The sequence below is a fragment of the Uloborus diversus genome, chromosome 4 (assembly GCF_026930045.1).
Source record: "Uloborus diversus isolate 005 chromosome 4, Udiv.v.3.1, whole genome shotgun sequence".
NCBI lineage: Eukaryota > Metazoa > Arthropoda > Arachnida > Araneae > Uloboridae > Uloborus > Uloborus diversus.
Genome location: NC_072734.1, coordinates 52,683,051 through 52,803,689, shown reverse-complemented (window position 1 = coordinate 52,803,689; position 120,639 = coordinate 52,683,051). Strand labels below are relative to the sequence as shown.

The 120,639-nt window shown below is 32.9% G+C and overlaps 2 protein-coding genes across 2 annotated transcripts; both read right to left on the bottom strand.

Moving 5' to 3' along the window:
- Positions 1 to 967: 967 nt before the first annotated feature.
- LOC129220411 (uncharacterized) lies at positions 968 to 46,918 on the bottom strand. The gene is made up of 9 exons (XM_054854831.1): positions 46,816 to 46,918; positions 32,866 to 33,021; positions 25,615 to 25,698; positions 24,861 to 25,030; positions 22,940 to 22,982; positions 22,626 to 22,715; positions 19,899 to 20,009; positions 4,274 to 4,411; positions 968 to 2,427 (listed from the first exon to the last, which is right to left on the bottom strand). The coding sequence occupies exons 1-9, from the start codon at positions 46,865 to 46,867 to the stop codon at positions 2,360 to 2,362; spliced, it is 912 nt and encodes a 303-aa protein (XP_054710806.1). The 5' UTR covers positions 46,868 to 46,918; the 3' UTR covers positions 968 to 2,359.
- Positions 46,919 to 57,790: 10,872 nt separating this feature from the next.
- LOC129220570 (mitotic spindle assembly checkpoint protein MAD1-like) lies at positions 57,791 to 93,267 on the bottom strand. Its single transcript, XM_054855000.1, has 15 exons — positions 93,100 to 93,267; positions 89,480 to 89,662; positions 80,402 to 80,454; positions 79,597 to 79,668; positions 75,873 to 75,954; positions 74,144 to 74,274; positions 73,734 to 73,904; positions 72,448 to 72,534; positions 69,883 to 70,027; positions 66,520 to 66,651; positions 64,514 to 64,608; positions 63,547 to 63,634; positions 62,581 to 62,806; positions 58,577 to 58,767; positions 57,791 to 57,995 (listed from the first exon to the last, which is right to left on the bottom strand). The coding sequence occupies exons 1-15, from the start codon at positions 93,265 to 93,267 to the stop codon at positions 57,831 to 57,833; spliced, it is 1,989 nt and encodes a 662-aa protein (XP_054710975.1). The 3' UTR covers positions 57,791 to 57,830.
- Between the last annotated feature and the right edge of the window lie 27,372 nt (positions 93,268 to 120,639).

The following is a 120,639-nucleotide window of genomic DNA, read 5'->3' as shown; positions in this document are numbered from 1 at the left end:
TCTGTGAATTTTTTAAAAAATGACCATTTTTTCGCTCTTTTTTATTTTTGGTGCCTCCTCAACGATTGATTTCATCTGATTCTTTTCTCTATTCAGTCTGAAGTAGTGAAGGTCATTATGATGATTTGATTTCTTGAAGCTGGAAAGCAGGTGAGGATACTTTAAGTCCCCGGTGATAGGGAAGGAGCTCGCACGACCATCTTGAAATTAAAGTTCGTGTTTCAGTTTTTGTCATACATCACAAAAACTATTTACTTGCAAACAAAACTGTTGCGAAAGATATTACAAAACGTAAAATTATCTTTAAAAAGCTTTTTTTACTTTTATTCTACCAAAATAGTTGCTGAGAAAATGAATTTCAAAATTAGTGAGTTTTCGGAACACTGACCATTTTTTCGCTCTTTTTTATTTTTGGAGCCCCTCGAGAATTTATTTGGTGTAATTTTTTCCACTTTTCGGTCTGAAGTAGTGGAGGATTTTATTTATTGAAACTAGAAGGCAGGTGGGGGAGGAAAGAGGCGAGTAATACACAGGAAGATCCAAAAATAGAAAAAAGAGCGAAAAAATGGTCGGTTTTTCAAAAATTCACAAACTTTAAAATTTAATGTCTCAGAAAATATTATAGCTACAATGAAAAATAAAAAAAAGCGTTTTAAAGATAATTTACGCTCTTTAATTCATCAAATATCACTTTTGCTCGCAAGTAAATAGTTTTTGAGATATAAGACGAAAACTGCAAAATCACACCTAAAATCCTAGGTAGCCGTTGCGAGCTCCCCCCCCCCTTTACCACCGGGAACTTTTAGTATGTTCATCAGGAGCCATTCCTGTATGTGTGTGCCAATTTGCAAAACTACATGTTTTTTTCCCCCACTCTCATTTTGACCTTTGTACTAGACTAGTAGAATAAAGATTTGTGACAAGAAACAGAAAACAATTGGAACTACTTAAAACTGGTGCAATTTATTCCAATAGTTGAACTCAGAGCTATGATTCCATTCTAATGGATGTTATTTATTGTACAGGGGGTTCGAAAAGTCTTTGACACACACTTTAAAAATTCATAGAACATGAACGAATTATCATATGAATATGCGGTTGGCCTACTTCACAGGTTCAAGAAATTATTATAACAGCTTAAAAAAGGGGAAAAAAGAAAAAAGTGTAGTTATAAGTAACCGCTGTATCGTTAGGTAAAGTAAACGTCATGTGAGTTAGTTAATCATTTTATACAACAGAAAGCAATACCTTTCATAACTAGAGTTCAATGCCTGTACCGTTTACGGACATGGGATGAACTTGAGTGCCTTTTAGATGTGGTTCGAGCAACAACGATGCACGCACATTGAACTCCGGTAATAAAAGGCATTGCCTTCTTGTTTAATAAAATGATTACACACCTCACATGACGTTTGTTTTCCTTACTGTGACGATACAGCGATTACTTATAACTACTTTTTTACGACGCCATAAAAAGTCTTTAACCTGTAAAGTATTACGGCACAAACTACATATTCAAGCGACTATTTTTTTGCTTTTCTGTGATTTTTTTAAATGTGTCGAGGACTTTTCGGACACCCTGTAGTTGAAGATATTTACTGTCGCTGCTGGCGTTCTGTTAACTTGTTCGAAAACATTTAGTTTTGTTGAACTTTCGCTGGTGTGCTTTTTCAGCTTTAGGCAAAACTTTAAATTATTCCACCAGGGACTCATTGTATAGAGAGGACTGAAAGTGAGTAGATCCCTCTTTTATTTTCAACATTATGTCAGCAATGAGTGAACGTTTATTAAACGCAGTTACCCTTATAAACATTGGAGGAATACCACCCATGTAATGTCATAACACATGTGAATTCTGTTGTATATTCTCGCTGACGTTTTGCGGTAAAACATCTCCAAACGCCCAAAACTCAGCAAAATATCTGCAAGAGTGTGGTGCAGAATTCAGTTGTGTTACGATATGGATGGTGTTTCTACCGATTTTTATGATTCGTTTCACGGCAATGCGTACAATGTACATTAAACCATAACTGAAATAATGTTGAAAATAAAATTGGGGCACGGCACCCACTTTCGGACCACTCTGTATGTAGAATATGGCTTACAAATTGAGATTAATACATAGAAATGATTCTTTTAAAAATCTTCAACTTCTTTTTACAAAAGCCTTTCTCTCTATCGTTCTCTTTTTCTTCTTCTTCTCTCTTTTCCTTTTTTGAAGATAAGATATAGCTAAAGCGTTTGGGTTTGAAAACCGTGAAGAGAGTTTTAACTCTCCACTTCGGTACAAAAAAAAAAAAAAAAGGACAGCATTGATTGAAATTCAGCCGAGCGTAACTTAAATAATTCTTGAAGGATTTCAGAAAAGATGCCTGAAAAAGTTTCTGATCTTCTCAAGAAAGGTATCTGCAACAGGTGTATCATTGCCTGAAATTATAAAATAAAAACTAATTTACACCACTAACTACAGGAGGATGTGTAGCATTAATAATATTAAAAACAACATTTTTTGACTCAAACTATTCCATGTCTTCTATAACTATATCCCGGTTAAAATAGATTGTAGACACCACTTAAAAATTAAAAAAAAGATTCAGAAGTTCCTTCCTTCAAAGAATTTTCAGCAATTTGATTTTTTGTAAGCTTATAATGGTGCCGATTTTTAGCCTAAACTTCACAGCGACTGATATTTTGCTTGCCAAAGTAGGGCAAAGTAAAATAGAGGAATGATTACTCTGTTTTTAAAGCCACCTATGTGGAAATATTTTAACTATGTAGTAGCACATGTACTGTCTGACCATCGTTTACATGGAAAGGCTAATATCCGGTTTATAGGCGGAAATGGACGTATCTATTACTTTATAGGGATGTTGTTGGTTGGTTCACTTTTGCCTCTCTATTATTTAGCCTTAGTTTTGTAAAAATGAAAATTTGCTCACAGCAACATTTTTTAAATCTAAAGTATATTCGATGTATATTCTCACGGCAAAAATTAATTGATTTATTTATTCACAAAAAAGTTTTGAGCTTACCATTTTGCTTTTACGTTCCTGAACGAAATGAAAACATTTTATTTTCTTTTTGTTGTTTCCATGGTAACTATTTTTATTTCCTCTTATTTTATTTTTGAAAATGAAATAAATGAATAAGGCACTAGTGACATTATAAAACGCGTGCATCAAAAAATCCCATCACTATTTTCCTTTCTCCCCAGCTAGATTCATTCAGATAGAATCGTCTTTACTTGGCACATTGCCGAATTACATACAATCCGTGGTCAAACAGTAGTCTTCTCCAATCAGGAAAAAGTTCTTTTTGAAGATCAAAGCATATGATAATACAAACAATTTTCAAAAATTGATACTCATATTCTAAGATTTTGTTGTAAATCTAAAATTATTATTGTGATTATTAAATGAGTTAAAGTTATTGTTATTAACGTTTTTAATAATAATTGAAACCTGCTAATACTCCGTGCAGTGTTTATTTATTTAATATTAAGCTTATTTTTATTTTAAATATTTTGTACAATTTGTCAAGTGCATGGGGGGGGGGGGGGGGGCAAAGTGGATGGGGCAAAGTTAAATAAATCATTTCGATTACTTATTCAATTATTTAGTAAATCACTCACGTACTCATTTATTAATTAATTCATGTACATTATTACATTCATAATTCATTTATTCATTTATTCATTCACTTTTTTATTATCTTATTTCTTAATTTTCATGTACACATCAATCATTTAATTAATTAATTATTTTATAGTTGCATGATCAGTTCATTTAGTCATTAATTCCTTTTTTTCTAATTCATTTGATAAAAATATTTTTTATAATCAAATAGAAAACAATTTCATTGAAAAATATTTCATTTTTCACTTTGCCCCAGAAAAATACAAAGTGAAAATTTTCCACTTTTTTTTTTTTTTTTTTTTGAAGGGGCGAACTTACATCCAAAAAATAAATATAATGTTTCTATGCAAGTATTATTATAAGATACATTGTTCTTTCTTTATGTCCTGTAATTTTAAAAACCAATTTACAATTTGTTCATTTTTTAAAATGTAAGTTATCTTAACTCTTTCACTTTGCCCCCCCCCCCCCACATTTCCCTACTATAAAGAGAACTTTCATAAGAAGCTCTTGAAACTAAAATTTTGAATATAATCAAGTAGCAAAACGTATAATTATTTCAAAAAAAAAAAAAAAAAACCTTTACTTGCAAGATTCGAAATAATATCTTTGCTTTTAATTACCAAAATCAATCTTACCATCATATATTTTTGTAAAATTTTGCATTCCAAATCGAACGAGATTCCTGGGTGTTTTACAGCTAGGGTTGAAAGTATGTTCAATCCAAGATGTTAGCAACAGTGCTTTATCGTTCACTTCTTTTTCATGTATGTGGCCTAGTAAAGAAAAAGAAAAGACAATTTCTGAATTTATTATTTTGATTTAAATACATTTGTGGACATTGAAATAGATCGTTTCAAAATTTTACCACGACTTTCAAAATATCATATGTCACTTGATTCTACGAAGTATTCTACGAAAAATAAAATCCGAGTAATTAGAAGTAAAAGTTTGACTACAGAAAGATAACGGGTGACAGTGGCGGCGATTGGCGCTTAAAAGGGGGGGGGGGAGAGACAACGAAAAGTCAACTTTTAGTGGCAGCAAAAAATGAAAAAATAAAATACAAAATTTTGTTAGGGATGGTTTTGAAAATGATTGGAACAGATAAAGTGGAAATTGGTATAAGTCTAACAACTTCACTCACGTTTTCTTTAAATTTTGATGACTTTTGTACAAATAAATTTCACTGTAGAAACATTTAGACATAAATTAGACTTACATTATTTACCTTGAAACATTTCGAGATGACACAAGTACTTGGTAATAATTTTATAAAACAGGTATGGCTTTTTCGGCAAAACAATTGATATACTAATATCTGAACAATGAATACATGAACTAAAAGTTATTGCTTGTACTAAAAAATGTTTCGTTAACAGATATACAAAGTAAAACAAATGGTTATGCTGTGAAAATTTTGACATTTCTACTACGTGTTAGTCCTGAATTAGAAAGTAATGTAAATTAATCAACCATAAAAAGTAGGGGTGGTTTTGCCCCCCCCCCCCCTCTCCTTGTACCTCCTCCCGAATCGCCGCCACTGGCGGGTGAATTCGATGCGAAAACGGAACGCTTCATTATACAACAGGTAGAATCAGCGAGAATGGGCAAACAGTTAAGTCTCGCGTTTTCGCAAATCCTACCGATTTTAAAATGAAGTGGTCCGTTTCCACTTCGAGTTTACGCGCCATCGCTTCCTGGTCAAGCTTTAACAGCTGCATAATTATTTTTCGATCGTAACTTTAGATAGTGCACTAATCTTTGCATTAGAAAATGCTTCATTTGCTTGGAAAAGCTTTAGTTTTGCTGGGTGAAGTTCCTAATAATGAAGACGAATTAACCTTTCGCCTGCTAGCAAAGATTGATTTTGACTGCATAGTGTTTTCATGCGCTTCGATCCAGCTACGGCTAGTCAGCGCTCTCAAATGTACAGGCAAGTTCCAGCAGTGACCTTCTTTGTACACCCTCATATATATAATAGCCCAAAATCACTGATCAAGTAACGTTCTGACGTCACCAACAATGAAACTCACGCCATAGCATGCTTGTCGGCATTATTTCATTGTTGAAGGGCCAAAAATTCAGTAAGTTGTTTATAATTTGATAATATGTTTTGGGAATGTTTGACATGCAAGGAAATGCTTCATTTTGACAAGGCTGAACTGGATCCGGTAACTTAACTGTTTTACTGCTAAGACTGTTATTCGCAACTCCAGCGCTCGAATACGCTACCTTATGGTGATTTACAAAACTACCGGGAAAACTAAAACATTGCCACGTTGCGTTCCACGTATGTCTGCTGACGTAAACACAGGCAGTTTGTTCTGAGTATTTATTAAGGCAATCGATGTGTCTTAGTTTGCTTTCAGCTACGAAAATTAATTCGTCCCTTAGTAGTATTCTCGAGCTTCTCAAAATAATGTTAGTTTTCATTATTTCCTTCTAAAATATGAGTTGATTGGGAAATGGTAAAAGCGAAAATTCTGGATTAACAAACTTGGATAACGTTATACAAGGTAAAAAATTTTATTGTTTTGTATGAATTTGTAAGAATATGGTTTTTTTTTAATCTTAAATTAATTAAACTAACCATATTTTACAGCAGCATTTAGTTGGAATGGACAGTATGCAAAATATTTTCTTGAATATATTATCGTAGAACAAAATGAAAAATGTTTAACCGAGAAAGAATTTACTTTATTCCTTTTATTCTCAGCTGAAAGGTTTCGCCAAATTTGTTTAGGTTTATAATTTTAGTATTGTGCGAGCAAAGTAGCCTTGGCGAGATTTCGCGTTTTTAGTTAAACCATTTTTAATTTTTATCATGAGTGGAATAAAATGGTAATAAGATTACAGAATTCGATAAGTAAAAAGAAATAATAGTCAATCACCTGAAAAGAAAACTACCACCATATATCCGTGAAAATTTTGTTGATGATTTGCATAACATGACATAATTAAATCGTAACTAAGAAATTAGAAAAATCGAAACAGAAAATTTTTAAATTAACCGATTCGGGAATTCGAGAGAAATAACTCAGCTACAAATGCAAAATAATAAGCGCTAGCCAAGCAAGGCAAAAAAGTATCATCTTCTTTCGATAATAATTTGTAATGCCATATTGAATTTTCTAGCATTAATTGTTTTTTGTCAGGCCACAATCAAGTTCATCAAGACACAGTTTTATCAAGAATTGATAAATATCGAATTCAACATCGTGGAAATAGCTGCTTAGAACTACGAACTACGTTGTTTGCATTAATCTTTGACGTTTAGTAATGCTTCTTGAATTCTCATTTCTTTCTATGTGGACCAGAATATCAACAAGACTTTGAAAATTAATTTAAAAAGAATAAAGCGAAAAAATCATACAGTGGCTCCCAAAAGTGTTCGTACACCTTGGAATTTTGTAGTAAAACTGAAATAACGCAAAACTGAATTCGAATATGAAGTCGAATTTTTTTTTCACATCATTCCTATCAAGTTCTGAATAAAACCCGGTAGTTTTTTCCAAAATATTGCGACATTTTATTCTTGAAATTTGTCAAAAAACGAAGAGATAGAGAAAACATACGCCACAAAAGTCATCGTACACTCAAATATTTTCGAATAAATTCATGATTAAAATTATCATAAGTGGTTTTTTTTTTTATTATTTTTGCATTGTAATGACACTGTAAAGACATTTGTCTTTAATTTTTTGTTTATTTATTCCCTAATATTCTGCTTATTATTTTAAAATGGCAGGTATGCGTAGAAAACAACAAACACCGATGCGAAATTTGATTTTTTTTTCCCTCACAGTAGCCCGTAAATTGGTTTGAAATGTCTCTAATTTAGTTAATTTATACCATTCTATAGTAAAGTGCTTGATAAAATGCTTTAATGACAAGAATCGGTTTGAAAACAAGGTAAGAAAATGTCAACTGGCAAAGTTAATAAAGCGTGATCGGAGGTTTGCAGTTAAAAAAAATATATGCAAAATAAACATTTGAGTACTGAAATTGTTTCTGCAGAATTGAATGAAACATTTTACGTTTAATTTTCACCTAAAATTGTTCGCTAAGTTCTCTGATTAGCTGGATTAAAGGGGACCTCTTTCCGCAGAAGTTTTCTTGTTCGTGCGAAAAACAGTAAGCTTACGCTTTCCATCGTAAAATCAATCATAAATAAGCTCAAAACGTTTTGGAACAACGTCTTAGTTATAGATGACAATAAATTCCACATTTTGGGTTAAATTGTTGTATAATTGTAAATAGAAGAAAAAATGAGGAATTTAACCTTAAAAACTTAGTTGGATCAGTAAATCAGGACGGTGAAGGTGTTCTTGTGTGAGGGTGCATATCAGCATCAGGCCTAGGAAATTTGTAATTTTTTGATGAAATAATGAATCATGCTGTTCATTTAAATATTTAAAAAAAGAATTTTAAACTATTAGCCCAAAATTCGGCAATCGGAAACAACTTTGTTTTTTTATCAAGATAATGACAAGAAGCACACGTTTGCGTTTGGTACCTCAAAAACTGTCCTTAAGCTTAGAAATATCTCCTCAATCGCTAGATTTAAACTTAATGTAAAATATTTGGAGATATCTGGTGGCTAAATTACGAAAATACACCATTGAAACGAAAAGCAAATTAGAAACAGTAAGACTCGAAATGCAGTTGAACACTTACTCAGAAATTTCACAAAAAAAGAAAGAAAAAACAATGAAATCTATTTCCAAACATTTAAAAGCTGTTGTTGATACTGCATGATATTCTACTAAATAGTGACTTAGTAAAAAGTTAGATTATTTACTACTTTTTTGACATTTTTTCAAAGTGTACGAAGACTTTTGTGAGATAAAATTTCCGGCACTCTTTGGTTTTCGATTTTTCAAAAATTAAGTTTTAATGTTTTATTAAATATTTTCATACAGTTTTATTAAAAACAGATCATAGATCTTATAATAAAATACCTATTTCGAAATATTAATTCTAATCAATGGATAAGATCCTATTTCTTTGAAAGTCGTAGTTTTACGAACACTTTTGGGAGCCACTGTACATACGAACAAAAATCACAACACTTTTAGTATTTTCTTCGTTACCACATGCGTTTGTTTTAGTTTTTTCGTCCGCCATTAGACAGTGACTGCAGTGCCCCCTATAGTTCGTTGGAGTTGCGAATTGTAAGAGAATGAAGAAACAAAAAAAATGGTCAACAATGAGCACTATCTACTGGAGTTTAGGGTTATTCTATAGACAACTATCAACTGACAACTCTTTCACTTCTCCCCCAAATGGTAACAAGACCTTCTCGATTTTGTAAGAGATGTGGATGAATTCCAACGACATCCATCTCAGAAACCTGAAACAACAGCTGACTTGATTGAAATTTTGACAAAATACAGTAACACCATCAAAATCAACATTTTATGTACATAATTGAAGTTGATTGCAATTTGAAGAAAAACATATAAATGATTTTTTTTTTAAGTACAATTTTGGAGAGAAAAGGATGTTACTTTCAAAAACATAAATGATAAGGAGAATTAATTACAAAATGAGTGAAAGTTATTTAACATTTTAGAAACAACATATTTTGCAAAAACAGTCTTGATTAAAGATAAGAATCATTAAAAATATACTGGTGCAGTAATAAAGTCATGATCACACTGTTAAAAAAAACCTGAAAGTTCAGGTAGTTTTCTGACTGATTTTAACAGAATATTTCCGTAATGCTTCAAAACGCATTTTTTCCTTCCAAAAGCAGAAATATCACGAAAGGAAGTAACGAAAACAGAATTTTTCCATTTCTAGGGTTGCCGCTGTGCTGTACTTTGTTAGTATCCTGATTAGCCTTCAAGTTATGATAAACATCGCTTTTTGATAGTGCTTATTAAATCGCACTGTTACATTTTTTAATTAAAAGCTTATTTAGAATAACAACTCAGATGTCGAAGACAAAATAGATACTGTTTGACATTTTAAACCGCAACCTTCCTCAAATTTGCGCATGCGTCAGGTCGCTTCTGATTTTATCAAAATAGGGGAGATATTGATAAGAAAGATAACGAATGTGAGGGTTTTTTTTTTTTTTTGTTTTGTTTTGTTTTCCGTTGGATTTGTTTATTAGAGATGTTGGTTCGGGTTGAGGCTTTTTTTTTTTTTTTTTAGCAGAAATGCTACCATGGTGCATTCTCTTCAACAAGCTGTCACCCCTTTTTAAAATAGAACCGTTCAACGGTGCTAGTCGCGGCTTTCGAGATCAGACAGTAGCTTGCTATTTCATGCCTGGAAAGTAATATACTCGTATGTCGAAATTGTTTTTACGCCTTTGGACTTTGTAAGTTTGGAAAAATGTTTGCGCCATTTTCAGACAGGCAGCTGTGTTTTGATCGCCCTGGTGATTTGATGTGAGTTTTACTGAGTCAGTATTAGAATATTATTGCGGTGTATTATTTTGCTCAATACTTCGAACAATTCTGTTCGTTAGTCATATTGTGTGTTCTAGCGGTGAGAATAGTTTTAGAATCTCGTGTTATCCATTTAAAATAAAGGCTATTGGATTACTTGTGTACAGACGCAATGGAGACACTTAAACTTAGCACCGCTGGTCACATGTAAGTATTGTAGAATATCTTTGAACATGTTAATATACAAATGTATTTTTCTTGTTAATATGCATTTGATAGAATTCCGATGGTAGCTGATTTAGAATTTATAAAACTATTATAAAGTTACTGTTTTTGCTCTAACGCGGAAATCACCGGGGGGGGGGGGGGTATACATCATCTGAGCAAAAAATTCTTCACGTGTATGTCAATGATTCTGTTTTTAAACACAGTAAATTGGTATCCGGTACCCTCCATCAGGTATATTATTCCAAGATAAAGTCAACCGGTTTTTAATGGTATTTTATTTGACTCATTCTGCAAAAAAAATATTCTATTTTTCATGTATGCTTTTCCATGCCATGCCAGAATATGTACGAGGAGATGTGGAAGGAAATATTGAACAGTATCAGCATCAAAAATTGGTGTTATATTTAAATCCACTAATTTCCTTGCTGGTACTTTTCGATTATTTTTATTCATCTGAAGGTGCAAATTTCAAGATAGATGCTTGAAAGGTAAGTTATCAAGCAAAAATTTCACTTAAAATATATTTAAGTAATAAATACAAATTAAAAAAATAATAGTTTTTGAATGGTTAACTATTTTTATAATATATATTATTTTAAACATAGGATAGAAAAACGAGAGTGAAATTTCAGTAAAATATGTAAAAATGAGAAACGAAAAAATAGCGCAACGAAAAATCAAGAACCGAAAGTTCTGTAAAGATACAGAAAATTTAAAAACGGAAAAATAGATGAACGAAAAATTTAAAAACGGAAAAATAGATCAACGGAAAGAAGAGAAATGGAATTTTCGTTAAATCACGGAAAATTTATAAATGGAAGAACAGAACTAGACGGAGAAATGAGAAATGGAACTTCTGTTAATTCACGGAAAATAATTTAACGGAAACGTAATATTTACGGCAACTTTGCTGCCGGTACTTTATCCGTTATTTTCAGGAAATTTTTTTAACAGTGCAGTAGAATGTCAGAATTGTTAATATGGTCATAAATTGTTGGCTTTTAACGGCCAACGGTAAGCCTTTAAGAGCCATTATTTTGAAATTCAGACAAAAAACGGAAATTTTGGCAGTGACCATTTTTGATTTTCCTAATTTTTTTATATCTCAAAGTAGGCCATAAGAAGTAAACATTCTGAAATTTTTAGCTTTCTAAAAAAATTTTTTCGCTCGTTAAAAATTCCCAAAGTTTGACGTTTTGCAGCGCTTTTTAGAAAAATTCTAAAAGTCGCATTTCAGTGCGCTTTAGCTCTTTACAGAAACACCACCCCACGGTTATGTTTACATTTATTGGTTGTACTGTATTTAGTGATGACGACTTCATAGTTATTTTGGTTGGGGGTTGTTGCTTTCTTCAGATAAGGGGTCGCAAAGTATGGATTTTATCCGTTTTCGCGCAAGTTGAACCTGCGTTATTTCCCCCAAAAAGCCACCCCCCCGAAAAAAATGTAACATATACTGAAAGTGTATACTATGAAGAGAGTAAATGACACAAAATTTGTTTGAGGTTTAATTTTTTTTAGGAGAAAAATGCCCTGATATTTTTCAAATTACCAAAAATTGTGCTTTTTTGATCACAATTAACTAAAAACAGCATCACTAGGAAAAAAAAAACCTTTTACATATTATGGTACCTGGCTATGTGTAAAACATCATGAAAAAGAAAGTAGCATGGGATCTCTTCTTGTTTTCCAGAAAATAATTTTTTTTGTAGCTCATTTTATGCGTTTTCTCGTACGTAAAACGTGTGTCCAGTATGCAGATTAGATCTTCTAAAACTTTAAGGATGTAGTAAGAATGTATATATGTGTGTATAGAGAAAGAAAAAGACTAGTAATACTTTATTTTTCTGATTTTTACAAATTGATGTTATTTTAATTGCAGGTAATTCAGAAAACGATAAATCGATATCATATATATATATATATATATATATATATATATATATATATATATATATACATATATATATATATATATATATATATATATATATACATATATATATATACATATATATATAGATTCATCGTATCAATCCCAAAATAATTCTTTCTTATTTATGTCCGTAGCAATGGAAGAAATATCATGAACAATATCTGTTTCACTTTCCTCTAAATGCCTTTTTTCTATGTCATCTTCAAATACCTCTAAAAGGCTGTCGGTTCTTGATAAATCAGTATTATCCGCTTTTTTTTTCCTTTGTACATCGGTTAAAAGCAGCTTCAATTTGACTTTTTGTCAGATATTCGTTCGGTTGGAATATTTTTATGTCTTCAATCATCTCTATTCTCATTGCATGTTCTGCAACAAAAGAGAAAACAAAGAAGAAAACATTTTGGAAATCTCATGTGAGGGGTGGGCTCTCTCAACTCGTAAAAGTACACAATTTTCATTGAAACAAATAGAATTTCTTTATGAAAAGTTCCTTTATGGTAAAAAACCGGCAGAAAACAGACGTCCGACCAAGTAGAACATGCAATGAGAACAGAGATGATTGAAGACATAAAAATGTCCCAACCGAACGAATATCTGACAAAAAGTCAAATTCAAACTGTTTTTAGCTGATATCCCAAGCAAGAAAAAGCGAATAATACTGATTTATCAAGAACTGACAGCCTTTTAGAGGTATTTGAAGATGACATAGAAAATAGACATTTAGAGGAAAATGAAGCAGATATTGTTCATGATATATATATATATATATATATATATATATATATATATATATATATATATATATATATATATATACATATATATATATATGATATGGATTTGTGGGTTTATCGTTTTCTGAATTACCTGCAATTAAAATACCATCAATTTGTAAAAATCAGAAAAATAAAGTATTTCTAGTCTTTTTCTTTCTCTATACACACATATATACATTCTTACTACATCCTTAAAGTTTTAGAAGATCTAATCTGTATACTGGACACATGTTTTACGTACGAGAAAACGCATAAAATGAGCTACAAAAAAAATATTTTCTGGAAAACAAGAAGAGATCCCATGCTGCTTTCTTTTTCATGATGTTTTACACATAGCCAGGTACCATAATATATAAAAGGTTTTTTTTCCTAGTGATGCTGTTTTGAGTTAATTGCGATCAAAAAAGCACAATTTTTGATAATTTGAAAAATATCAGGGTATTTTTCTCCTAAAAAAAATTAAACCTCAAACAAATTCTGTGCCATTTACTCTCTTCATAGTATAAACTTTCAGTATATGTTACATTTTTTTCGGGGGGTGGCTTTTTGGGGGAAATAACGCAGGTTCAACTTGCGCGAAAACGGATAAAATCCATACTTTGCGACCCCTTATCTGAAGAAAGCAACAACCCCCAACCAAAATAACTATGAAGTCATCATCACTAGATACAGTAAAACCAATAAATATAAACATAACCGTGGGGTGGTGTTTCTGTAAAGAGCTAAAGCGCACTGAAACGCGACTTTTAGAATTTTTCTAAAAAGCGCTGCAAAACGTCAAACTTGGGGAATTTTAACGAGCGAAAAAAATTTTTTGGAAGGCTAAAAATTTCAGAATGTTCACTTCTCATGACCTACTTTGACATACAAAAAATTATAAAAATCAAAAATGGTCACTGCCACACCTTGTCTGAACTTCAAAATAATGGCTCTAAAGCCTTTAATCCAACGGTAAATTGTTGGTTTTAATAAATTCGTGGAAAACATATAACTCAGTTTTTTTTATTATTATTTTGATTTCATTAAAGTAAGAGTTTAAGAGGAAAACAAAAATAACAATACCTGTTCACAAAAAATTTAAAAACCTCAGACACTAAACATTTATTTTTCATTATTTCAATGAGGGGGAAAATAAAGATTTGTGCTTGTAAATAAAATTGAGAACCTTTTGAACATTTTTAAAAGCATTTTTATCAATAAAACAGTAGGTTTTCCAGTTTGAGTCGGTAATAGAGGGGGAAATTTTAAGATGGAAGGCTTGAGTAAACCTACAATAGAAAAGAAAATGTTTGTAATCTCCAATTTCTACTAACTAATCTATAGATGTTAGAATTAAAATTTACACTATCCAAATATCACCAAACTTCATTCAAATGTGGAAGCAATTTTCACCCGTCATACCTTGACGGACGATTTTCTAGTGTAATAATGTACTCTAAGTTCTACGAAATATTACTCTTAGTACTAAGAAATATTACTCTTAGTTCTACGAAAAAATAATAATGATCTTGATCTCTTTTAACGGGAAAGAAACGGTAACCAATATACAGCTTCTAAGCAACAAGAATGGAGTATTTATAGTACTATTTACAACTGCATCAATAGCAATCTGTTTAAGGAAGGAATTTACGATTTTGTTTACAAGGTCATTCCACGAAAATGTCAACCTTTAGGCGAAAATTTCAAACCCAATCAATAATAATGTGTTACACATCATTTAAGAGATAACATTCGTAATTTTCGAATCTGGTAAAACATTTTTCAAGATGGATGCCCTGCATAGAATAATTACTGCTTAAAGATCTTCAAGAACAACATGTAAATTTTAACTATTAATAGCCTTCAAAAAACGAGATCTAATTTTTTAAGCGTACATTTGATGTAATTTTTTTTTTCAATTATTGCTTATATTTCGAGATTTCAGTTTCTTCAATTTTTTTCTTTGAGTTTTTATTTTTTTCTCGTTGAGCCTAATTTGAGTTCTCTGTTAAACAGCCGATTACGTTCGTCACGAAACGTCGTATTTTCTCCTCCACACTTTTTATAGGACTATTTAAAAAAAATTTTTGCTTTATTGTTTTCCCAAGAGCTATCTAGATTGCATTTAAAATGTTATATTTTCGTTAAATTATTCAAACTATTGGTTATCAACGTGACGAACGTAACAAATTGATTGTGACAAACGTTATCGCTTGAAACAAACATTGCATCTTTCAAACGTTTAGTTCAGTACAAAATGAATGAAATGTGTATTTTGAAATAATTTAATATTTTAATGTCACTGCATAATATTTTGCAATTTTTGCAACAATTAATTCGATTTTTCAACATATATTTGTGAAGTTTTCTTGGGTTGTATTGAATGGAAAAAACGGCAGCTCAAAAAAAAAGGAAAGGCTGAGCAAGAATGACAGGTAAAAAAAAAAGAAAATGACAGGAAAAAAGCAGCAGAGCGTATGCGAATGTTACAGTAAACACACACACACACACAGCGATTAAAAAAAAAATTCAAGTAGACTGAGAAATCAAAAATCAGAAGTCAGGAAATGAGAATCAATATCAGAGAAGCTAGTAAGCTAGCGCTAGTGGAGAAGCTAGTAAGTATAGAGTTGTAAACCATACAACTAAGCCTTTCTCAACATGCTAAGATTACGGAAAGATTCAAAAAGCATGCGTCCCAAGTCCAAGTAGTCCCAAGAAAAAATAGGTTTTTACATGTTATATCGCTAAATAATGATAATAATATTGGAAAAACTATGGTAGAAATGAAAATCAAAAAGTTCCTGAAAAAAGCCTTCTTGAAAAAAAAATCCTTACAATTGATTTTGTTTTCGCAAAGGAGATTACATTTCTTGATAGTTTTCTGGAAAAAGTTCCGCTTGTGAGTGATTTAAAAATAAACGTTAGTTGTAAGGACTCACGATAGAAGTAAAACTTTTATCTTCTTTTCTTTTTTACATTCTAAACTGCCATTTCACCCGTAAGTTTTCCCTCATGCTAAGCTCTTGTTCTTTCTGCGCGTGACTTAGGCATATTCCCAACGTGATTGCATATTTTAAAGAAGAAAATACATTATAAGCAGTGAGAAAACTAAAAATTACTCGAAATCCGCTTTTTAATTGTTGCCAAAAGTAATAAAAAAAATAATATTAATAATAAAGTTAATTTTGGTAATTAAAGTGAACAAACTAAATTCAAGGCTGAACCTTAGCAATGTGGATTACGCTCTTAAACTGATAACTTGACTTAAATCAAAGAAATCCTAGAAAACCTGCATTACTTGAAACGTTTAAAGTTACCAAAATCCACAAATATATGCTTACTTAAGCCATGAAATTAAATTGTTAATTTTATTTAAAAAACCGATTTTACAAATACTATCATTTTTCATCATTTCTGGCAACAATTAAAAAACAACTACGTCACTTCCGTTCAAAGGTCTCGCATAAAAAGTTCACTTCAAGAAAGAGGAGAAAAAAAAAATTGCACAAAACCAATAAGAAAAGCATTTATTTAATCCATGTTAAAAATTTGTTGAAAGAAGTGTTAATTTTAAGGCAATCAGTGCTTACTTATTAATTAATATTTAGACACGTAACGATCTAAAAAGCTAAACGAGTCTTCAACGTGACGAACGTAACTTCAGAATTGCCTTCCTGACGGTTACGTTCGTCACACGTCATATTTTGAAGAAATATTCATTTCTATGACAATATAAGAAAAACGAGTATTACTCTGCATGAAAAATAAAGATAAGGAAGGAAAATAACGCACTGCATTGTTTTTACAATAAGATCTACCTAAGCTTTAGAGAAATTGAGAGCTGAATTTCATGTTGCAAATTCAAAGTTGCAAAAACGTTACATTCGTCACACTATAGTAATTTAATTTTAAGAACCAATTTATGTGATTTATACTGTGTTTCATTGAATGAATATTACATAGAAGTTTTATTCTTTTACAAAATTCTGCAAAACCACGAGTAAATGATTACTAGACGTTTAAAACTCATGTTGTGCAACGAAACAGAGTCTCTGAATGTTACGTTCGTCACTATGGAATCTCCCTACAAATCCGTCACTCTAATCTTTAGTATTTGGTGAATTCCAGCGGTAACGGAAAGACAGGTTTACAAAAAAATCGATGCATTTCTGTCTGTGAGCATATAAAAATACATATTTTTTCTGAAATTGATGCATAGACTTTTATACACATCATAGTAAGTTGTTAAAAAAGCCAAAGCTAAGAATTTTTTTGATAGTAATTTTTTTTTTAAATCAAATTTAAAAAGCGGTAACGGAAGGACATTTTTGAGACATGATTTTCAGGCTATCATGTCCTCCCCAAAAGTTCAGCTAAACTATAAAAGGGAAAATTCTATAAAAATTAGAGCACATACGGGAGTGTTCAATCATTACAATTTGGCCTCTTGTTTTAAAAAAAAATTATTAAAACATATGAATTATGTATTTCTTAAGGGTAACGGAAAGACGGTAACGGAAGGACAAGAAGTCCAAAACAATTAAACTTGGTAAATTTCAACTTACAAACATTTATTCAGCTAATAAAGCAAACTGAAAACAATGATATCTAATGCCGGAGCCAACTGATACATTTTGAATTCTTTAAATACTCAATAATTTTATCATAATCCATAGAACATTCATCTTCTTTCTCAGTAAACACGAATATCATTCCCAAATTATTACGCATTCTCAAACAAGATACAGTCGGACCTCCGTATATCGAAGTAGTAAGTTGCTGAAAAAAAATTCGATATACAGAAATTTCGATTTATAGAAACAATCTGTTTTTATCACAAAAATCTCCTAAAACATTACAATTAAAGCTAATTTTCGTGTATGAAACCCAATTTCTAATTTATACGAGCATCGGATTAAACGAAAGTTGAGAATTAAAAAATTAACAGAAATTACACTTTTGCGCCTTCATACATCTTCATTCTTCGGCAATTTAATTTGATCCACAACATTAGAGTACTTTCGTTTTGACAATGTAATCGGGGGAAAATTAAAAAACCAATCTACTTAACCTGAATGATTTTTACTGAAGCTAAAAATATTAAAAATGATAATCAACAGACAAAAGGGTTAACTTGACACTGATTTTACAGTGTTATTGGTTACAGCTAAGATTTGAAATGAACTTGACGGAATTTTAGAACTCCACAACGGAACAACGACCTATCTTCACACCCCTCAACCCCAGATTCCTTGAGTTTCATAGCAACCTTTCGTGAACATAATTTTCTCCCCTAACCTTCGTTTTTCATGAGACAAACGGTCTAAAGTGGGAAAAAAACTACGAATATCTCGAGAAAAATTTCGATACATAGAGATTTTTTCGATATATAGAAACAAATTTTCTGTGTAATGAACATGGAAATGCGCTGGGATTTCGATATATAGAAAATTTCGATATGTGGAAGTTCGATATATGGAGGTCCGACTGTATTTCTATCCCTTCATCTTCTATATGAAGTACCTGTGCAACATTGCTCTTTGTTAAGTTCTTTCCCTTCCATCTAACTAGCAAAACTTGTCCAAACGTTAATGAATCCTTTGGAATATTTTTATGATTTGGTGTTTTTGATTCAGCTGCATCTTCATTTTCAACATTATTTATTAACTTTCAAAGTCAGTATGTTAACTTAAGAGTGAAATCATCTATAATTTGTTGAAATACTTACTATATTCAATAACATAACTTTTTACAGGATTCAAATAGTGCATACTTTGTGTGTCAAGATGAGAATAGATATTTTTGGATCTTTTTTTCTCCATCTTTTCGAAATTTGATCTATGAATTTACTGATGTATGAATTTACTTAGTACGTTTAACGGTTAAATCAGTGCTCTCAACAGTACTTTCCTGTGACTTTTGGCAACAAATCTGAAAGCAGTTTCAATACCGTATTGTTCCAATATAAATTTCAAGTTTTTAAGTAAATGTTTCTGTTTGTATTGGCTTGTCATATCACAAACATGTCATATCAAAATGATTTTCACATGCTTAGAAGCTTTTAAGTGTAGTTTTCATGATTTTCATCTCATACAATAGAAGGAATAAAATCAAGAAACAGTTTTTTAGCAAATTAAATAAAAGTTAGATTTTTAAATCAAAGCACGCATAATTTTGTTACAAATATTACTCATATATGTTTTAAATATGACTACTAACTTTAAATAATAGTTTGTTTTGGATTAGCATTCTAAAATTTTACCCTGTACCAGCTTATAGTTAAATTTCCTTCCGTTACCATTAAAACCCACATAAATTAAATCTATATTAAAATTCTAACTCTGCCTCCTTAACAAGGGACACAATTCTGTTTTGCATAAAAAACATTAGTTTCTATACACAATAGGTTCTGGGTGAACTAACTGAGATGTAGTATTTTGGTAACGGAAGGACATCAAATTGTCACCTTAGTACCTATGTCATGGTTGAAAAAAAATTTTAATTACCATCCAAAAAGTTTAACTAGACATTCAAAAGATAAAAGTTAACCTAATTATTATATGCTGCTAACAAGTTTATTGAAGTTACAGTATGTAACAAAAAAGAGATTTTTTGCTCTGTAAAAACACAAAGAGAAAACTTGATTTTGTTCTTGATTTTCCTTTAGTCATCAAACTATTTGGGAAAAACAGGTTAAGATTCAAGAAACTCATTTGTTTCTGAAGGGAATGGTACATGGCATGTGACAGAATATATTTTTTTAAAATTCAAGTGTCATGTCTCCTTTTTCCTGGAATTCACCATTTACGAAACCAGAGTGTGTGTGTGTGTGTGTGTGTGTGATCAATTTTTTCTTTTTTAATTGCAAAACTTTTACTGTACGTTTGTTATGAAGAACTTTAGATTTGTCATTATCGCAAAGAAAGGGTTAAGTTACCTGTCCATGCCTTTACAAACGAATGTTTAGCAGAAGCAAAGACCATGCCTATCGCAGTGAAATCTTTGCTGTTACCACTGCGACCAGTGAAAAGAAGTTCCTCGTAAATTCCTGCAAAAAATGATGGTGACCCGTTAAAATACATATTTAACAATCCAACAATATTCGATGTTGTTTTACAATTGTATAAGAAAAGAACTACAAAATAAAGTAAGAAATGGTAATTGCCTCGGTCTTTAATAAGAACTTTATACATTTTTTTGTGACTAAAATACTATTTTCAGCACTTATTTTCGCTAGGCTTATTTTTTCTCGATTTTTGCAAGTCCGTCGTAACCGCGAAAATTTAAGCTTCGCGATTTTTTTTTCTTTCGCCTTTCGGTTTTCTTTGTGTAAAATTCACGAAGTTTTAAGCTCGCAAAATCACCGATATCTTCGTTTTCGCGAAGATTAAGACTCACGAAAATAAGTGCTTTTATAGTAATCAAATTAAATTTTTAAAGATCACAAAAAAAGCTCTTTTTTCTGAGCATTATTTACGTTCAATTTCTATCTAACTTAAATTTTAGAACTTTTTTCTTTAATTTTAAGCAATACTTATATACTATGAGATCGGCCGGATAATGCATGAAATCGGGTATTTTGCATAATGTCGGCTTTCATATTAGGCATTCGTATTACATATTTTGTAATTTCTAAATATAGGAATAACATTTTACTATTTTATAGTACGTTTTTATGATACTATTTTACAGTAATTTTTACTGTACTGTTTTACAGTTCAATCCAAATTTGATTTCTTCAATTAAACATTGGATACAAAGTAAACCGTACACAATCGAAAGATACTTTATTATAATTATTATTATTATTAGAAATCACCTGTCATGGTATGACGGGAGCAAACTGCTTCTTTATTAGAAAGATTTTCCGTAACATTTGACGTGTTTTTTTCATATAATAGCTTGAGCTGAAAACGAATCGCTAAGTTTTCCATATTCAAACAGTTGCTCCTTGGATCTAGTTCTGCCTTGCTGAAGCAAAGTACTTCTCTGTACAGTAATCAAAGTAAATTTTAAAAGATCACAAAAGAACCTCTTTTTTCTGATAATTCGAGCTTTATTTAAGTTCAATTTTTACCTAAATTAAATTTTAGAACTTTTTTTCTTTAATTTTAAGCAATACTTATATACTGTAAGGTCGGCCGGCTAATGCAAGAAATCGGGTATTTTGTATAGTGTCGGCTTTCATATTAGGCATTCGTATTATATATTTTGTAATTTCTAAACATAGGAATAACATTTTACTATTTTACAGTACGTTTTTATGGTACTGTTTTACAGTTCAATCCAAATTTGATTTCTTCAGTTAAACATTGGACACAAAGTAAACCGTATACATTCGAAAAAGATAGTTTATTATAATTATTATCATTACTAGAAAATCACCAGTCATGGTATGACGGGTGCAAACTGCTTCTTTATAAGAAAGATTTCCCGTAGCATTTGACGTCTTTTTTTCACATAATGGCTTAAGCTGAAAACGGACCGCCAAGTTTTCCTTGCTTAAGTTTCCTTATTCAAACAGTTGCTCCTTCTATCTAGTTCTGCCTTGTCGAAAAAAAGTACTTCTCTGATTCTCAAATGTCGCCAAAAAATATTATCTAAATAAAATTACTGAACTTTTGTGATGCAATGATGAAATCATGGCGTCTCGAAAGCAATCGCACGAGTTTCATTGTTGGTGACGTCAGAGCGTTACTCGATCAGTGATTTCGGCTATTATATATATGAGGATTTTTACTAATATTGCAGGAAAAAACTATACTTTGAAATCAGTTATTGTCGTTGAATATTTGGAAACACTATCACTTTAGAGAGATTTATAATTCTAAAATATACATTTCTTCACTTAGCATCTACAGTTTTCTCTGGATGTTCAACATCTTTTCATCTGAGAGTAAAATATTTTTAATTTTGTATTTAAATAAAAATATTCCAGAGTTTTCGGTTATCATTAGTTAAAAATACAACAGTACACCTTAGTAGTCTTAGATCTACCTGGATTAGTAACGTTCCAATTGCCTCTGATAGCTCTTGACTATGAATGTGTATGTGTACATTGTCTGCGTTCAAGGAAGGATCCTTAAATTCAAAACTATTTTGAAATGCAATTAATTTTATCTTTTGGATGGTGATAAAGAATAACATACGATTAAAATAAGAAATAACAGCGTTTAATTGCACAAAATTGCAGATTACTGCAGACACTTGTTTAGGTGCTACAAAGAACGCCTTTTTCAAGGCAAAAGAAATGAGCTTGTGGATGAAGAGACATCCTAGCGTAATCTGGAATTTTGAGCAATTAAACGTTGGTATTTCCTATTTTACTTTTTGAGTACAAAGGTACTCTACTCTTAGTCTGTTCTACTTTTAATAACACGCTCGCTAATTTCAACTTTTTCAACTTATAATTACACAACTCCTACAATACGTTTGCATACGTAAATCTATAATTAAGAAAAACAAATAAATAGTAACAAAGCGTGCAGGAATGAACAAAAACATAACTAAATTTTCTAAATTTAAATTTCATAACGAACAAGTTTATGAAAATATTCTTATATTCTTTTTAATTTTGAAACATTTCAAGTGAATTTCGTTTTTAAATGCATTTTAACATAGATTTATAATAATAAATTGTATAAACAAATAATAATGCTTGAACCTTGTATGGAAATTTCATGATGGTTTTTCGATGTAAACTTCATTTTGCTTCCATCTTCTGACACCCAGTCACCAAGTATTTTCGAGTTATCTGTATGAAAAGAATGAAAAACAAAATAATAAAACTCAAAGTCAAATGCAGTCACTTGTGCTTTCTGATACCAAAATGGCGCGATGCTTCGGCTTGTTTTTTTTTTAGACTATTGTGGGGAACTCTTTTTAGTAAAAATTCGAAAAATTATTCTTATTAAAATCTATTAATAGATATACACATCAATGAACATGCTTTTGCCTAGGAGTAAAAATTGGACTAACCTCTTTCGGGAACAAAGGAGTCCGAAGATTCCTCTCTTGACTCCTGTAAAAAAAAAAAAATTAATTCTAATTATAATTTTAAAGCTTTAAAGCTGCCACTGGGGCCGTGGTAGCCCGATCGGTAGAGTGTCGGACTCGCGGCCGGAGGTCATGAGTTCGAACCTCGATGGTGGAAGATCCACCGTCGTCATTAAAGGGGACTGGGCGACGTTAAATATGCTCGTGGTCTCAATGTCTCCAAGTGAAACGATACCTCTGGGGGTGCTAGCACCAGGTAGCTATCAGCTCCTGGTCTAGTTCTAAATTCTCATTAACTGTTCGATCCGGTGATGGTGCTGCCATCTATCGGTATAAAGAAATAATGGAGGCAAGGCACTCTGTATGCAGTCCTCGACATAAATACAGTTGTAGTCAGTTGTGATTCGAAATCGAAATCGAAAAAGCTGCCACTAAAATTATATTTTTCCAAAGGTCATTCTCAAGTTCACAAAGTAGTTTATTTAATTTAAGAAACATGCAGTAACCAGTTTTGCTAAATTAAGAAGAAAAGGGGATTTTATTGCTAAAAAAATAGGTCACTGGGGACAATGATAAACTGTCTTTTGGTTTTAAGTTCAAAGGAGATTGAGTTTCAGCAATCAAGTAATCATTTCATCAAATATTGATAATTAGGGGAAACTACTGTATTTTTGACACATTTTAATTTTGAACTGTTCAACTGCTCTGATAGCGCAATGTGTCACGGGAAAGTTAGTGATATCTCTGCGAGTCACAATGGTCGTTAAGTGACAGAATTATGTCGTCTTACACAAATAATGCCGTGACACATTTGTGGAACGATTCATGTGACTTCACTGCGACGTCTCTGTAACAATAAATTTTGATCGGCAGTTTTGTGACACTACTAAGGTGTCACTGAAACGTTACTTTGTGATGTCACCGCGGACTGACATTCGTGAATTGCTCCGACCTGTTGATGACTTTACAGTGATGTTTCGTAACTAGGACTCCTATGTGACCAAGCGAATTTCAAATAAGAGTCCAATTTTAGTCACTATACTATTAAATCGGTTGCGTCGCATTGTGGTTGCTGCTTAATTTAAATAGTCAAGCTCAGAGCCTGATTACAGCAGGGGCATGTGGGGCACAGGCCCCTCCTCTTAAATTTCTGGGAGGCCCAAAATGCCCTTAATTTATCATGCTGATAAAAAATAAATAATGATTTCACTCAGAATCTAGAGTATAATGATGTCATTGGTATTTTTGCAAATGCCAAGACAAGGAAAAAATCTCTTATTCGTTAATAAAAATTCCCCTTAAAAATTTGATTTCTTTGCAAATCTCAAAACCACTCCAAGTTTAGTCAGCATTTACTATTAAAAGTTATATCATAGATAACTTTGATATTTACCGTAAATTGGCAAAGTTTAACCACATCTTATATAATCGTCGTATACCATGTCTCCTCTACTTTTTAAACGTGATATGAGGTTACCACCAAATTTAGCATGGCTGTGTTGTGTATCGAAATATTTTATAGCTTCAGAAAAAGCGGGAATAAGACGCGGGGGAGGGGGGCAAAATGAATTTCATGCCCAGTGTCTTCAAAAATCTTAGTCGGACCCTAGAGGGGCCCTGAAATAGAAATGTGCCCCATGTCCAATATCAGAATGATCGGGTTCTGGTCAAGCTAATGATTCAGTGAATTAGTACTCTGATAACAGTTTGGAAATGACTTTTATTCTTTTGTTACACTTTTAATGCTACTCTATTCTTCTCATATTTTTCATGTACCTTTCATTGGAAATTTTTTAAAAAAATGTTTAGTTTTCCCTTCATATCTGTATTCTGCAACGCCTCATATTTCTCCACCTTTTTCTCAAAGTTAAAAATGTGATAACCCTTTTGTCTTATCACTTACCGAATCGATGAGTTCAGCAGTACTGGACTCGGAACTTGAGTAGTTTTCTTTCCAAAAAGTGTTTTGATTTACGATGGTAGACATCCATCTATTTTTGGGGTCATCAATGTATTTTCTTAAAGCGTAAGATGCAAAAATATACTCTCTTTCATCACAAACACTGCATTGTCCTGTGAAAAAAGGAGGGAGAGAAAGATTTTTTTCTTAGAGTTGTTTTGAATGCGCTATCATTTGATACTCTTGCGCAAGTTTGTAAACAGAAAAATCTTGGCAGCCGATAACCAAAGCTAGTATGAAACGAAATACAAGCAAATTGCCTTTACAGCTAAAAAATAAGCTAAAAAATAAAACTCATTTATTTTAAGAAAAAAAATTTGCTTAAATGTTAGATTTTAATACATCTTTGCAAATGAAAATTAACTAACTCAATGGAACTAAATTTGTTCCATTTTAAACTCAAGGGAAAAAGAGAAAATTCAAGATAGTTCAACAAAGTTTTTAATGCTGTCAATAAAATTTAGAATTTACTAAACAAATCTGTTTTTCCCCCATAAAATCAATATTCATGGCTAAAAATCATCAATTAAATATTTTTTTGTCAAAAATAATCTGCCCTCTATTTGTAATTTATTTTGAATTGAGTATTAATCTGACAGTTTTAATCATTTTCGATTAGAAAACTTGGCACATATATTTGTTACTTATATTTGAGTAACATTTCAGATAGGAACAAATACTAATCTTTAGAGCTTACCAACCCAAACTGTTACAGTTGCGCCATTGTCGAAAAGCACCGAAAACGAAATAACTGCACCGTCTTTAACAGGAACAGACCAACCTTTAATAAAATTTAAGTTGGATTAATTTATAAAGTAGAATACATCAAAAAGACAGTAACTGTACTACAACAGAAAATTGTATACAAAAATTATGTAGAAGCAAAGATTATGTTTTAAAAACGCAGAGTTTAAATCTCTGATAAAAAATTGAGTTATCATCCTCCTCACCATCAAGGATTATGGTAGAAGCCTGTTCCGGTATCTAGGTTCAAACGTCACTTTCTAGGTCTGCTAGTCAGGGGGCCACGGGGGAAGAAACTGCATTTTGTGATAAAATTTTGAAACTTGGCATGTTTGTAGACATTGTATATACAAATATTTTAAGAAAGGGAGCATTCCAAAATCCCCCCCCCCCCCCAAAGTCCCCTGGCTGCCATTTTTGATCCAAAATCAAAAATGTTATTAAAAAAAAAGTATTATAATTTTTTTTTAATTATTGCTTGTATCACTCCATAGATGTTGATTATACTTTCTACCGTTTAAAGCTCCATTAAACGTCTAATTTCCGAAATAACTTCACAAAAAGTGGTTATTTAAAAAAAATCGATATTTTTAATTTGTAAATTCTCTGACGTGAATTTTCCCCCCTCATTACATAATTACTGGTTTCTAAATTTAATTAGGGTTGTATCAAAGTAGTGTTCCAGTTATCCGAACTCTAATTGCCCGAACTGTCCAATTATCCGGACATGATGCATCTCCTTTTTTATGACTGAGCAGGCAGAATCGCAGCTATTTCCAAAGGGTATAAGAGAATAAGGATTTGAAGGAAAATGAGGGAAATTAATGTCAAGACAACATAATTTTAATAGAAAGAAATTCAAAGTTTGAATTAAAAATGTCTTCTTATTTCTATCATTACTATTGTTGCTGTTGTTAGTTCTCCGTTACCCGATTGATCACTAGTAAGATTTACTCATTTTATAGGAGAAAAAAACATACCTAAAGTGTATTACAAAATGTCTCTAACTACTTCTTACAAAAAGATTCACATCGATGCAAAGAAGACACTTTTCACAGAGAAGTTTTCATAACTTAAAAATCCGAGAAAGAAAGCACCATCCCAATGTTCAAATTTTGAAGCACCGTATTAAAGATGTTAATGTTTATTAGATCACAGCTTTCAACCAACTTCAATATCTTTTCTGAACTTTTGAAGGAGTTGATTCTGTGTTTTTTTTTCCCCATTTGATTGCTATATTAAACGATGTACATATATTTTTTAGTAAGTATGCTCGATGGTTATCAATTTGTTGTAAAAAAGACAATAAACGTGTTTTCTGTAATTAGATTGGACCATGCTTACACGCAAAAGCAAAACAATGCGTTGGTAAAAGGAGACGGGAGTATAATTGGTCTATCACAGATCCAACTGCGTTAAGAAGATGGACGTTGGTTGGTCTTGAAGTTATCGATTTTTTACACAATTTGAAAAAGTTACCTCGGCTCATTTAAAAAAACGCGGTATATACGCAATGAAGAAATGTTAAGTTTCCAAAGCCTGTTTTCAAGAAAGAAAGCGAAGAGTCAGGCCTTGAAGAGCAATAACTGAACATGGAAATACATTTTTTGAAACATCGAAAGAATTGTTCTCATTAGAGAGGAATATAGCAGTAGACGAAGAATATGTGGAGCAACTCATGAAGATTGGGCAAGATGGGAAAAAAAGTTATAACAAATTCATAGAGAAAGGAATTGTGATTCAAAAGTCACTTCATATTCACGGGTAGAAAAAAAAACTTTTTAGCCTTTCATTTTTACAGAAAAACCAGTAAGTCTATTTAATGAAAAGATTAAAATTCGACGGAGATTCATTTTCATAGCTTTTCATTATTTGCGATATCGTACATTTAAACCTGGATGAATTTCTCCTCTATGAAAATCAACCTCACCCTCCATCGATTTCAATAAATGGAGCTCTTTGAACGGGAAATAAGTCTAGTTATTAACATTCCTGCTCAATGAATTAAGCAATAGTATTCCCTACTCGGGAGAAGACGAAAACGTTTTGTGAAAGGATGCTGAAGATGAAAATTATGAATGCTAATTTTAGAATAAGTGCAGAGATACATTGTGATGCTATTGTCTATGATGGTTCTTTCATCGTTCACATAAAATGACCTAGGACCGAAAATTTTTTGTTTTAGTATCTGAAGTCTATTCAGGATACAGATGCAAGACATATAAGAGGAATAGGAGAAATATATCATTTTGGAGAAAATGGTTTGCTTCCTGAGAACTGGATCAGTTTCTTCCGGAATGCAGATAAGAAGACAGAATTGTTTTTCATGATTGCACTGCCTATACCATCTTGATTTGCTCTTAAAGATTCGACGGGGATTTTCATTGAATACGACACCTCTAGCTCCATCAAATCACGAGGAAGCTGATTGTAGGATCTTCGGACATGTTTTGGATGCTGCAGAAAGAGGATATAGAAGCATATGCGTAAGAACTGTTGGCGCCCGCTGTCATTTTAGGCATTTCAAGCTTCCATGAATTGTACAAAAAAGGGAGAAAGAAGATGGGGCTTACATTTGTAGCTGGAAAACACTTTCGATTAATACTAGTCCAAGATTTTGCTCACAAATTCGGTCAGCAAAAAGCAGTTGCTTAAAGAGGGTTCGACTCATTCTCAAGATGTGACACGACCTCTTTGTTGCAAGTCGGGGAAAATTGACGATGTGGAAAAGATGGAAAGATTATCCTGATTGGTGCATTTTTATACCTATCCTGACTTCAAAAAAAAAAAAAAATGATTAAAAATTTCAAATATCTTGTCGGATCTTTGCTACTCGTCTTCATGTAACTTCCATCTGTAAATGAAATTAGAAAACGTTTTTCCACTAGCAAACAAAGATCAATGATTAACTTATCACCCACAGCTGAAGCCCTTTGGCAACTTATTTAATGCTTATCGAGGTAGATATCAATGGGACAGTATGCCTAAAAATTTAGTCTGAACTTAAATTCATGATTTTGGGGTTTACAGTATTGATGAGAAGCACGTTCTTGTTTGTTTGAGTTTGCTCGCAATTTCAAGTGCTTAAAGTGAATTTATGTCATGCAAGTGTAAAAAACAACTGCTCTCAAATAACTTGTGGGTGCTTCAAGATAGAACTTATCTGCATATCAATCTGTAAATATAGAAATGGAAAACGCTATATATCTGTGTAAATTACTTGTAAATTCAAAAGTTTTAAAATTATCTTTTGTATAATCATAGTACATATCACTTACTCAGATTTGTTGTAGTTTTAGTCGTATTTTTTGCAATAGTGAGTTATATTTCAAGAAATAACACTTTTGTTAATAATAACAATATTTTTATCTTAATTAACATAGCACTAAACTTCTTATTGCAGTAATTAATAATTTATTCCTCTTACATCCATTAAAACATAGAACAAACGCTTCAAATCGTCTGAGAAATACTTAAAATTTGTTTTAAAACGCTTAATAATAAATTTTGGTGTTTATGAACAAAATATCGATGCCCCTCCCCCCTCTCATTTCGCTAGTGCAAATATAACTTATAAAACTGCAGAATGTGAGTCAAACTTCCAAAAAAAACTTCCGAAAAAAGTGTTTGAAGTTTTCTTTTTTGCTTTGCCGAAAATGAAAATTGATTTCGTTTTAACTAATAAATTCATTCTTAAGTAACAATTGAAATGTTTGTTTCGAATTTTGAAAAAATTACTGACTTTGTTTATGATTTTTTATTTCTAGTTTTATTCTTAATTTTGTAATCAGTTTTTATCGGTAAATTTTAAAACATATGTTCGGATTTTCTAATGTTTCGGATTTCTGGGGTTCGGATTATTGGGTTCTACTATAAATGAATTGATTTTCTTTAACATAGTGCTTTAAAATACATTAAAAAAACATTTTTCAAACAACTCCTGCAGAAATGTTCAAGACTTTAGTTAGTTAAAGTTTTGTTGAAAAAAATCAAAGTTTTTGAAATTATTATGAAAATTAGGAGGTTAAGAGATATTTTGATGGTTTTTTACGCTTTAGTAATCATAATAGAACTCACAAAAGAAGATACAGTGGGTGTTTTTTAAAAAATAAAAAATAAAAGTAGTTTTGGATTTTTGACCAAAATTGGCCGCCAGGGGGGTTTTGGGGAGGATTTTGAAATGCCTCCCCTTCTAAAAATGTTTATAAGGACATTGTCTACATTCATCCCAAGTTTCATGATTTTATCACAAAATTACATTTTCCGGCTCTATTTTCTACCATTGCCCCTCTACTATGCCGCAGTCTCTCTTGCTAGTCTTTTGGAAAGTAGAAGGCGTCTATGCAAAGTCTGTATCGTTTCATACGTTGGAATATGGTCTTTTCAACCAATGCGATATTCATTTATTTAGTGCTTTCACGGGGGATAAAAACTTTTAATTCTTATCTAATGTCTTCATTTTTTATTTTGTTCATAAGTGTGCAGCCTTTTTACTTCCTTTTACAAAAAAGGAAGTATTGTATTCGCGAAAAAGATTTCACTCAAAATTTAGTCCTAATTTCCATTTTGCTCACCCCCGAATTAAAGTTGAGTTCGTTTTTCAACCCGATCAAACGCGGATAAGTGCTTAAGAATGTATAGGCACCCGAAATATCCATTTTGACATTCCCCAAGTTAATTACAACGACTTTTCTCGTGACGTCCGTATGCACGTAAGTATATATGTGCGTATGTGCGGATGTATGTCGCATAACTCAAGAGCGGTATGTCCTAGAAAGTTGAAATTTGGTACGTAGACTCCTAGTGGGTTCTAGTTGTGCACCTCCCTTTTTGGTTGCATTTGAATGTTCCAAAGGGGGTCTTTTAGACCTCTTTGGGGGGAATTCAATGTTCATTTCAATGCAAACTCAAGTGGTGTTATAATTTATGCAAACACTTGGCAATATATCGCCAAGCTTTTGGTCTCCAAGTTGGCGACAAATTTGGCGATTTTTTTTTTCTAAATTTTAAATATGGTTTTCATTTGGCCATTGTTGGTGATATTTAAAGAGTTAACTATTGAATCACATTAAAATTGCCAATAATGGGGAAATAACTTTAAATTGGTGTAAAATAAAGTCATGTGATGCATTTAGATCTCGGGTTGCCACATGTCTGCTGCATGTATTCTGCTTTTATCTTGACTACTCAGAGCCCATGCCTCTGAGTTATACAGTAGAAAGGGAACTGATGTAATCCTTCATAACTTTAGTTATATGTTTTTTTTTTAACTTTTTATTCCCATTAAAAAAATTTATGATTATGATATATTTTTTATAAATTATTTTAAGACTTCATTCGGATGTGCGCCCGCCGCAGTTGGGGTCATTAGGAGTAGAGGGAGTACCCTCTTTTACCTGGTCTCAGATCAGTGTCCTTTTGAGAGTGTCGCAACTGTGTGGGATTTGTGTGGCTTTTCTTTTTGAGCATCATTATCATAGGTGATGTCACATCTTAGGTGATGTCACATCCTACATAGGTGAAATGTGACATCACCTAAGTCACACTAGGGGGCAAACCTAACCTGGCTGCATCATAATGCTGTGATTTGGATCTGCGTTGCTGCATCGATGCAGCGTTTGACTGAATTTTTATTTGATCAATTGCGGACAATGATATATTGGATTAGTTCAGATAGGTATCAGTGTTTGTTGAAAATTTTTACGTTCGTATAATGTCATCAATAAAAATAATGAAGAGGTTTGGGGATAAACCACAGCCCTGTCTAACTCCTTGGTTAGTATCGAATTCCTCCGTATCATTCAACATTTTTGTATTTTGTTACAGGGATTGTCATGTTTGGATCAAATGTCTAGGGATTCCTCTATTTTGCATTATGCCAATGTGTTGAGTGTTGGATGCCAATATTTTAAATGAAGTATAGTCAGCCTCAAGGGTGTCGGCAATTGATGAGCTACAAAAGTCAATTATTTCATAAAAATGTCGCTAGTAAAATTGTAAGCAAGCAACGATGCTTCATGAAGAAAGCTATTTCTGAGAATACGTTAGTTTAGCAAAACCCATCCTGGTGTCTTCTGTTTTCAATTATTTTGGAAGTAATTTCGTTCAAAGAAGAATTTTGACTATTATGAGGTGGACTATATTATCTTATTGAAGGACATATACAAAAACCAAAATTGTACTACATACATTCCATTACACACCATCGACGGATCCTGAATTCTCATCCACTGTTGTATGTGATACTATCGTATCGTAATAATAGATACAGAAACTAAAAATGCTTGCGTTGAAACTTGGAAGAGAAGAAGATTACAGCTTACTGAGTCCATATCAAAAAAAAAAAACCTCATACTTACTAATGTTTAGGTGTCAAATCATCGTGATTAATTGGCTAGTTTCTGACTTTTTTATAAACCTGGTTATAAAATTTGCAGCTTTGTTCTTTTGTGTTCAAGAACAATTTTATTAGTGCCTGTGAAATTCTTGAACTAGAGAAGATGCTTCAGGCCCAGCAGCAGATTTTTTTTCAGCAATATTCGACGCAGATTAAAAAGACCCAAAAATGGTCTGCAAGATAAACCAGCATTATATCAATCGTAACCCCTCAACAAACAGCGAAAAATGCTTAAAAATCAGATGCTAAACTAAAACTCTACAAGTACGTGCTACCTGTGGACAATATCGGCCGTGATCGCCTGAACTCGCAACTGGAGGGTCCGGGTTCGATCCAGCCGATCGAAGATCCTCCATGTTTACTAATAGTTAAATATACTCGTAATCACAAAGTTCTCGTAGTTCCCATTCCAAATCAACACCTTCGGGGTGTTTAGTTAGGGGTTGCTGGGCTCCTGGTCTGGATCAAAAACAAGAACTCTCTTTAAGGCTCCATCCAACAGGTTGAACCACGTGTAGAGGAAGGTAAGGGGGACTCAGGAGACTATATCCCATGAAATGCGGGACAATTCTTCGTCTACTAAAAGTTACGATTTTTTCCCTTAAAGAATTTAGCTACAAACTAAAAATAGTCTGCAAACTTTTTCTCAGGAATCTGGGGCGTAACTCGTAGCATCATGCTGTTTCTGCTACCAGGACTACAAGTAGATTTAGAATTGCTACCTACAGAAACTAGTTTAATATCTGGGTTATTTTTTACGTTGCATTATATTGGGCAAGCGAAAATCTTATCGAACAAATTGCTTACCTGTCACATTCGAAAAGCCTTTTCCAGCCCCAACGGAGGTCGACACCATTGTTTTATATCGACCTGTTATGTAATTAGAAGAAACATCATGCTTAATCGTCATTGTTGACCCTAGCTCGTTTTGCCATGTTCCTGAAAGATCATTGCAGTCTGATGCTGAAAAAATAAATAAAATAATAGAAGTTAAAACAAAATAATAAGAAAAACAAAATAATTATTTAAAAAAAAAAAGACTGCGAAAAAACAAAAACAAAAAAACTATTAAAGAAATATAAGCCCAGTAGTTTAGAATGTTATCAAGTACTACTGAATAACCACACCGTTGAAATAATTTTATAATCCCGATATATATACGAGGCATGTTTTTAAAGTAAGTACCATTTTGAAATAAAAAAAGAACAGGTACAGATAGAGCAAAGAAATTTGTTGCACAAAAATCTACCACCCTTACGCTATTTTTCGACATTGCTCCAATGATTTTCCAAGCGTTTGTCAAAGTGTGGTACAGGTTTTTGTACACCTATTCGTAGGAATTTGCCGCCTGTCTAGTCAAATATGGGGTAACATGTTCTCTGAGATCATCATTGATGTTGTGCCATCGGCCGCCAAGGAGAGACTTTAGATGCCGAAACAAATGAAAGTTGCTGTGAATAAGGGCGGGCAGTTCCGGTGGATGTTCAAAAACTTCCCAGCCAAAGCCCTGTAATAGTCCTCATGGTTGTCTTCACAGGCGGCAATTTTCTACGAATAGGGTATGCAAAAACCTGTACCACACTTTGACAAACGCTTGGAAAATCCAGGATCAATATCGAAAAATAGCGTAAGTGTGGTAGATTTTTGTCCAATAAATTTCTTTGCTCTATCTGTAATTGTTCTTTTTTTATTTCAAAACGGTACTTACTTTAAAAACGTGCCTCGTATATACATAAGAAAAATCATAAATTCAAAAGCAGAATAAAAGGATCAACAGTCGGGGTCCATTCAAATTTTGCGGGGTTCCTTCATTGGTCAAAAAGGAATGGGCCCGACTGTTGATCCTTCTGTTCTGCTTTTGAATTTATGATGTCTTATTTGTGTATAGATTATAAGATTATTTCAATTTTGTAGTTATTCAGTAGTACTTGATAACATTCTAAACTCGGTCAAGGAAGATTGGGCGTCGTCAGTTGAGCGCCGTGAATATTAGACGCCGGGAGCATAGGGCGCTGGGAAATTTGGGCGCTGTCGATTGGACGCACAGTTTTTGGGCACCGAAATGTTGAACAGCACCCAAAACCTGGGCGCCCAATGTTTCCGGCTCCCAATATCCTCGGCGTCCAATCTTCCCATTTCGTTCTAAACTACTGGGCTTATATTTTTTTTCTTATTAGTTTTTTTCGGTTTTTAGGCAGTCGGGATATTTGTTTTTATTGAATAATTATTTTTTATTTTAAATTTTTTAGTTAATTTTCACTTCCTTAGTTATTGTAATTATAAGATGGTAAAGTTCGTAATCTTGTCATTTTATTGGGAGAGTTTATATCGTGAGGATTATTAAGTAACTTCCTGTGGTCTAAACTATTGATTATTATTTCCTCTAGGGAACTAACTCGGCTTAAAGCTACACATGCATGACCTTTAGCAAAAATTCGAGAACTTAAGTCAACCGCAGCTATATAAACAGCCTGTACAACTCATGATGACGCGAGCTCGGAAACGTTGTCAATCTAATCTTTCTCGCAAAATTAAAAAAAGCCTGTGAAGAAAGTACACGTCACGAAACTCAGTCCCCTGAATCACGACAAAAACAAATACAACATGTTAGAGATGAAAATAAAATTAGTAGCCATAGCAAACGAAAAATTCAGACAGCGAAAACGCTACTTGCATTTGTCGCACGCTGCGTCGCACGCAGGTAGCATGCGATACGATCCCGAACTGACAATATGGCGACTGGTTGTTGATATGGTGAATTTTGATCACTATCATGTGCTGAGTGGCACTCCCAAGGTAAAGACAAATAGATCGACGTAAGAATCACCAAAATTGGTCAAGGCGTTTAGCCTCTACAACGCCACATACGAATAAACATACATACATGCATACATACATAGACTCATAAACACATTACCCTCCTTAGCGTCGTGCACGCGCAGTAGGGTAAAAAGGGAGTCAAAGTGATTTCAAAAGAAACTTCTATACTGCTACACAAACCAGGCGTGGGATAGAAAAAAGTTTCAAATGGTTTAGCAAGCTCTCTGACGGGGATGTTAAGTGTGTTTTGTTTTAATCTGCAGCTTTAAGTGAATGCATGTTTTTAATGTTAAAATTGGTGTTCTAAATAAATTTGTAATTTACAAAATGCCTATTTTAATTAATATTTTGCTTTCCAACTGCACTTACTCAGGTGAATATCCATCCAAAAAAAAAAAAAAAAAAAACTTTTCCTATTTGGCTTATAAATAACACTTTTTCACATTTCTGATTTTCATATAAATAAGTGCATTTTTCAAGCTTTTACACATATTTACATACTGTATTATCAGCAACTGAAGCATATAGTAGTAAATCATTTTAAAAACTTTTTTTTTTAATTAAAGATTATGATCAGTAGTTTGCATTTTGCACAGCTCTTGACAAGTGCGCCCGTTAAAATAATTTGAAAAAATTTACCTAATGAAAAACGGGCAAACGGAAACGGCAATCAATCGGAAACGGATCACGGAAAACGGGCATTTTGTCCCGCACGAAACGCTTCATATTTTCATCAAAAAACATTAATTTGGAAGGGTAATGAACAAAACTTCGATGCTTAAGAAGTCACAAATGTTTGAGTGATTGCTTGAGCAAAAAAGATTTTTTTGCTATTATTAGCTTTTAATTAAATATATGAACAGTCATGTGCGGGACAAAATGGCCCCTTTTTTCGTAAAATGGCCCTAATACATAAATAGATTTTAAACAGATTTACTTAATAAGGATGTAACAAACATTGTTATTAGTTTTTAAGAACTATTGTTAATTTAATGCATTCGCGCCACTATTGAAATTCTCCTACGCCCCTCTAGGATACGCGTCTCCCAGGATGAGAACCATAGATGTTTTTAATATGAATTAAAACATAAAACATGAATCTGTTGATCAAGTTAAATTTTTATTTTCACCAATTAAATTTTTAGAATTGCGGTGATAGATAAGCATTGAGTTAGTTGAGGATTTTTTATGCTTTTCCTGCATATTGTTTTGTCTATTTGAAATCGTATTTAAACATCAGTTTGGCGGATCCTGGTTAGTTTGTGTTGAGTTTCATTTTTTCTTCAATTGTTTGCTAAAACGTAAATTTTTTTTAAACTTTAAATATTTAAATTTAAGTCTATATTTGTTATTCGTTTTTTAAAAGATTCTTTACTTTCTCTGGCCGTGGGCCCCTCAAGTGTTGTGACCCCCCCCCCCACACACACACTACGGGGACTGCTGGTGAGTAGATCCGGCCTGTGAGTGTTTCGCTTATTTCAATGTGACTCTGCTTAATTCAGAGGCTAACACACATATGCAAAAGTTGGAATCCCTAAAAACTAATAAATGCAAGATCAGGGTCGTGCCCGGAAGACGGGGGGGGGGAGGGGGGCGAGCCAGAATTGAGTCAAGATTTTTAAAATGAGGGGTAAAATATATGTAGAGTCGTGGGGGATTAACAATCTGGAGGGGCTCGTAAAAGTCATTTGTAACGGACCCTAAAATTTCTGTGCACGCCCATGTGCAAGATGCGTCCGTATCCGCAAACCGGATATTAACCTTTCCATCTCATCGGCGGTCAGGCATCAGGCAGTGGGCACTTATCTTTGTCTAAACAGGCTGAGTACGTACGAAATACACGACACCGTTCTTAAAGATAAAGAAAAAACAATTATTTTCATCACAAGTTAGAATTTTGGAGGTATTAAACGGTATGGAAACTTCTTAATTTGAAGTTCCCCGTTAGATAACCATTTTTTTTTTTTTTCCTCAAAACGGGACATCAGAATTTTTAGGCACCTGCATGTGTGTATTTAAAAATAACGGTAATTAAAAAAATTGCTTTTTTAACGAAGTTTATGACAAACACAAAACTGACAAGACAAAAACAAAAATGAACATTTACTGTCTGTTCTCGAACTCCGCGACTAGCAGCTACGAACGGTTCCAATTGAAAAAAAAGGGGTGATGGTTTAAGGAAGCGCACTTCCCGATGCATTCGGGTCATTCCATGGGAAATGAGCAAATCAGCTGTGGCTGACATGTCACAGATTTCAATGAAAATTTTTATTGAGGTAAATCATGCATATTGTTACAAATCCTGTAAATAGTAATTGTAGTAACGTAACCTGTAAATAGTTTCCCGTAATGAATATACAACCCCTTTTCATTCGGCTAAAGTATACGACCCCCTATTTTCTTTTCTTTTCATTGATAAAATTTGATAACGGTCTACGCATTTCGAAAAGAGGTAAGAATGTTGTGGAAAATTCTTCGATGTTTATAAAAGCGTCCTGCGTGATAAAGAGGGGAGTTTTTCGATTGAGATTTCGAACGGTGAGCGTATTTGCTCTGTTTATTGCGAGGCATTTCGCTGCGTTGTTTTCGTATTTGGAAGTAAATACGTGTGTAAACGTTGAATTTACGGTGTTGTGTGATAATTGCTTAATTGCTGATGAATAATTTAGCAGTTGTTAACGATTTCTCCTGTACATAGTGTAAATAAAACTCCTGTGTTTTTATCAAGAACTGTGTCTTCATTTCAAGAAAGTGGAAGTCGCACCGAATCCGTTACAATTTGGCGCCCAACGTGGGGCTTCTTCTGGACTTTCTTGGAGTAAGTGTGACTTTGGACATTTTTTTCATAAAGACTTTTTTTTGAATTAGGACTTTATTTTTATGGTGATTACTCGCGCAATGGATGAACATATAAAACAACTTCTTGACGCAATCACCTCTGTGAAGAGTGATATGGCGGCTAATCAAGAACAATTAAAAAGTGACTTGACTGCAAGTTTTACAGCTAATCAAGAACAATTAAAAAGTGACTTGACTGCAAGTTTTACAGCTAATCAAGATCAATTAAAAAATGATATGGCGGCTATTTAAAACCAATTGAAAAGTGATTTAACGGTGCTGAAAAATGACCTAGTTTCTAACCAAGAGGAAATTAAAAACGATCTTACTTCGGTAAAGACTGTGATGGAAAATAAATTTAATGAGATAGAGCATCGAGTTGATGCTATTGAAGGAAAGTTTGAGGCAGTTGAAGGCCGATTCATCGCAGTGGAAAATAAAATCGAAGAGAAATTTGAAGAAAAATTAAGTTCCGTTGAAGGCCGATGCAATGCTGTAGAAAATAAACTGGAAGAAGAAGATAGAAAATTTCATCAACTTAAAGAAGACATCTTTAAAGACCTGGAAAGGAGATTGGCGACCGCGGAAAGCAGCTCTGTACAGTATGGCGCTCCCACATCGGTTGCTCGACCGTCCATTAAACTTGCCACATTTGATGGGAAAACTTCGTGGCAGGTTTACAAAACTCAGTTCATGATAGTGGCGGAAGCGAACGGATGGGACTCTGCTACCAAGGCCTGCCATCTTGCAGCATCCCTGAGAGGTGACGCAGCGGACATTCTTCAGACCCTTCCGGACGGCCAGCGCCTGGATTTCGCCGCCCTCACATCTGCGTTGGAGCTTCGCTTCGGTGAGAAGTGCCAGAAAGATTTCAGCCGACTCCAGTTGAAGTCCCGTTTCCAGAAAACCGGGGAAACCCTGCAAGAGCTAGCGGCGGACGTCGAGAGACTGTCTCATCTTGCTTTTTACGACTGTCCTGCGGATGTTCGAGACAACCTGGCACTCAACTACTACATCGACGGGGTTCGAGATCCGGAAATCCAGAAAGCTCTACGGATGGCGGATGTCAAAGACTTGAATTCTGCTGTTGTGTATGCGATGAGATACGAGGCCGCCCAAGAAGCAACCCGTGTGGATTGCCATCTAATCCGGGCTCAGGAAGCTGATGAGTCTGATTCCAGGTCGTCCCACCTCGCTGAACTTGAGAGACAACTCGGTGACTTGGCAAGACATCTGAGCAGCATAACAGCCCAAAAGAAACATGAGCAGAAGTGCTGGAAATGCGGTAGTGAAGGACACCTGCGAAGGAGTTGTCTGGATCGCCAAGCTACGCGAGGGAAGGAAATCACCACCACCAGAGCTCTGCAGATTTCCTCTTCTAGAATGAAAAGTCCATCACTGCCACTGTGGCAGTGATGGACTTTTCATTTACGCACATGTAAATGGGAACCCCTGCAGACTGATTGTTGACACTGGAGCCAATGTGACAATCATTAGGACAGATGTGGCTCGTGAATTTGGATTGAAACTGCTGTGGACATCGCCACGCGTAAGTCTCCAGACTGTGACAGGCGACAAAATTGAGATTGAGGGTAAAGTGGACTTGGAAATAGTGTTTGGGAATGCCACCTACCATCATACGGCATTCGTCGCTAATATCACGGACCCCTTCATTCTCGGATTGGACTTTTTGAAGAAATATGACTTCACTCTCGACTTCAAGACTAATGAGCTGCACTCGATGAGAGAAGACATAGCCGTTTTCCCTGCAGAAAGTGATGTAAAATCCGCTCATAAAATAATAGCCCAAACAGATTTATCGATTCCCTCAAGGTCAGAATCATTAATACCTGGCTCCCTTGAAGAAAGCAATAGTTTTCGATTTGGACTCATTGAATAACCTAACCTAAGCAATAGCCCCAAAGGAGTGCTGGTGGCATCTACACTTGTGGACCTTTCTAAGGATGTAATTCCTGTGAGAGTCGCCAACGTGAGTGAAAGGCCAAGGAATATCCGAAAAGGTGAAGTGTTGGCAACTTGTACTCCAGTAAACTGCATCATTAGAAGAATCAATTCCCCCGAGACTGTGTCTTCTGACTCCTTGACATCGAAGTTAATTGGGAGTGCGCCATTATCGAAAGATCAAAGAACTGCTGCGGAACAATTGGTGGAGGACTTCAAGCATCTGTTTTCATCTACATCGGAGGATGTGGGCAGGACGAATTTAACGCAGCATAGGATCTACACTGGAGAACACCTCCCTATTAAACAGCATCCAAGACGACTACCGTTCGCCAAGAAGGAAGAGGTTGAGACCCTCCTGAAAGAGATGAAGGAGAACGATGTAATCGAACCGTCATCCAGTCCTTGGGCCTCTCCCATCGTCTTGGTCCGAAAGAAAGATGGCTCCACCAGATTTTGTGTCGATTACCGACGGCTGAATGAAATCACCAAGAAAGACAGTTAGCCTCTTCCACGGATAGACGACACCTTGGACACTCTTTCCGGACACAAGTGGTTTTCGACCCTGGACTTAAAGAGCGGCTACTGGCAGGTTGAGATACACCCTGATGACCGAGAAAAGACAGCGTTTACAATTGGACAAGGCTTATGGGAGTTTAAAGTGATGCCCTTCGACCTCTGCAATGCACCAGCTACGTTCGAGCGTCTTATGGAGACAGTGTTAAGAGGACTTTCCTACGAATCCTGTCTGGTCTACTTCGACGATATCATCATCGTGGGACGCAGTTTCGAAGAACATCTGGCAAATCTTAGGAAGGTGCTGCAAAAGCTTAAGGAAGCCAATCTGAAGTTAAGCCCGTCCAAATGTAATTTGTTCCGCCGGGAAGTGAACTACCTTGGTCACATCATCTCTTCTGAAGGTGTACAAACCGATCCAGAAAAGGTATCTGCGGTCAAGAGTTGGAGTCGTCCCGAAAACATCCATCAGCTGCGAAGTTTCCTGGGGCTCTGCACGTACTACAGGAAGTTTGTAAAGGGTTTTTCCAACATTGCACGACCTTTGCATAAGCTGACGGAGAACAAGCAAAAGTTTGAATGGTCCAAGGAATGCGAAGATGCATTTCTACGACTGAAGGAGGCTTTAACATCAACGCCTATCCTCGCATATCCTCAGCCTGAAAAATCCTTCATCCTGGACACTGATGCGAGCAACGAGGGCATTGGAGCTGTTTTATCCCAAGAAATTGACGACAATGAACATGTCATCGCTTACTGGAGCAAATGCTTATCAAAGTCGGAGCGAAATTACTGCGTCACCAGAAAGGAGTTACTGGCCATAGTGAAAGCTGTAGAACACTTCCATCATTACCTCTACGGCCGAAAGTTTCTGCTTCGGACAGATCATGCCTCATTAACTTGGCTTTTGAACTTCAAAAATCCGGAAGGTCAGATAGCCAGATGGATACAGCGGCTCCAGGAATATGACATGGAGATCAAGCATCGAAAAGGATTATCTCACGGTAATGCTGACGCTTTATCAAGGAGACCCTGTCCTGAGAACTGCCACTATTGTTCCCGAATCGAGAAACAGTATGGAACGATTAGCCCTACCGCCTATCAGGTGACAGTGACTCCAATATCATCAGAACCTGATCCATGGAGTGACGACCAAGTTCGAAAAGATCAACTTGAAGACCCCGACATAAAACCAATTTTGGAGTTCATGGAAAGTGACAGTCGGCGACCTAGCTGGCAGGACGTTTCCATCTTCAGTCCTGCAACAAAAAGATACTGGGCTTTATGGAACTCGCTCCATTTACGGAACGGCGTGCTACACCGAAAATGGGAATCTGACGACGGCAAAACATCTAGGTGGCAGTTACTACTTCCCCGATCAAGGATTTCTGATGTTCTGAAAGAAATACATTGTAGTGCGACTGGAGGACATTTTGGTGTCTTGAAAACCCTCAATAAAGTTCGGGAGCGCTTCTTCTGGAGCAAGGCGAAGGATGATGTGGAGAAGTGGTGCCATTCTTGTGACGCCTGTGCTGCACGTAAAGGACCGAAGAAGAGAAGCAGAGGGAAGCTACATCTGTACAACGTTGGAGCTCCTTTCGAACGGATTGGGATCGACATCCTGGGTCCTCTACCAAGAACTGCTGATGGGAACAAATACATTCTTGTTTCCATCGACTATTTCACCAAATGGCCCGAAGCGTATCCCATTCAAGATCAAGAAGCTACCACCGTAGCAGAGACTCTAGTCCAACATTGGATCTCGAGATATGGAACACCTTTGCAGATTCATTCCGATCAAGGGAGGAATTTCATCTCTGCTGTGTTTAAGGGCCTATGTCAAATTTTCGGAATTGAGAAAACTAGGACAACACCACTACACCCACAATCGGACAGCATGGTGGAGAGATTTAACCGCACAATCCTGAACAATCTCTCGCTTATGGTATCCAGAAATCAACAGGATTGGGACAAGAAGCTACCTTTGTTCCTGCTGGCCTACCGCAGTGCTGTCCATGAGACTACCGGATTTGCCCCATCTCAGATGCTCTTCGGACGAGAGCTTCGGCTACCCTTGTGATCTCGTCTTCGGTCGTCCTCCGGATGCGCCTGCATCGCCTGAGGAGTACATCCAGGATCTCCAGGCCCGGTTGGAAGACGTTCATAACTTCGCACGAGAGCGAATCAACATCGCGGCGGAGAAGATGAAGACCCGATACGACACAAGGTCTACTGGACATGAATTCAACGAAGGCGACAAGGTTTGGTTATGGAATCCCATCCGACGGAAAGGTCTGTCACCCAAATTGCAGTCGCATTGGGATGGACCCTACAAAGTCCTTAACCGACTAAATGACGTCGTAGTGAGGATCCAAAAATCACCTAATGCAAAACCTAGGGTTGTACATTATGATCGGTTAGCCCCATACTATGGCCATAGTTCATGAGTATTACGTAAACAACCATGGTTGATAACATAAAAGTTGTAGATAATTTTTGCTTTTAATGTTTAGTAATATTTCTTGTTATTATTGTGTTTTCTGTATCTGTTAGTTATTATTTAATGTGTGTAATTGTGAACTTGTGATAGAAGTTTGGCACCCTTTCCGGAGATTGTACTGCCCGGGACGTGCAGTCCTTAGGAAGGGGGCAATGTTACAAATCCTGTAAATAGTAATTGTAGTAACGTAACCTGTAAATAGTTTCCCGTAATGAATATACAACCCCTTTTCATTCGGCTAAAGTATACGACCCGCTATTTTCTTTTCTTTTCATTGATAAAATTTGATAACGGTCTACGCATTTCGAGAAGAGGTAAGAATGCTGTGGAAAATTCTTCGATGTTTATAAAAGCGTCCTGCGTGATAAAGAGGGGAGTTTTTCGATTGAGATTTCGAACGGTGAGCGTATTTGCTCTGTTTATTGCGAGGCATTTCGCTGTGTTGTTTTCGTATTTGGAAGTAAATACGTGTGTAAACGTTGAGTTTACGGTGTTGTGTGATAATTGCTTAATTGCTGATGAATAATTTAGCAGTTGTTAACGATTTCTCCTGTACATAGTGTAAATAAAGCTCCTGTGTTTTTATCAAGAACTGTGTCTTCATTTCAAGAAAGTGGAAGTCGCACCGAATCCGTTACAATATCTATGAGAAAATGCAAAGTATGAAAGTTTAAAAACTGTTTGTTGCTTTGTTATTGAAATTAGAAGTTGATGCTTACGCTAAGCCTAAATTTTCAGAGTTCATTGCTGCCAGTTTGTGACTCAATAACTCCATAAGTTATGAACGTACACTTAAGAAATAAATATTTCTGCATTCTATAAACAAATCTCTATTGAGAAAGAGCAAAGTAAAATTTACTCGGATCTTTTTTTGAATCTGGGATATTAACAAAGATTGAAATTTTGCCAATTTACTTCAGATTTTAAATCACTCTTCTAGCTCTTTTAATGAAAACATAACAGTAAAAATGATTCAGATTGAAAAACTATCTATAAGTAACTATCTGCTCTAATTTAGTAACTGTTTATGAATTTCTTAATGGCGAAATTGTACTTAAAAAAATAGAAAATTTCCAAAAATTTCATTTTTTCCTCTATTTCAGATGTTTTTTTGAAAATGAGGGAATGCTCTAAATTTGCTCATTTTTTTTACATAATATATCGAAGTGTCTTTTAGATGCTACTAAATTTTAATCATTGGTATCAGCGTATTTTTGTTACTAGAGTAATTTGAACTAAGGTAAAATTTCATTAGTTACTTCTTTTTATTTTTAAGTTTAGCAAAACTAACCATTTCTTTCGTGTTTCATTTTCTCAAAAGCATGTTTATGAAGTACATGCTGAAATGTACATATTTTTTATTGAAATAAATGTCAGTTTTACTTGTTTTTGTATATTTAGTCGTTTATCTAGTTCTTTGAATTCTCGTTATTTCACATAAGGGTCAATCCATACAGGTTCCACACAGTATAAACTTCTCATTCATGTCCAAATATTTCTAAGTTATCAAATTAAAGTAATTATTTGGAAAATTACAATATGTTTTTTTCAGTATAATGTATTATATAGGGCACAATATACGTAATTTAAGAAGGTGCCATGAAGTTTTTACACTTTTTATTTCTGTTTTAGTGTGTGAATTGACTAGCGAAATTGCTTAATTTCAAAGACCTGTATCTTTTTTACAAACCAAATAAAAAAACAATATGTATAACATGTATAGTACTTGAATGAAATATTCAATTTGCCATGAAATTTTATTTTTAATTCAATCCCCTTTTGGTTTATAGGGGTCTAAAAATGTCATTTTTGTCATTTTTCCGAATTTTGAGGAGCTGTAATCTATAAAGAGAACACAAACACACAGCAACAGTTACATACACTTTTTAGCATGGTTCCGGTGATTAGTTTTTGCCGTATTTCATTTTGTGTTTCCGTCCCCTACGTGAGTTATCCCCCTTTGAAATGAGAAAATTTTTACATTTGATCTTGAACTTTAACCTGTAGCCTTTATTTTAATTATTAACGTACAGCTACGTAACTCAGCATGTAAGAATATCAACTTATGCACTTTAACATCAAAGTGTTAAATTAACTGTCATAAATGTAATTCAAATAGATTTTGGACAAAATGCAAAGGTCTAAAAGTCCCATTTTTGACTACGAAAATCACTTTTGATGACCTCCAAAAAATCAAAGTTGATAGAAAAAATAAAAGAGGTTTTAAATATCTTTTATATGCAGCTTTTAGGGATGTGAATTTCAAAGAAATAAAAATGGTCGAGCGCAACCATCCGTCGAACCTGTATGGAATGACCCTTAAAACAGAAAGAAAATGCTATTTTTCTGAATTTTATTTTGCGTTTCGAAATCAAAAACCAATTTCGGGTTTCTTCAAGCATATAGTAGAAACACAGCTCTATATTCTTGAAAAATTTGAAAGTTGTCTGAATTTTCCCTCATTTGAATTTTTGTGTGTACGTGAAGGGGAAAATCATCATTTTACAAAATGTCACTAAGTTTAAAACTGATTTTGAAGACAAATGAGTTAAAATACAACTTCAAAAGTAAGGTATTTCTTTTATGATACTTAGCACATTATTGGGTATTAATTTCATCAAAGCTAATGCATTCCTTAAAGATTGAGATTAAAAAATAAAATGCTTAATTATGAGAAAATTGAAATATTTTCAGTTTTTGAGACTCGGTTAAAAGTTAACTATAATAACTTTGAAAATTTTACTGATATCAGATTGATTACCCTACTCCATAGATTGCAAAAACATATAACTTTTATGTTTTCATTAAATAGTTAACAAGATACAAGCCTTCAAAAGTGCAACATTTAGCATTTATGAGAATGCTGTTCAATTTGACCAATTTTCAATCGCATGTAACTATTTAAATAAAAATTTTAAGCAAAAATATTTTAGATATTTTTATATAGGCATAAAAGTAACCTGTATACCAAATTTCATAAAAACTGTTACCATGCGGCCACCACTTTTTTGCGAATTTTGCTGATTTCGCATGGAATGACTCATTCAGTTTTTGTTTGCTCGTTACTTCCTTCTTGCTATCACCCCTGTTTTGATAAAATCAGAAGAGACCTAACGCATGCGCAAATTCGAGTAAGGTTTCGCGTTAAAATATCGGACAGTAAAAGAGAAGACCTGACATAATTTTTATGTAGAAGTTTGCTTGAGTATATTTGGTGCTGATTTTATATAAGAATGAAATTCTTGACGAAATTTCATAAATTTAACTTTGAAATCAACACTGCTTTTAAGGACTGCATCTTACAACTGTTTTTTTCCCAATCCACAAACAGGGGCGCCTCGATGAGAGGTCACGAGAGGTCACCGTGATTTTCCGAAAATTTCTTTATTCGGCAAATTTTGTCTGACGATTCAGTAAAATTATCATGATTCGGAAAACTTTGGATTTCTATTCGGCAAAATTATTAACATTCGGCGAAATTTGGAGTTCCATTCGGTAAATGGAGAACTTCCGTCTGCCCAAAAATTTAAGTTTGGGACGTCCCAACTACAAGTTAGTCATAAGCGAAAATATCCTTTCTATGAGTGTTTTAAGCCCGAGAAATCATAAAGTATAGTAATTAACAATGCATGATTTTATTTATGGATATAAAAGTGCTTAAACAACTCTATCCAGCGACTTCGGTTGATGCATTCAGTGCTCTGTTCCAAGGGTGCCCATATGGGGGGGGGGGGCAAGTGGGGACTCAATACCCCCCTTTGAAATTAGAACTTCCTTGCTTTTAGTACTTTTTTCTTTGCAAAAATGTAAAAACATTTCTTCTCCAGCAATTAATGAATAAGTTACTAAAACTGTCAAATTTTAATAACTTAAATCTGTACTGAAATCGATTTCTACGGGGAAAATATCTGAGCCCCCCCCCCTTTAAAATTTTGCATATGAGCGCCCTTGCTCTGTTCTATTCCTTCTGAAAACGAAACATTTTAGAATGTGCGGGAACAACGGGACAGGATACCTGAAGACGGGACTGTCCCGTTCAAAACGAGATGTATGATCACCTTACTCCTACATGAGCTTTCCATCAAATAAATTTAATTTAAAAAAATAACAATGTTGCTCACCATGGGCATAGTAGGCACATAGCACTAAAAGAAGTATTCCAGCACTGTACATTTTTAAAGCATGGAGTACAGTTATCACTTTCAAAAGAAAAACAAAACTCAAATTCAGATTTACCAAAACTTTAAGGTATGAAATGCAAGATTAAATCATGAAAATGTCAGCAATCATTCTTATCTCCAGGTCAGAGTTCGTAGAGGATGATGACCAAAGCACAGATGCTTGATAGAACGACCGTTTAGGAACGTAATGTTTCGATTACCTAAGCAGAGATCTTTCATTGTGACATTTGATAAATTAATTTTATGCGAATAAATTGGGTATGTTGAACTGCTTTTTATCTGATATCGATGTGTACTGAACCGATCTAGTCATTTGAAGGCGGTAGGGTCAACTGGAGGAGGATCAGCGAGTTAGCCTTGGTCTGCAAAAGGCTGTTGTGCTTTTGAAGAAGAAGTAATAAGCGCAGAATTGTCGGATGCGGGGGGGGGGATATTGGATATCATCTAATATTGATAATATATCTTACTTTTGCACTAATTGTTACTTTTGAAAAGTTTATTTATTCAACTATTTGTAGGGTCTGACAAAGATAGGATCTAGGTGTTAAGTCACCCAGGTGACAAAAAAAAAACTTTGCGACTACAATAAGAATTTTTCAATAAGAATTTTTCAGAAGCCATTTTAAACTGTATTTGTCTGAACTATGAGAAATAATTTATCTTGTGCCTAAAAAAACTGTCTGGCTCCTAAGAATTTAGAGTTGTCGGTCTTTAACTATTTTTAACAAATTTGGAACATTCAAAATTGAAGGGTTTGCTGCAAAAAAGAAGTAGCTCCATTTTTAAAATTTATGAACGATCTGCATTAGAGCTGAAAATACCAATCCACAATTTTTCTTCATTATAGTTGAATAGCTCCCCGTTGTTGCTTCTAAGTACAGTTACATAGGAGAAGTCATGAAAATTTTAGAATGTAATTGGTTGTTCTAAGCTTTAATGCAGACCTTTTGAAAATTAAAATTTGGAGCTACAACTTTTTTTTGTAGCAAACTCTTTAACTGCTTCTTAAAAAGAGGATATTAAATAGATATTTTTAAAATCTGGATTAAAAATTTAAAAAAAAAAAACAAACAAACGTGGTTATGCGGGCCCTTAAATATTTGGTCGCTTTAGGCCAGGTCCTCATGGTAAATCAGGCTCGGGGGGGGGTAGTTAAAGAAGGGACAATGAAGTTAAAAGCCTTAAAACGACATCAGAAAACAAAGACATGGATTAAAAGACATCAGGAAAGGAAGCCATATCACATCTGTACTTTTATTAAATGTCTTTTCTTTCATAAACTCATTCATTGAAAAAAGCATTCCTTGTGACCCCGAAACATATTTCGGCAATTTTATTTCAGGTGGAATTTTAAGCGCCATTTAAAAATGTTTTAAATTTTTTGCACTAAATTAAATATTTCAATCGTCAGCGCTTAATTTGCACGGAAGCTCCGCCAGCTCTCACATTTTCATGTGATGTTTCGCATATCAGATGCAATGCAGGTTATTTAAGCTTAAGTTCTACGAAATATAGGACTCCTACACTTCGTAGCTAGAAACTAAGCACTGGTTCGTATGTGTCTTCGACTATATATATATATATATATATATATATATATATATATATATATATATATATTCAGAACTAACTTCGTAATCGTCACATTTGGAGAGTTAAGTTTAGTTTCTTTCCCCGCCTCATTTTAAACTGCCGTCCCCTACCACAATCTTATCTTCCTTCTAATTTCTTTTATCGCCTTGCTCCACATTAGACCCTGCATTGAATGCTCATCTTCCTTATGTTATCACACTTTCCGGTATACGAGGTCTGACCCATAACGCGAACTTGTGCACTCTAGAGGCCATAACGCAGACTATAGACCCGCCCACTGGCATGAGACCCAATGAGCCGTGAATGCTTGGCGGATCGTCGAACTGCGTATGATGCTAACTTGTGTTTAGTGTTTGTCGGAAACTGAAAGTGACGAAATCACGGAGCAACAAAACAATCAGCGTTTGTGAGATCGCATATGACCAAATTTACTCAAGGTGATGGACGAATCTTTCAACATGACAATGCACCTGCACATTCGGCATTGATTGCTCGCTAGATTCTCGCAAAATATTCAATCACTCTCTTTGACCATCCTCCTCATTCACCAGATCTCGGTCCCTGTGACTTTTTCTTATTCCCAAAATGCAAAAATGTGATAAGGAGACATCACTGGGAAGATTTGAACACAAAAGCAAAAAACGATGACAAACTAATAAGCCCCACTGCCAAGGACTTCCAATGGTGCTTTAAACAGTTGAAAAGAAGATGGAATAAGTACATAGTAACGAATGGAGAGTACTTTGGAGGGGACAAAATAGATGTTTGCCTAAATTTTGCAAAACCCAGTTTTTATGACCTCAGTTCGCGCATGCATTGGACAGACCCCATATATTAATTTGAAGAAAAAAACGCAGAAACAAACTTGAAAAAAATCCTTAATTCCCCCTCTCCTAAAAAAGCTCTAAACACTAAACTAAGTAAAAAAATGAAATTATTCATTAATTGTTTAAAAATAACAGCTTTGATCTTAAACATGATAGGAGAACTTTATGCAAGTCGTTTTGTCTTTCTTTCTGTCCCTAGCTTTACTGATAGAATCCGATTGGATGAAATAGTTTTTGTTATAAATCTTCTCTTATTTATTTTGGTTTTGCTTATTTTTTTCAACTTTAGACAGTTTTAATTCTACTCAAAACAACTTAACACTAGGTCCAAGGGGGAAATTTGAATCCTATGTAAATCCTTAGTCAGGTGATTTGCTGATAACTAATTTTATTGAAAAAACACATGGACGACGAAAATGTACAACATAAGTTTTTTTAATTCAATTAATTAAGGGCTGCTTTCTGTACAGTAAAAAACATTTTCATTAACGTTACTTTCCGCCGAAGAAATTCAAAATTCTCACGTTCAAAATCATTTATACAGCAAATCAAATTTTTGCACCAAAAAAATCGAAAAAAGCATCTGAGCATCTTTTCAATTGTTTTGTTCTACGAAATAGAAAAAACGTTAGGAGTGAAAACGAAGTAAACTTCTCCACAGATTTAATTTGCTATCGAAACTAGAGTTTCGACAGCAGTTAAATCTGGTTAAATCTGAGCAGCAGTTAAATCCAGTTTCTGGTCTTTAAAGAGTGGAGGGGGGGGGGGGGCTTAAGTGTAGTTTTCATTCAAGAATTGGCATCTGGACTCTCCCTCAGTATTTTCTCTGAATAGAAATCTAAAGTCAAGTATTTGAATTTTTTAATCTCATAATGGGGGATCATGACCCAGGTATCCACCGCCATCAGGGTTCCCACTCACTTTCAGAAATAAAATATCTGACATTTTTAGTTTTTCCAGAAAAACTCCAGGCATGATTTTTGAATTTGCAGCTTTTTTATAAATCAAAAAACTATGATTTTCTTTGTAACAAATACAAACACAAGCCTTATTAAACATGCATGCACAGTGATTGCAATACTGGTATACCTGTACACCGAATACCGGTATTTCGAGCAATTTTGCAATTTCGTAATACCAGTATTTGCTGAGGTAAAATACCGGTAGTTTCGGTATTAGCTGTAAATAATAAATACAGTCGGAAATCCGTATATCGATCTTCCACATATCGAAATTTTCTATATATCGGAATTCCAGCACGTTTCCATGTTCATTACATAGAAAAATTGTTTCTATATATCGAAAAAATCTCTATATATCGAAATTTTTCTCGAGACATTCGTAGATTCTTTTTTTCCACTTTAGACTGTTTGTCTCATGAAAAATGAAGATTAGGAGAGAATATTGTGTTCACTAAAGGTTGCTATGAAACTCATATGGAATCTGGGGCTGAGAGGTGTGTAGATATGTCGTTGTTCCGTTCTGGAGTTATTAAATTCCGTCAAGTTCATTTCAAATCTTATTGCCATTAACACTGTAAAATCAGTTTCAAGTTATCCCTTTTGTCTGTTGATTTTCATTTTTAGTCTTTTAACTTCAGTAAAAATCATTCAAGTTAAGTAGATTGTGGTTTTTTTCTTTTTCTCTCGATCACATTGTCAAAACGAAAATACCCTAATATTGCGAATCACGTTGATTTGACGAAAAATGAAGATGTGTGAAGACGCAAAAGTGTAATTTCTGTTAAGTTTTCAATTCTTAACTTTTAATCTGATGCTCGTATAAATTAGAAATTGGTTTTCATACACGAAAATGATTTTTAATTTTAATGTTTTAGGAGATTTTATGATATAAACCGATTGTTTCTATATATCGAAATTTCTATATATCAAATTTTTTTCCGGCAATTTGCTACTTCGATGTATGGAGGTCCGATTGTAGTTTCAATTAAAGGGTTTTCAATGTAACTTATTAAATATCTACTTATATTTTTTAATGTACTTTTTTTTCTCATAATAGAAAACCAAAATCAATCTATCGATCTAAAAGTTTAACTTCAAACGCACGAACTATAGAATAACATTAAATAAAAGTAGCGGAAATATTGCAAAATCATGTTGTCAGTTAAGATATTTTTCTTTAATGCAGCAGTAATTAATCCCACAATAGTTACATAAAGTACCTGTTTTTTCTAGTTTCACAAGACTGATTTAAATTAATTGTTACGTTATTCAAACAAAACTGGTAAATTTATCCCCATTATTTGAACATAATATAACTGAATCGATTATTGCAGAAACGGCATCAATTCATGTTCAAAATTGAGTTAGCTGTGGTATTCCCATGCTTGTATGTAGAGACATTGAATAGTGTAGCAAGGAAGTCAATTCTTGTACAACAAAAACCTTTGTTTAGGGGTCACATTTTTCGTTTAGTGCAGAAAGGGCATAAGTCCCGGACTTATGCCCTTTCTGCACTAAATGCGAAGGAAAAAAATAGTACGATGCAATGGCAAGATCATAGAAGAACTAGATTTTTAGGGGTAATGAAGTAAAAACAAATAACTCCTTTGATCTAACATACAGGGTTCATAATCAATTTGGATAAAAAAATTTCCATGGCTTTTTCAAAACTTTTTCGTGACTTCATAAAAATTTTCATGACCTTGTTACACAAAGAGAATAGTACTACTTAATGCCAAATTTGCCAATTTTGGGAAATGGGCATTAGAAAAACTTTTACGTGAGTGCCCCTACCTCATTGGAGCACTTACTAATGATTAAAAAAACATCAGTGCACACTGCAGAAACTAATAAATAATTCTTATTTGTCTTTATCATGTAAATTTAAGTAAAGAAAAAATATAGTGAATGCAAAACACTGATGTTTATATGTCTAACAAATATTTAATAAATAGGGCAGAATAGTAATGAATGGGACAAAAATTGAATGAGTCATTATGAAGTTTCTAATAATAAATTTACTTCATAAAATTATTGTCCTTTAGCCACTGCTTTGAGAGCATTAGAATTCCCCTATTTCTATATTCTATTGCCTGACTTAAGTCTTCATTTTCTAAAGCCTTCAACGAAAAACTCTGATAAATTTAATAATGATTTTTTACAAGTAGAAACGAACTCGGGTGAATTTGAATTACACTTTTTGAGGGGGAGGGGCCAAATCAAAAAAATGCAAGTCCGCTACTACAGAATATAAAATATAAAAAGGGCTGAAAATAATGGTGAATTCAAAATTAGTGATGCCCCCAGTGGCGAATACAAGGGGGGTCATGCGGGTCATGACCCCCTCCCCCAAACCCGCGACAATATATGAATGCTTGCTTGAAAAAAAATTTTTTTTGAATTAAGTTTTTGGGGCATTGCACGAATGGGTGGATACAAGAAAGGGGAAGGGGGGGGTCATGGGGTTGTGACGTCCCCTCCCAATCTGTGACATTGCTTTGCAATATGTTATAAGGTTTATTGAATTTGAGCAGGTAAAATGACCGCATGAAAAAAAAAGGAAAGAAAACCTGACCGAGACAAATACCGAGTAAATAAATTTTGAATTCCTTTTTTTGGGGGGTATTACATGTCACTTTTCTATTTACATATACATAAGTATAAAAGGTGTCGACAGTAAAATAGTATATTTGCTTGAGTCATTCTTTGCTTTGAGCCGTCCTCAGGCGCCAGTCAAATGAAAAAAGGTATCTAAGAAGTGTCTGGCGCCCGCCGATTGTTTTTTATACAACAAATTTAACCGACGACTGCTATTGTAAAACTATTTCCTGTGCTGTAGGCATCGATTCAATTGATAAATATTTGAATGTGTAAATATTTTATGTAAAGTCTATGTAGATAACTACTCCCTTCTTTTGTAATTGTGAATTTTAGGTGTATCGTTTTTGTTCATGCTGAATTTATTTTTTTAATGTGTTGTAAATAGTTATTTAGTTTTAATCAGTGTTTTGGAATCAGTGTCGTGCAAGTAATGTAACATTTTAGTTTCGTTTCGCCAAACCTCGTTATACGAGAGTTCTTGTAAATTCAGACGGAAACTGTGCTGATGAAAGCTGCGTTTGTCAAGAAAAAACCACCCAAAAAGCAATGAAGTGTTCGGGTGACAAAACTTTGCTGTCTTTTTTTGAAAAGTTACAAAAAACAGATAAACACGAAACCGATGGATCCGGAGTTCCTGCATCAGACTCGGGGGGCTGCAACGTCTTCGTCCACCTCCGATTTTTCTGCTATTGAAAAGAATCGGTCGGTGAGTATTTGTCAATGTCCGAATTATATTCATAAGATATTTAATTTTTAGTTGATTTTCACCGTATTTTGTGTTATTATTTTTATTTTTCTGCATACAAAATGGATGTGTCGATTATCTGCAAATTTAAAATCTAATATGGATGTGTGTCGAGTATTACGCAAATATTTAATCCATTTATCATGTTCATAAAACATTTTACTTTTATTAGATTTTTGCTGTGTTTATTTATTGTGTTGGTTGATAATGCGAATACTGCTGCAATATGATATTTAAGTAAATAGAACATATGTTTAATATTACCTTCTTGACCTGCGTTTTAATGAAATGTGTCTTCCCTGGGTTTTTTGAAACCTTAAACTTTTTTACCGTAGTAAAGTACAAGTTAATTGTTATAATCAGATATATGAATGAAATTAACCTTTTTTTGCGGAGGTATCAGTACATAAAATATTAAAAAAGAGCTGTGACCAGACCGACGTAAGAAGATATTATCTTGGTTTTATTTATTATAACTAATATGCTTACCAGAAAGTCAAAAAACTAACCGTTTTTGATTACTGTTTTATCAACTCGTATCCGAGATGCCCATCATATTCAAAGTCGCTATGTAAATTTAAACAGGATTAGAACTTTGTTTCAGTAAAAGTTTTAAGTTCTCCGTCAGATCAGGAAATTTCAATTACTTTTCCATCGCTGATTTTCAAAGATTAATCCCAGAGGTCAAACCAAGTGATTTATTTCGACTATTTTTCTTGTTATTATTTATATTTTTGGAGATATTAAGTCTATTTGTCTATTTCTTGCAGACGATCGACGATATGATGATGTGAAAAAAAAATCTATAGAGCTCAAAACAGTGCATGATTTTTTTTATATCTCTCTCTGTTAAGATTGCTAATATAACATGTTTACATATTTAATTTTAAAAAAATGGATATGGTTTCTGTAATTTCTTAGATTCTATTGTAATTCAATTTAACTAGCAATTTGAAATAACACTTTTTAACTATTTTCCTACGAAATTAATTAAGTTGTCATCCAGCTAATGGCTCATTTAGTGCTTTTTGTTGACACCTAAAGAAAAAAACCTAAGTTCTAGAAAATTATCGTACGAACATTCCCCTTGAGCATGACCCCCCCCCCCCCAAAAAAAATGAAATCCTGTATCCGCCCTTGAATGCCCCAGTAGTAAAATTACATTGTAAAAAACAAGGCGAGCGGCTGTTACAGAAGCGGATGAAATTGGATTTCAAAACTCGGATTTGTTTTTGAGATTGTCTAAGCACGGTTCCAGTTATAGGGGAGGTTGGGCCACACTGAAACATGGGCCACAATGAGACATTGTAAATTCAAAAATAAATACAATTCTGACAACTACCACCACTTAGGAAGAGTAAACATAACCAAAATACTTTCCAGAATTCCTAGTTCCATGCTGTTCTATGCTTTTGTTTTGTAGAAGAAAAATAGTTACTGTTTGGACACACTGAAAGTTATTTGGATAATTTCTTGCATCTATCATAATCTTGAAAAACTTCAACAATTAAGCTAAGTGTTGTAGTTTATGTTGTTACTGACACTTCAATCTTCTATTATTCAGCTATATTATTTTTAACTCATGGTTTATTTTAATGATATGAAGCAAAAATCTTTATTTTGTTGTTTTGGCCACAATGAGACATCTCATTGTGGCCCAAGCAGCGTAAGCAAGTGTAAAATACTTATCTACTTTTTGTTTTAGTTTACAAAAAAGAAATTTAACAATAAAAAATAGGCTTGATTGAAAAATATTTATATTTTAACTAATTATTACAAGTGAACTTTTTTTTTACTACACGCTTTATACAAAACGAAACTAAAAACCAGTTAGGTGTTGATAAGGTTGCCAAACAAGCTACTTATTTCAAAGCACTTTATAATTATAATTAATATTTTTATAAAATAATTCTAAAACATACAGCACCTGAAGAGTTTTAAATCCTCTTAAAACAAATTTATTTATATGGATAACCATATTTCGAATATTAGCATTCAATATATCCTGAGAAAACTGCCTCAGCCAGATATCCATTAAGAAGGGAGAGTGCTTATAATTCAATTTCCAGGATGTATTAATACTGTTGAAAAACACTAAAATTTAACCTTTGCTTATTTTTTGTTTAAATACTGTACTGAATTGTTTAAATGCTGTACTGAAATGTTGAAATGCTGTAGCAAAATGCTTTTTAATAATTCTTTAATAATCTAGTTAAAGGTACTCATTTTGCAAACTTTAAGTAAAAATACAGTGATTATTCAGCTGTCCCATTGTGGCCCTACGTAATGTCTCATAGTGGCCCATAACTGGGCCACAATGAGACACTTTTCATCAAATTTATAAAGCTTCATAACTTTTTTTTCTAACATCACATGGGTTAAATTTGGTGCAATATACTATAATTTGATACCTATAATATAATCAAATGTGTTTCTGTGCTTTAGAACTAATCAATGTACGAAAATATGTGTTTTTTGTCTCATTGTGGCCCACCCTCCCATATGCAATATCAGTGAACCACTCAATATTTCTAGCACTTTTTTAGCTATTGTTACTTTCTTACTGCCCAAGAAATTTTTCCATGACTTTAAATAAATTTACATGACTTTTAATGAAAATATTAATTTTCAATGACTTTTTCAGGTCTGAAACTTATTTTTTTTTTAAAAGATTCCCACGACCTGTAGGAACAAAGAACATAATTTCGGTAATGGTAGGTTCGTCAGTTCCGTGGGTTGGGGGGGGGGGGTTCAAAATCACGGAAGCCGAATGAAATTCGCTAATTTCTCAGGGGTTTTATTAACATCACTCTAGGAACTGCGAAAAAACTGTATGCTTTCAGTGAGATGTACGCTGATCAAAATAAGAACAACACTGCAGGAGACTTTTTCTCGAAATAACACAGTAGAAATTTAACAAGATTGCTGATGACTTTCCTCTGAGAGAACACTCGTTTGACCTTTGGGAACAGGATCTTGGGACAGTAAAGCGAATGTTCAAAACGTGAAATCCAATCTCTTATAAGTGAAATCCTGAAATTACATCGATTCAACGTCAAATCTGTTGAAAACAATGAAATCTGTAACTGCTTAACAGGTGCTCTTTATTTTTTAAGAGGACTTATCTCCCAAATTGAGATTTTGGAAAAAGATTCTACTGGGTGACAACTGTTTTCAATTATCAACATTCATGATGCTTAAATATTCGATAGAACATCAAAGGAACGGTTTCAGGCAAGCTATTTTATAGACGATCTCCAAGAGAATACTGCAAAGTAACAATTGTTGGCTGAACTACCTTTGCCAATACTGAGTATAAAGGGAAAATTTTCATATTGTTGGAAGAAAAAACAAATATCAAGGTGATTATTCAGTGTAATTTTGAACATAGTCATACTAATATGTACATCGAACTTGGTACACAAATCTAGACAAGAGAACGATAGAAAAAAAGATTTATATGGAGGATGTATTTGATGAATATGAATATAGTTTTATACACATGTAAAACTTTTGTTTTTTATCCCAGCTTGTTAGTTTTTTATTTTATCTTTTTTATCTATTTTTTTTATTTTTACGCCAGACTTTTATGTTGCTGAAACAAGACGAAAGGAAGAGGAAAATGCACGATGTATTTTCTTAAGATAATGAATTTATAAATCCAGAGTTCACGAATTATTTTTGTCACTTTGTAATATTATTTTTTACTGTCATAAATCAGTTTGAAACAAATCTGTTTCACTTCATTACAATAAACAAGTCTTTCGGGATATTCATTGCAGAAAGGGCAGAAGTCCAAATTAAAAACAAAAAATAATTAATTTCAGTGACAAAATGAAACCTAATTTAAGGTGAGGTACTAATCCTACAATACAAATAAAAAATTTTGTAGAATTTAGTTCATTTCTGAATGAAATAATCACTTTTTATTGATTCCTGAAAAGTTGCAATAGTTGGACTTATGCCCTTCCTGAAATAGTCGATTCAAATATGCTCATCAAACACACACAATAATAGTTAACAATTACTATTTGAGAAAAGATGGAATATCAATTTGTTTTGAAATAAATGATGATAACTATCAGAAATGCTTTAAGGCATGGAAGTTTTATTCTGATATACATTCAATTACAAACAATTTTTCAAATATAAAATAAGAAATTCTTCATATGTACACAGATATATCTACAACTTCAGCTTGCATTGCAACACAATTTACATTTGGTTTTAACAATGAGAGTTCTGCATACAGGTTTGCTGATTAAACAATTCCATCGTTAAACTTGCAAAAAATGCTGGAAAACTATCGTGTTGAAGTAAATACACTTCCACTTTATCTGTAATTTGTTTGGAATATTCAGTTTCAATGAGCTGAATTCCTTCAGAGTTTATCTACAAAAAGGAAAAATATTCGAATTACCACTCACAAAATTTCACAAAAAGCTAGTATTTGAAAAAAATTTAGAATATTCAATGAAACACATAGAAATTAATCTTGCAGGAAAATCGAAAATCATGTCTTGCTTACAACTTGAATTTCTTAAGTATTTTCAAACATCAACAATTATTTCAGAGTTTTATAATAATCGCTGTCATTTAAAAAATGTTATTGAGCGTTGAAATGTATTTTTAAAAACTAAAAACTTTAATTTTAGATTAATATTTTTCAGAGATCAATAGATGCTTTTGCACTACAGATTTTATTTTAATGCATATTTAAATGGCATTTTCAGGTCTAAAATGAAAAGTGATAGCAATTATAACTTTTTTTTTTACAAATCATTAAACTTTTAACTTGCATTTATACAATAGAAAAAGAACCAAAATTAAAAATTCATCTTGGAAAGGTTTCAAAAATTTATGAAATCCTGCAAATTAGAAACATTTTCTTAGATAATGTACATAAACAATGTATTAAACAATGTGAAAATACAAATATCAAATTAATCAATGATTTACCGTAAAATACTTACCTGAAATAATAAGTAGTCATCTCTTGAATCAGCATACATGTGAGATAATTTGTAGGTTTCAGAAGTAGGAACATCGATACGAAAACCTAAAAGCCTATAAACTGCTTCTCGAAATTCAGTTGATTTGATTCCAGCATTTTCCAAGATGAATCGTTGCTGTCTTTCGGCTGCAGCTAGCTGCTCTCGTAAACCTTTTTTTTTTTCAAAAAAGAAAAAAAAAGGAATGTATTCAATGCTTAAAAACAAGAACAAATTAGTTCATAAAATACACCGCCAGCTCAGTTATTCATCCGAGGACGGTTGTTTCGTGCTTTTTTGCGCTCATCAGCCCGGAATAGGAATTAACTGAGCTGGAGACAGAAAATCTCTTAAAGGAGCGCAAGAGAGCCTAACAAACTGGTAGCTAATGTAGAATTAGCACACCAGACAAGTGATCACAACAATGGTGCGGTTCCACTCAAAGATTGAAAAAAAAGTGGGTATTTTGCATTGAATAACACTGAGCTGGCAGTGTATTATATATTTCTACCTCAACTCTGTTTAGGTAGCTAACTTACGGCAAAAAACTAATTAGTTATTGAGAATTTTTAGAAAAATGCATTTTTTCAACATTAACATTTATAATATGTCTATTTTTCACAATATGATAAAAATTGCGAAGATAACACTTAAAATCAACTTGAAGCTACTAAAACAAAAGTACTTGGAAACAAGGATGTCATAAACCTTACTTTTTGAGAGGGGAAAAATTTTAAATTTATCAAACAAAATTCTGAATTTCACCGAGTAAAAAATGAAAAAATAAAATAGTATGTGCATTCATAAATACCTATAACTATCAAAAGAGATGTTAACCATCATTAAAAAAGAAGAAAAAAATGTTGAAACATTATGAATCTTTAAATTTTCTGAATCATCGGGAATTGGGAGCTTAAGTCTTACTAACTGATGCTGTATGAACATGAACTGAAGAAGCAAAGTACAACTTGTAGTTTTAGTAGCTTTCTGCTCAGGTTTATAAGTCAAACAAGTGTTCGGATACATGAATGACTTTTTATGTTGTTGTTGCTGTAGTCTTGTCAATGCGTCTATAGTCTAAATCGGACCCAAGGCAGTCTCAGTGATTTCAAAGCAGTTGCCCTTATTGAAAGCGGTCAGTGTAGGGGCACTCGGAAGTCTGTAGAAGCTTCTTCTGGATAATGGAGCAGGAAAAGATGTGTTCCGGATTCAGTTCATACTCAGGACAGATGATAGGTTCTGATGCTATCCATCTGGATTTTCATTCCCAGTAGTATTTTGTTTCAAGTCTTGTCAAGGTCTTTGCAATAATTCTTCCAGCACTAACTTTTCAGATTTGATTTTAATAGCAGGAATCTGAGAAACTATCAGGCCTAGCATTATGAGGTGATTTATGCCATCTCAGACTTTCTCCAAAAAATTACCAATCATTACTATCTTGTTAAAAGCCCAAATCCAGAATTTTTTGTTCTGAAGTTGAGTTGTCCTGTTTTTATGGGTCCCTAAAGGTCAACGAGTGGCAGCAAAAATCGAGCGGATTTTTAAGACATGGTTGCCATGAGCGACAATTTTTGCTGAGAATAACTTGCCTCCAAATTCTTTTTATGTATGAAGGATAGAAGGTTTAAACTTTACAAAATTTATGCTAAATTTGTGGCAAGTTGTTGCCGCAAGGTCAATAAAGGTCACAAAAAAGTGACTTTTTTGAAGTTTTTTAGCATTTTTGAGGTCCAAAAACAGATTGCACCTTTCAGTTGCCATGGCAAAAGTACTGTCGCTTGAAAGGAAAGTATATGCACTTTAAAAAAATTCATAACTAACTAAGGCTAGTTTAATGAGCTTTTAGTTACATTAGGCCGAAATAGGGAAAATGTCATATTTTACTGATATTCAAACTGTTGTAACTCCTTGCGCGAACAACATATTGAAATACTTTTTTTGCCCTTGTTGTGCCCTATTATTGGTCTTACCAAAACAGTAAATTCCATTCAGGCGAAATGCTTTAATTTTTTTTAAAACTTTGCCTATTTTTGTCATCATAGCTTTTCGCTTCTTCATGCTGTTTGCCTGAATAACTAGTACAGTGAAACTTTGATAAATCGAAGTTGCAGGGACAGCGAAAAAAATTCCTGTTATAGAAAATTTGGCACATTGAATAAGAAAAGCAAACTATATAGAAAAAATAAATACCACCACTGACACTCATTAAATTTAAAATATGAGCAAAAAAGTGATAGAGTAATGTATCAAAGATAATTTTGCTACTTCAAGGGAACAGTACTGTTCTTCCTGGGTCTGTTAATCTTACTTTTCTTCATGGGATTAGATGTCTTAGCGTTGCTCTAAGGCGATGATATATACTTGACATAATAAATGTAGATTATAGTTCTATAAATTCAAGAGCTTGTATAGGTTGGAAAACAAGTTTGTAGTTTTATGTATGATATAACAATTTTTACTTTCTTATTTTTTTTTTTTTAATGTGTTATCAAACATTGCTTTGAGTAGAAATTTTTTCTCTCATTTAGTAGTCCTCAGATACTTTTGAAACCTCAAACAGGGAGTCGGGGACATTCGGATGGGATTCTATAAAAACATGCAATACATCTGCTGCTTTTCTTGCACCGTCGTTTTTTCTGGCACCGCCAATCGAAAAATGGCCGAAACTTTTTTTTGTTAGGTGTTTTGTCTTCAACTCTGTTATAGGTTTCACAGATCGAAATGGTACTCCAAGTGAGGCTAAGTGTAGATATTGAACCTCTTTGCAGTTTTTATTTTATTTTATTTTATTTTTATTTATTTATTTTTTAAGTAAAAGATGTTGTCTACACCTTCCCAACCTGATGTTATTTTTCTACTAACCAATGACGAGGTACACTGGATTCGCTCTATTCTGAACACTCATGGGACCAAACAAAAGTGTTCAGATTATGGGAATGTCCATTATAGAGGGAGACTGAATAACGCATGTATTGTCCGTTTTTCACAAGAAGGCACCTGACTCCTCCCCCGTCACGTGGTATCCGATGATTCTATTTCGCTGTATTCGGCAGAAGGTATGTTTGGATCATAGCATTTTGTTTTAAAAGCAGCAGTTTTTAAAATGGAAGAATAACAAAAACGACAAGAGACAAAAATTTGCAAGTGATGTAAATGACACTAAGATTTTTTGCAAATTAAGTTAAATCTGTTTGTTGTCTCCTTTAGAAGAGCATGGATTGCGTACCGATCACCCCCGCATAAAATGGAACTCTGCGTTTGAGGGGGCGTGGCTAAGTGCCTTCTCTTGAAAAACGGACAATATATGTATTCTACTGCGTTCATGAACTATGTTCAGTACTTGTGTGGAAAACCCTCCCTGTAATATTTCCCACCTAATTTTCTGGCTGCACTAAATAAAAGCTGTGACTTCCGTTATGAGCAGGTTTTCCTTTTCTACCGAAAGAAATGAAGTAAGCAGTAATTTAAGTGAAAAAAAAACTTGCCAAATTATGTGCAAATAATCAGTGTCCAAGATTTATTTGATCCACTTTGTCTAGACGCCTTTTGATGCAATGGTGCCAATTTTTTTCTTTTTGTTCATACTTTTGGAAAGCAAAAAAAAGAACACTATTTCAACTTATACAGTTACGTTAGCAAAGAAACTTTGACGACAGTCACGAAATAAAATTTGACTTATCGAATATTTCGGGGGGGTGTACCTCAAAGCGATTTTTCGAAAATTCAATTTCGTTCTATTTCAATTATAAAGAACAAAATTATAAGATGGAGTAAATTACGAAATTATCATAACGTGGAACCGTAACATGGGTACAAGCCAATTGGCGAGAAAATTCACCATACATTATTTGTAAATATACATACAAACCAAAAGACCTTTTAATTTTTCTATTACGGGCAAAGCTGTGCAGGTACCACTAGTATTTAAAAAAGCAGAATTTTATTTTAAATTATTTTTCATTATGAAAGAATATAATTTTATATACTTTTTAAAGTAGAGTCTGCTCCTTCAGTGGCTAATTTTTGCTGTACTTTCATGGTAACATCAGAAGCTGCAATACCTTCCTCTTCCAAAACTTTAATTCTTTTTTTCAAAGCATCATTTTCTTCCTGCAGTTTATGAAACGCGGCGAGATGGTTTCTGTTCGCATTATCAGATGGATTTAACTTTAAATGAAGTACTCTACCACTCCAGCCATCATTATTTTCACTCTAAAAATCATGAAAGAAGTGCATAATATTCAACTTTTACACTTATGTACAGCAATTATGAAACAAACATTAAATTTCACATCTTATTAGAGTTGAAAAATAAAATATTTGACATTTTTTGAGATTAATATCAATGACTATCAAGTGGATAAACCAGGGTAGAACTTGAAGTTTCCATACTAACCTATTTCCTACAATTTACATCAACAGTTCTAAAGGCTAATTCATAGCTCTTAACTGAAGAAAAATAAATAAAACAAATCTTAATTCATAAACACCATTGAAATAATAATAATAAAAAAATATGTATATATATTTTTTTAATGTTACATTAAAAACATAGATCACACAAGTGACATAGATGTTTTGCATTAAATAAATACTCTGTTCTAACAGGTGGAGATAACCATGTTAGAATTTATAATTAAATGGTTTTCAAAAATTGAAAGCCACTTAGAAAGTAACAGATATTCACAGTAAGTATTCATAGTTCCTTGAAACTAGTAAGTATGACAGAACTAATTCTTAAAATCATATCTAAATTTCATTGCTTTTAAGTAAAAGAAAAAAAAGTATTTCATCTACTTTCAAAAATCTTCAGTTAAAGTGCAGAACTGGGGATTAAGTAAGTAAAAAGAATCATTAACTTCTAAAATAAAAACTTGACTCTTAAAATTAAAAAAAACAACTTAATATCTGTTTGAGTTCTGTACTCAGAATAAAGAAAACATGAAAATTACCGTAACTTGGTTGGCCATTTTCTTTTCTAAGGCAACTTTTTTACTATGCAAGTCTGATATCTGTGCTGCAAGAGAAGAATTTTCTTCCCTGTAAGAAATTTTCAGTAAGCATTGAATTACTTCTCATCCATCAATATATCAAGAATGGCAAAAACAAATCATGCTGTTGTGACTTGCAAGTTAACAAATAAATACAAATGTGACGACCAGCAACAGGGTCTGGATTCAGGTAAATTGGACCCAGTCTGTTTATTAGTCCCCAATGAAGATCAGTAGTTCTCTTAAAGCTATTTATTACCTTGCTCATTACAACCTCTTCCGGAAAGCTGTTTAAAATGCCTACAACCCTACTAAAGTAGAAATTTTTTCTACTTTCCAGGTCAGGCTGAGAGCTGAATAGCCAACACAATGATCTCTCCTTTTGCTTTCTTGCAAAAAGTTAACATTAACAACTTTCATTTTGATAAAGTTAAAAAACTAAATCATGTCCCCTTTGTTCCAGGCTAAACATATAAAGCCTTTTAAGACTGATACCATAATCTAAATCTGAAAGCCTCCATACTAGCCAAATAAGCCTTCTTTGAACCCATTCCACGAAAGAAATATCTTTCTTGAGATAAGGAGACTGAAACTGAAACAAAACTGAACAGCATACTCCAAATTAGGTCCAACCAAACTTCAAGATAAAGGCAGAAGAACCTTCTCAGATTTGTTTAAAATAGATCTAATGAATAGCCTAAGCGTTTAACCTTTGAGAGTTTTAAAGATAAAAAAAACTAATGAAACACACTAAAACAATCAAAATGTGATAAGTTTACATCGTCAAATACATATATTTTTCACAGAAATGTTTCACTTAAAATTGGTTCCCTTATCATAGATTAACCCAATAACAGTCATCCCCCCCCCCTCCCCTTCCAAGGTAAAACTTATCATAAATAAAATAAATAAAGGCATTTTAAAGTACCTAAGTTTCTTCAGATCAGACATTAGGGCTTCTGAATTGCTGTTTTCAGCCATGCATTTCAGTTTATCATTCAGATTATCAATTTCTATCTCACTCTGAAAAACAAATTAGTTAATTAAAAACTATAAAATGATAGGAAGAAAAACTTTCAAATATAAGTTTTTGAAAAAATGAAGATTTATAGCTAGAAACTTCAAAACAAAACTCAATTTAGAAAAAAATCAGAATTAAAAATTTTAAATAGTAGAAACAATTATTTTCATCTATTAACACAAAAGTATTTTAACATTAAAATGCAACAAACAATTATGACCTAATTTAATTTCTTTGTAAGCAATTTATTTTTAATCTGAAGTTTACTTACCCAAAACTTAATAGCGAACTAATTATGAATAGGTAAAACTACAGTTAGTATACATTATTTAAATTCTTCAAACCAGAACGAATATACCTTTGTTAAATTAATCAGGAACACAATTTCATAATGTCATGTAAAAAATATGTAATTATCTGTTATTCATAAAAAAAAATCATATATTCATTAGAATTTCACAACATAAAGTTTTAAAACTGCACTTCTTTAGTCCTACTTCTGTTTACAGACATTTTTGAACTATTGTATAGCATACCCTTGGCAGAACATATCTTATTTTAAGTACCAATAGATCACATGATTGATTAATGCATACAGGTCAAACAGGAGTAATTCCTGACATGAGATGGAATAAAACAGAAGGATATTTAAACCACAATTTGTATTTCCTTTAAGAAATTTTACTTCTAATTTTTATCACTTATTAGTTTTTAATATACTTATTGAACCAATATGCATGATTAATAAATAGCTGAACTTGTTCTAGATTTGTTCCAAACAAACCCAAATCTTTTAGCTCATTCATTCATTTGTATAAAAAGAAACCATGCAGCTACATGACAAAAATCTGACATTTTAAAGTATCATTATTAATTTCTAAAAACTCAACAATATTATACGCTCACATTTCCAGTCTTATAAAGTCTATAATATTTTATTTTATACTTCAAGCAGGTCATCCGTGCATGTTCGATCATCATTTTCAACAGTTCCTTTTTCCTACAATTCAATAAGAGCACCACATGATCACAATTTTCTCTTTGAACCACTCTCATTTTGATTGGTATTGTTTAAAATTAAAACAATTTTTGTACCACCAATTAAGTTTAAATTTTGTTTCCTTAGAGACTCATGTTACCTGGGTCTTACTTTCATAACAGTGAATAGTTTCTATAAACATGAAATTATAGAGATTAGGTCTGCATCGCATGGCAGAGCAATTTGAAAGCATTTGATGTTGTGCAAATTATTGTTTTCATCACACTGTAGTCATGCACTGTCCAACTCCAACCAAAGACGACTTTTTTCTATGGAACAGGGGAAACATAAATAGCGAACAAGATGATCTCTGTTGCTAATTTAAAACTGTGGTATTTTAGATACATATATTTCTATATCTTTAGTTCTTACCAGGTGGAGTTCATGTTGCAGACTGTGCCATTGTAATTTTTATGGGGGAGGGGATAATTTTTGAGGGCTTTTAATCTCATTTTGAAGGATGGCCTGTTCTTAGGGGGTGCTCTGTAACATTTGTGGGGTGCCCATTATTGCCCTTGGAGTCAATGGGCACCCCTGCATACTTTTATACATTTATTGTTATTCAGACCTCTATCAGAGCTTCCTTTGGCCTTGAGTCTGTATCAATGAAATAAATGTTATGCGTTAGTTTTGAATAGTAAAGTTTCTATCACAGTGAACAAATTTGTTAGTCAAACAAATTTCCATTACATTAACAGCATGCAAGAACAAAGTTCTAAATACCACATCACAAACAGAGTTTAGAATTGTAAATGAGCTTAGCAACAATAAGAAACCCAAAGGTTACTTTTAAGTCTCACCAAGCACTTCCTGTATTATTTTTCTTTATCTGAAAGTAAGTAAAAATAGCATGTTTTAACAACATTTAAAATACCTTTTCTAAAGCTCTTTTATACTCCATATTTAAATCTTCAAGCTGGCTAATCTGTTCCGCACTTACTGCAAGGCCTGATATCGTTGATTCACTGAGGTAGGAATCTAAAAGTTTCCTACAATTGTCTCTCTCCTATAGTAAAAAAAATAATGCTCCATTTAGTATTTATTATAATCTTTACTAATAATAAAGCAGAAAGTCTCTCTGTCCGGAGGATGTCTGTAGGATGTCTGTAGGATATCTGTAGGATGTCTGTGACGCGCATAGCGCCTAAACCGTTCGGCTGATTTTCATGAAATTTGGCACAAAGTTAGTATGTAGCATGGGGTTGTGCACCTCGAAGCGATTTTTCGAAAATTCGATGCGGTTCTTTTTTTATTCCAATTTTAAGAAAAAAAACTATCATAAATTACGAAATCATCATAACGTGGAACCGTAACATGGGCACAAGCCAATTGGCGAGATACGAAATTATCATAGCGTGGAACCGTAACGTCGGTACAAGCCAATTGGCGAGAAAATTCACCATACATTATTTGTAAATATACAAGCGAACCAAAAGAACTGTAATCTTCTTTATCTTTACTAATGATAAAGCAGAAAGTCTCTCTGTCCGGAGGATGTCTGTGACTCGCATAGCGCCTAAACCGTTCGGCCGATTTTCATGAAATTTGGCACAAAGTTAGTATGTGGCATGGGGGTGTGCACCTCGAAGCGATTTTTTGAAAATTCGATGTGGTTCTTTTTTTATTCCAATTTTAAGAAAAAAACTATCATAAATTACGAAATCATCATAACGTGGAACCGTAACATGGGCACAAGCCAATTGGCGAGATACGAAATTATCATAGCGTGGAACTGTAACGTCGGTACAAGCCAATTGACGAGAAAATTCACCATACATTATTTGTAAATATACAAGCGAACCAAAAGATCTTTAATTTTTCTATTACGGGCGAAGCCGTGCGGGTGCCACTAGTAAAACATAAAATTATAAAAGTTACTAACAAACGAAAAAATGGATTGAATATGCAAATGAAAATGATAATTTGTACAAGAAAGATTGTAAAGTATTTTAACACTAGAATTATGGTGACCTTCTTATACCTAAACTACGGCAGGGTTCATTTTGACCCCTGAGAAGAAAGTTCATTAGAACCAACCCAACAGCATAGTTTCCTACTTAATGTTGTATATTTGTGAAAATTAGTGAAAAATCGATACATGTAGAATAAATGCAGCGTTTTTAAAAGATAGAGATTTTAAGGATGTATAATGAAGCATTAAAAAAAAAATTTTAAAACCCTTAAATAAACCAGCGCTGTTTCATTAGCATTTCAGAAACTAGAGGCTAATGCTCTCTTTTATGTACAAAAATAGTATAAATGCTTCAAGTTCTTGCGATGCTACATTCTAAGAAGCATTTTTTTTAGGTTTTGCTCTGTTTCAGCATCAGTAACTGTATTGCATTTTTTTTCCCCTCAAAAGGATAAAAATGACACCTGCCCACACTATTAGGTAAGAATCTTTTGTTTGATTTTTTTTTTAAAAAATTAATTTTCTTGAAAACTTTATTTTATTAAACAGCACAATTATTTAGGAAAAATCACAGAAAAATTAAGCTTTTTCTGAAAATACACTGGAGGCAGTTAGCGAAAAAAGTTTGCTAGGGGTCAAAATGACCCCTATCTTAATTCTAGTGTCAATTTTAATACATTTTGAAAAATATTTAATTTTGTCTTTCACAACACATTTATTAAAACATAAATATAAAAAATAAACTGCAGTCTGCAACACTTCTTAACAAGCTGCACGACTAAGCATTCATAATCCTACTAAATAATAATTGATCACTATTAATATAAAAGTTTACTACTTAAACTACTTGGCCGTAAATTTGCTATCCCTAATGCTTCTTACACTGTTGAAATTCTTTATTTTAAAACGTTTAATGAGTTAAATCATACCTGGTATGTATCTAACAATTCATCTTGTATGCAAGTATATAACAAGAAGTTCCGTCTAGAATTAAATGAGCCTACTTTCCCGTACACTCATACTACTTTCTAGTACCTGATCAATATTCTCAAAAATAGCTAAAATCGCAAATGTTTCAAACATAATTTTTCAGTATTTTAAGCTGATTTCTAGAAATAAAATATGCCTCACTCATCTAAAAAAATTAGATGTGTAAAATAAATAAATAAATAAATGAGCAAATAAAATAGCAGCACCTTTTAAATAAAGCAGCTAATACACTTTTTTCAATTAAAAAAAATTAACTGCTTTCAAAACAAAAAAATAATAATTAAAATTAATGAGCCCATTAAAATAAATACATCATATCAAAAAAAAATAGTTTCTTTCTCCCCTGTTGCCAAAAAAAATTTTTTTAAATTAATTAATGCACTTACCAAATTAACAAAAACAATAATATGTCAACTTAAAGAAATAATTTTAATTGTCACAAAAAAAAAAAAGTCTGCGCATATCTTTACGTAGAAACATAAATGACTTCGAGTTTATCCGTCGAAAACTGAATACCTAAATTAATACTTTAGAGTGAAAATAAAAACAAGAAATATTAACAATAATTATTTCACAGTTAAAACCATGGCTGCAGAGTCGGAGTCAATTCTCATTTTGGGATAAAGGAGTCGGAGTCAAATATCCAACACTCGGAGTCTGTCATTTTTCCTCTGTATATAAATTTTTACCAAAGCTACGAAATCAGAGTCGAAGTCGGTTAGTCGGAATCTGGAGTTTGTCGTCAAGAGCTATTTCCCACAAAATATGTTTGAAGTAAAACCGCCTTCAAGTACGGAATCTACATTAACTTTCAGTTTCCCCGTAGGCGCTAATGTTAAGGGATTTGAACTGTTCAAAATTGAATGGAAAATTGTTCAAATCAAAAAGATACTTTATATACAAGTTTTTCATCAAAAGCTTTTTCCTACAAAGTTTGTTGGAAGCAAATTCGCCTCCCAGTCCGAAATTGCTTTGAATTTCTCCGTAGGCGCTAATGTTACGTTTTTTTTGAACTGTTCAAAATTGAACGAAAAACAGTTCAAATCAAAAAGTGAAATATAAAAATGAGGTGCCCTCGCCGAGATCTTTCAAACAAAAAAAATTTGTTCATATCGGACTATTCGCTCAAAAGTTATTGGGGGGGACAGACAGACAGACATTTTCCTCCATCTCAATACCCTACTTTCCAATTTTTAATTTTTCGATATTTATTTATTTATTTTTTTTTTTTTGACTATTTTTTGTAATATTTTCAAGATGCATTAAGCCTTCTTTCATGCTTTTTTCTCTGACTTTTACTGGAATAGTAGGTTAAAAATTAGAAAAAAAAAATACCTTGGTTAAAAATATAACTTTTCTTTGTAGTCGTTTTATAATAGAATCTTGGCGAGGTGAATGCACTTGAAACTGTGTTAATCGATGATTTAGCACTTTATTAGATTCCTCCAATTCTTTTTTCTGTTTCTCCACAGTTTCACAACTACAATACACAAAAAATAGAAAAACTAAGTACAAGCATTGCATTTTGCCTTTTATTTAACATTCAAAATGTTAATCATACAGAACAAAACTATTTTACAGAAAAATTAAGAGCAAAATCAAGTTTTCTCTTTCTCTATACATAAAAAATCTCTCTATATAATATAAAAACAAAATAGTACATTACAAATGAAAAATAAATACAAATAACAAAATCCTTAACATAAAAGTGTGCAAAGCAGTGATAAATAAAGTAAAGAAAACATAACAGAGGTTGTAAAAAGAAAACAAAGAAAAATTAAGTACCCAAAAAGTAACAGATTAAAAACAAATTTAAAAAGTGATAGAAGATATGATTTCTTTAAACAAAATAAAAGTCAAAAATTGATTCTGAGATAGCAGCTTGAGACTGATCTCTTCAACTGTGGATGCCTATAAGTACAGAATACCAGAACAACAAACGTCCTTAAGTGGATTATCAAGCATATATACTAAACATTCTAGAAGAAAATTAATAGAATGAAGAGGTAGTTAATAAACAATTTTAATTTTTGTTTAATGACTGTGAGTATTATATCACATCCAATGTCTTAACAAATTAAAATTTTGGGGCATGCATAATAATAAAAAGCGCAATACAAGAAGACATTGTGCAATATCTTGATATATAAACATTGCTGTATGTGACCATCTATCTATCCATGTCATTGCTACTTCTGGTGGAGCGACAGAAAACTGAGCATCAAACCAAGTATAGATAGATTCTTAATTTTCCTGGTTACATGTTTAGCTAGGTGTTACAATTGTGGGACTTTAATTAGCAGAGATATTAATTAAAAACAATTAAAACCCTAACTTTTTCTTCTCAGCGGTTCTGCTTTGGAAGAATATTCCCAGCTTTTGGAACACTTTTCCCCGTAATATTCCCTTCATTCTGGCAAGCGGCCAAGAGCAAGTTCCTCACAGAGCACAGGTTTTTCTTTTCTCTCTTTTTTCTGCTTAGAGCAGAATGATTCTAGAGCTGTGTCGCAAAAAAAAAGCACTGTTTATAAATTGAAGTACCAACGCAGGCGATGTGTTTTTCCGATGCAATGATTTTTTCATCGTTTCCTTTGAAAGAATGTAATTTATATACTGAAAACGTCATTTAACTTTATTTTGCTAAGCGAAGCCAAAGGAAGTACAGCACCGAGGGTGCTGTACTTGAGTACTTCAGAAGAACAGAGTCGGTATACTAGCCCACCTAAGGCGTATTGCGCGATCCGACGTTGGCGGCTAGTTTAATACTAAAGGATGAAAAAAATAAGATCAATCTCAAGCAGTAATCTATTTTTAATTTTGGCTTTCATTTTTTGTGAAATTATGTATTCTAGCAATTTTTAAATTTGTTTATTATCTGCTTGTATCATTATTATGGTTCTGCTTGGTATTATTATTGACTTTACATAATTTATTACAGCTTTTGCTCACATTTAAGGTATTAAGTACATCTTGCTTTGCTAAATTTGTATTGTGATGGCTTGCTTTGATATTCATTATTTCTACATAAATAAATAAAGATGTGAACTTTAGTCAAACTGATTATGAAATGCAGCCCAATTTTTCTCAGCCATAATGCCTTAAAGATTTCATTGGCTGTTGTGACACCATTATTAGATTTTTATTATACAGTTATATATTTGAAAACTAATATCTAGTTTTTACTCATAATGAATAATTAATCTTTGGTTTTTATTATGTAATGAGAAAGGGGAGTAATTTGAAAGATTTTTTAACCATCTTCAAAAATCCAGAGCGACCTAATGAAAACTAACAGGCACATGTTAACAATTTTTTAAATTATAAATTTAGAGGTATCTGATTGTAAAAGGTTACAACTGTTCAAATATGTCAAACTTGCAGGTCAGAATCAATGCAATCATTCCTCTAACTATGATATTTTTTTAAGCTGAACATTCTAACCAGACAATATTTATTGAATATTTGGCAAATTAGAGCGGTTTTTGAGAAATAGTGTAGTAAGGAATCTAACATTTTGTAGGTTCTTTCTTACATTAGCATTAAAAAAAAAAAAAAATCAACAAAGATTTCAGTTTTCATCATATTTTGGCCCATAGAGAACAACACTGAAACCATTAAGCTAAAATTATTGGATTGCAGGAGAAGTGTGTGAAATTTTTAACTTAGGATTAATAGCAGTAATCAAAATCCTTACTAATTTTTTCATCTAAGCTAAAGTTGGAAAGAACTTTGAATTTACTGAATTATTTACAAACAGCATTAATACTACTTTTTGTGTAAGAACCTTTTACAGAAAAATGATTACTAAAATAAGTTTGATTATATTAACATATATGTAAAATTAAGATGAATAACAAATTATGCTTTTGAACTTTCAACTTAGTTATAATACTCACTTACTGATTTGAAAGCTGTGATAACTTGTTGGTCAGAACAGCTTCATTTTTCTGATACTGTGATAACTTTCGAGAAAAGGCAGTGGGTGATCTGTAAAAAAAAAAAAGACATGTAAGATGACACCGTCAATAACGACATAAAGCACATTAGCAAAACCTCTCTCTATTTTGTTATGCACTTAAAGACATAAAAATTTAAACACCAATTTTAGGATTTAACATTTAAAAAATTCTCAAATTCGGTAGCCCAAAAATGTTTTACACAAAATATTAGAATATGCCAGCTATTTTTTTTTTTTTTTAAGGTTTTATTTTCTGGCACAGAAAAAGGGAATCCTTTTAATTAGAAAACATTCCTATGCAGTTTCCATTCCAAATATCTAGTACAGCACTAGATTTCGTAATGTGGACTGCACAGTAGTACAATCAAAATTCCAGAAAAATAATCGGCAGAGGTTGCAAAAGTTGTATTGAATATACTATCATGCATAGAAAACTATTTTAGTCTGTTTTTTTTTTCCAGTGCACCAAAATACATTCAAACAAATAACACTGCCGACAATTTAAAAAAAAATTAAATGTTCACAAAATTACTAATTTTTAACTATATTTGAAGAATTTGGGACACTGGAAGATATGAACAGATTTTGCTGGAAAAAAATATTTAAACTAATCTACCTAAAATATAACTTTCTAACCCTGAATCAAAAGCATATACAAAAGAAAGTTTCTTCCTATACTTTTCACTCCACCCTACTGTAGGTATTGAAATGGTTGTCATATACAAATCATGATATCTAAATAAGAAATAATTTTAAAGTCAAAAGCACAAAAATAAAATGCAGAAGTTATGAAAATGAATACTAGAACCAAGGGTCAAGCCAGAGGAAGCCTTTCAAATGATTCTCACCAGTAAAAAGAATCTTTTCATAAAATTTCAAATAACCAAAACAGACCCTTCACAAAATTCCAAACAACCAAACTGGACTTTCTAAAACTCATTTCTTTCTAAAGTAGTAAGCAAATTAGAAATCTTATACATTTTGGTACATTATTTTTGGTTTATATTTTAAATTTTTAAAAAGATTTGATTTTTACAGAGGGGGGGGGGGGATCAGAAAAATAGGACCCTGTAAAAAGTCCTGAACTGAGAGCAAGAGTTGATAATATGTATGATATTACTGTGAAGAATAACAAAATGATAAACACATCAGTTAATATGTATAATAGAATGATACATGTTTAGATAATTAAAAATTAAATTAAAATGTATTTCAAATTTGTAGTTACTTATAAGGAGTCTTTTCATCATCAAACAGATCTTCCCACTGGGAAAGTTTAGCTTTAAGTTGTTCATTTTCACCTTGTAATTTAGTGCATACTGATATTTTTCTCTCTGCCTGCTTTAATTTTTCTTGATAACTCCATAATTTTTCTTGATATAGTAGAACATTGGTTTCTCTATTATAAGTATACGAAAAAAGTTTAAATTATTTCATTGATCAATAAGATATTCAACAAATAAGATATGTAATGTTCGATAGCTGGAAAATAACAATTAAAAATGCATAATTAAGTTTCTGAAATGGAAGAACTAGCATAGTTCCACACAAATGTGATAAAAAGCAGCATAAAACCAGCATTTAAGGCTCAGATCAAAGTTATAGCAGATTAGTATTCTAAAATATTAAAACATTTACTTATTCTTTGCAACTTTTTCTTTCAACACTTGATTTTCTTTCTTCAGTTCTGAAAGCAGTTTTAATTCAGCTTGTCGATTGGCTACTATTAACGCTGCATCTTTATCAGCTTCAATTTTATTTTCTAAAGACTAAAAAAATTGAATTGACATAAGTACAAACTGATGCTAAAAGAAAACAAATGATACATAAGTAAAAGCAAAGGATATAATTTTTCCTATAAATACAATTGAACTCTGTTAGTACAAATTGTCAAAAATTCACAAATTTATTCGTATTAGCCATTATTCGTAACAACCGTGAATGAGTGATACTGCAAAAAACGAAGAAATGCTTATCTATATATTTAGAAAATATTACTAATAATACACATTCTAATCAATTAGTACATTCAGGAAAAAAAATCACTTATTTCTTATAAATTAATATTTTTGGAAAATATTGAAAAAGGAAGATGATAATGGACAATCTTGGAATAGGTTGTAATCCACACTGGAAGATGAACAATTATCTCTGAATAAATTTAAATGTCCATGGGTAAACAAATGTACCGGCTTTATTTTCTATGCGAAATATTTAATATTTTCTTCTGGATACCATAATGGGAATTCTACTACCAAACAAAATGATGAATAATTCTCAAAAAAGAAAATTACAGTATTCAACCACAAACATTTCAAGTAAACAGGTCAGAAATTTTTGTTTGTCATAGCATGAACTTTCAATTTACTGAATGTATTATAAAGAGTGTTTTTTTTTAGAGGTAGAGAACTTTAGGTTCAAATAAAACAAAGTTAAATGTTGTTAATTTCCATGAATGTTGCTTTATTCGAAAGATGATTCTTTGCCATTTTTATTTAAATATGATTTCTGGCATATGGCCACCTCGGCAGCTCGGAGAAAGTCCAATTTTCTCACTTTTTGCAGCAATAGAGGCCGTATGTCAGTAATAAGGTGGCGAATGTTCTCTTCCAAGGCATCAATTGTCCGTGGCTTATCGGTGCAGACCAGAGACTCCACATAGCCCTACAAAAAGTAGTCCAGTGATGTTAAATCGCATGATCTTGCAGGCCAATTCACGGATCCATTATGCAAAATTATTCATTCATCGAACGTTTCTTTCAATATATCAATTGTGACACGTGCTGCGTAACATGTTCCACCGTCCTGTTGTCTATTCTTGATGAAATGGCAAACCGAACTGAACACAAAACAAGTGACAGCTATCAAAATGGCACATATATCAAACAGTGTTGCCAACTTAAAGTTCTATACCTCTAAAAAACACCCTTTACATGAAATTTTTAATGTAATTAGATAGCAAAACAAACTTTTAAAAAAAAATGTTCGTTTTAGCTGTGATTTTGTATTAAATATTTTGGATTAAACACTTGTATGAAAAGATCAACAGTAATTCATTTTAAGAAAAGCATAAACAAGTGCAACGAACAATATTTCTTTATGACAGCAGAAATTCAACCAGTGTACTATAGTTGGGACAAACCTAACCTGGCAGCATAGCAAAGGCTTGATCAATAATCACAGCATTATGATGCTGCCAGGTTAGATTTTCCATAACTACAGTTGATTCACTTCTAGGATTTATCAAAATTGACCTAAAAAAATTACTTTCACTAAAAAGAAACTTTATTTCATTAAGTTTTACATAAATAAAGGAAATGAAAAAGAAAGTTAAAAAAAAAGTTAGGAATATATTTTAAAATAGTACTTTTATTCTAGCTTGAGTATCATTCAATTCTTTTTCAAGTGAACTGCACAAAGCTGCCTTGTCCGTCAGTTCAATATTTTTCCTGAAAAACAAAAGCAATGTTTAACAAAACTAAAAAATCTCTTCTGAGTTTTGAATGTTTTTGACAAAAAAACTATGAAATCATTCGCCCATTTGAAACAAAAGTTTATAATTGCTAACCAATTTACTTCTGCATGGAGCTTCAATCAATAATTTTTTTCAGTTAAAAAAGGGAATATAAAACAAGAAGTTCTGTCTAGAACTAAACAAGCCTACTTTCCCCTATACAAATATGACTTTCTAGTATCTGATCAAAATTCTCAAAATTAGCTAAAATAACAATTTATTTATAACATAATTTTTTTAATATTTTAAGCTGATTTCTAGACCTTATCTAAAGAATTATATGTGTAAAAAATAAATAAACGAACAGAAAAAGTAGCAGCACCTTTAAAACAAATTAGCAAACAAATTTTAATCCATTAACAAAAAATCTTTAGCCGTTTCAAAAAGAAAAAAAATTAAATAAAATTAATAAGCCCATTAAAATAAATACATCATATCAACAACAAAAAAAAATCATTTGTTTTTCCCCTGTTGCCAAAAAATAATTTTAAAAATGAATTAAGGTAATTTCAAAAATAAATAGAAACCATAAAATGTCAATTAAAGAAATAATTTTCCTTGTTGAAAACAAAAAATTGTCTGCGCATATCTTTAAATAGAAACATAAAGGACTCTGAATTTCTCCACCTGAATGCATAAATTAAAACTTTAGAAAGAAAATAAAAACAAATCATATTAACAATAATTATTTTACAGTAAAAACCATGGCTGCGGAGTCGGAGTCAGAATCAATCTCATTTTCGGATAGAAGAGTAAGATTCAGGAGTCAAAGGCATTTAATTCAAAGACTCGGAATTGTAATCGGTCATTTCTCTTAAAGTCCGCAACTCTGCCAGTGTTTTGCGGAGTCAGAGTCACTTAATTTGGGATAAAGAAGTCCGAGTCAAATATCCAATAGCTGGAGTCAGTCATTTTTCCTCTGTGTATAAATTTTTGCTAAAGCAACGAAGTCAGAGTCAAAGTCGGGGAGTCGGAGTCTGACTAATTGTTGGGCACAGGATTCAGAGTCAGATGCCCAAAATTCTGGGAGTTGGAGTCAGGAGTTAGTTGTCAAGAGCTATTCTCAACAAAATTTGTTTGAAGTAAATCTGCCTTCAAGTGCAGAATCTACATTGATTTTCAGTTTCCCTGTAGGCGCTAATGTTAAGGGATTTGAACTGTTCAAAATTGAACGAAAAACAGTTCAAATCAAAAAATGAAATACGGGGAATGAGGTGTCCTCATTGAGATCGTTCGAACAAAAAAAAATTGTTCAAATCAGACTACTCACTCAAAAGTTATTAGGCGGGGACAGACAGACAGCCGACAGACATTTTCCCTCATCTCAATACCTTACTTTCCAATTTTTAGATATTTATTTAATTATTGTTTTTATTTTTGACTTTTTTTCACATTATTTTCAAGAAGCATTGAGCCTTCTTTCATGCTTTTTTCTTCTTTCTCTAACTTTTACTGGGAAAGTAGGCTAAAAAAAAGAATCATTTAATACAGAATTACAATTTGGTTAAAAATTTATTTATCAACATAGCTAAATAGACTGAAGTGTGTTTGCCTATAGTTTGAACACCTTGGTCGTTATTTGCTTGAACCATAGGAGATTTATAACATTCCTATTAGGTGTTTGTTGAATTTTGCTTCAGCTACTGGTCTTTTTTAAGACTTCTGTTTGGGGGCTAGTACAATACACCTCTGGTCGCAGTGCTTGGTTCGGTTGACCCCCCCCCCCTCTCCTTCATTTCATAGCTAAATAGATAAGAAAAATATGATTCCTTACTTTTATTTGAAGTATGAGGCAAAACTTAAGTGGTGAAAAATGAATTATATTGAAGAAGCTTTTTTTTTTTTGGTAGCCAATACGAAACAGTTTACCCATCAGATGGTTTCATAACTTCATGAACACATCTTTATCTGATGAAACAGCGAGAAGCAAAGGGACATAAGTGCCAAAATTAAGCATTTCGAGGTAACCAGTACGGATCCTCTCTTCTGCTTTTCGGCAAGAGATTGTTCTTGTTGCCTTTGTAGATGCTGCTGTACAGCTAAATTTAGAAAAAAAAAGAAAATTAATTTGAATTCTGAAATTTTGAATTCAAATTATGTTTTTCGCAATCACGAACTGAGACAGGACCCTACCCATTAGAGTTATTGTTTCTAGAAACAGCTCCTGTCCCCCCCCCCAAACCGTGTGCATAGTTGTGTGTGTAAGTGTGTAGGCTTGTGTGTGTGCGTAGACCTGTGCGTATGCACGTAGGTATGTGTGAGTGTGAGTGTGTGTAGGACATGGACGCTTCCGACAAGGAGAAGCGGATAGCTCAGGACCGGAGCAGCCGCGCCGTGGTAATGCTGCAAAGGCTTCTGGTCAAAGCTGAAAAAGGCACGGACCTCAAAAACAGTCAAATGACAACAATAAGCAATCGTGATTGCTAAAAAAAAAATAATGAAAGTTTACCTAGGGTCTGAATTTTGAACGTGTTTTACTCAAAACTTTGAAAAAAACCACTTACATCCCTTTGCTTCTCACTGCCTCATATGAGACAAACAAAGCAGATACCAAGAACTAAACAAAATTAATGATTACCTGTTAACAAAGAAAACACCCTCCCCCTCCCACACACATATATATAGAAATCAGATCCACTCCATTAAATAAAATTATTCTTACTAATGAGAAGCCTATAGAAAACATTATTAACATCATACTTGACATGGGATTATTGTATTAAAGTGTTAATTAATGTTAAACAATATAAATTTGTTAACCTTCATTCTGACATGTTCTTCAAAAGCATGTAAGAATTTTAGATTTAAAATTGAATTTAGATTACTTTTGTTCACTGATAGGTTGTTTGAAAGCATGTAGCTATTTTGTAATGATTCTTTTCATCCAACGATGGATTAAAACATTTTAGGATTGTTTCAAATAAAGCTAAACATTTTCCACAACTTAAATGCAATACAGAACAGAAACAGAATATGTTCATTCATACCACAATTGGGAATTTTTACATAAAATGTAGAACATAAAGTACATTTTAGAAATGAGAAACAAAGTAAACCACATTCATTTGCTCACTTTAGTTCTGTTGAAACTGTTTGCCTTTCTTAAAACTTTACACTCAAGTTTCAAATTGGACTAGTTTTATGAATGAGGCGAAAGCTCGAAAATTCTGACACAAGTTGGTGTTTTTTCCAGAACTTCATTCAATTTTTCATAGTTTAAATATTGTGTAATTCCTCACAGAGTACATACAGTACTGTAAATATTTTTCAGTTTTTCCTTTATGTTCAGTAAACAATGATAGTTAATATTTGCTAAATTTTGTTTAAAAGGGTAATTACGTATTGTAGTGTTGTGTACTGTATTGCATGTTACAACCTCTTCATTTGATTAAATGACATCTCATTTTTAAAAACAGTATTTTCTTGGTTATTTTGAAAATTCTAACAATTTGAATGCCAGAAATACCTCTATGATTCCAATTAGATCAATTTTTTGACATTCTAATGTATGTGTAAAAAATAAATTGGACAGAGCTCAGCATAAGAGAGTTTATCTATTGTATTTAAAAAGCAAAACCTTTTAAGGACTTCAATATAATCAGTTGATTTTTGAGCCTCTTCCTGTAGCATCGATACTCTCAATTCCAACCTATAAAAAAAACATATTTTGTAAGCAAAATGTTCTACAATGCTTCAAAAACTCAGCATTCATCAATTATATTTTAATAAAATATATTATATACATGTATACATACACATAAATATATACATGAAAGTTCTAGCTTATATATTCACCCAAGATACCGGTCAAAATACGTGAAAGAGGCATACGAATAAAATAAGCTAACAAGTAAATTTTAAAGGTACATAAATAGAAGAAATGAAGAAAGAAAAGCAGCTTTTTAAGCAGCATTGTTCTTTGTTGCTCCTTTATTACAGGATTTTAATTTAAATTAAATCTTATTTTTAAGAGCTTAAAATGTTCTACTAATGTTTTTGTAACATTTGCCTTTACTTCTGAACTTTTAATAGCTTTCATGTTTAAAAAGCCTTTAATTTTGATCATATGATCATTGCTAAAAGGGATAACTCTGTAGGCGTACTTATTCATCTAAAATTAAGTCAGTAAAAGTTTGAAAGACTTTTTACATTCATGCATTTTATAATTTCTTTGTTAATCTATTTTTGCCCTTAGAAATGTCATGAATTTTAATAGAGACTTATTAAATAATAATAAAGAATATCACTGTGAGAATTCAAATAAATAAGAATATCATTATAATACTTAAAAAACTTTGTACAAACACACATGCAAGAAGCTCAAAGAATTTTGCACAAGAAGGCATAAACAAATTTTAAAAGTGATGTAATAAAATTTTTACCTTCCAATTTCAATGTTCAGTTTTCGAACAATTTCAGTTTTCTCACTTTTAAGCTAATGAAAAAAAATTTATGATTAATTAAAATTCTTACAAAGTAATCAAATTCAAGAAGGATTAGAATTTTTCTATTTGAAAATTAATGTTGAAAAAAACACTTTCTTTAAATTTTAAATAAATAAATAAAAGGACTCTTTTGAATTGCAAAATATATTTTTATTTGTAAGTTTAGAATGTTTTTATATGTCAATTACTTTCCGATTTGATAATTTATAACAATTTTCTTGACATTAAAGAAACACTTTCTGTCAAGCAAATTTTTAAAAAAAAAAATTCTTTCATATGCATATACAGTGGCAGCTCCTGCCTTGAAAAAGTGAGGGGGCCAGAAAAGTAAGTCCCCCAAAACCAGGGGGCGTTGGCAAAATAGACGGAGGGGTGGGGGTCTAATTCTACGAAACCTATAACAAAATTTTATTATTTAAAGACCAGTATATAAAGTCATTCAAGTACTTCATAAATCCTCTATTTTACATTGCAGAATTTAAAAATCGATAAAATTTTCATTGAAAAAGTTCAAAAACTGAAACTTACATTATGGTAATATCCAAAATCTGTTACCTACACACCAATCATTAAATTTGCTATTTATTAATTTTTATAAATGCCTGCTGTCTTTTTATGCTTGTATATGATGTTCTAGGTGTACATACTATGCAATAAAAACAAAATTGGTGTCAAATTTCAAAATTTTAAAAATTGCTCAGAATTAACTTTTTTGTCCCCACCTTTTGAGAATCCAAAATAAAAATAAACAAAATTTTAAACAAATAAAAATTAATAAATTAAAAAACTAGTGAAAAAATTTTTTTTTGCGATTTGCATGCGGTTGTATCCTTCTCCATGTGAATTCTGCCGGCGCCCATGGGCCAGATTGAGAATTTTTATGCCAAACAAAGAAAAAAAACATTGATCTCTTTTTATTTTCTTCAAATTATTAAGAACTTGTCACATTTTCTTTAAAACTACGTGAGCAGTAATTTAAAACATGTAATAACTCCTGTGTAAACAATAGGAAGACATTTTTGAAGAAAAAAAAATTTGGGACAGTATATACACACACGTACATCGTACATACATCACAACCCACAACAGTGGTGCAACTAGAAAATTATTTTAAGGGGCAGGGAGGGGGAGAGCACACTATAGAAAAAAATCTTATTAATTTGATTGATCTGATTTGCTCATCAAATCTCTTGATTTTGAAACTTGCAATTTCAAAAACACAATTTTAGGCGCTCTTTGGAGTTGTTAAGAGAAAGATCGGTACAGGATACTCCATGGAAATTTGTATAAATTGAAGCTTTAAAACACCGTTATAGGCAGAGATGGGGAGATTCGTATTCGTAAATCCGAATCCAAATTTGATTCACAGAACCTTAGCGTGTCAATCTGAATACAAATACATTCATATTCACAAGTGTGAATTCGAATAGATTCATATTTGCAAGTGTGAATCCGAATACGAAATTCGGATTCATACCTATGAATCTGAATCCATTCGGATTCAGGCCTATGAATCCAACTCATTTCTGATTCACATCTATGAATATGAATCCATTTGGATTCACACTTGGATGCACTGAAAAATTCAATTTAAAGGCCAATATAAATAAATAAATAAATGTCTGTACCTCGCTACAGGTCGAGTTTTGGGTGTTAATGAATTTCTGAAGAAAAATGACAATATTGTTATGGATCCAAAAATTTTAAAAGTGGAATTCTACCCAAGTAATGTAAATTGAAACTTTGATTCGTTCATATAATTTTATCACAGATAATTTATCTCAATTTCACAACTTTAAAATATTATGAATATACAGTGATTGATGTTACAAAGAACCAAATTTGATTGAAAATATTTGTTGATGTTACAGATACCTGTACCATTAAAATGGAGATTCTCTCTGAAACGTTTTGTTTAAAAAAAAAGAACAAATATATTATGATGGAAGAAAATGGTGTTTTTATTCGATAATACAAACATACATTTCAACACTCCATCTTCGGAAAGAAGCATCAATCACAAAGATAATTATTTACTAATATTTCTACTAACCAAATTTCTCACAAAAAATGCATTTATTTTCAACTATCGCAACCATTGACTACTGCAAAAACGTTCTTGTTTGTATCAGATTCACCTCAGTTGAATGCGTGAACAGTTGCGCCCTTGCTGGCTTTCAGACGCGTCAAATTGTTCGTTAGCATAGTTCAAATAGAACAATTTAAACATGATGAGTTTCTCAGGAAGTAAACAGCTTCTGAGTGATTCCAAGGACAATTCTTTGAATTCGGAATGCGGACCTTTTCAGAAATTGCGATTTTCGCTAAGATCAGCACTAAGTGGTGATTTTTTCAAGCCGGTGAGTGATAATGCCGATGCTATTTCCCTAGAGATAGCCTCTCATAAATCTATTCAAGCTTTCTGTTTAAAATGTAATGCGTATGTTCCCTCAAAAACTAAAGAAGGTCAGGTGAGCATTTTGAATACTTCGAATTTAATACGCCATTCACAATGATACCACTCCACTGATACCATGGGAGAATTAAAAGCTAGTCTTATATCTGCTAGGGAAGAATTCGTTATCATGAACCCCCACTGGGTTCGCGAAACTCGACACCATATATCCTCGTCTATCTCCCAACAATCAAGATTTGACTGTTTAATTATTGATTACGTCATCCACGCTATGGTGCTCCTTCAGATGGTGGATGACCCAACATTCCACAAAATTTTTAATTTCCTAAACATAAGTAACCGAGGGTTGAAGGTTATGAGCAGGCGAACTTTAACACGAAGTCTAGATACAAAATATTCAAAACACGTTGAGGACACAAGGGAAACATTCAAATCTGTACCTTGGCTGTGCACAACATCTGATATCTGGTACTCGGGAAAGAGTTTTATTGGCGTCACAGCTCATTGGATTGACGAAAACAACAAAAAGAACTCAACAGCTTTAGCGTGCAGCCGATTCAAAGGTTTGCATACTTACGATGGGATTGCTGCCACATTACATGGGATTAATTGTAAATATGGATTGTCGCCGGATAAGATCGTGGCTACTGTAACCGACAATGGGAGCAACTTCCTAAAAGCTTTCACAGTTTTTGGAGTTCATCTGAGATCCACGAATGTAGAAGACAATTGTGACGAAGAACTGGATAATAGTGGTGACGTTGATGACGAACTGTGGGTGTTGGTTGACGATGATGATGTTGCAGCATTACCTTTCACCTAAGGTTTTGTGCCCACACCTTGGCATTATGTGCAAGCACTGACATTCAGAAAGCAATCAAATCAAACTCAGGCCTGTTTTCTCTGCATGAGTCAGCAATGAAAAAGTGCAATATCCTGTGGCGTATTTCAAACAGGCCAAAAACTGCAGAAGTGCTTGAACAGATTATTGGTCGATCCCTACCCAGATCCACTGAAACCCGGTGGAACAGCCTTTTTGATTCGTTGAAGGTGAATTTGGTTGTAAACACCACAGGGAGGAAATTAATCTGAAGTTGCATATGACGTGTTCCTTTAGCGATGAGGAATTCATCTATCTCCAAGAATTTTTAAAGTGTTCAAAACCAGTAGCCAAGGCAATAGATATACTACAAAGGGATAAAGAAGCATATTATGGATCATTATTGCCGACTATTTTAGCTGTAAGGTTGAAACTCCAGAAATTGGCTACATCTGATCTGCAACATTGCGGCCCGATTGCAACAGCTTACCTGAACAGTGTGAAACGCTGCTTCGCCACGTTCTTTGAATTGAAACCGGGGGAAGGGAAAATTGCAAACTATTGCAGCTCTTTCTTATCCAAAACTTTAAAAAGTATGGCGGCCTTGTGTCAATGATCGAGTTGAAGGGTTGTTAACCCATTTCAAGTGCCTTATATACGAATACCTGGCGAACGACCCAGACGAAAACGAGGACAAAAGCATGGAAACAGATCCACCCTTAGCAGACTTCTATGATTTTGGGGAGAACGAGAGCGACGCTCCATCTCATTCTGAAATACCTTATGAACAAGGCTGGCCTTATTATGAAATGGCACTTTGAAGAAAAGAAGTCCAGTTTGGAGGTGATTCGAGGTTACCCCATCATTCACAAAATTTTCAAGAAATACAATATCCCACTGCCATCAAGTGCACCAGTTGAAAGACTATTTTCATATGCGACGATGGTGAACACACCAAAATCAAATCGGCTTAGTGACAAGAAATTTGAACAACGTGTGGTTTTGCGAGCAAATGCTTCATTCTAATAACAAAAACTCTCAATTCATTCTCCTTTTCAGTAACTTTTCCTTTCTTCATTTTTTCATGCTTCAATAAGTTCAATGAAAATTTAGAATTTGAGTTATATATTATTGAGGTACTTACTTGAATTTTATCATTTGAATTTGAATTGTATAATAAAAATATTCAATTGATTCAGCGTTATGATCTCATTTAAACCCTACAAAAGCCTCTATATTAAATTTAATGGTCATTTTATTCAACTTCCAAACTTTGAGCGTTCGCAGTATTACAAAAACGTATAAACATTAACGTATAAATGCCCACTCTTATTCATGATGTTGCTGTGTGATGTTAACACTATTGTGTATGTAAGAATCTTATGAAATCACAGTCTGCCTTTGATGGAATGAACACAAACTGTATAACAGTATCTTCCCGTTCCTTGGCAATGCAAAATGTTGTGATATTTAGCTTTTTTTTTCCGCATTTTCTGTTTTTCATGAAACATTTGGTTAGTAAACTCACAAGTAAATAATGAAAACGCTAACTTGATTGAAAGGTTGATAAACTTGTTCATAATACAAATTTGTAAGTCAAGTGCCCATACTTGGAACAGTACTCTTAGTTTTGAGGGCTGGTACACCTATTGGTATTTTACCAGTAAGGAATAAATGGTGTTATAGAATAAATTAATAGTTTTCGTACAAGGCTATGCGAGTTGATCTTTGATGTATCAGTTTTATGGGTTATTTTTACAAGTTTGAAAATTTCGGAAAAAAACGCAATTTTTAAGTATGGAAATAATTTTGGTTACCTACGCTAACTGAGCAGCATTAGTTTGAATTTGTTTCACAATTCGTTTCGAAAAAATATGCAATTTTTTAAGTGTGGAAATAACATTGGTTACCTACGCTATCTGAGCAGCATTAGTTTGAATTCGTTTCACAATTCATCTCGACTATGTACCTGTGTCTCTTTTGGACAAATTCATTTGCACCCAACTAATTCAGTTGAACTTACTTATTCATAAATTTGAGAAATTGCAAATATGTTCCACACTTGGGACACTGTTCCAAGTTAAGGAATTAAACCATAAAGAGTGTCCATAAAAAATATTGAGGGAAAAAAACTGTATAATTGTAGTAATAAAAGCGTATGAATACAAAATTTTATAAATTCAGTGATATTTTGATGACAATAAATATGTCATAACATAACAAGACAGAACGGTTGTCATTTGGTAAAAAAAATTGAAACTATTCATGAACAAAAGACGTTTCGTCAAAAAAATACATTTGTTACTTCTACAAATGAAAATGAATCTCTAAGTATAGATCAGGCTAATTCATTTGAAGTGAATTTAACGTTAGTATGAAGGAATGAAAAGGAATGTGAAATGATGTGAAATAAGGAACATTAAAAACTAAAAATAAATTGTGCTAATAATTATTTGGGTTTATCAATTGCTTTTATGTTTCCAAGAGGGGAAAGCAGAAATATTACATTCGAAAGAATTAAGAAGGCAGGGGAGACCTTCAATGTTTTCAGAGGCAAGTGTACATTCCTTCTCATTTTCTTCTGCCCTTATATAGAAGTTTGGTAATACCTCATTTGGAGTATGCTGTTCAGTTTTGGTCTCCTTATCTTAAGAAATATATCAATGTATTGGAAAGTGTTCAAAGCCGGGCTACAAAGCTAATAAATGGAGTTTCTCATTTAGACTATGATTCCAGGCTTAGAAGGCTAAAAATGTACAGTCTTGAGCAAAGAAGAGACCGAGGGGACATGATTCAGTTGTTTAAATTTATTAAAATGAAAGATGTTACGGGGCTGAAGTTTAGCACTGAAAACAGGACAAGGGGTCATTGTTTTAAGCTATTTAAATCTCAGGCAAACACGGATATTAGGAAAAATTATTATTATAGCAGGGTAGTGGAACCTTGAAACAGCTCACCGGGAGAGGTTGTAATGAGCACGGGAGTAGATAGTTTTAAGAGGGCCATTGATTTTCACTGGGGATTGTAAATTGACTAGGATCAGTCTAGCTGGGTCCAGAGGCTGTTGTTGGTTGTTGCTTTTGTATTTGTATTCTGATCATCATTGAAAGTTTACAAGATCATATTATTTCTATCTAATAATATTTTTTCCTTTATTGGGTTGTAAAATAAACTTCTTTAAAATGACAGTCAGTGTCCCAAACTATTATCTTTTGCTGAAAACATGAAAGAAAGATCAAAATAAAAAGTGTCCCAAGTTAGGGATGGAGGTCCCTAACTTGGGACAATGAACATTTTTTGTTTTATTTTTAAAGGGACAAATCTACACACTTATACCTTGTCTTGAAGGGATGTAATAAGACACATCCTGAAAACAGAATACTTTGTTTGAATGGAAAACGTATGATTAATATGCTACTAGAGGTAAAAGATCAAAACTGTCCCAAGTATGGGCACTTGATTGTACGAAAAATTAGCGGAAATTTTTAGCGTTTATGACCATAAAACCATGATTTTTAACTTTTTATGGACCTGGTATTAACCTGGGTCCAGTTGTATTCGACTTGGGGCTCTAAATAGTAGGAAGTTTATTTTAGGGTCAATTACTTAGTTTGACGCCAATAAATATACATTCAAAAACTCGCTAACACCCAAAACTCGAACTGTAGAGAAGTACAAACAAACATTTATTTATTTATATTGGCCTTTTAAATTGAATTTTTCAGTGAATCCAAGTGTGAATACAAATGGATTCGTATTCATAGATGTGAATCAGAAATGAGTTGGATTCATAGGCCTGAATCTGAATAGGATCTGAATTTCGTATTCGGATTCACACTTGCAAATATGAATGTATTCGAATTCACACTTGTCAATACGAATGTATTTGTATCCGGATTGACATGTTGAGGTGCTGTGAATCAAATTCAGATTCGGATTTACGAATACAAATCTGCCCATCTCTGGTTATAGGTCATATTTATTGATGTTAGGGTAAGGGATGGAGCTCCGGGACTTTCCCTGATTGTTTCTTTTTTTTTTTGAAAAATAAATAGAAATAAATTCCTCCTCCCCCCTCCAATTTTTCGAAATTGCAGTTCCAAAAAAGCAATTGTTAACGAACTTTGGAGATTTTTACAAGAAGAGGTTCTGAAGCTCTCCCATGGAATTTTTTTCAAAATTAAAGTCCTAAAATCGACCTAAAGAAAAAAAAAATCTTCGTATAATCCGCGGATAGTACGATGCGAAGTTTTAAGTTAATATACAATTTCAGCAACTAAATTAAACACTAAGAAGTTATAAATTTTAAGGTATATTCAAAACTAATATAAAAAATAATCTAAAAACTAATGATTTCTTCTCTAAAGTGTCATTATAGTATGCTAATTACTTGAAGACAAAGAGTCAAGAAAGGAGCAAACGGTCTAATATTGTGCAAATGAAATCTTCTTCTTTTACTGAATGTTGTTTATTTTACTTAGCCTGAATTGTGAAAGAAGAACATTTAAGCTATGTAAAATAAACAGCATACAGGTAGGGTAACTGTCTCTGCAAATCCTGCTATGAATATTGAGGTTTAATGCATTGGTGTTGAGGGTGAAAAAATACACAGATAAACCGCGGCAGGGTATAATCGGTACCTCATTAATTTTACACTTTTTTAACAGATAATACGCTGATTATACTCATAAAAATATGGTACAATCCATTTTCTTTTAAATTTCAATCGTGTAGTATGCACAAAAAAGAGGGGAAAATAAATAAGAAGTTATAAATTATTGTCTGAAAAAAATAAGGGGGCCCCCCCTCTTGCCCTTCCCACAAGCCACCACTGTGCATATAACTTCATAATTAGAGCACAAAATAAGCTTTGCTGTTAAACAGAATTATGATCTACTTTTCTCTTCAACTATCTACTTTTCAGCATAAAGCCTCTAGATTATTACATGCTGTCACATAGAACAAGAAAAGCTAACTATTTTTTCTATGCTAGGGATTGAGCCTGGGTCATCTGAGTGTTAGACAGTGCTTCCAGCCACTAAATCACATGGGACTGAATTACAGTAGACCCTTATTTTACGTCGATTTGATCACACGCAATTTAAGATTTGAGACCTTTATTTTATTTTAGGTGGATGTGGCATGCCATTGTTTTTGTAATTTTTCAAAGGCACATTCTAATTTTTGTAAAAGAAAATTAGAGCAACTTAAATTTTAGTTCAAAAAGTGCAAATGTCACCTGCTATTATTTTTGACTTTTTTTTTCCAGAGGTGGAGTGGGACTTGTACAAAAAATACCATCATATTTCAGCTCAATAGTCTGTGTGTGCAATTGCACTGTTTACAATTCAGGAAATAATCAGGAAAACGGCCCCCTAAAGCAGATGCTAAAAGATTGCAATAAAATTACACAAACGCACTTTAGCGAAGAACAGCTAAAAATGAATTAAAATACTATGAAAAAGTCGTTACTTCAGCACAATTGTTCGTATAAATCAGCTTCACACTTTATTTTATGAGTAAATTTTGTTTTAAACAGGGAAACAAATCTTCTACTTTAAAATGCAGATTTTGTGAAACTTCCGATTTTTTTATGTTGTGTTTTGCATCTGCCGGTTTTCAAAATTAACTTTGGAGCTTCTGATTTTACTACTATTGGGATTTTGGTGAAAGTACAGATTTTAAAATATGATTTTTGTGAAAGTACCTAGTAAAATCAGACTATATTGGGCGCTGCTTGTGTACATAATTCAATAATACTCTTAAAAATTATACTTACTCCATTCACTTCAATTTTTAAGTTGCTACATTCTTGCTGAAGAGCAATTATTTGAAACTCTAGTTTATCCATTTCAAGTTTTTTTTCCCGTTCAACTTCGTGAGCACGGTTCTTTGCATGAGTTGTTTCACCTTTAGCCCATTTCAATTTCTGATTTAACTCTTCAATTTTTTGGGAATCAATCTTTAATGAAACAAAACAGTCACTACACATTAACTTACAAAAACAATAACAATACAAATAATTTTAAAAGGTAGACTTGCAAATCAGGTTTTAAACCTATGAAATATTTTCTTTTGAGGGTTTTTTTCTCCCAAAAAAAAAGGATGGAGCGGGGGGAGGGGGGGAACAATGAAAACTACTATATATTTTTCCTTTAAATAAATTGAAATATATATTTATAATCACTTTTCCAAAAGAATTTTCCAAAACCGTCAAGATGAATTCAGAATTCCGTCAAAGTCTTTTTTGACAAAAAAAAAAGATCGAATTTCAATTTTCTAATTTTCAAAAATTATTTGACATCAACTATGATTTTTATAATCATTTTTCTTGAAATTCTCTAAGTTTTGACATTTTCTTTAAAAAATCCAAAATTACTGCAGCATTAGTCACAAAGATTATTTTTAAAGACTTGGAAATGACAAGTGATGTAAAAGCATAAAATTTAAAAAAGCAGAAAATCAAAATGAAAAAAATTGGATTTTTCTTAGAACCTAAATAATAATAATAATGTAGTCTTCCTGATATGCCTGCTAAAACTTTTTTTTTTCCTTTTAGATATGTATAACTAAAAACTTATAATCACTGAAGATTCAGATCAAAACCTCTTAGAATTATAAAATTCTTAAACAGCATGCAATAAATACAAATAACAATCAATAACCAGCAACAAGCTCATTCAGGGACCGCACTTAGCGTTCGCCACTGCGCCAAATGGGATTGTAAATGCGGCGAAAAACATTCCAATGTGGTTTTTTCTTGGCAAACAGAAAATTTCCACACAATTTTTTTTTTCTGATCTTTAAAAGATCGTCAAAAATTACAAAGGACAAAAAAAAAATACCAGTAAATAAGTGTTTAATTTATTTTAAGTGAATGCTGCATCTTTAAAGTATAAGTAAGTGCTTGCAATTAAGATAAAACAAAATTATACTTTGTTCTATAATTAAATATTTCTACAGAAAAAAATACAGTAAAACCCCTCCTAACAGACACCCCTTAAGTATGGACACCACTCTTATGCGGACAATTTTCCATTCCCCTATACCAATGCAAATAACATTATTTAACCCCTTACCTGCGGACATCCCTCTACTGTGGACAAAAAAATTTGTCCCTTTAGTGTCCGCATTAGAGGGGTTTTGCTGTATATTAAAATCGATTGAAGTTGGTCTTTGGCTAAGACTTCTGAAATTTGTCTAATAGAGGGAGGTGGGATACGTTGGACCAGTCTCAATTATTTTAATACTATTGATAGATTTTATTTTATTTTATGACTAAAAAATAGCACCTATGGTCCTACAAATTCTACAATGACATCACATGGTACAGTGATATTGAACAAATTTTATTCCAGAAAATGTTATTTCAGTAGTCCTGAGTAATTTTTGGAAAACTAACTTTTTTTTCTTTTTTTTAATGGTTTTCATCAAGATTGCGGGGAAAAAATGAACTTCTTTCTTAAAGTAAGTTCCTTTAGTTCATAATAAGTGGCAATGCTTTCATTTTTTGTTAAAAAGAAAAAAATTATGACAGAACTTTTTCAGACCTAGAAGGTGGGGTAGGTTGGTTCACTCTTTGTGGGGCACGCTGGACCGGACCAACCTACTCCACATAACTGTAAATAATAATAACTTAGAGAAAGAAAGCAAAGACATATTTTAAAATTTTTTAATAAAAAATATACTAAATTAATTTCACGAAAAGATTTATTTCATATCTCTGCACTTTTTTACAATTTATATTTTCGAATATACTTTAAAATTTTTGCAGACAATTGTTTCCTAAGAGTAAAATATGCAATATGCTATAATAAAGTTCCTGTATTAAAGTAATTTTTTTTTTTTTTTTTTTGCTAAACAAGCATTCTCCGTAGAAACAAAATAAAACAAAAAATTGATTAAAAGAATAAAAAAGTATAGTACTTTTACTTAAGATTATCTAACTTAATTTTTTATATTTGATTTTAAAATGCTAAGATATACTAACTTATAAAGCTGTCAATTTTATAGTACTGTTTCTTTGAAATATATGATATTACTATAACAGGATTGTTTTCTCTTTGCAATTGTTTCATGCAATGCAATGAAGAAAAAAAGAGCTTTTCCCCATTAGCAAATATTGATGTAATTTTGCACAAAAGTAACATATGACTTGTTCAATAATTTGCATTTGTACATCTGTTCCATGTGAATGAAACACAGAATATCACTTACTTCTCGTTTATTGTAAGTTCACACGAATAATACACGAGTTCAGTTCGCACAGGGACCTCTGATCAAAACGAAGCATCTCGTACGCGCACACACAATCAACTGAAAAAGTAATGAAAAATCTCAACGTCCCTGCATGAACTGAAGCGCCCTCTAGAGCAGTGGACTGTATTGGAAAATAATTCTAAACATACCACCCCCCTTGAAACTTCGGAGGGGGTTTCAATAACATAATTAAACATAATATTAGATTAATTAATCTAACAAAACAAATGCACTTAAAGAAATTGCAGAATATGTAAAATAAACACATTGAACAAATTAGTACAGCGAAAAGATGACTCTCTACAACGCTGGAAAAAAAGCTGAACATGAGTAAATACATAGAGCAAAAATGTCTTTTAGAATGTTCAACTATGTAACAGGTGATGGACACAGCTTGGAAATTGGTCTCACTAGTTCTCTGGTTTGCGTTTTTACCTCTGCAACGCAAACTTTGTTATCTTTCCCTGGAAACATTTTCTGAATTCTGCCCAACTTCCATTGCAGTGGTGGCAAGTTTTTGTTTTTTATCAGCACCAAGTCACCAATGTCAAGATTTGCTTTAGCCCTACACCACTTGGATCTCGACTGCAGCTTTGTTAAGTATTCTGCCGACCATCAATTCCAGAAATGTTGAATCGTAAACTGAAGCATACACCATCGATCACAATGGCTGATCTTGTCACAAATCTGTGGTTGCGGCACTGCAGTTAAAGGTCTCCCGATCAAAAAATGTCCTGGTGTGATAGCACTAAGATCATTAGGATCGCTTGAAAGTCCACAAAGAGGTCTTGAATTGAGACATGCCTCTATCTGAGTTGCAATCGTTGTCAATTCCTCAAACGTGAGACTGGTGTTACCTATTACTCTTTTAAGGTGGAACTTAAAGGACTTCACCACGGACTCCCAAAGGCCTCCAAAGTGTGGAGCCGAGGGAGGATTGAAACGCCATCTGATGTTATCTGTAGCAAGGAAGTGATGGAGGTTGTCATCTCGTAACAATTGTTGAAATTCTGTCTTAAGTTCTCTGCTAGCGCTATAAAAATTGGTACCTCGGTCACAATAGAGTTCTGTAGGCCTACCTCTGCGGGCTACAAACCGTTTCAAACAGGCTATGAATGCCTTGCTAGTTAAGTCACTCACTGTTTCTAGGTGGACCGCCTTAGTTGCAAAGCAGACGAACACGCAAATATAGCATTTAGTATTGCGACTTCCTCTTGAGCTTCTAACCAAAAATGGTCCAGCAAAATCAATACCTGTATTTTGAAATACTGTAGAAGGACAAACTCTGGATTCCGGAAGATCTCCCATGAGCTGTTGAGTTACCTTTGGACGATTTCGGAAACACGGGACACATCTGTGAATAACCTTTCTCACAGCATTTCTAGCTGAAAGCGCCCAGAATTTTTCTCGCATTGCTGCTTGAAGGAGTTCCGGGCCTGCATGAAGTAAAGTTAAATGGTAGTGAGTAATAATCAAGTCTACTAAGTAGTCATTTTTGGGATGCTTTCATTCTTCTGGAAGATTCGAATTCTTTAATCTGCATCCTACACGTAGTATTCCGAATTCATCCAGAAATGGTGCCAACGGAACGATTGTGCTGCCGGAAGGTCTGATAGACCTCGCATGCGTTTTAAGAAATTGAAGTAAATCATCTAAGGAGGGAATTTTATCCCCCAAAAGGGTTCTCTCAAACCAAGTCCTGATGTTCGGATCAAGTCCAAGCATAACTAAGAACATTAAAATAGTATCCGCCGTTTTATCAAACTTAAACTCTAACGATTCTATGGTCCGCACAAATTCTTTAGCAGAATCAATCAAATTCAACATTTGATTGTGTGACTCACCATTTAATTGTGTCACGTTCATAAATTTCTTCATTAGCGATGACATTATTTCCCGCTCGTTAAAATATCTTTCAACTAAAAGGTCCCATGCAATTTTAAAATTACTATCAGTAATTGGTAATGAATGAACAATTTTTAAAGCATCTACTCTTAAAACACCTTTTAAAGCATCTGCTCTTAAAACACCTTTTAAATATTGTAATTTCTGAGCTTCAGTTAAATTTGGATTATCTGATACCGCAGCACGAAACAAATCTGAAAATGTTAACCATTCTTCTGTTTCCCCCGAAAAGGTTGGAAGAGATAACGTAGGTAATTTAACATCTGCCGATTCGGTAGGTTTTGAATCTAAACTTTTCTGCTGCTTAGATTCAGAATGCTTAGCAATGTTCCTACCAATTAGAACCAGCATTTGTTCAAACCCGTCAAGTAAATACTCTTTTTCAATACAATAAGTATCAGTTTCTTTATCTTCACATACATTCATTATTGAATTGAAAATCCCTTCAACTTCATCCCTCAATCGAATAAATCGATTTCGCCTAACTTCCAATTCAGTAAGATCTAAATTTTCAACACCCCTTTCAGTTTTTGTTTTAAGACGAGTAATAGCTGCCTTTGCAATCTTCTTTTGGTTAAGTAATGCTTTTAGATCCATTTTAAAAGAAAAATAATGCACTCAATCACACACGCGAAAAAACACAATTTGACTAAAACAAATTACTTAGAAAAAACTGCTAACGTATTTGCGAAACAAACTCAACACACTAGTAAATTGACATTAAAATGGCAGATACACGGAAAGGAAATATTTCAATACGCAAAAGTTCAAATTTCAGCATTTGCACAAGTAAATTGAAATTAAACACTTCATAAACTTTCACTAATTTCAATTGCAATTTGAATTATAACTGAACTTACGAAAATGCCTTTCGCAACTGGAATTAATAGTTCTGAATGAAACACTTTGAATTCATTTGCAACAAGGAAGTCTATATGCGAATTTGACTATGAATGGAACAGAATGCGCACTAAGAAAGTATCAAGGTTTAAGAAGTCCGGGTCGGCAGGACCAAAAAATGTTCGTTAAGTTGCATTTGTATTTCTGTTCCATGTGAATGAAAAGTCAGAGTATCACTTACTTCTCGTTTATTGTAAGTTTCACACCAATAATACACGAGTTCAGTTCACACATGGACCTCTAATCAAACTAAGCATCTCGTACGCGCACAAACAATCAACTGAAAAAGTAATGAAAAATCTCAATGTCCCTGCATGAACTGAAGCGCCCTCTAGAGCAGTGGACTGTATTGGAAAATAATTCTAAACATGACTTATCCTTCCAAAACCCAGTCGAATGAAAGTGCTACTTCCAAAGCTCAAGAAGTAGCACTTTTACATTCCCAGATATCATTTAGAGCATCTTTAGTTAACTTTAACCTGCATTAATTGTCTCAAGAACATTCAATAATGATTTTTCTCTTTTGAATTAAAAAAAATAATTGGGTACTAATGGTGAATACATATTGCTGTTTTTAAATGAAGATATTTATCAATTAAAATTGGTTTAATATGGTATATTGATCTTTAAACTCCATATTTTTCACTCTACACGCAAAAGAGAATAAGGTAGTTACAAAGTTTGATAGTATTTATCACTAAAATTATAACAAATGTTGTTTGAGTTATGCGGTCCAACAACACCCCACTAGGAGAACCAACTCACCCCACCCGTGGGGCACGTTGGTCCACTTTATGAGGTTCCGTTAAAAAATTAATATAAAAAAAAGTTTATCAAGTCAACACTTCTAAACAAATCTGTGGTGTTGAGAAGTGTTTAGTGAAACTTAGTGTAGAAAATTGAACTGTTCATTAAATTTTTTGATGAGATAAAAAATGATAAGTAAAAAAACAGACCAATGTGCCCCACCTCTCCTTACTTTTCACATTTGGCTAAAAATTTGAAATCCTTAGCCCCTGCCATTGACTTCTTTCACTTTGATAAATTTAAACAATTGAATCATGTCCCAACTGACTTTTCTTTGCTCTAGACTATACATATAAGGCCTTTTAAGTCTGGTATCATAATCTAAAACTGAAAGCCCCTTTACTAGCACAGTAGCCCTTTTTTGAACCCTTTCCAATAAAGAAATCTTTCTTGAGAATAAGGATACCAAAACAGAACAGCATGCTCTAAATGTGGTCTTACCCTTATACAAAAGCAGAAGAACCTTCTTAGAAAATAACAAAAGGTAATCCGAAATATTCGTCGCAGACACTGATCAAATAGCATGAAAAAAGTATAAGGGGAGGTGGGGCATGTTGGTCCTCTTTTTTACTTATCATTTTTTACCTCATCAAAAAATTTAACAAGCAGTTCGATTTTCTACAATGTAAGTTTTTCTAAACATTTCTCAAGACCACAGATTTGTTTGGAAATTTGGAATTGATAAACTTTTTTTACATTAATTTTTTAACAGAACCTCGTAAAGTGGACCAACGTGCCCCACGGCACGTTGGTTCGTCTTGTGGGGCACTTTCGACCACATAACTCAAACAACATTTGTTATAATTTTTGCGATAAATTCTATCAAATTTTGTTGCTACCATATTCTGTATTGTCTGTAGAGTGAAAAATATTAAGTTTAAAGATCAAAATAGCATATTAATTTGATTTTAATTGATAAATCATCTTTATTTAAAAACAGAATAAGCATTCTCTATTAGTACACAATTATTTTTTTAAAATCAAAAGAAAAATCAATTATTGTAAATTCATGAGACAATTAATGCAGAATATATAAGTGAGGGAGGGAATATAAAAGTGCTGCTTCTTGAGTTTTAGAAGTAGCACTTTTATTAGACTGGGCTTGGGAAGGATAAGTCATGTTACTTATGCAAAATTATATCAATATTAGCTGGGGGGGGGAGCTCTTTTTTTCTTCATTGCATTGCATGAAACAACTCCAAAAAGAAAAGAATCCTGTTATAGTAATACCATATATTTCAAAGAAAAAGTGCTATAAAATTGACAGCTTTAAGTTAGTATATCTTAGCAAACATGAAAAATTAAATTAGATAATCTTAAGTAAAAGTATACTTTTTTATTCCTTTAATCAATTATTTGTTTATTTCTATGGAGAATGCTTGTTTAGCAAAAAAAAAAATTGTGTTTAATACAGGAATTTCATTAGAGCATGTATTGCATATTTTACTCTTAGGAAACAATTGTCTGCAAAAAGTTTATTTGAAAATATAAATTGCAAAAAAATGCAGATATGAAATGAATCTTGCTGTAAAATTAATTTAGTATAATTTTTGTTAAATAATTATCTTTGCTTCTTCTGCTCTTAGTTTTTATTATTATTATTTTGAAATACAAGTAACATGAAATGAAATGAATTATATAAACACTAGAATATTGTTATAATTTGTGAGCTTTAAGAGAAAAAAATTTTTTAATTATGTGGGGAGGTTTCCCAACATGCAAAACCTTCTTGGTCCAAAAAAGTGATGTCATAATTTTTTTCTTTTTGACAAAAAACGAAAAAATTGTCTTTCTTTGTGAACTCCAAGAACTTATTTTAAGAAAGGTGTTCAATCTTTTTTCCCCAATCTTGATGAAAATCATTAAAAGAAATAAAGTTACAGTTTTCCGAAAATTACACAGAACTACTGAAATAACTTTCTGGAATAAAATTTATTCAATATAACTGTACCATGCGATTTCATTGTAGGATTTGTAGAACCAACCGTGCTATTTGCTGGTTATAAAATGAAATAAAAAATATTATTAGTATTAAAATAATTGAGATTGGTCCAACGTACCCCACCTCCCCCTAATATGAAAAAAGGCCAGAAATTCTCATAAAGATTTCCTATGGAATACCTGATTGCAACAAGAAAAGAAAGCACAAATCTAGATGATGTACCGAGACAACGTACGAAAGTTCAACCTTCACCACTGATTCTTTTAGAAGAATGTGGAACACATACTTACAGATTACGTGGTACAACTCACGAAAATATACTCTTGGAGATGGGCAAAAAGTATATTTTGGTCATCTACATTTGTGTCAGGACATAAATACATAAAGACCCCCCCCCCCCCCCCGCCCCAAAAAAAGGCAAAATTGATTCACATGGAACATCAAAATAGAAATAAGGTTGGAATTTTCAATAGATTTTTTTTTTTTTGGTTGATTACAGTATTTCCTTCACTTTGTATTAAGGAAGTAAAAAGTACACCATATTTCAATAAAAATTGATGATGGTGGACATTAAAATCCTCTAAATCTGGGTGATCTGAGAATGCTCTATAACAAACATTCAGCTTTTAAATAAAATTATGATGAAAAAATTAAAATAAGAAAATTATTGCAAATAATTAAGACAATGTTCAAGGAATCAATAAAATACTAAATTGGTACTTAAAGACCCATCATTTTAAATTTCTAAAAAGGTGGTAGGATGAAGGGTAAATAAGACTGTACATGGGCAGTTCTCAAAAGGTGGGAGCAAACACAGACCTCAATTTTGAAGCTTCAATACCAAATAACTTTCATTTTAATCGACTCAAAAATTTTTGAGTTAAATAATAATACTGTATAGAGCCAAGAATTGACATAAATTATGGAAAAAATGATCTTCAAATACCCTTTAAAAATATTTTCTTTGCTAAAAGGCACAATTTTGGACTTTCAAAACATAACTGAGCAAATGTACCATCAAAAAATTTTTTTTTTAATTATTTCCAAACGTTTCAAAACAAAATTAAGGGTATGAATCTCAAACTGAATATTTTTTTGATAATATTTTCTACAAATTAAACAATTAAAGACAGATTATTGTGTAAAAAATTTTAGAAAAAAAGGAAGTTGGAAGTTTTATGTACATCCAAAAGTTACGATCTTGACAATGCTATTATTTGAGTACTAAATATGTGATTTATATGTGTTAAAGGTATTTTCGATAATCAAAATCAATTGTTAATCATTTTAAAATGTTTTCATATGCTTTAATGAAGTATCTTTGAAGCAAAATCATTTTTCTTAATCGTATATGTGAGATGTCCAAATTGCGTTACGATCCAGACGCCGATAATTCTATTTATTCAATATTGTAATATGATCTACTGTCTTGTAACCTTAATAAAAAAGGCTATTATGATGTTAATTTCTTTAATCCATTAGTATTTTGCACAATTAATACGTTATGCATTAAACATTACATAAATAACAGTAGAAACTCAAGTTATGATCGTAACGAATAGTAAACAAAGGGGGCAAAAATTGCCAAGCAAACCCCGATTGGCGACAACTCACAGCGTACGATAAGCAAAGGGTTACCAGAGAGGAATTCAGGTTTTCGCCAACAGCGTCAGTTTTGGTGATTTTATCACCTGCGCTGGCAAAATGGGTTTTTTTTTTCGGATTCTACGAAACCATAGCAAAATTTTATTATATTAAGACCAGTATAAGGTCTTAATATATGTTCTTTATAAATCCTCTATTTTTCATTGTAGAATTTAAAAATAGATAAAATTTTCATTGGAAAAGTTCAAAAACTGAAACTTTTATTATGATGACTGGACAACTGTATGTCCAAAATCGGTTACCTACAGACCGATCATTAAATTTGCTATTTATTAATTTTTATAAATACTAGGACTCGACCGATGCATCGGCCTGGCCGATGCATCGGTGCCGATGGTTCAACAATTTAGCCATCGGCATCGGCGGCCGATGCTAACTTGCAGGAAACATCGGCCCATCGGCCCAAAAACATCGAAAAGCCGATGGAATTGGCCGATGTTTTCGAAAAAAAAAGGACCTTTGCTGTTTTACTTTTAGTACAAAGTAAAGGGAGTTATTCTTTTTATATAAAATTGCTTACTTAAATTTCAGTACGAATTTCTATTTTAGTTACCCCTGAAAGACTTTTTAATACTGCATTCAGGTACCTAACAAATTAATTATTGCATTTTTTTTTCCGACAGGATGTACGTATGTATCTGTCATAAGTCATAACAAAAATGGTAAGATGTAGAAGGTTAAATTTCGTATGGATGGGGGGGGGGGTGCGTACGTTCCAGTTGTGCACTCCCCTTTTTGTTTTCAATCCGGTGTTCTAAAAAGCCTATTTACTTATTTTTTTGTGACTATTAATTACTTATTTCAATGCAAAACTAATATAGCGTCTCAGACTAGGCGATCATTTGGTGATACATTTTTGCTGGATTGGAGACCAACTTGGAAACAAATGTGAGATGGCGAAACCGTTTTTGTGTCATTTTGTTAGATTCCAGTTCAACCGACGGTAATTTTTAATTTTTCGATATTTGTAATATGAATCACAGTAATGCAGTCTTTTCTGTATCGCTTCGGCGGAGTTACAAGTTTGGGGCCTGTCAAAATACGTTTCGGGGCCCTATTTCTCTATCACGGAAGTTGTAAAACATTTATCATAAGCATTTTTGTAACTCCTACGGTGCCCCTATGGTTATGGGTTATCTCGCGCTATTTGCTATATTTTAAATCCGCCACTGCACGTCAAAACAAACTCGGGTGCAAGTTTTAAAAGGGTTTTTCCCCTCAATACTTATGATTACTTTGAACTCGATTTTTTACGAGTATTTTTTGTATTTCCGAGAACATTTGCGTGCCTCCTTCCGTTCCTTCTCTTTCTGAAATTGAACTCTATTTGTACTTCTGAGTTGTTTTAAAACTAACACCATTCATAAAATTAGAATTTTTTTTTCAAACTTTATCTATTGTTTCGGAAAAATTTTGAACATTAATGTAAGAAATTGATTAAAGACATTTTGAATAGTGACATAATTTGGAAATCAAAGAATCTTCTGAATTTTTTCTTCGGAAGTGTTGTAGTAGGTTCAGAAAACCTTCCGACGCGTTGGTGGTAGCGGTTCTGTACTAAAAAAATGTGGCCGAAGTTGTGTGTGGGGGGGTCGACGTTTAATGTTGCCATAGTTTCTCCAAAATCAGAGGGTGATTCCCCCCCCCCCCTGCTCGTTTCGAGAATTTCTTAAATATTTAGCGATTATTTATTTTGCTCAAGAAATGTCATTTTGCGTTGTATTTCTCATACTTGTTTCATATATATCTCGTTATGCGCTACCTTTTTTGCATCATTTATAGCGATCGAGTTTTTTCTATTGTAAGTTACTATTTTCATGTATTTTTATAAAATCAACAAATAAATAATTTTTATTTTCATCATATTTTTAATAATATGTTATCAAAAAGTTTCAAGGATTTTCTATTATGCATTTTTTTAAACTTCAGAAAATTATTGTTAAATTGAAAAAATTAATTAGAACCTTTTTATAGAGCTTCCCAAAAGATTAAACAATCAAATTGTTCAATATTATGTGTGCAAACATCAGATCAAGTAGTACATGTATTCGGTTATTATTAACTTGGTATAAATATTGAGTTTGTTTATTGTAGCTGCGTATTAAGAACCTCATTTTTTCCATGGCTATTTCTTTTTTCAGCAAAAAAATTATGTCACTGTTATAGCTTTTATGAAAAATAAATTTTTCTATTCATAAATTTTAAATAAGTATAAAAATATTCCTATTATGATTTAATATTGTAATTTATCTGTTACCCTTTTTGTTTAATTTGATGACGATTTCATATTTTTATTTATTTATGTATTTATTTTTTGAATGATTAAACAACCTAATTTATTTTTTTTAACTATGTATAGTGTACCTAAATTCATACATTATTACATTATTACTGAAATCGTAGTTATGTGTTCAATTTAAAAAAATTAATTAATTGGTTATCTTTCTTTTTTTTTCTTTGGCTGTTGCTTTCTTTCTCTTTTATCATACAGCAGTCAAAAAAGGAGAAGCAAAACTACACCTTATACAGATTGTACGTAGTACAATCCAAAAGTTCGGGGACAAGATGTTGAAAACCTTACCCAGGATTAGTTCACATTACCGAAACATCCACCTTCAAAGGGTCACCTTGAGGGACTATGTACTTCTGCAAATGTTCATATAACATTTGGAAACACTCCTGGAAGCCATTTTAATGTTTTTTTTTTTTGCTGGGAACAGGTAAAAGTCACACGGAGCTAAGTCCGACGAAACGTTATGCTATTTGTTTGTCATATCAGAGTATTGACCAATCAAATCGTGCATCCTTAACATGAAAGTCGCCTTCATCAGCAGGCAGCGCAAGAGGCCTTACAGGAGGTTGCGAAAAATGGCTGCCAGGAGTGCTTCTAAAAGCTGTACGAAAATTGGCAGAAGTGCACAGTCATTCAAGGTGATTATTTTGTAGATAAATGTGCTTTGGTAAAGTGAACTATTCAGAGGAAGGTTTTATACAGCTTGTCCTCGAACTTTTAGATCATACTACATGCGTATGAGTTTTCAACTTACTATTTCATAATGTTTTGAGAGACGCAAGTTTATGCGCATGAAGATATCACAAGAGGATATTTCGGTCGTCTATATGTTCTTAGGTACATATACATGTACAGATGTGCCGAAAAAACTTGTGAAGTTTAAATTGGGTGATCGTAAAATAGAAATTGGGGTCAAAATCTGATTTTTTTGTGATTGCAATCCCCTATTCGTAGAAAGGAAGTAAAGTGAAATGAATAAATGATCCTTTAAATCCCTGACAATCTTAGCAATTTATTTCTGTTAGATTTTTTTTTTGCCATCGGCCATTTGGAGAAAAACAATCGGCCATCACCCATCTTTGAACAATCGGCATCGGCCCATCGGCCAAAAAATGCCATCGGTCAAGCCCTAATAAATACCTGCTGTCTTTTTATGTTTGTGTATGATGTTCTGGGTTTACATACTATGCAATAAAAGCAAAATTGATTTCAAATTCCAAAATTTTAAAAATGGCTCAAAAGTAACGTTTTTGTTCCCACCTTTCGAGAACTACCCACATATAATGCTAATACCAGTAGTGCACACCTTATAGCCCACAGGCGGCATATGGTCACGAAGCTGATACCTGTGGCCCGTTGCTTTATTTAATGCTGCAAATCAAAATACATGATTAATAAAAATGTTAAATTTGGAGTCAAGTAGGCAGAAATTGGCTGATAAAAAACAGATTCATAAATTTAATAAAAGGGGCATAACAATGAATTTTTTGGTCTTTCCTTTACCATATTTTCTCATATTATTTTTTAAAAAATTATAAATATTTTTAAATTTTATGTCTGTTCTGGCCTTGGGGTAGTAAAACGTTGAGCACCTACTGGCTTACACAAACAAATACTTTCTATGCTTCTCAAAGTCAATAATGAAATTTATTAGACTGACACTACATTATCGTAAAATTAAACATGAAACTTAAGTTACTCAATGTACAATTATACTAAAATTTATCTGAAATATCAATTACCAAAGCTTGTTGTCTGTACTTTTCCAGTTTTGTCTCTAAACTAACACATACTTTTTTATTTGCAGGCTCCATAACGCTTATCATTGATTCACGCTCCTTTAATTTAGCTTTTGTAGTATGTAGTTCTGCTTCAGTTAAAATCAGCTTCCTTTTTAAGTTATCTAAAAAGATATTAATATTTTTTAAAGAATATTAGAAACCATAAATCAAACAGTGTGCTTTAAGGTTATGTAAAAAAAAAGTATAACATGACACAACCAGTGGCGTAGCTACGTTTTCTGCCGTCCGGGGCGGTTCCTCAATTTGCCGCCCTTTTGAAGGGAAATAGTTAATACATTAAAGAGTCAAAAGTGTTTTATTAAGATTTTAATGAAGATGAAAGTAAAAATTTTTTTTTTCCTCCTTATTTTTCTTTTAGAAAGAAAAAAAAGGAATTCAGAGCTCCACCGGAAAGTTCCAAAAGTCGAAATTCGGAATTTCAGGCAATTTTTGGTAATGCTTATAAAAAAGAGACTTTGAGCTACCTCCAGATTTTTTTTTTTCAAAATTAAAATCAGTTTTATGCTTTCTTTGGTGACGTTAGGGGTAGGGACTTCTTAACCAGTCAAACGTGGTGGGTCTCCGTCTAAAATGCATCGCATAGCGGGGAGAGAAAAGCTGAAGAAAAGTTGTTTTTCCTGCATTGCTCTTTCTTTTCCCCCCGTCGGTACATAAAGGAATTCGCGGTTGTCCGGCAGAATGCTCTTTTGAATACGCAGCAGCCGGGTGACTAACGAGAAGGCGTGGTAACGATCACCTTTGATGACCACTGAACGTTATCTTTTCAAAGAGAAACACTTTCTTTGCTTCCAGAATGTGCTAGTTTTGGGATTCATTTACACTTTACATTTTCACTTCTCTTCTTTTTTTTTTTTTGAAGTGCTCTTATTTCCTTTAAATATGCTTTATTATTTCATTAAAATTATTTAAAATTACAAACTATAGTTTCATTACATTAAATTCCTTGAAACAAATAAAATATTTTTGATTCTCACTTTTCTTTTAATAAATTAAATATTTCGTAAAGTACTTTATAAATCTTGGTATTTTATTCAATTATTTAGGCCATTTTCCCGAAAGGGTGTTTCGATTGCCTTCTTGCACATTACTGCGTTCTACTCCAAGAAAAAAAAAGTAAAAATGCAGAAAAAAAAAAACAAAATTGTATTCTGAAATAAATTATTCTAGTGATGAACTAAGCACATTACTGCGTTATACTTCCAGAAAAAAATGTAAAAAGTAAAAAAAAAAAAGCAAAACCGTAGTCTGAAATATAATTGTTGTAATGGATAAACTAAGTTCATCATTAAAATGGATTGAGATAAAGAGCGGAAAAATTGATCCCTCTGTTCGAAAGTACAGCCAAATTCGGATACATGTTCTTTCAAGTTTTAAGTCAAATTCTTAAGTCAAAAATATGCAAATACATGATTTTTTTTTCTAGTTCATGCAAACAAAATTTAACTTCGTTGTTTATTTATTTATTTTTGAAGAGGGTTTAGAATATAACACATTTATACATTTTTTATTGCGTATATATAGTCAATGGTACCGCGATGGTAGGTCACAGCAACCGCCCAGAAAATCCTTATTCGGCCAATTTTGTTTGATTCAGCAAATTTGGAGACAAAATTGCAATATCGGAATTTTTCAAATGCTCAAATATCTTTTCTCCTCAGATGTACTTGTGTTCATACTTGAATTTAATCTGCGGCAAAAATTGGAGTTCTATTTGATACATTCAGAATTTTTAACTTCCTAAAAAATATCTTTAGAGTTCCCATGTGTATAGTTATTTTATGTTTATCATATTTCGGTGAATAACTGACGCACTCCCTTTCGACACGCAAATCAAACATATTCTAAGAGCAAAAAATATCTCACTTGAGTTATGTTTAACAGTCAAAGTGACGAGCTTCGTAACGCCCCCCCCCCCCTCTCTCCAATAGCAAATAGTTCAAGTTGTCTTTTATTTTAAAAATAAGGTATGAAAGCAGACTGCTTCTGTAAAACCGAAATGTTTCTTTTTCTTTCTTTTTTTTAAAGTTAGGAAAAAATTAATACAGACAAAATCAAAAGAATAATTTTGAAATAAATAACAAAATGAACGTTATAAACACGCAAATAGTAAAATATGTGTTTTGGGAAACAAGACAGCGCTTTTCACTGCAAAAAGTTATGATCTTCGGCACGTAAAAAACTCGTAAACAAACCTGACAAATGCAAAATTAGAATGAAATTGTAAGCATGTGATCACGTTGTGACGGATTTCTTATGTACCAAAGATCACAACTTTTTACATCGATAAAGTGAGTCCTAATTAACTTCCAGAGACGCATCTGAAAACCTTTTTTTTTTTTTTTTTTGGTACTTGTGCCTTGTGCATAAATTACATCGAAGTTATCATTTTTGTCGTTGATCTTAATATTATTGAAGTTATTTTATTGAACGATTTCTTGATAGATTTTACTCAGCTTACTAAGTAAATTTTAATTTACATTATTAAAAGCGCTAACTCATTTCCTTTCGAATACGAAAGAATTTTCTTTAAAATTTTGAAGGCATAGGAAGCCATTTAAATTTATTACATTTTCAGCGTTTTTTTTTTTTTAACTTCGCCTTGTTTTCCGTTTTTTACTACTGTTTAGTTTATTATCTGGTATTTATCTATGTATTATTCTGCAGTTTCAATAACAGAAAACCTGTCGTTGAGGTGTACTTTACTTTAAAAATATTCCTCTAAGGAACCATAGCATCCAATTGAAACGCATTACTTCGATAAATAACATGGTTTTCGGGGCAAAGCTTGATAAAAATGTATTAAGGTTTTGAAATATATGCCTTTTTTTTTTTTTTTTTTGCTGATGGAAAGAAAATAAAAAGATTTGCTAGTTAACCTGGTGTCGTTTTCAATTCAAAAAGATTGTGCGAATATATTTTTTGCAACAATATAATTTTAGTAGAATCTGTATGTGATATGTGACACGCCGTAAATGTTTCAGCACATTTCTTTTTTCAACATCATACAAGGCAAAAATTAACTATCGTTATAATTACTGTCGTATTGCGTACCATAATTTTTGTACTATCTATGAGTTATAAGTAGAATATTATTATTACGTGCATACATTATCAACTTAATTAATTAATTTATTTATTTATTTATTGAATTTTCTATCTTTTTTTTTTAAACTCATTAATCTCTCTCTCTCTCTCTCTCTTGTTTAATTGTTCATTCTTTACTTGTGCAGAATTTTTATTCTAGACTGCACCTAGTATGTGATAATTGAAAAAACATGGATGAATATATACGTATGTAGTTGAATTTCATTGAATGCCTTTTCTTTGCTTGAACAATTAGAGCGTAGCCACGGATATCCACGATTTTCAACAAAGCAAATAGAGGAACCAGTATTTGACCTCTAGAACTACTGTTGAAGGACGAATGCTTACTATGTTAGGATAGGGTACGAAATGTTGAAAATCAAGTCCAAGCGCACGTGTGTATGGGTGGACAATGAAAGATTTGACCTCACCTGTATTCTGTGGGGAATCAATTTCCACTCAAAGGCGTTTGCTTCCAATATAGAAAGGCTTCTTGCTAATGCCAGCTGCTTTGCAATTTACACTAGTCGACCCGTGCGGAACTCCGCACTGTGCTTCGAATCGTTTCATAAGGCATTTCGCTCTTTAAAAATTTCAAAGGATGAACATTATGAAGAAGAACCGAAAGAAAGCAAGCGGTGAAGAGAAGGCATGTAATTTAAAGACATCAGTAACAAAACCTCGTTAAATACAACGTTGTGATAATTTGATTATCGCTCACCTTTTGGTTGCACGTATTTTCAATGCAGACATAAATGTCATTAAAAGTGTGGCTGAGTGGTGACTCGTGAAAAAGCAATAATTGTGCATGTGAAAGAACAGGTTGTGGCAAATACAGTCCTGCCCATGTGAGCATTTGACGGGAAAAAAAGAAACATTAAAGAGATATTTATTGGCACGAATTCGAATTGGCGCCATTCTGATTAACAGCCCGACGCCCCCAACAAACCTAGCAATTGCGCCTTCCTTTTCGAAAGCTATTCATTGAAGGAATGCGTAGTAAAAAACAACAAAAAACTTTTTGCCAAAAAAAAAAAAAAATAGTAAGATCATGCTTCTATGTTTTGTCATTAACCAGCATGATACGATTTAAAATTATTCGTAAAGCATGGAATTTGATTAAAAAATGACGAAGATATCACGTAGCGACATTCTAGAGAAGTAATAAATTAGATTGAAAATAAGTGATATTTTTTTGGATATTGAACTCTTTCACATAGAAGGTTGCTTTAACCGTTACGACTTAAATGCCCGCACATGTTTCTCTTTTAATCGAACACTTAAAATTCAAAACCAAACCATTCGAATTCATTCGAAACCAAAACCAGTTGAACTGAGTCCATTTTTTAAGTGTAATTTTTCGAACGTAGACAAAATGTAATTTTTTTTCAGCAGAAAGCAGAGGGGTAGAAATGATTTCTTACTAATGAAGTTGATAGAAATTTTAATGTTTTATATCGTATTCGTGCGAATGAAAACTTAAAGGTTTACAGGGTGAAACTCGTAGTTTTAATTTGGCATAGTATTTTTTCATTTGTACAAAAGGTCGAACACTGCTATTAGAAACATCTACATTTCAGCATACAGTGAAAATGTTTTTCAGCACAAAAAGGATTTCCTTCAGGTAAATCTAACTTTTTTATGCTTACATTATCCTGAGTGGTCCGGATAGAGTCAAAGCTTAAAAAAAAGGAAGAACACTCTTCGATTAACAGTCAACTTATCAATTTAACCGAACAACTAAGTCCAGTGCTTTTAAGCTTTATTTAAAAAAAAAAAAGAAAAGAAAAAAAGAAGAAAAAATCAACACACACACACACACACACAGGTTTTTTTTTTTTTTTTTTTTTCTTGCCGAAAGCGAAGTTGGAAAATTGCATTAGAACTTTGATTTAAAAAAAAATCTGCATAGGAACTTCAGGCTGCATCAAGGTTTTGAAACAGCAAGGGGCGTTACCGAAAACTTGAATTTTCGACCGTAAGTCTATTTTTCGTTATTAGCCAGCCTGAGAAGTTTTAAAATGAGAGGGGAATAATACATAAGATAAGATATTGAAGAAAAATGTTTCTGTTTTTGAAAATTTTTACAATTTGTTACCGCCGGCTGCTTGAACAGTTATGACTTAGATGGCAGCACGTGTTCATCATTTAACAGCATGGTTAAAATACAAAATAATTTGAACTAAGCTCTTTTTTAAGCGTAGCTTTTCGAATGAAGTAAAAATGTGATAGGCTATTTGTTTTTTACAAAAAAAAAAGGAAAAAGAAAGTAGTTTACCCTTCAAATTGAGGGAGTAATTTTTTTATTTGTGCAAAGAGTCAAAAACTCATTAGAAGAATCTATATTTCAATATACAATTTATTATTTTTTTCTGAACAAAAAACAATTCCATTGTAGTCTGAAATCTTAAACCTGATACTTATATTTTCGCTTGCATTATGCTTTAATTTTCTTACTGGAGCCAAAACTTTAAAAACAAAAAAAAAAAAAAAACCTTACAATTCAGCTGTAATTTTGCACAATGTTACAGCAAGTTTTCATAACAGCAAGGAGCGTTTCCTTCTCATGTATTCTATTCCCTCATATTTGTTATTGACTTTATTAAGTGTTTATGTAATGCGCGATATTTCTTTAATTTTTTTGATGCAGATTGGCCGGACGTGGGCCCGAACACTTATTCTCCTGGTTACCTGTCGAACGCTCTGCCGATCAAGCTATTCAGCTCTGTCAGTCATTGCGCAGGTTAAAGTTATAAATTTAACCGAAAACCTCACTCTGGTTCTTTAAAACAAGTTTTTTGGCTAAAAAAAACAATTTTTAGACCGTGGGTCTATTTTTCGTCAGTAACCAGCACGATAAGCTTTAAAATAAGGTGTAAATCAAAGAAATCGATCAAGAATTGAGGAAAATCTCGCGTACAAACCAAAAACAGGCTACAGAAATAATATATAAGGATGTTTTATATCGTATTCGAATAAATAATTAAAGATTTACTGGTTGAAACTCGTAGTTTTAATTTTGCGTAGTATTTTTTCATTTGTACAAAAGTTCAAACACTACTGTTATTAAAATCTACATTTCAGCATACAATGAAAATGTTTTTCTGCACAAAAAGGATTCCCTTGAGGTATATCTAATACTTTTTTTTATGCTTACATTATGCTCAGTGGTCTGGACGGAGTCAAAGCTTAAAAAAAAGGGAAGAACACCCTTCGATTAGCAGTCAACTTATCTGAATGATAACTGTAGCCTGCATAAAGGAGTCGAAACACCAAATAGCATTCCCACTGCATTTATTTTATTACGTGTGTTGTCTGTTGTATGTTATGAGTACATGTAATGCGTAATATTACTGTAAATTTGCTATTATGTCGGACAGTCCGAACTGGCCTGAAGTTCAGACAGTTTATAGCCGAACGCTCTACCGAAAAAAAAAAACCCACAGGTAATTTTAAATTTTTTTATTGCCGAGAAGTGTTTTTATTTAAAAATTTTTTTTTTTTACAATTTGTTACCGCAGGCTGTTTGAACCGTTATGACTTAGATGGCAGCACGTGTTCATCATTTAACAGCACGGTTAAAATACAAAATAATTTGAACTAAGTTCTTTTTTAAGCGTAGCTTTTCAAATGCAGTAAAAATCTGTTACGCTATTTGTTTTTTTGCAAAAAGAAGAAAAATATATATATTACCCTTTAAATTGAGGTAGTATTTTTTTATTTGTACAAAGAGTCAAAAACTCATTAGAAGAATCTATATTTCAACATACGATTTATTATATTTTACTGAACAAAAAACAATTCCAATGTAGTCTGAAATCTTAAACCTGATACTTATATTTTCGCTTACATTATGCTTTAATTTTCTTCCCGGAGCCAAAGCTTAAAAAAAAAAAAAAAAAAAAAAAAAACCTTACAATTGAGCTCCGTGTTGCATCACATTTTCATAACAGCTACGAGCGTTTCTACCTCATGTATTCCCTCATATTTGTTATTCATTGTACATGTAATGCGCGATATTTTTCTAAATTTTTGATGCAGATTGCCTGGACGTGGGCCCGAACACGCATTCTTCTGGTTACCAGTCGAACACTCTGCCGATCAAGCTATTCAGCTCTGTCGGTAACAGTGCAAGTTAAAGTTATAAATTTAACCGAAAACCTCACTCTGGTTCTTTAAAACAAGTTTTTTGGCTAAAAAAAAACAATTTTTAGACCGTGGGTCTATTTTTCGTCAGTAACCAGCACGATAAGCTTTAAAATAAGGTGTAAATCAAAGAAATCGATCAAGAATTGAGGAAAATCTCGCGTACAAACCAAAAACAGGCTACAGAAATAATATATAAGGATGTTTTATATCGTATTCGAATAAATAATTAAAGATTTACTGGTTGAAACTCGTAGTTTTAATTTTGCGTAGTATTTTTTCATTTGTACAAAAGTTCAAACACTACTGTTAGGAAAATCTACATTTCAGCATACAATGAAAATGTTTTTCTGCAAAAAAAGGATTCCCTTGAGGTATATCTAATACTTTTTTTTATGCTTACATTATGCTCAGTGGTCTGGACGGAGTCAAAGCTTAAAAAAAAGGGAAGAACACCCTTCGATTAGCAGTCAACTTATCTGAATGATAACTGTAGCCTGCATAAAGGAGTCGAAACACCAAATAGCATTCCCACTGCATTTATTTTATTACGTGTGTTGTCTGTTGTATGTTATGAGTACATGTAATGCGTAATATTACTGTAAATTTGCTATTATGTCGGACAGTCCGAACTGGCCTGAAGTTCAGACAGTTTATAGCCGAACGCTCTACCGAAAAAAAAAACCCACAGGTAATTTTAAATTTTTTTCTTGCCGAGAAGTGTTTTTATTTTAAAATTTTTTTTTTACAATTTGTTACCGCAGGCTGTTTGAACCGTTATGACTTAGATGGCAGCACGTGTTCATCATTTAACAGCACGGTTAAAATACAAAATAATTTGAACTAAGTTCTTTTTTAAGCGTAGCTTTTCAAATGTAGTAAAAATCTGATACGCTATTTGTTTTTTTGCAAAAAGAAGAAAAATATATATATTACCCTTTAAATTGAGGTAGTATTTTTTTATTTGTACAAAGAGTCAAAAACTCATTAGAAGAATCTATATTTCAACATACGATTTATTATATTTTACTGAACAAAAAACAATTCCAATGTAGTCTGAAATCTTAAACCTGATACTTATATTTTCGCTTACATTATGCTTTAATTTTCTTCCCGGAGCCAAAGCTTAAAAAAAAAAAAAAAAAAAAAAAAACCTTACAATTGAGCTCCGTGTTGCATCACATTTTCATAACAGCTACGAGCGTTCTACCTCATGTATTCCCTCATATTTGTTATTCATTGTACATGTAATGCGCGATATTTTTCTAAATTTTTGATGCAGATTGCTTGGACGTGGGCCCGAACACGCATTCTTCTGGTTACCAGTCGAATGCTCTGCCGATCAAGCTATTCAGCTCTGTCGGTAACAGTGCAAGTTAAAGTTATAAATTTAACCGAAAACCTCATTCTGGTTCTTTAAAACAGGTTTTTTTGCCCGAAAAACAATTTTTAGACCGTGGGTCTATTTTTCGTCAGTAGCCTGCACGATAAGCTTTAAAATAAGGTGTAAATAAAAGAAATCGATCAAGAATTGAGGAAAATCTCGCGTAGAAACCAAAAACAGGCTACAGAAATAATATATAAGGATGCTTGATTGCACCAGAGTTGCTCCATAGTAGTGAATTTTGAAAATCAACTATTTTTTTAACTAGAGATTTTTTTGAAAGTTCACGCATAACGTTAAACCTTTGACACATGTGAATGAAAATTACATATTTTAAATGATGCTACACAAATATGTATTACATGCATCAACTTTTACAAAACCCATTAGTAAAATGCGAATAAGTTTTCGTGGAGAAGGAAAGGAAAAATTTATTATGAGGTTCCTCAATAAAATCTAAATCATGTATGCACTTCATGAAGTTACTTCGCAAATAAAGTAAGTTATAAAGTTGTGAACATAGTTCAGTCTTTACCAAATAAAATCATACAGATAAATTCACCTGTGTTGTGGGAGGAGGGGTGGGGATGTGTCCCTGGCCTTACTCCCCCTGCCCCTCTTTGCCATCATTAAAAACAGAAAGATATTATAAAGAGACGTAGGGACGTTTTCCTGACGATACGGATAACGATAACAAAACTTCAACCTCTCCCTTGTGAATTCCTGATATCCCCTGTATAAACAACAGTACCAGAATCCACCGTACTGTATGCTGCAAAGACGAACGTCAGCGAGAGTCACGCGTAAATATTATTTCTTTTACAAAATGGTTTTCGTCTTTGGTTCTCATAAGGAAATTTTGCGAGAACTATTGGTCGGTTGAGAGTGATCCGTAAAGTAATTTAAAGAAAAAAAAAAGCTTAGTGTGTGAATATGAAAATCAATAAAAAACTGAATTCAACATATATTGTGTTGGAAACGAAATGATTTCCCAGACAATCAATGTAAAAACCGCGTTCTGGCACCAATTCACTTTGTACCTATGCGTATAATATACATGTGTATGCTGCGAGGGCCCGATTAATACATTGAGAAGCCCTTAGGCCAATCCCCTTTTTCAGGGCCCACAGTAGTCAATCGTTACATTTTTTGCCATTTGTGCCCTCAAGGGAGAGCCCTAGGACACATCCGAGTTTGCTTATTCAATGATCAGGCCCTGTGCGTTACAGTACCCTACAGTGACTTTTGCAGAAACTAGGCGGATTCATGATTCCCCTCCCCCACACTCAATAGTGAAGTAACAAAATAGTTTGTTAGTTTGTTACTTATGCACAGGGTCTGACTAATCCGGGTGCCAGGTCGTTAGAGTGAAATAAAACAAATTTCTTGTCGACCATATGCATCTGAACAAGAAACTAGATTGCACTGAACTTTCCTATAAAATCTAAGAAAAAATGTCGGGCACTTAAGTATTTTGCCAAGCTCCTAAGGTTTTATGATTTTCGTCGGTCTCTGCTTATATGTATCTTGCTTTAGTGCGATAGAAAATTAATTGATTTTTTTAGAACTTGAGCTACACATTTGTTACCCTTCAAATTTTGGAAGACTGGTGAAAGAAAACAGAGAGGCTGACGTCATCCTTACCTGTGAAACCAGGGACAATAAAAATTATTTTTCCACTAAAAATATCTGTATTTCCGTTCACAAATATTTAACTCAAGTCCTAGACACCTAGGCCCAAGCATAGGTCCCCTCGAAGTTTATGGCTCTCATTTATTTTCAAAATAATATTTTATGTGACGGAAGATAAATGGAGAACAAAATGCAACAAGGATATTATTGGTTTCATGTTTAGAGCTTATGTAAAATATGACCTTGAAATGCAAAAACTAATAAGGTAAAGGCGCCAAGTAGGACCACTTTATGGTTCATTGCCTTTTATTATATTTATTATACACGTTAAGCAGTGGCGCACACAGGAATTTCGTAAGGGGAGGGTCCAAGATCAAAAGCCTTATTCTCCTATCATACCCCAATATGCCGTCAAATATATTGGCTTGATTTTATCGATTCCCGGGAATGAAAAACGGTAAAGAATAAACTATTGAAATTGAATTAGCATTGTTTAATGAAATATACTTAAAAAAATAACCAGAGAGCAAAATAATTTATGCTTTTACTTTTCTTATGATTAAAAAATTTATTCAATTTTATAGACTCTCATTTTATTGTAATTATATAATATTGTCTGTAAATACAAAACTAAAAACATGGTTATTGCGGTGCATTCATTTATAATCACCATTCTGCATCTTACAAGCAATTTGTTATAGAAAAAGAGCACAACATTTTAAAAAATCTTTTGACATGAGGATTTTATTATTTTACTTATAACAACTGAAAGTATTGTTACCTTTGTTTGAAATTATTCTACGTACAAAATACATAGAATCATAATCAATCGGTAAAAAAGCAAGACCTATGGGAGGGGTCCGGACCCCCTGGACCCTTCCCTTGTGTGCGCCACTGACGTTAAGTTCATTAGTCCAATTCCTTGTTGCGTCGAAGTTTAATAAAATGACTAAGAAAATAGCAGACAATTTTTTTTTTTCGTTTTCCCGTATTTTTCAGTCATTTGTGGTTTTAATTACACATTTGTATAATGAACTATATTGAAGCAAAAATTAAATTACATTTCAGAATTGTACGGAGCACTTTTTGTTGCATTCAAACCGGATATCTTTACAACTTTTGCCATAGATTCTCTAATTGAATTTAGAGGTAGGAACCAGGAGCGTAGCTAAGGGGGGGGTTTTGGGGACAAAACCCCCCCTGAAATGTTTGTCCCCCAAAAAAAGGAGAGAGAGAGAGAGAAAGAAAGAAAAGAGAAGAGAAAAAAGAGAAGAGAAAAGAAAAAGAAAAGAAAAAAAATCAAAAATCAGTGGTCAAAAATTCACTTCGCTCCCCCCCCCCCCCCAGTGCCATTGAAAATCAGCTCAATGAGTGACCCTCAAGCGTAAAGACGCCTCACTCCTCACTATGCTGCAACATTTTTTTGATAATTGAGTGAAATTTCACACTTCGCTTTAGAAATGAGATTGATTTGTTAAATCTACGTATATGTAACCTTTTTTTTTTGTCATAGATTCTGAAAATTGTTAAGTATGTTTAATTTTATGAGCGGCGCAGTGGGAATATTACATAGAGTTGAATCTGTATGTTTCGAATTTCACAGGAAGGAAAACAATCGAGATAAAGAGGTTTTAACACGGGGGCTTTAAGAAACTTTATAGAAATTTGGAATATGATGGTGAAAATTTGAAATCGATACTATAGACAACATGGGCTCTTGATCAAAATTCCTCTGTATTAGTTTTGTTAGGTCTTTATTCTATTATTACATTATTAAGTGCTCTATTGCCAGTTTAAGGAAACATTTTGACAGTAAAAGAAACTTTGAGCATATCTTTTTGAAGAAAACGTCTTTTATTGCTTTTTGGCGCCTGATTTTTTCTTTTTCTTGTTTTTTGATTAATTATTTATCCTCTTGAGGTTAGCAATTGCTGCAAATCTAACCTGGCCAATATTCTAGGATTTTCGTTTTTTCTTTACTTGAAAAAATCTTCAACTTTCTTTTCCCTCCTATCATCTTGGTTTTCTTTAAGGAATCATAATTTTAAGAAAGAGAGCGATCACAGAACAGTACTAAACCAGATAACAGAGCAAAATGGCTTTTAACTTGAATGACCTTTAACCATGAACTTGAAATACTCATCCATAATGCAACTAATACTCAATTTGTGAATTTCACCCCTTTACTCTTCTTCCAAGAAAGTGCTCGAAACGACTGTCCTTCGGTTAATCTTCCTAGAAAACCTATTTGTGGAACGCATTTCTCCTTTTTTTGCCCCCTCAGCCCTTTCTGTTTCGAGTTGAAGAAAATGCTTTTGCTTGCTGATTTGAAGATCATTGGGATTCGAATCAAAAAATGATAGCATAGCCGGAATTCGAGACATAAGGTTTTTGTTGGCGTTGTGCTATCATAGTCAAAACGGCCTTTGCTAACCAGAAAATCCACCGCAATCACATCGATTTGTCGAAAATGTCAGCCAGTATTTTCTGCGTATTCTTTTAAAAACGTGCAGTCTGAACTATTTAGAATAGTATATTCTAAGTGAACGTTGTTGTATAATGAAGCGAGCAAAACCAATAACAAGCTTTTTAACCCCCCCCCCCCCCAAAAAAAATGTAAATGACGAATATGGTTGCTCTAAAAAGAGAAAGATAACGTCCTCTGAAGAAAACGAAGTACAGTCTGCTGAAGCAGCAATTATTCCATGGAACCCTTCTGAAGGAAATTTTATTTTAATTAAAAAGAAAAACTGCATAGCATTACATGAATAAAATGTTTAAAAACGAAATGAATCTAGACTGTTCTGTACTATTTCTGTTAGTTTGGTTCGCATTAAAAAGTAGAAAATAAACAAGACATCTGTTTATAACACTCGAAAATTGTTGTTGCTCTCTCAAATAGATATTTATGTAAATTCTAAAGCAGGTAATAAAATTAAAAATAAAAACTTGAAAGGAGAACAGATGGTATGCAGCTTTGTGCAAATAACTTTCTACCGCCTATATTTCTTCCCTCTTTTTTAATTCAAATTTTATTAACTGCTTTAGAACTAGCATAAATGTAAATACATATAAAAAGCAACATATAAATATAACGATATGAAAAGTCATTTCATTTTTTGCAGGTTATAATCAAGAAGTCTTTTTTTTTTATTTCATGCTTTTAGTGCGAACCAAGTTAGTAAAAATAGTCTGACCACCGATGGGATTGAAAGTCAAGCATCCAGTTCACAGGCGGAAATGGATCCATCTATTAGCTTTCAGGGATGCCAGCTTTTGTAGATGTGTGTTAACCTCTAAATTAAGCAGTCACACTGAAATGAACGGAACACGCTCATCAGATATTTGATTTTCCCCCTGATTTGGATAGACTGGTTTTGACTAGACCTGTTGCTAGAAAGTTTCACTTTAAATTAAATGGAAAAAAAGGAAAAAAAATTAAATTTTCCAAAACATTACAAAAAATAAATAAATAAAAAAATTCTTTGATTTTGTTTTGTTTGACACAAGTATCGTACTTGGGGCACCTTATTCCAAAGTATGTAAAAGTTCACACACACACACATATATATATATATAAAATAAAATAAAAGAAGTAACCCCCCCCCCCGAAAGTCGGGTCTAGCTACGCCTCTGGTAGGAACACAAATTAAGTGAAAATCAAAGAAACAAAAATGAGTATAAACGTAAATGTGTATTTATAGGTTCTTATAATACATACCAAATTACAAGAACTGCTTAAAATATTGGAATGATGATTGGAACGATTGTGTGTTGTGTAGAGGAGGAAGGATCAGGCCCTCCGGGTCTAGGACTTTACTATGACTTAATCGAGTTCTGGTTTATCGCTTTCATCTACCCTTAATTGACTTTGAAGCTCAGAAAACATGAGAATTTCGCCCAGAACTTGAGAAATTACAAAGAATAAGTACATTGGCCAAGAAATACCAGCGGATAACTTTATCATATAAACGTAATCAACAGAAACGTCAAAATGCAACTATTTTTCATAACGACCATATTAGTATTAACAGCAACTAGTATTAGTTGCTTGATAAGGTAACTTTTTGATGAACATCTTTTATCGGATTTTGAAGCAGAAACACGGACTCTTTTTACCAGCAAAGGCTATATTGTCATTGTATTATCTAGTTTACTCGATGATAATGGAAAGATTTAGACTCCGAATTACAAGAATACTTTGGTAAAAAATAACGTGATTACGATACTGTACTTTTGTAGAACCCAAACTTTGTTTGGCTCTCCTCTGATATGCCCCCCTCTTGGCGAGATTTTAATTTTTCGCTCGATACGAAAATCGCCAATAAGGCGATAACTTGGCAACCCTGGTTTTGCAACTTGAACGCTGGAAAGTAGTTTCTCTAAGTCTGTTTTTGCACGTGTATGTGTTTTAGGAGGTAGGTGCTCATATGTTTCGCTCTTAGGGAGATTTTAAGTTGAATACTCTAAAATAAAGTTTCAATTCAAACTTTATTTTAGAGTATTCTTTTGTTGTTTTTTAATGTTAATTTAGTTGAATTTTCTATTTTAATTATGAGTTCGGTTTGTGATGTTGTCCAAATGTATCAATTGAAATTTTTGAATGAATCTTCTTTTTCGTCAGGTCGTCCAACGTTTGGACGTACCGGAGTCCTAAATAGATTTTTTATATTTAAACTAATTGAAAATAAAGAGGTTAGGTAAGTGAACATATTTTGAATTATCTTGTTTTTAGTGTGTTTCTGGTAGTTTGTATTTTGGTCTGGTTGGCATTTTTGTAGCACAAAAATGGTGTTAATTTCACATAAAATCTGTGACTTTATTGTATACTGAACGGAGGAGATCTGTGACTTATATCCGACTGTGATGTATATTAAAAGTCGGAGGGATAACGGACCGAGCGGCAGCGAGGTCCTGGCGAGCCCGAGGTGTCATAGTACTTTCGTAATGAGACCGAGGCAGGGCCGGCGAGCCGAGGTCTCATTACGAAAGTACTATGAGACCGAGGGCTCGTATCCCGGAGAAACAACGGAAAAAAATAAATGCATTAATTTCATTAAATAATTAATGACATAATTTGAATTTTTCCTGTTGGCGCTAAAAAAAGCATCGCTAAGAACGATGTATGACATATGACGTCATACATAGTTTTCTTGGCGACGCTTTTTTGGCGCCAACAGGAAAAAGTCGCCAAGAGGGGGGTATATCAGATTTGTTCCCTTTGTTTCTAGATATATTTCTTATTTCGACGATTTTTTGTTTCCATATTCATATTCTACAGCATTTTTTTTTTCCCCTGTAAGCGATCCTTTTAGCATCTAATTGATTTGGTTTTTTCTTTCATCTTATTTTTTACTTGTTTTTCTCTTCATGATATTCTATTTAAAAAACCGAACGTAAGTTCTATTAGAATGATAAAACTTGTAGGCTCTACTTTTTTTTCTTATATTTTGAAAATAAAATGTCTTTTTTTTTTTTTTTTTGTAGTAGGCAAAATATTATTAGGGAACAAATTAGTCAAAGCAATCTATTTAGTTATTGCTGTATGTTGAAACTATAAACTTAAATAATATTAAAATATTAAGACATATGATCTCAAAATAGATATAGATAATTGTAAATTTTTCAGAAGTACGAAAACAAGCGAAATATCGTAAGATAAAAAGCCACTGTCGTTCCCAGAAAATGCATTTCTTTCCTTTTCAGATCATAGAATACCGCTGAAGGGGTGACGCTCCCAAGTGATCCACCCTTTTGACACTAAACCCTTTCCATCCTGAACCGGCGAATTCTGAAGAGGGGAACGAACACTGCGAGCTCTGCAGTGAAGCCCTCTGCCCCTAGTCTAGGCGCTCGGGTTCCACGGTTTGGGCCACTGCTTCAGTTTCCGAGATATCTCGGGTTCCACGTTTTACTGGTTAAGGAAATTTGCCGAAATTAAAGTCTTAAAAAAGCAATTTTAGGCTATCTTTGGACACGTGAAGATATTGCGGAAGGTTCAGCGGCGCTGTCCGGAAAGCTTTTCAACTAAACTGAAAAGCACGTAAATGTAGGCTGTATCTAGTGATGTAAGGGCCTCCCCTAACTCTAATAAGACTGAGAAAAGAAGGCTTTGCGATCTTCCCTTAGAAATTTCTAAAAACGAAATTTGGAGAAAAATGTGATGACGTTAGGTGATTTCGTGTACATTTGGGGTCCCTACTTTAGAGTTTTTCTAAAATTTAAGTTTCAAAAACCCAAAGTTAGTTTTGGAGACATTGGATGCGATAGGGATTTTAAAGTTCGAAGTTGATGGAACTTAACACACATATTAAACTATCTTTAATCATGTTACAAGAAGGGTCAGGGGTTGACGGTCTTTAGGAATTTTTTGGTATTGAAATTTTAAAAAAAAATCCATATTGGGGTAAAAGATGAGATGTGAAGGGATAGGGTGGGCGTTATCCCTTGGAAATGTTTCGATGCTCAAGGCCTAAAACTGCACTTTTGGGCTGTTTAGTGACGTTAAGGGATAGGAAGGTTCGGTTGCTCTTCCCAAAAAATGTGACGCCGCCCTCAGTCTGTAACTCCAGACGAAGGAAGAGAGAAAAAAAATATAATGTTGAGATGTCCACAAGAACAACACATGTTTTGTATTTACTTGTTGGGAAAACGCGTTAAATTTTTTCGCATCAAAAGTGTGAAATTGCCGCCCCATGAAAATTGCCGCCCGGGGTGGGCCGCCCCTCCCTAGCTACGCCACTGGACACAACAGCAAAGCAATGTGCGAAGACTTACTCCAAACCTTGAAAGACTTCACCAGTTTCTTTCCTTTTTAACAATTTGCAATTCTGTATTTGTATAATTTCTTTTAAATCATTGTTCATTACAACAAATCCTGATCCTAATTCATAACAACAGAAAGTCATTTTTTTAGTAAATGTTTTTCTTTTAGTCACAAATAGTTTTCCAAACAAATTGCATTGTTTCAGGTTTAAACCAGTTTTTCTTACTTTTTTGATTTTTTACTTCTAAGCATTTATTTCTAAATTAAATGGAACAGCAACAATAAAAGTAAACATATAACTTCATAATTGATTAATTAATGTTTGTTAATCTTTAAATCCTGTTGAATTTCACT

Bases quoted from the DNA above. Each gene is read 5' to 3' on its own strand.
- LOC129220411 (XM_054854831.1), bottom strand. From the start codon at position 46,867: ATGTACAGTGCTGGAATACTTCTTTTAGTGCTATGTGCCTACTATGCC. The intron at 22,983-24,860 runs GTAAGTGATAAG...TTTTTTTTACAG, and splicing joins CTGCTGAACTCATCGATTCG to GAGTCAAGAGAGGAATCTTC. The intron at 20,010-22,625 runs GTTCAAGCATTA...CATTTTTTGCAG, and splicing joins TCATGAAATTTCCATACAAG to GAATTTACGAGGAACTTCTT.
- LOC129220570 (XM_054855000.1), bottom strand. From the start codon at position 93,267: ATGGGAGATCTTCCGGAATCCAGAGTTTGTCCTTCTACAGTATTTCAA. The intron at 70,028-72,447 runs GTAAGTGAGTAT...TGTGTATTGTAG, and splicing joins TTATCACAGCTTTCAAATCA to TTGTGAAACTGTGGAGAAAC. The intron at 64,609-66,519 runs GTATTTTAAATG...TTTGTTTTTCAG, and splicing joins ATAAAAGAGCTTTAGAAAAG to AGTGAGATAGAAATTGATAA.